Raw genomic sequence first — 130477 nt, forward strand, 5'->3', positions numbered from 1 at the left:
TCACACACACTCATCTCTCTCACACACACTCATCTTTTTCTCTCACACACACACTAATCTCACACACACTCATCTTCCTCACACACACTCATCTCTCTCACACACATTCATCTCACACACACTCATCTTTCTCTCTCACACACACATTCTCTCACAAACACCCACCTCTTACACACCCTCATCCTACACATGCTCATCTCTCTCACACACACTCATCTTTCTGCCTCTCACACACACTCATCTCACACACATTCATCTCTCACACACACATTTCTCTCAAAAACACTCATCTCTCTTGCACACACTCATCTCTCTCACACACTTATCTCTCTCAGACACGCTCATCTCTCTATCTCTCACACAGACTCATCTCACACACACTCACCTCTCACACACGTTCTCCCTCTCACATACACGCTCATTTCTCTCACACACACATCTCTGTCTCTCTCACATACACTCACCTCTCTCACACACGCTCATCTCACACACACTCATCTCTCTCACACGCAATCATTTCACACACACTCATCTCGCTCACACACTCACCTCTCTCACACACACTTATCTCCCTCTCATGCACTCATCTCTCACACACTGATCTCTCTCTCACACACACTCATCTCTCCCTCTCACACACTCATCTCTCCCTTTCTCTCACACACTCATATTTCTCACATACACTCATCTCTCTCATACACTCTCATCTCGCTCACACACTTATCTTTCTCTCTCTCTCACACACACTCCTCTCTCACACACACTTAACTCTCTCTCACTCATCTTTGTCTCGCTCACACTCATCTCTCTCACACACACTCATATATACTCATCTCTCATACACACTCATTCTATCTCACACGTACGCCCACCTCTCTCTGAACCCCCGTGTAGGTCCCACTTTCACCTTTGCTCCATTGTCCAAGCTCACCTTGATCAATAGAATTTCAGTTTTGTGCAGTTTCCAGCTCGTCCCTCCTTCCCCCAAAATTGATTGGATCTGTCTCTACCCAAGTTGCTATAAAAAGACTCCATACTTACACCATGATGATATAATAAGTTGTGTATTTATCAATTTGAAGGTGTGGAGGCATCCACTAAGGCTAAAGTGACCCAGAAAGGGAAAAAAGGGGGCCTGTGAGAAACTAAAACCTGGTATAACTTCCCACTTTGTACTGCAGCCACTTCATGTACTGTGTTTAATCTGATTTGTGTCTGATATAAAGCTGAAGTGAAGAATTGTGCAGTGAAATTGTGCATCATGTGCGTGGTATTTAAGAAAACAGGGAACAAAATGTAAGTTAAAAGGCATCACAGGAATCTTTAACCTCTTTACTTCAGTTCCACAATGGAGAATTGGACTGTTGATATCCCATCCAGCTCCAAGGCGTATAAGATATCTGGAAATTAGCTTGCTTTTTTTAACATTATCAGTTCAACCAACATCAACGGTTACACTAAACCCCACAGCTAGGGCCTCTTGAATTATTGAAGGAGACCTTTAACCTCTTGCCAGGCTCGTCAAAAAACTGATCAAACTCAGAAATATATGAACTAATACTTTATCAATATTAATCTTGTTATCATGGATATAATGTCCTAAAGTTAATCTCTGAGGACTTCACAAAGTCCAAGATTAGCTAACATTAACTGAGAGTCTAAAAACATCACAAACACAGATGCCATTAAGTAAGTCACAGTATCTTGGTGTAGGCTGGTTTCTGGCTTAATAGATCTGATCTTCAAATGAGTTGCAGGATGGTATATTTACCATTCATATTTATTCTGTCCACTCAAATACTGTGGCTAATTTGAAGAGCATTTCCTGGAACCCAGAGCTAAGTGTTTGTCTAGTGGTGATCGGCATTGTGAACTTGGTAAGAGGAGGATCAATTAATAAGCTGCATATTGTTGTGAAGTTAATGTTTGTAAAATTATTTTAAAAATTGTAAAATGCTAAGAGTTGTAAAATTTAATGGTTCTGTTTTTAAAAATGGTGTTTTTAAAAGAGATGCAGGTGCAAAAATACAGTACACAGAGAGCACAGAATGAAACATTGTATCATGAGGCTGGGCAGTGGTGCTGCCGAGACAACAGGTTGTTTTTGAAGTTTGTCCAATCAGTTTAAACTAGGCATTTGAATAGCAGCAGCCTATCAAATTTGAGTTTTGATAACCTGTAAACCAATCCTATTGTGGGGATTTTGGTATGGCACCAGAGGTATAAGAACAGCTCCCAGCTCCAGAGAGCCAGACAGCAACTGCCAGACAGTCAGCCTCTATCACAGTTCATAGCTAGAGAGTGAGGCACAGCCAGAAACTGTCTCTAACAGCACAACAGCCATATTTATGTGTTGAAAGAAAGCCTAATCTCAATCGCAAAGGTACCATCACAAAAGATAGTGAAGGCAGGAGAAATCAGTCAAGAAGAAAGAATGTTCCGGAAGATAAAACCTGGTTATATTTTGAGAGTGACTACAAATTCTAATTTTTTTTGGTATTAAATGGGAATTGTATTCATCTAAACAGCATTCCATTAGAATGGTGTTTTATCCAGTTTGCTAATAGTTTGGTTAACCTCAGGTAGATATTTTGATTTGACCACTAAAGGTTGCTGAAGCGCAGACATTACCCCTTCTCACACACTCTTTTACAGATTATGAAGGGACTTTGACTGGTTGAGTGTTAGTTCTCAGAGAGGAGATCAACCTCCCCTTCGTAACAATATTATATTGATATCTGCATGCTCCTCAATTATTTGAGCCTCAATTCTTTCTAGTTCCCTTGTTCTTCTAAGTGGAAGGCTGTTGCATTTAATACTTATGAATGTTTTAGCGTTGACCCATTAAAATACATTATTCAGTCAGGATTATTTTGAAAGAGTAAAATTTAAATTTTGTATTTTAAGTTTTTAATCTTGGATTCGTAGGTATTGTGAATTTATGCTTCTTCTGGGGTTTGATGTTTGATCTATCAACAGGAAACAGATCAAATGTTGTGCAATGGGACAATATATGGTCTTCTTGTGATTAGAGACTGAACTTATCATTATGAAGTATTGGCAGAGAAAACTGCACTGGGCTAGAGCACTGGACTTTAACCTCTGGAACTTAATTTTGAATCCACCCTATACTGGTGGGAAGAAAAGCCTTTCTCGCAGCTGTAAGGAATTTGCATTCCAGTTCCCAATATTTCAGAAGGTTTAAATTGTAAATTAGCAGTATCAGTTGGGAAAATGAATGAGAAAGGCAAAAGGACTGATGCACTAGAAAGTGTTTTCTGAAGTTGGAAGATCTATGCTGGTCTGTAACGAACATCTCATCCATGCTACACTGGACATGGAGGTACCAAACCCAATACAGGAGCTGAAAAGTGGAAAAAGAATCAAATAAGCCGAGCACTGAGTTTATCAACGAGTACAAAGAGTCCCAAAAGTTCATGAATAAAGGTGTGCCTCTCCACAGTACTAAAATCACTGAATTATAATTTTACTGGAACACAAACCATTAACACCTTCTTTGTTCCAGTTTAGCTATAGTATGTAAAATGGTTGCTACATTTTATTTTCAATATAATTTTGACTTTTTCGTTACAGCATGTCGCATTTAATGGATGAGTTTTTGAACTTCGGATGATGGTTTGTTTACTGATTTGTCACATTGCCAATAAAAACCAAGCTCTCTCTGTCATGCTGACCTTTTAGAATTTTATTTGAGTAATTTTATTTTACAATTTTATGACTTGTGACGAAACAGATTTACGTGTATTTGCGTAGTTAAGTACAATGACTGAAGCTTAATTTCAATGTGCTTTCATTGTTTCATGTAGCATGTATGGATCCTTGATTTGATTTGATTTATTATTGTCACACATACATATATATATATACATATATATATATACATATATATATATATATACATACATATTTTTGCTTGCACAGACAGAACATACCATTCATAGAAAAGGAAAGGAGAGGGTGCAGAATTTAGTGTTACAGTCATAGCTAGGGTGTAGGGAAAGGTCAACTTAATGCAAAAGTCTGATGGCAGCAGGGAAGAAGCTGTTCTTGAGTTAGTTTGTACGTGATCTCAGGCTTTTGAATCTTTTTCCCGACGGAAGAAGGTGGAAGAGAGAATGCCCGGGGTGTGTGGTGTCCTTGATCATGCTGGCTGCTTTTCTGAGGCAGCGGGAAGTGGATCCTGTTCCAGAGATTCCGACATACAGATGTCCCAAGCTTCCATTTCATTTATAGCTACTTATCTTTTATGAAGGTGAGTAAAACAGTTAATATTAATTACACCCTCTTCTGAAAGTGACTACCTTTTCAAGATGTTATTGCACAGTGCAGTGGTTACAGCGTGACTCAGGCTCTAATACTTGATCATGATAACAAAGACCCACTTCAGATTAGTTACTGTATCATGCTAAATTTAGTTCGCAATTAACAGACCATGATGGCGTCTGTACCACGTGTACCAAAATCCTTGGCTGGTCTAAGTTATTAATGGAGGATCCATTATTTTTAAAAGTGGTTATAACAATACAATGGAATGTTTGATATTACTCACAAAGGAAATCAGCTGGTTCAGAAAAATGTTGCTTTTAATATTAGCATTCCAAAATACAATTGCTTTGCAAATTAATTTGCTGGATCTGATTGTGAGGAAAATTGAGGCTTCATCCTACCAGAAGACATGCACATGTGTTTGTAAAACAGTGACTTTTCTAAAATATGTACAAATATGTTTTATTAAAAATAGAAATCATAGAAACCCTACAGTGCAGAAGGAGGCCATTCGGCCCATCGAGTCTATACCGACCACAATCCCACCCAGGCCCTACCCCCACATATTTTACCCACTAATCCCTCTAACCTACGCATCTCAGGACTCTAAGGGGCAATTTTTAACCTGGCCAATCAACCTAACCCGCACATCTTTGGACTGTGGGAGGAAACCGGAGCAAACCCACGCAGACACAGGGAGAATGTGCAAACTCCACACAGACAGTGACCCGAGCCGGGAATCGAACCCAGGACCCTGGAGCTGTGAAGCAGCAGTGCTAACCACTGTGCTACCGTGCTGCCCTATATATGCCCTGACTTTCTATTATCACCTTTTGTAAACTTTTTTTGCTATTAGCGATTCCTGCGTCCACTTTTATAATGAAACTGCCTCACCTATTCCAATGTTCTCCTGCAGCCAGGCTCGAATCCCCTCTGTAAACCTGAGCTCAAACAAAGCCCTGCTGCTCGTATCCGAACTCATACCAAGACCCATTCACCCATCACTCCTGTGTTCACTGACTGACATTGGCTTTCAGTCCAGCAATGCCTCTGTTAAGATTCTCATCCTTGTTTTCAAATACCTTTACCAGAACCCTGTGGCGACTGAATTTCTGTATATTTTTATTTGTCTTAAACCCCTGCTGATTATAAACTTCTTGTTTGCTGCAGTCAGTTGATTTATAATGTGGCTTCAAGTGTTCATATTTATCTCCTCGTTTTATTTTCCCTTTCCGTGACAGTTTCCTGCCCTGTCTCAAATTCACTGCTGGGATACAGTTCCTTAAAGGGATGATCTCTGTCACCCCATCCAAATAGGTAAGTGTCCTGTGGAGAAGATGTGCAGAAAAAGAGCAAGCCACTTGTACAGGTGGTGCATGGAGCTAATATAGTCAGCCAGATCTGGCAAACAAGGAAGAAGCTATTATTTTAGTCCAATAAGCCAAAGTATGTGTCTCCATTGTTAGACATATTATCACTTTGAGTAAGTGGTACAAAACAGAACTGTGACTTGCAATACCCTCAGGAGAATACAGAGTAAAAGTTTTCTCTCTACGCACACTTTTATTACAGAAAAGCTGTAGGGCAAACTTTTTCTCACATTTGATTTGATATGATTTGATTTATTATTGTCACATGTATTAGTATACAGTCAAAAGCATTGCTTCTTGCGCACTGTACAGAAAAAGCATACCGTACATAGAGAAGGATGGCGAGGTTGCAGAATGTAGTGTTATAGTCATAGCCAGGACGTAGAGAAAGATCAACTTGCAAATAACTTGCATTTGTACTGACACCAGAATGGGAATACCCTGAAGGCTGAAGTACACAACACCAGGAGGGATAAACTCTGATTACAGCGATGGATATCAGCTCTCTGCAAATTTATAACATTTTATATGTGCTTTCGGGCAAAGGTGGCTGGCTGACAACCACCTTGAGTGAATGCACGCTAGCAAGACAGCTGCTGGTATTCCAGAAACACCCATTTTAAAAGGAATTAGTCCTTGGAACTTTCACATGAGTTTGTTGAAGAAGTGGAGAGTTTTAACGTATTGGGTGGGATTCTCCCAAAGTGCCGAATTTGTGTAAAAACTGGAGTAAATCCTGCTGTTTTTATCAGTGGGATTTTCAAAACGAATCTTCCACACTCAAGACTCACTGTTTATCCCTGACCAGTGAGCTCACCCTTATGCCACACGAGTTACCCTGGTTGCCATCTACAACTGTGTGTGCCTCTCTTTCTTGTAGGTAGTGAAATACAACCCAGAAGTGCCACACTGGGACAGCTTCAGAAGAGAGAGAGAGAGAGAGAGAGGGACCACTGTTTATTCCTGAACAGTAGACCCCCTTGAGTGAGCAGTTTCAAAGTGCTTGGACCCTTTACGGTTCTGTACCCCGGAATTATGTTCTGGCTTTTTAGTGACTCACCAGAACGAACGGTGAGAGAGAAAGACTAATCAAAGTTAACTTAAAAATAATTTATTCAAGAATAACTTCAAATCAAACTCAGTCAATAAAACACAGACGCTACAATACCATGCTATGGAAAGAAAACTCTAACAGTACAATGTAAATTCTTAGCATTACATGATTTACACAAAAAAAGAAGAATCCTGGACCCCTCCTCAACCTTTACCTAATTGGAGGACATCTGAAGGCTGAGAGAATATACGCACCACTCCTCGAATTGTTTCAAAAACAAAAGTCCTTGCTGCTGCTGAGAAAATAATTGATCTGTCTTGCTTGTTGCTGTCTCTTAGTTTTGCTGCTGGATCTTCCTTGTTCCTTCCTCTGCCCATGAAGTAGTTGTCTGGCTGGACACCTGAATTCACCAGAGGGAGAAAGACTCACTGTTTATTCCTGATCAGTGAGCTCACCCTTATGCCACATGAGTTACCCTGTCTGCCACCTACGACCATGTGTGTCTCTTTTTGGTTGTAGAGAGTTGTTTTTCAAACTGGAGGCCTGTGACCAGCGGTGTGCCTCAGGGATCAGTGCTGGGTCCATTGTTATTTGTCATTTATATTAATGATTTGGATGAGAATATAGGAGGCATGGTTAGTAAGTTTGCAGATGACACCAAGATTGGTGGCATAGTTGACAGTGAAGAAAGTTATCTCCGATTGCAACGGGATCTTGATCAAATAGGCCAGTGGGCTGACGAATGGCAGATGAAGTTTAATTCAGACAAATGCGAGGTGATGCATTTTGGTCGATTGAACCAGGGCAGGACTTACTCAGTTAATGGTAGGGTGTTGGGGAGAGTTACAGAACAAAGAGATCTAGGGGTACATGTTCATAACTCCTTAAATGTGGAATCACAGGTGGACAGAGTGGTGAAGGAGGCATTCGGCATGCTTGGTTTCATCGGTCAGAACATTGAATGCAGGAGTTGGGACATCTTGTTGAAGTTGTACAAGACATTGGTAAGGCCACACTTGGAATACTGTGTGCAATTCTGGTCACCCTATTATAGAAAGGATATTATTAAACTAGAAAGTGTGCAGAAAAGATTTACTAGGATGTTACTGGGACTTGATGGTTTAGGTTATAAGGAGAGGCTGGATAGACTGGGACTTTTTTCTCTGGAGCGTAGGAGGCTGAAGGGTGATCTTATAGAGGTCTATAAAATAATGAGGGGCACACAAATCGGCCAGATAGTCAATATCTTTTCCCAAAAGTAGGGGAGTCTAAAACTAGAGGGCATAGGTTTAAGGTGAGGGGGAGAGATACAGAACTGTCCAGAGGGGCAATTTTTTCACACAGAGGGTGGTGAGTGTCTGGAACAAGCTGCCAGAGGTAGTAGTGGAGGCGGGTACAATGTTGTCTTTTAAAAATCATTTAGATAGTTACATGGATAAGATGGGTATAGAGGGACATGGGCTAAATGCGGGCAATTGGGATTAGCTTAGGGGTTTTTAAAAAAGGGCGGCATGGACAAGTTGGGCTGAAGGGCCACACCTATATGACTCTATGATAATTCTCTGCTTTCTGACTTCACACACCTCTCCTGCACTGTCCTTTTCTGTGGACTGCCTCTGAATTAACTGTTGAAAAATCAAACATCCCTCATCTTAGAAACATCCATAGAAACCCTTCAGTGCAGAAAGAGGCCATTTGGCCCATTGAGTCTGCACCGACAACAATCCCACCCAGGCCCTATCCCCGTATCCCTATATATTTACCCGCTAATCCCTCTAACCCTCATATTTACCCGCTAATCCATGCATCCCGGGACACTAAGGGGCAATTTAGCTTGGCCAATCAACCTAACCCGCACATCTTTGGACTGTGGGAGGAAACCGGAGCACCCAGAGGAAACCCACACAGACACGGGGAGAATGTGCAAACTCCGCACAGACGGTGACCCAAGCTGGGAATCGAACCCAGGTCCCTGGAGCTGTGAAGCAGCAGTGCTAACCACTATGCTACCATGCCGCCCTCCCCTTGCCAGAGTTCGATATTTTTAAAAGACGTTTCCCTTAATGAAATTGGCTGACTCCTCCCATCGGTCAGTTTCAGAACAATGGGTGCAAAGTGCTGACAGGATGAAACTGATATTGATCAGTTTCAATGAGAAAGAACCCAAACTGTTTTAGGAGGTATCTGATGTGCTGCTAAGTGTCCCAAAGTAGTCTTCTGGGAATACTAAATGTTTTCCCATTAGTGGAAGCATTATTCTACATAGTTGGGGTAAAACTCGTTTCCATTTCCATTGTCTCTCCTGTAGTTGGTCAGGGCTATTGACATCCCTCTGCACAATCTTGTCAGCTAGTTTTGCCATGACTCATGGCCCCCTTTGGTCACTCCTTGGGTGGTCTGGTGGTGCTGTATATTCCAATGTCTGGTTTGCACCATTTTGTTTGAATGTAACCTTTAAAATAATGCGGTCTTTAAAATGTCCGTTTTTCCATTTGAAATTGGTAATGTTGTATCAGGCTTAATTTAATGTCAGTGTATCCTAAGGAGTTCATCCAAATGATGGATTTGCTACATCTTACACTTCCTCCACATGTAGTTTCCTTTCCCTGCATCATTTTAGGTACAGTAAGAAGTCTCACAACACCAGGTTAAAGTCCAACAGGTTTATTTGGAAACGCGAGCTTTTGCAGCGTTGCTTCTTCATCATGTGGGTGAGGTGAGTCTAACGCCGGCATCTCCACATCATTTTAGGTAGTCTGTGCAATACACTATTTATGCTTTAATGTCCTTTACAAAGCTATATTTATTGTTTGCATATTAATCTCAATGTTTCCTTTACTAATGTTATTGCTCAGTATCACGGAGGCATATTTTGCATCTCAGAAACAATGCAGACGATATATTAGCAGCTCACTTTGTTTAGAAGGCATTCCATCCTGAAAGTCCCGTGACTTATCCTGCTTGTCTCTCCCCAGGAGATTCTCCAAGATGATACACAGTGTCAGCCAGCCAAGCCCAAAGCACTTCAGAGCAGGCTGTGTTACCTGGTGCCAGCATCAACAGGTATCCCAGCAGCTTGTGGACATGTAAGCATCGTAAATGTGGGATTCTGAAGTAGTTTTCAAATATCCAAGGATTGGAGAGAGATTTTTTACATTTCTTCTTCCGGTTGGCCTTGGGTTTTTTATTAGTTCTTTGCCTCTTGCTGGAGATCACATTGTGAACACTATTTCTCTTCAGTGCAAGCTTTTTTTATTGGAGAGTTTGAATTTTTGGTCATAGAGAGCATAGAATCCCTGCAGTGCAGAAGGAGGCCATTCAGCCCATCAAGTCTGCACAGACCACAATCCCACCCAGGCCCTATCCCCGTAACCCTACATGCTAACACCCCTGACACCAGGGTCAATTTAGCATGGCCAATGCACCTAACCTGCACATCTTTGGACTGTGGGAGGAAACTGGAGCACCCAGAGGAAATCCACGCAGACATGGGGAGAATGTACTAGCTCCACACAGACAGTGACCCAAGGCCGGAATTAAACCCGGGACACTGGCGCTGTGAGGCAGCAGTGCTAACCACTGTGCCACCGTGCCACCCTTAGATTTTCTCCAGTGTATGGTGGTGCTGTCCATTTAGATGCGTCAGCACTGCCAAATATATTTTATTACATAGATGATGGTAAAATGGAGGTTATAACTGCAGAACACCCTGTACCTTGGAAGGTAAAAGGTATCCCATCATGCTGTTTCAAGCTTGATGTACCAGATTGCTGTCCGCTGAGTCTGTTTTTTGTAGGCTCTTTCATATCATCCTGGGTCCAGTCGTCAGAATAACCGGGCTATTAAGAAAAGCGTTCTTTCAGATGGTCAACAACTATTCATGCAGTTTGCAGTGAGGACAGTTCTGCTCATGAGGGCCAATGTTCCGTGTGGTCTAAATAAATAAAAGCTAAAGAAAAGATTATTTTGAGGCACCGTCAGGTTTTGAATTGGAAACTTTGAGGTCACACCCTTGAGCTGGAGGCAAAATTAAGGTCGCTCTTAGCAGTTAGGAATTATTGTGAAAGCAAGAAAATTTAATGCAAAGGTAATTGAGTCAGGAAGGAAAGTGCAAGTTAAGTTGCCTGAGCAGCATTTGTTTTGTCTGTATGCTCACTTGCTGTCTGAAACAAAGCAATTTGCTGGTTTATATCTGGCCTTGTCTCAAGTCTTTTTCACTTTTGGAAAGATTTGGGAAATGCATCTGAGGGCACAGGGAGTTCTGCTGTTACACCCTTCGCTATACTGAATAGAACGTTACAATAAGATATATTTGGCAGCGCTGGTGCACTCCCGAATGGACAGCATCACCATACACTGGAGGATATCTAAGGAAAATCCAAGCTTTCCAACAAAAGAAGCCTGCACTAAAGAGAAACTGAGCGGGATTTTATAGCCTCGCTTGTCCTGAAATGGTAAAATCCCACCTGAGGTCGACGGACTTTTCCGTGGTCTGCCCTCGCCCGTTCCGATTCCCGTTCCGGGCAGAGTGGTAAAACTCCGGCCATAGTGTTCAAAATGTATTAATAGGTGTTTGGATTGGAGCTTCAGAAATGTAATACTGATGCCCTCCGACTGAATCCAATGCAATGTCAAGGAGCCGCCTAAATGAGATCATTGAGTCAACTGCTATTGTTCAACGCAAATCTGAAGAGGTGGATCTACCTATGCCTCTGGGTGCATGGTCATGAGATGGCTCTGAGGCAGCTGGAGCCATGTTGACGAAGGCAGTATTGGCATTATATACCCTTGACCAAGTTCTATTTGACCTATTTACGTGAGGACAGAGGGTGATATAATAAACATTTCAAATCATGAAAGTATGGAGCAGGTTAGATATAAACTAGAGTGACCCTTTTTTTTCTAAACTGAATCCAGGTAAGTAGTCAGGATGAAAAATGTAGGTTGTGCAACATAGTAAAGCAAAAGGTTTTGACAGCCAAAATTTATAGGGTGGAATTTTATGACCTCATCGTGCCTGTTTTGCAGCAGTAAAATGTCGTAAAATCAGGCGTGATGCGGCGAGTGAGAATGGCATCTGTTTTCACGCCCATTCCCATTTTACTGAGAAAAAAATTTGACGCAATCGGGAGCCCGCCTGTAGTGGGATCTTTCTTTTTACTCCACTTGCGGGCTGGTATTTGGGGGTCTGCCGATAGCTGTGAGTGTCTCTCTCCTACAAATTTCAAAGGATCGGGGAATCCCGCTTTGGGGCAGCCCCGCAGGAGAGAGCGGTGAACCAGGCTCACCGTTTATACCTGACCGGTAGCCTGATACTTATATCACACAGCTATACCAGAACCACCACCAAGGCCCGAGTGATTCTCTCCCTTGTCGGTGGGACAATAGCCACCCTGTACCCACACCACTCGAGTGGGTTCCCAAGAGAGAGAAACAGAGAGACTCTGATCCTTTATCTCCTGACCAGCAGCCTCCCTGGAGTGAGCGGGTTCGAATCGCTCAGATCACCCTCGGTTCTGGACTCCGGATTTATGGTAAGGGATATTGAAACTGTGACCTCGCCAGAGTGCGTCGATGAGAGAACAAGAGGCAAGACGAACTCCAAAACGAGTTTCAAACTTACTTATTTAACAATAGAATCAATCTCTCCAATGCCACACCACACATGAATAAAACTTATGCTTTATGCTACCACTGTGGGAGAAATGCTAACAGACAGAAGTAAAATCTTACTTTACACAGTTCAAACAAGATTACTGAACTTTAAAATTACAATACACCACCCCTCCCCTTTCCCTCAACCTCTATCCTATCTTCGGGAACCTCACAAGGTTGGCTGGGATACTCACAATCCAAAAAGGGGTCCCTTTGTGGTGAGCTTGAACGTCTCAGTGCAGGGAGTTTGTGATTCTGGAAGAGGAGCTTGGCCTTGCTTGTCTGCTTTCTTAATCTTGACTTCTGCCCATTCGAACAGCCACACTCTCCAGCTAACTTTTCCAAAACGGCTTTCAAGCAGCACAACTCTGAAAACAACTCTGCAGTACCTGTGAGACCTGAAGCACACAAGCACTCCTTCTGCCTTGAACCTGTATCTTTTAAGTCTTGACTTTTCAAAAGGGTCCGATTGACTCCGCCCCCTGTAGATGCTTTCAAAGTAAGAAGTTTAACAACACCAGGTTAAAGTCCAACAGGTTTATTTGGTAGCAAAAGCCACAAAAGGCTTTCAAAGACAATGGGCTTTCGATCACCCGCAGTCTTAGTTTAAATTGAGTCAAGTCCAAACACAAAAGGCTGAAACTGCCTTGATTGATATTTTAATGTCCTTTTGATGTCCCTCCGGAGCTTCCTGAATGGTGTCCCATTAGTGGGATGGGTCTTCTGGGGATGGGCCGATTTCCATGGCCATTGCCCCCCGCGGATTTGTTTACTTATTCGTCTGCTGGTCTCCATCTGCCTTTGTTCCAATGATTAGATCACAGGTGTGTCTGCCTTTCGACTTCCACTGGCCGCTTGCATATTCAAGGCTGGCTCACACTATTCCTTATCCCAGTCCGAGGCCGGCTATGCTTGTCCCTGCCGAGCCTTCTGGGAAGCTTTCCATCAGGCAGCAGCCAGACCTGAAGCACACCTTCTGCCTTGAACCTGTATCTTTTAAGTCTTGACTTTTCAAAAGGGTCCGATCGACTCCGCCCCCGTAGATGCTGTCAAAGACAATGGGCTTTCAATCACCCACAGTCTTGGTTTAAAATTGAGTCAAGTCCAAACACTTTTAAACTGTCAAGATTTCTTCTGAGTCCTTTAACATGTGGAGGATTGCCCTGAAACTTTCACGCCCAAATGGACGAAACGTCAATTTGTATTTTTTTGCATTCATCACAATGTCATTAGTGAGCTTCACTCCCAATCGTCCCAACTCACCTGCCTTAAACACCATTCGCTGCAGCCAGATCGGTCAGGTAAATACCTCATGGATAAGAGTCGCATTCAGACGCTTGAGCAGAGAGGGTGAGCGAGGAGGTAAGTTTCTGCTTTCAAACTGCTTTGTGCTGTTTAGAGGGGATTGTTTCGTGTCGGCCATGTTGTGTTTCGAGTCGGGGGGGGGGGGGGGGGGGTGAGGGGTTGCTGTTTTTCACGGGGTCCGACTTCAGACTCTCAGCACAGAGTTGGGTCAGAGCGCTGACCTCGGGTCTTCGCGCTGACTCTGGGTCCTAGTGCTGATAGCAGCAAGCAGTGTTGCTGGTAGGGGATGGGCTGGAAACTCTCTGAAGTGGCAGTGCTGCAGCCTCAGGACATGTCAAGCAGCACTGTCTGTCACCACCCTGCATGGATTCTGGATGTGTTTGTGAGTGGGGGCTGTTGGGGGGGGGGGGGGGGGGGGGAGAGATGCGGGGAGTAAGTGGTGCCAGAGGTCTGTGCGGGGTGTGGGGAGTTTGTGTTGCTGGGGGTCTGTGGGGGCATATGTGGAGTGTCTGGTGGTCTGTGGGGGGTATGGGGAATGTGTGTTGCTGGTGGGCTATGGGGGGGTAAGGGGAGTGTGTGTTGCTGGGGGTCTGTGGGGGGATATGGAGAGTGTGTGTTGCTGGGCGTCTGTGAGGGAGTTATGGGGAGTATGTGTTGCTGGTGGTCTGTGCGGGGGTAAGGGGAGTGTGTGTTGCTGGAGGTGTGTGGGGGGTATGGGGAGTGTGTGTTGCTGGTGGGCTATGGGGTGGGCTGTGTTGCTGGGGGTCTGTGAGGGAGTATGGGGAATGTTTGTTGCTGGAGATCTGTGGGGGGGTATGTGGAGTGTGTATTTCTGGGGGACTGTGTGGGGGTATGGGGAGTGTATGTTGTTGGGGTTTGTGTTGGGGGTATAGGGAGTGTGTGTTGCTGGGGGTCTGTGTGGGGGAATGTGAGGAGTGTGTGTTGCTGGGAGGCTGTGTGGGGGAATGTGGGGAGTGTGTGTTGTTGGGTTGGTGGTGAGCAGAGTCCTTTAACCTCTCCATCTGTCTCTCCCCTTCCCCAAATTCCCCCTCCCTTCAGATTGACGAGATGGCTTTTGCGATGCAACCCAGTGATCTTGCTGTTCTTTTGATTGCTGCTGGAGCTGAGGAGGAGGAGCAGAGGATGAACCTGCTCGCGGGGGTAGAGGGAGACGGCTGCCAGTGGCAGGATGTAGCCTCCATTTGCTCCGAAGGAGAGTGGGGAGGGGGGGGGGGGGGTAGGGGCAGGAGAAGGAAGAAACAGAGACCCCACACGCACACGTGTGTCCTTCGAGCAACTGTCGGACATCGTGTGCCGCTGACTGCTCCAGCTCTGAAAGGAGACAGTGCGACACCTGTGCCATTTGATGAAGGACCTGGTGCCTCAGGGGCACCCACTCCTGGTGGCAGTGAAAGTGACGGCCCCCCTAAACCTTTACGCCACCGAGCTCTTCCAGACCGCCAGTGGAGACATTTGTGCCATTTCCCAACCATCCGTCCACAAGTGTGTCAAGGAGGTCACGATTGCCTTTTTACCCCGGGCTGGCCAGTATATTAAGTTTGACCTGGACCAGGCCCAGCAGGAAGCCCGAGCTGCAGGATTAGCAGCCATTGCAGTGATGCCAAATGTGCAGGAGGCCTATAGACTGCACCCACGTTGCCCTCAAGGCCCCGGTGGAGAATCCAGGAAGATTCATGAACAGAAAGGGCTTCCACTCAATAAATGTGCAATTGGTGTGTGACCATCAGCTGAACATCGTGCATGTCTGGCAGCGTTCATGACAGCTTCATACTGAGGAATTCTAATGTCCCAGAGGTCTTTGAGGAGTAGCCCAGGATGCAGGGATGGGTCTTGGGGATCAAGGGGTACACGCTTTGGACTTGGCTGATGACACCTGTGCAGAGGTCTGAGACTGATGCGGAGACCCAATATAATGAGGCCCACATTGCCACCGGTTTAATAGTGGAGCAGTTCATAGGACTTCTCAAAATGTGGTTCAGGTGCCTGGACCTGAGGCGAGGCCTCCAATATAGCCCCCTGATATCGTCCCGCATTGTGGTGGTGTTGCTGTGCCCTACACAACCTGGCCGAGCAGCGAGGAGACCTTTTTGAGGAGGATGTGGAGGCCGACTAGCCGGGCGTCGCTGGGGAGGAGGCCGCCCAGCAGGAGGAGGAGGAAGAGGAGGAGGACGATGACGAGCAACACCACCCAGGTGCTGGAGGGCTGGCAGCAGCAAGGATCAGGGAGGCCCAGATCACCACGCACTTTGATCACTGTGTTGCCGCACGTGGGTTCCACCACCCCGCCCCGTTGGAGTCGTACAATCTCCTGCAACATCTTAACACCAGAGTGGTGGGCCTGGGTACGCTGTGTTAGTGAGTTTCTGTGGCAGGCAGGAGGCTGATGACAACTCGCGATGTGCCATTGTGACGATGCCCTGGTGCAAATTAATCTGACTCCTATCTGAGCATGCACGCTGGCAACTGGGCCCACATCTGGGTTGTTGGGTAAGGGGAGCACTAAACTCCCATGCAGGGGCGGGTGGGGTGGTTGGGGGAGGAAATTTCTAGTGGGTTCTGGAGATGCCATGGCAGATGCTGTAAGTCGATACCAATGCATGCCACCCGCTGTCGCCAGTGAATTATTTGAGCGCCTTGATTTTCTCAATAGCAGTGCATTGAGGGGCCTCCCCCACTGACTTCAACATGCAGGGTCGTCCAGTGACCGTCGGGGTTAGTACGTCCTTGTTAGAGGATAATTAGAAATAAGTTAGTCACAGGTGTGGGGTAAAATAACATTTATTGTTGCTAATAATAGTGCTTTCAAAATAAGTGATAATATAAAAACATATGAACATGAGAATTCAAAAGTGCCTAAATATTCTATCTACCTAGTGTTGTCCTTCACCCGTGCCATCTTAGTGCTGCTACGATTTCTTAACCTTACGTGACTTCCCACTATATCTTGGTGTCTCCCCAGGGTGTACATCAGAGGTGGCTAGCTGCTTACCGTGCCCCATGGCCTGTGATACCCTTGGCGATCATCCTCTGAGGGACCTGGACCTTGAGGGCCCTGACCGGCTTCCAGGTGTCAGGGACGTATCCATGACACCCTCTTCATTCCGTTGCCCCTGAGATGCCTCAGTGTCAGGAAGGGAGGAGTCAGAAGGCGTAGCCACAACCGCAGTCACCTGGGTGGAAGGCCCTGGCATGGGCTCGAGCCCTTCCTCCTCCCTCGGGGTTTCTGTGGGCCCCTGGGTCACTCTATGGGACGGCGCCGCTTCTGCAGTGAGCTCCAGGAGCTCCAGCATCACCTGGCCCTGCCAGTCCTGGAGGACCACCTGCGTTCTTGTCACGGTGGTCGAGCCCTCAGAGATGGCCCTCTGAGTCGGGGGCAACCTGTCAATGGCAGCAGCAAGTGCCCTCTGAGACTGGGCCATGCTCTGCAGCCACTCAGCCGTGACCCTCTGTGACTGGGCCATGTTCTCAAGGGCTGCTGACATAGCCCACTGTGACTCAGCGCTGTCCCGCTGGGTCTCCTACAAGCTCCCAAGCCTCTCAGTCATGGGCCCACAGAATCTCGAGAATCTGTGTGGAGTTTGCACATTCTCCTCGTGTCTGCGTGGGTTTCCTCCGGATGCTCCGGTTTCCTCCCACAGTCCAAAGATGTGCGGGTTAGGTTGATTGGCCATGCTAAAATATTGCCCCTTAGTGTCCTGGGATCCGTAGATTAGAGGGATTAGCGGGTAAAATATGTAGGTATATGGGGGTAGGGCCTGGGTGGGATTGTGGTCAGTGCAGACTCGATGGGCTGAATGGCCTCTTTCTGTACTGTAGGGTTTCTATGATTTCTATGAAGCCTGTTCAGTCCCTCAGCTGTGGCCCACTGTGACTCAGTTGTGGCCCTCTGGGACTCCACCGAGGCCTGCTGTGACTTGGCCATTGCTTGGAGCCTGCCATCCATGGTGAGGATCCCTTGCCCCAGGCTTTCCACTGCAGACCCCACCCTTGCGGTGTTGGCCCGGGAACCACGCAAGACAGGCAATAGCTGGTCCACCTGAAAGCTTTGGGACTTCTCCCAACAGCCTCACAGTTGGTCCAGTGAGGTCGTCAGCCCCTCCTGCATTCCCTGGCTCTGTTGCTGCATCTCCAGCAGCTGAGGGAGAAGTGATCTCAGAGGCCCAGCATGTAGCCTGGGCCCAGCTGAGTCCTCAGCTCCGGCAGGCCCCCACATGCCAGAGGCCTCGGACGTTCCCTCCTCCACCCGATGTACATCAGCAGATGTGTCGCGCACATCAGAGAGTGACCCAGATGCCTCGCCATTAACCTGACCCACCGATGTGAGAGTTTCTGGCATGGTGAGTTACGAGGTGGATGCTGACACAAAACTGGGTCGGCCTTGGAGGTCCCTTCATCCAGTTCCTCCAAGGAGTCTTCTGAGCAGCCATGATGCTAGATGGCCCAGGTATGTCAGGGTCCCTTCCTGCAATACAGGACACTAGGATAAATGCAAGGGAGTGAGGGGAATCTGGGCTGCATGCAACTTACTTGAAATTGCTCCAACCAGTGGAGGATTGGCAAGTGCTCACTTCTATGATCCAGCCCGACCATACTGTTGTTAATGGTCCATATCCCCTCCTCTCCCACAAGCTCCAGAGCCCCTTCCTCAAAGGGAGTGAGGACCCAGATCTCAGGCACACCACCCCCTGTCTTCACCCTCGCCCGGTGATTATGGGTATTCTTCTCCTGTGGGGACAGAAGGAGCCATGTAAAATCTGATGGCATGAATCCTGCAGGGTTTCGGGAGGCGGCCCTCAGAGGGCAAGGGTTGGGATACACTTGGGGGGAGAGAAGGGAGATGCTTGGGGGTCAGGGGCTGGGGATGGGGGACCTGGGGGTCAGTTAGGAGGAAGATGCTAGATGAAGTAAAACACTCATCCTTGCTGTCCGGATTAGGTCCTTAGGAATCCGATGTCTGTGGGGGGCAGGGGGAGGCTGTATCAGGCCCGGGTGGGGGTTCTGTCAGCAGAGCTGTTTTTTTCCTGCTTTTCCGGCGCATGTGCAGATGGTGGCTCCAATCTGAGCTGCTGTCTGCCTGGTGAAATAGGCCCTGCCCACTGCCTCCAGCAACTAGAAATGGTCTAGCCCATTTTTTCACAGACCGAGTACATATGATTGGGTGTGAAAACTTGCCTGAAAAATGGATCAGCAACTCTCCCGTTTTCACGCGAGCTGGGCACTTAGAAAAAGTCTGGTAAAATTCCGCCCATACACTTCAAATTGCCTTGGCGTTCTGTTCTACTGCCTGGAGGTGGCAGAGGTCCCCAGTGGAGGGCGCTCTTCATGTGTCTCTCCCCTTTCTCCATCAGGGACCTGGTGTGGAAGGTCTTGCAGTGGCACTGCCACGCCATTCGTTGTTCGAGGTGGTTCACAGACTCCCAGGCCACATGTCTTTTCTGCAGCCAAGAGGAGTCTGTGTTCCACATTTATATAGATTGCCTGAGGTTGCAGCCCCTTTTTAGTTATTTGAAGGGGTTGCTTTTCAACGTTTGGTTGCACTTCAGCTCCACGCTCGGAATATTCGGTCACCCAGTGTGGAGGGAGGAGGGCCTCCTTGGTAGCCTGCTCCTGGCCCAGATGGCCACTAATAGGTCCAGGCAGCGGGCGGTCGAGAGGGTTGGCTGCCCCTCCACCGTGGCTACATTCACAGCTGGATAGCCTTGGCAAAGGAGCACACGGTGTCCACTGGTACGCTTCAGGCCTTTTATAACTGGTGGGTGCCGCCATGGGGGCTGGAGTGCATCATCACCTGAGGATGATATTTTGGTTCAGTTTGTTGAGTTTCCTTTGACACTTTGTTTTAGTTGCAGTGCCCCACCAGGGGCTGTCACTCTTGTCATTATTGTTTAATTTATTGATTATTGGTTTTATTAAAAGAGTATACACTTCAAATGCAAACAAAAGTGCATAAATTCACCATGGTTATGGCATCACTATTCAATCACATTGAGGCACTGTTTATAACTGACTTTGGGAAAGTCAAACTTTAATACCTAATTTCTTATAGATCAAGACCGTCTTCGACAGAATATAATCCAACACATTTCTCCCTCTCTTCAACTCTGAAGAAGAGTCATACGGACTCGAAATGTTAATTGTACTTTCTGTCCCTACAGGTGCTGCCAGACCTGCTGAGTTTTTCCAGCTTTCTTTGTTCTTGCTTCAGATTCCAGCATCCACAATATTTTGCTTTTGTATTCGTACAGTAATGAGAATTGACACTGTTCCCTGCAGCAGAGTGAGAGTCCAGACCATAGCCTGGTGCCAGGGTTTGGGACATCTGCTCAGGGTTGGAGAGGAACTTGTCATGGGAGGGGGAGGATTCAGTTGCCGTGGTCCATGTAGGTACCAATGACATTGACAGAACGAGTAAAGTGGTTCTGCATAGAGAGTTTGAGGAGCTTGGCACTAAATTCTTCAAAAGTATTACCTGTGCCACGTGCAAATTGACAAAACAGTACATAAAATTGGAGAGTTGAATACGTGGCTCACAGACTGGTATGGGAGAAGTGGGTTCCTGTTCCAGTATTGAGGAAAGTGGTTGTACTGTTGGAATGGCCTGCATCTGAACCATACTGGAACTAGAATTATAGTGAGCCACATAAATAGGGCAATAGAGAGGGTTTTAAACGAAATACAAGTGGCACAGGATCACATTTGGGATGATGTAGTAAATCAAAGAGTAGAGTAAAGGCAAAAGAGAAAGGTATTAACATGGGAAAGGATAAACAGACCATGACAGGAAGGATAGTGGGTACAGGGAGAATAAATCTAAGAGTAAATCAGCAGATAATGCTAAAGGTTACAAAAATAGTTAAAGTAGAAAACTAGATGATCTGTATATAAATGCACACAGCATTCGAAACAAAACAGATGAACCGATAGCGCAAATAGAAATAAGCGTGATCTGATTACAGAGACATGATTGCCAGATGACATAAATTGGGACCTGAATATTGAAGAGTTTGACATTAGGAGGATCAGGAAGCTAGGGAAAGATGGAAGCGGGGTTCTGTTTATTGATTATGCTATTAGCACATTTTGGAGGGTTGATCAACGTTCAGGAAAGCAAGATATAGAAATGGTTTGAATAGAGATGAGAAATTATAATGGCAAGAAGCCACTGGTGGAGCCGTGTACAGGCCCCTAATGGTGACCATACGTAGGACAGATTACGAGGTAAGAAATAAATGAGTTTGTTCGAAAGGTATGGCAATAATCATGAGAGATTTTAATCTGCATGGAGACTGGGATATAGAGGAGCAAAGGTAGCCCTGATGAGGAATTCATAGAATGTTTTTGGGGTAGTTTCTTAGAACAATAAATTCTGGCACCAACCAGACAGAGGCTATACTAAACCTGGTACAGTGGAACAAGATAGGATAATTAATGACCGCATTGTGAAGGCACCCTAAAGTAGCAGTGATCTTAATATGATTGAATGTCACATTCAGTTTTTGGGAGAAGAGTGGCTCTAAGACTATTGTTATAAACGAAAGTGGAGCTTGCTAAAGTGAACTGGCAAATTAGGTTAAGGGATAAGTCTATGGAGATGTAATGGCAGACGTTTAACGGATATTTCAGAATACCTGGATTAACTACATTCCAATGAGAAAGGAAAATGACAAGGGGAGGACTGACCACCCATGGTTAACTAAAAAAATTAAAGGTAGCATCAAACATAAAGAAAAAGCATATAATTGCACAAGGATAGATGGCAGGTCAGAAGATTGGACAGAATATAAAAAACAGCAAATAATGACCAAAAGATGGATAAGGAAGGAAACGTGAGAGTAGACAAGAAAGCTAGTTAGAAACATAAAGACAGATAGTAAGAATTTTGATTGATATTTAAAAGGAAAAGAGTTAACAAGGTACATGTTGGTCCTTTGGAAAGTGAGTCTGATTAATTAATAATGGAATAGAAGGAGATGGCAGATAAATTGAACCAGTAATTTGCATTGGTCTACACTATGCATTCACTGAGGCGAATGAGAGAATGGGCCTCAGACTAAACATCCAGAAAACAAAGGTTCTCTGCCAACCTGCTCTTCCCACACAATAGTGTCCCCCCAACCACCAAGATCCATGGAGTGCCCCTGGACAATGAGGATCATTTCCCGTATCTCGGAAGGCTCCTCTCGGCGTGAGCAGAAATCGATGATGAAATCCAGCATTGACTCCAATGCACCAGTGCAGTTTTCAGACGCCTGAGGAACAGACTGTTCAAAGACTGAGACCTCAAATCCAGCTCCAAGGTCATGTTCCATGGAGCAGCCATGGTCCCCGCCCTCCTGTATGCATCAGAAACATGGATAATGTACAGCAGACACCTCAAATCCCTGGAGAGGTATCACCAACGTCACCTCCACAAAATCCTGCAAATCCATTGGTAGGATATGCATACCAACGAGAGCATTCTCTCCCAGGCCAATATCCCCAGTATCGAGGCACTGGTCACACTCAACAAGCTGCGATTGGGCAAGCAACATTGTTTGAAGTTGAAGTTTATTTATCAGTGTCATAAATAGGCTTACATTAACACTGCAATGAAGTCACTGTGAAAATCCCCTAGTCACCACACTCCGGCGCCTGTTCGGGTACACTGAGAGAGAATTTAGCATGGCCAATGCACCTAAACCAATATGTCTTTCAGACTGTGGGAGGAAACTGGAGTACCTGGAGGAAACCCACGCAGACACGGGGAGAACGTGCAGACTCTGCACAGACAGTGACCCAAGTCGGGGATCGAACCAGGGTCCCTGGTGCTGTGGGGCAGCAATGCTAACCACTGTACCACCGTGCCTCCCCAAGACAAGACTAACTAAATATGTGCTCTACTCTGAGCTCCACAATGTCAAGCACTCATTAGCAGGGCAGAGGCAATGCCACAAGCCTCCCTAAATAAGAGCAACATCCCACTAACATGTGGGAATTGCTTGCCCGAGAACGCACAAACTGAGTCTATTCTCTATAGACCCACTTTTATCAAATGGCTGTCCCTCGCGACCCATGATTGCAATGCTCACTTACTCCTTGTCACTGGCCCTCTTCTAGTAAGCCCTCGGCTTACTAGAATGGGAATTGATGCCAAGTGCAGGTAAGTAAGGGACACTTGGTGCGAAGTGCATGTGCAGGGTGCACTGACCTGCTTAGTGTTGCCTGATGTGGTCTATACTGTACTACAGTGAGAATTTACCCTGAGAGAAAATGGAAAAAAATCGTCTGGCAGTCTTTGGGGATCATTTTTGGTGACCCATTTTTCAACACGTGACCCCCCCCCCCCCCCCAACTTTGAAAAACGCTGCTATAAAGGATACAAGTAAAATCCCAGAAATAACTGTAAATCAGGAAATGGGAGGGAGGAAGGAACTCAAGAAAATTACCATCACCAGGGAAGTGATAATGAGAAATCTTTTTGAGATGTGGGTTGACAACAAGTCCCCGGGTCCTGATGGACTTCACCCTGGAGTCTTAAAAGAAGTAGCGAGTAAGGTAGTCAATGTGTTAGTTCAAATTTTCCAAAATTCTCTAGATCCAGGTAAAGTTCCATTAGATTGGAAAATAGCGACCGTGAGCAAGAAACTACAGGCCAGTTAGCGGAATATCTGTCACGGGTAAATGTTGGAAGCTATTATTAAAGACGTTATAGTGGGGCACTTGGAAAAATCCAGCGTAATCAGGCAGAGTCGACATGGTTTTGTGAAAAGGAAATCATGTTTAACCAATTTATTGGGGTTCTTTGAAGAAATAGCATGTGCTGTGGATAAAGGGGAACCACTGGAAGCACTGTACTTAGAATTCCAGAAGACATTTGATAAGGCGCTACTTCAAATGTTATTACGAAAAATAAAAGCTTATGTTGGCATGGATAGAAGATGGGCTGGCGAACAGAAAGCAAAGAGTAGCCATAAATGGCTCTTTTTCTGGTTGGCAGGTTTTGATGAGTGGTTCAATGGATCTTTGCTGGGCCTCAACATTTTACAATTTATATAAATGATTTGGATGAAGGGACCATAGCTTTGGTTGCTAAATCTGCTGATGATACCAAGATAGGTAGGATTTTAAAACGTGAAGAAGACACAAGGAGGCTTTTTTTATTCATTCATGGGGCATGGGCCTTGCTGGCTGGTCAGCATTTATTGCCCATCCCTAGTTTTGGGATTTTGGTGGTGAGATGCCTTCTTTAATCGCTTCAGTCTATGTGCTGTGGGTTGACCCACAATGCTGTTAGGGAGGGAATTCCAGGATTTTGACCAAGTGACTGTGAAGGAACGGCAATATATTTCCAAGTCAGGATGGTCGGTGGCTTGGAGGGAAACTTGCAGGTGGTGGTGTTCCCATGTATCTGCTGCCCTTGTCCTTCTAGATGGAAGTGGTTGTGGGTTTGGAAGGTGCTGTCTAAGGATCTTTGGTGAATTGCTGCAGTGTATCTTGTAGATGGTACACACTGCTGCTACTGAATGTCGATGGAGGAGGGAATGGATGTTTGTAGATGTGGTACCAATCAAACGGGCTGCTTTGTCCTGGATGGTGTCAAGGTTCTTGAGTGTTGTTGGAGCTGCACCCATCCAGGCAAGTGGGGAGTATTCCATCACACTCCTGACTTGTGCCTTCTAGATGGTGGATAGGCTTTGGGGAGTCAGGGGGTGAGTTACTTGTCGCAACATTCCTAGCCTCTGACCTGCTCTTGGAGCCACTTTGTTTATGTGGCAAGTCCAGTGGAGTTTCTGATCAATGATGACACCAAGGATGTTGACAGTGGGGGATTCAGTGATGGTAACACCATTGAAATCAAGGGGTGGTGGTTAGAGTTTCTTTTATTGGTGATGGTCATTGCCTGGCATTTGTGTGGCGCGAATGTTACTTGCCAATTGTCAGCCCAAGCCTGGATATTATCCAGACCTTGTTGCATTTGAACATAGCTATAAAGGTATATAGATTAAATAAGTGGGCAATATATCATTTATTGCAAGGGGAATTGAATATAGGAGGGAGGTTATGCTTCAGTTTATACAGGGCATTGGTGAGAATACATCTGGAGTACTGTGTACAGCTTTAGTCTCCTTATTTAAGGAAAGATGAAAATGCTTTGGAAGCAGTTCAGAGGATATTTGTGAGACTAATATCTGAATTGGAAGTGTTGTCTTATGAGGAAAGGTTGGACAGGTGAGGCTTGTATTCGCTGGAGGTTAGAAGAATAAGAGGTGACTTGATTGAAACATACAAGATCTTGTTGGTCGATGTGGAGAGGTTATTTTCTCTTGTCGGAGTATCTAGTCCTAGGGGCTACTCTTTAAAAATAAGGCATCATCCATTTAGCACAAAGATGAGGAGAATGCTGTTCTCTTGGAGGATTGTGAACCTTTGGAACTCTTCCTCACAAAGCGGTGAAAGCAGACTCTGAATATTTTGAAGGCAGAGGTAGAAAGATTCTCGATAAGGAAGGGGGTGAAAGGTTGTGGGGGGTAAGTGGGAATGCGGAGTTGAGGTTACAATCCAATCAGCCATGGTCTTATTGAATAGGGAGTAGGCTCAAAGGGATGACTGACTTTCTCCTAGTCCTAATTTGGACGTTCTATGTTTGCATCCTCATCCAGCCATCCATTGCCATGGACACACACAAATCGCCCTGCAGGGCATTTGATTTTCAGCATGGCTTTATGTTTGAAAATTACCATAGGCTTTAAATCTGTTTGGTCCAATATGCTGGCTAGTTAGTATCACCTTTAATTTTGTCATCTCATCCGTTGGTTTTGACTAGACTGTTTTTGTACCTTTCCACTCCACAGTTTGCTGCTGAACCTAATCAAAATTCATGGGCTTCCTCCGCTTCAGTTATGAGGATAGATTGGAGCGATTAGGACTGTTCCCTTTGGAGGGAAGAAGGCTAAGAAATTTGATAGAAGTATTCAAAATCATGAAGGGGCTGGACAAATAGGGAGAAACTGTTCCTGCTCGTAAAAGGATCAAGATCGAAAGGGCACAGATTTGAAGTGATTTGCAAAAGAAGCAAATGTGATATGAGATAAAACATTACCAAACAGCGAGTGGTTTGGGTCTGGACTGCCTAGAAGTGTGGTGGAGGCAGCTTCAATTGAGGCATAGAAGAGGACATTAGATAATTATTTGAACAGAAACAATGTGCAAGGGTACGGGGAAAAGGCAGGGGAATGGCACTAAGCCATAATGCTTGTTTGGAGAGCCGGTGCAGACATGAGGGGCCAAATGGCTTCATTCTGTGCCATAACAATTCTGTGATTCTGGATTCTTGTGATTTTTGCCACGGTCTGATGCTGAATCACTAGAAACTGGTCATTTTGGCATTGATCATCTGTCGCAACACGAGACATTTTTGTTCGATAAAACGGTTACACTAACTAGCTGCTGCTCTGAAGTGTTTGCTTGACACAGAGTTTGCTTTGGCTCACTTAAGTGCGTATATATGTGTTGAATTACTGATGGCGACGTAACCATTTTGATGACTTTTAAAGACCTATTCCAATGCATGCTTCTCAAGATCAGGCCAATGGCTAGTCCCCCCTTTTCACGGCGCTTTTAGTCATGGGTATCTTCTTCAGGACAGATTCCTCCTGCTTGCACCTTGCACCAGCTTTTCATACCTTCGCTGCTGCACAATTAATTGGCGATTGGCAAGTAGTATGACTTTTAGCTCAAAACCAGCTTCATAATTCATTCTTTTTGCTGGAGGACCCATTTCTGTTAGTCATTCACCACATGTGGTGTGCTCTGTGTAGGCATGTCTTAAACACCTGTACATCTTCTCGGTATCACCTGCTTGATCCCATCACCGATTTATAACGCGAGTAAAACATGTTGTTCTGAAGTGATAAATTGAGGACGACTCTGAATGTGAATATGCCATTTCTTCGAGTGAAAAGGGGTGGTAGGGGCTGTGGTCAACTTATACACCAAGTATTGACCTAAACATAGTATTGACGTTAAAAGATTGGGTCCTCATCTTCATTGGATGACTCATAAACCTCAACATATGGTAATTCAGATATTCCTTTTCCAGTTGGTTGTAAATATGGAAAATTGTTTTGAAATTGGTACTTGAAGTAATTATTACACTTTTTTTGACAATGTCCTTCTCACTTAACACTACATTTTGTGTCCCTTCTATGCCATAAGCCAGTCAACATCTAACAATCGCAAATTTCTTTTTTATCCATTGGTGGGACATGGGCGTCGCCGGCTGGCCAGCATTTATTGCCCATCCCCAGTTTCCCTTGAAACTGAGGAGCTTGCCAGACCATTCCAGAGGGTAGTTGAGAGTCAACCACGTGGCTGTGGCTCTGGAGTCACATATAGCCCAGACCAGATAAGAACGGCAGATTTCCTTCCCTAAAGGACATTAGTGAACCAGGTGGGTTTTAGAACATAAGAACGAGGAGCAGGAGCAGGCCATCCGGCCCCTCGAGCCTGCTCCGCCATTCAATAAGATCATGGCTGATCTTTTTGTGGACTCAGCTCCACTTACCCGCCCACTCACCATACCCCTTAATTCCTTTACTGTTCAAAAATGTATCTATCCTTGCCTTAAAAACATTCAATGAGGTAGCCTCAACTGCTTCACTGGGCAGGGAATTCCACAGATTCACAACCCTTTGTGTGAAGAAGTTCCTCCTCAACTCAGTCCTAAATCTGCTTCCCCTTATTTGAAGCCATGCCCCCTCGTTCCACCCGCCAATGGAAACAACTTCCCTGCTTCTATCTTATCTATTCCCTTCACAATCTTATATGTCTCTATCAGATCTCCCCTCATTCTTCTGAATTCCAATGAGTATAGTCCCAGTCTACTCAGTCTCTCCTCATAAACCAACCCTCTCAACTCCGGAATCAACCTAGTGAATCTCCTCTGCACCCCCTCCAGTGCCAGTATATCCTTTCTCAAGTAAGGAGACCAAAACTGTACTCAGTACTCCAGGTGTGACCTCACCAGCACCTTTTACAGCTGCAACATAATCTCGCTGTTTTTAAACTCCATCCGTCTAGCAATAAAGGACAAAATTCTATTTGCCTTCTTAATTACCTGCTGCACCTGCAAACCAACCCTTTGAGATTCCTGCACAAGGACACCCAGGTCCCTCTGCACAGCAGCATGCTGCAATTTTTTACCATTTAAATAATAGTCAATTTTGCTGTTATTCCTACCAAAATGGATGACCTCACATTTACTAACATTGTACCCCATCTGCCAGACCCTCGCCCACTCACTTAAACTATCTATATCCCTTTGCAGACTTTCAGCGTCCTCTGCACACTTTGCTCTGCCACCTATCTTAGTGTCATCTGCAAATTTTGACACACTATACTTGGTCCCCAACTCCAAATCATCTATGTAAATTGTAAACAATTGCAGTCCCAACAATTGATGATGGTTCCATGGTCATCAGTAGATTCTTAATTCCAGATTTTTTTTTATTGAATTCAAATTCCACCATCTGCCTTGGTGGGATTCGAACCCGGGTCCCCAGAACATTAGTTTAGTTTCTGGATTAATAGTCTAACAATAATACCACTAGGACATTGACTCCTCACGTGCAATAATGCTGTTCGATATATGTTCCAAATACTGGGTAATAGTACTAACAATAGAAACACACTGGATGTTTCTCTTAAGTACATTCTACTTTTTAATTTTAGACACTTATCAGACACCTTTATCCAAGCAACTTACACGATGTACCCTATGCTGTACCTCACTTACACATTAGATATATTCCCACACAAGCAATTAAAAGCTGGGGTACACAGGATGAATTTTGCAGACTCTTCCAGGGATATTATTTACCCAGGGATGCAGTTTTCACAGACATCTTCAACCTCTCTTTACAACAATCTGAGGTCCCTATCTGTTTCAAGAAGACGACATCATCTCGGTACCTATGAACAGCCAAGCAGCGTGCCTTAATGACTATCAGCTAGTGGCTCTGACATCCATCATTATGAAGCGCTTCGAAAGGTTAGTCATGGCACGAATCAATTCCAGCTTCCTGGACTACCTGGATCCACTACAGTTTGCCTATCGCCACAACAGGTCCACAGCAGATGCCATCTCCCTGATCCTGCACTCAACCCTGGAACAACTAGATAACAAGGACACCTCTGCCAGACAACCTATTTATTGACTACAACTCAGCCTTCAACATCATTATTCCCACGAAACCCATCTCCAAACTCTGTGGCCTGGGCCTTGGCACCTCCCTCTGTGACTGGATTCTGAACTTCCTAACTCACAGACCACAATCAGTAAGGATAGGCAACAACACCTCCTCCACGATCATCCTCAACACCGGTGCCCGACAAGGCTGTGTTCTCAGCCCCCTACTATACTCCTTATACACCTATGACTATGTGGCCAAATTCCCCTCCAATTTGATTTTCAAGTTTGCTGACGACACCACCGTAGTGGGTCGAATCCCAAACGAGACAGAATGCAAGAATGAGATAGAGAATCTGGTGAACTGGTGCGGCAGCAATAATCTCTCCCTCAATGTCAACAAAACAAAGGAGATTGTCATCGACTTCAGGAAGCGTAAAGGTGAAAATGCCCCTGCCTACATCAACGGGGCTGAAGTAGAAAGGTCGAAAGCTTCAGGTTTTTAGGTGTCAAGATCAGCAACAACCTGTCCTGGTCCCCCCATGCTGACACTAAAGTTAAGAAAGGCCACCAACACCCCTACTTTCTCAGAAGACTAAGGAAATTTGGCATGTCCACTACGACTCTCACAACTTTTACAGATGCACCATAGAAAGCATTCTTTCTGGTTGTATCACAGCTTGGTATGGCTCCTGTAACCCAAGACAGCAAGGAACTACAAAAGATTGTGAATGTAGCCCAATCCATCACGCCAAACAGCCTCCCATCCATTGACTCTGTCTACGCTTCCCGCTGCCTCGGCAAAGCAGCCAGCATAATTAAGGACCCCACGCACCCCGGACATTCTCTCTTCCACCTTCTTCTGTCGGGAAAAAGACACAAAAGTCTGAGGTCACGTACCAACCGACTCAATAACAGCTTCTTCCCTGCTGCTGTCAGACTTTTGAATGGACTTACCTTGCATTAAGTTGACCTTTCTCCATACCTTAGCTATGATTGTAACACTACATTCTGCACTTTCTCATTTCCTTCTCTATGAACAGTATGTTTTGTCTGTATAGTGCGCAAGAAACAATACTGTTCACCGTATGTTAATGCTGCATGTGACAATAATAAATCAAGTCAAATCAAATCGAGTATTCATGGGAAAAAGGGTGAGTTATCCAAAAATAAATTGACTGTTCCCAGTAAGTGACCTGGGACAAGATGACATAAATATAGCATTAAAAGTAAGACAGGGAGAGCACAAGGGCACTATTTTACACAAAAGCATTGTGCCAGATTTGGTGACTGAAGCAGAGATCTTATGTTAACAATTAATAAGTGGTTAGTTAGGTGATTAAAGGAAAGGGATATAAATGAACGGGGAACAGATGAGATACAAGCATTGGGATTTCTGCTTGTATGAGGGATAAATACCAACATGGACTGGTTGGGTTGAACATTCTTTTTCACTGCTGTAACTTCGATGTAATTCTTAAATCCTCTGAGGGCTTAGATTACTCTGGGTGGATGATTGACCTGCCTGGGACGGATCTGTCGCTTTCCCTGTTGTGTCCCAGATGCATCCTGATCCTGTAGAATATGGATTCAAAGGTTGTAAGAAATATCAAAACTGACTGTAAAGCGTTTTATAGGTACTTTGTAAGGAATAAATAAACACAACTAAACATGGGTTTCTTGGAGTCAGAAACAGGAATTCTACCACCTCACCCGCCACAGAATTGGAGTGGGCGAGGGACGGACAAAGGAAATGTCCATTGACCTGGGGCTGGAATTTCTGGTCTTGCTTGAGCAATGCCTTAAAATCCAGCCCAGAGACAAAGACATTTTAATGAGGAAAATGGAAATAGCAGTGATGTTAATTTCCTATCTGTCTTCACAGTAGAAGACAAAAAAACTCATACTAGAAATTGTGTCTAGTGAGTGTGAGAAACTTGAGCTGAAAGCTGACAAATTCCCTAGACCCAGAATCATAAAATTGTTATGGTGCAGAAGGAGGCCATTTGGCCCATCGTGTCTGTGCATACGCTCCAAAAGAACATCATGACTTAATGCCACCCCTGGGCCTTTTCTCCGTGCCCCTGCACATTGTTTCTGTTCAAACAATCATCTAATTCCCTCTTGAATGCCTGGTTGGTCTTCATCCTAGGGATTTAAAAGAGAGGGCTACAGAAATAGTAGATGCATTGGTTTTGTTCTTCTAGAATTCCTTAGATTCTAAGAATTGTAAGTTGGCAGAGTTAACGCTATTGTTCAAGGAAGGAGGGAATGAGAAAGTAGTGAACTAGAAGCCAGTTAGCCTGACATCAATGTACCTATCATGGAAATTGAACAGACTTGGAACTGATTTCTCTAGAAAAGAGTTGTGCCCTTTTTAAAATAAAGGTAAGGTTCGCTTCTCGGCCTTTTGGCTAAGGTCAAACGTCAGATCAAGCCCAAGATGGGGTGCAATGCCTCATCTTGTCAGCTTGGGTCTTGTTTGTTGCTCTCGAGGGGACCTTGAATTGGATTCAATTGGATTTTGAATTTGGTTTTTGGAACAAGCAAGGAATGGATATGGGTTTGCCTGGTCCATTCTGAGCATTGGCATTGTAACTTTAAGGATGGAGTAAAACAATTCTTTTAAAAAGATAAGGTGTATAATATTATGAAAGGGTTTGATAGGGTCGATGTAAAGAAGACGTTTCCACTTGTGGGTGAAACCAGAACGAGGAGCCATAAATAGAAGATGGTCACAAATATATCCAGTGGAGAATTCAGGAGAAACCTCTTTTACCAGTGAGTAGTTAGACTGTGAAACTCACTACCACAAAGAGATGCAGAGCACAGATGCACTTAGAGGGAATCTGGATGAAACATATGAGAATGACATGAAGAAGAGGGTATGTTAATGGGGTTAGATAAAAAAAGAGAGTTGGCTGATGTGGATTACAAACAACAGTATGGACTACTCTGGCCAAATAGTCTGTTTCTGTGCTGCAAATTTCTGATTCTATGTGTGTTAAATCATGTGCCTATCTTGCTGATGCCTCCATTTCACATGGAATGTAATGCACATTCCCCTTTGGAAATGTTGGATCTGTCACTTTATATATTGGAGCACTGCAAACTGTCTGATTTTGCAGATGACCCTTGCAGTGGTTTTGGAAGAATCAAATTGCATAAAAGCTAAAAGTGTTGTGGCAGGCTTTACTACTATTGGAACAGTGGGAAATATAACTCTAACTGGCAGGATCCCAGAATAGTAATTGGTGCAGGAATAATGCCTTGGGTGTCATTGCAGCCAAATTTGATATCTCCTCATGAACTCATCTTTGTCATCTCAATGATCCAATGTTACAGGAACACCCAAAGCAATTCCCATTCTCAGCACTATGCTGTAAGCTGAACTGCAAAATAAACCAACAATACAGCAGTGAAGTATAGTTACTAACAATCCAAACATTCAAAAATGGTGCACTACACAGCAACAAGAGTAAAAGGAAAAATACAACCAAATATCAAAGGTCAGTGAAGAGAAAAGCACTGGAGTAAACCTTTGCAGTAGTAACCTAACTTTAAGAATCCAACATCGGTTTACCTGATTAAGCTATGCCAGTATACGCTTCAGGGTGGCACAGTGGTAATAGCTGCTGCCTCACAGCTATAGGGACCCAGGTTTGATTCCTGGCTTAGGTCACTGTCTGTGTGGAATTTGCACATTCTCCCCGTGTCTGCATGGGCTTCCTCTGGGTACTCCGGTTTCCTCCCACAGTCTGAAAGACGTGCTGGTTAGGTGCATTGGCCGTGCTAAATTCTTCCTCCGTGTACCCGAACAGGCGCTGGGGTGTGGCAACTAGGGGATTTTCACAGTAACTTCATTGCAGTGTTAATGTAAGCCTACTTGTGACACTGATAAATAAACTTTAACTTTACTTTAGGTAATGTAAGAACTGGGTGAGACCTTGGCAAAAGAATGTGAAATTTGTCATGGGACCTTATTTGTCTGTGTAGGCCACCCAACTCCTCCATTTACCGTCATGTTTTGGAGCAAAATAAGTAATGACAGCTGTAACATTGGATCTAGCCATTACTTCCACCACATGCTCTGACTGCACTGCCAGCGGGTTGTGTCACTGCTGCCTTCAAATTCTTTAGCCTGGTTCTGGGAATATTTCTAACATTAGTCCATCATTTTGCACAAAGCAAGCACGTCAAGTTTGCTGAAGCTGTCAGCCACATTTATCATCGAATCATAGAATCCCTACAGTGCAGAAGGCGGCCATTCGGCCTATCGAGTCTGCACCAACTCTCTGACAGAGTATCTTACCCAGGCTCTATCCCAGTAACCCCACATATTTACCCCACTAATACCCCTAACCTACACCTCTTGGGACACTAAGGGGCAATTTAGCATGGCCAGACCACCTAACCTGCACATCTTTGGATTGTGGAAGGAAACCAGAGCACTTGGAACCACTGACAGTCCAAAAATGTATGGGTTAGGTGCATTGGCCATGCTAAAATTGTCCCTTAGTGTCCCGGGATGCGTAGGTTAGAGGGATTAGCGGAATAAATGTGTGGGGTTGGGGGATAGGGCCTGGGTGGGATTGTTGTTGGTGCAGATGCAATGGGCCGAATGGCCTCCTTCTGCACTGTAGAATTCTATGATTCTATGACACGGGAAGAACGTGCAAACTCCACACAGTCACCCAAGGCCGGAATTGAGCTTGGATCCCTGGCTTTGTGAGGCAGCAGTGTTAACCATCGTGCCACCCTTTGCTTCCCTGAGATCATTCATCACAGCGTGACACACCACCGTGCTTTGAATATATAACAGCATTTCCTCCAAACTCTAGGCTTGCAGCACATGCCTAATATACATTCAAATTTTTGCATTACCATTAACTATCTCCAACAGGAAAGCATACTAATTGTCTAATTTTCAGCTTATTTCAGCTCACATAAGTTAAGACTTTCTTGTGTGGCAGCTACCATGATCCCTTCATTTTGTGGCAGGCTAGCCCACATCTCATTGCCTCCTTGTTGGCAGGAGGGTATGAACTGCCCAGATGCAGCACTCCTCCAGGATCCACTCCAGCAGCCAAGATAGCGAGGGCAGCACATGTCAGAAGGTTCCTTGCTGGGGAGACTTCTTGTACAGATCATTCTAGTATTGGCATATACTCCAGTTGAATGTAGCACATATTCATCATGGTGAATATAGGGTAATGGACTCCTCCAAATAAGCCACCATCTCTAACACATTTGGAGCACTGGTTGGAATCCTCCCACGGCCCTGCTGGCGGGTTCAATGGCAGACGGTGGAGGGAGAATTTGGTGGGAGTCCAAGAATCAGTTTTATAATGGAGTGAATTTTCCGCGGGATCTTCCACTGGTGCCCATCATGGTGGATCGGAAACCCACTGCAGGCCGGTGTGAAACGTATTTGCATCTGGCTAATAGGTTGGAGATGGAAGTCCAACTGGAATCTTCCACCCACATCCCATTCTCTGCGAAAAAGCTCCAGTCCAGAACACATCTGGAACAGCATGGTCTGGTGAGCAGAAGTTGGGACTCACCTGAATAATGCCTGTGACTGCCTCCAGAGTTCAAGATGGTGGCCCCCAGCAACCCTGAAACACCACAACAATGGGTGAGGGAAGCATCTACAGGTGGATTTTCCAGATTCAGTGTTATCCAGGAGTCCATCTTCCAGCCTCGGAATGTTCCCGGAGATCCATCTTCTTTCTTCAATGGTGGTACAGCGATGTTCGGCAGTTGAATATGGCACCCAGATGTGATGGTGGGACTCACGCCATAATGCTGTCCCAGAATATGGCAATAAACCCTGGCTGCATAATTAATGAGGTCAGTGCCTGAAAGATATGACTGAACAATAGAGTTTCAGATATGTTCTCGCTACTGATCGCTTTTGGATGCAAACACAATAACAGTGTGTGAAAGAAAGGATCCGTTCTCATCTTACAATGTTGGCAGAATGCTTCAGTGTTTATTTTGAAAATATAGCACGGCTAAGTGCAATTGGGTTGGGGATTCATTTTCAACATTTGCTGTGGCACCTGAGTGGAAAAGTACTGTCTGAGGCCAAGCCAGACCATTCACAATCTTGTCGCCCTTTTTGACCCTGAGTGGAGCCTCCGACTGCACATCCCCTCCGATAACAAGGCTAACTCTATAACCATCGCTCATTCTCTGCCCAAACCCTCATCCATGCCTATGTCACCTCTGACTTTGACTAGCCCAATCTTCTTATTGATTTCCACTTTCTGTAAACTTGAGCTTATTCCAAACTCTGCTGCCATTCGCTCTCTGTCTTATTTTCCTCTCATACCTGTGTTCCTTCACCTCCATTGACACCTGGTCCAGCAGCAGCTCAATATTCAAATTCTTATCCTTCTTTTCAAATAGCTTTGGTTAAACATGGTTTCCCTTTCGCAAAACCAGTCCAACTCTTCCCAGTTACCTTGAGTATTTCTAAGTGCCCAGCTATAACCTCCTTCATGATTGATTCTAACTTGGCTTTGCGCTTTTCTCCCATGAGGTGGGGGATAGGGGGAGGGGAGGTAACGATGGTATGGAAAAGTTAGGATAGGACAGGCTTGATGGAGAAGCTGACCTTCACTTGTCCTATCAAGTAGGTTTGTATGTATGTCATAATAGTGGCAGTATATGTGTAAATAGAGGTTATGGAGTTTCTGTTTGGAAGCAGGAAGATTTTTGGCGGAACCTCTTTTCAGGAAATGAAATGGGTGAGTTGAACTGATGATCTACAGAAAGGTTGGACTCACAAGTCTCTTATAAATTAGAGGTTCAAACCTAGGCCCATATCCATTATGGTAAATTTGTCAAATTTTCAGCCCAGTTTCAACAGGGAATGAGCTAAGGTTGTGAAGGTGGTCATGGACAGCCTTTTTGTTGGAGAGGATGTGTGTCGGAAATTCGAGTCAGGGTCAAATAGGATGGCAAGATTTGAATGTTTTAGATTGTACTGAATCTCTCTCAACTTGGATAGAAACCTTTCTTATTTATTGTATTTAGGCTGGCATCATTTAACATATTTTTCAGAAATGGATCAGGGAAACCTGCCTGTCGTGGGGAAGGTGTTAGAATTGATCATTAAGGAAGTTATAGCTGGGCACTCAGAAAAACTCAAGGTAACTGGGAGGAGTCCGAATGGTTTTGTGAAAGAGAAATCATGTTCAACCAATTTATTGGAGTTCTTTGTAGGAGTTACATGCTCTATGGATCAAGGGGCACCCACAGACGTGCTGTATTTGGATTTCCAGAAGACATTTGATAAGGTACCACATCAAAGGTTATTGTGGAAAATAAAAGCTCATAGTATAGGGGGTAGCATATTAGCGTGGATAGAAGAGTGGCTGGCTGGCAGAAAGCAGAGAGTATGCATAAATGGGTCTTTTTCTGATTGGCAGAATGTGACAAGTGGAGTTCCACAGGGGTCTTGACTTTTCACAATTTATAACAATGACTTAGATGAGGCACAGTAGCTAAATGTGCAGGTGACACAAAGATAGGAGAGAAGATATGTTGTGAAGACGTAAGGAGGTTGCAGACAGATCTAGGAAGTTTGAGTGAGCGGGCAGAAATCTAGTAGTTGGAGGATAATGTGGGAAAATGTGAAGTTGTTTACTTTGGCAGGAAGAATAAAAAACAGAATATTATTTAAACAGAGATCTAGGTGTTTTTTTGTGCATGACTCACAAAAGGTTAGTACACAGGTACAACAAGCAGTTAAGCAGGCTAATGGAATGCTCTTCTTTATTGCATGAGGAATTGAGGGGGCGCCACGGTGGCACAGTGGTTAGCACTGCTACCTCATAGTACCAGGGACCCAGGTTCGATTCCCAGCTTGCGTCACTGTCTGTGCAGAGCCTGCACATTCTCCCCGTGTCTGTGTGGGTTTCCTCCGGGTGCTCCGGTTTCCTCCCACACTCAAAAGATGTGCAAGTTAGGTTGATTGGCTATGGTAAATTATCCCTTAGTGTCAGGGAATTGGTAGGGTAAATATGTGGGGTTACAGGGATAGGGCCTGGGTGGGATTGTTGTCAGTGCAGGCTTGATGGGCTGAATTGCCTTCTTCCGCACTGTAGGGATTCTATGAAAGTAGGATATTATGTTTCATTTATACAGACGTTGGTGAGACCACATATATGTGCAGTTTTGGTCTCTTTATTTAGGGAAGGATGTAAATGCATTGGAAGAAGTTCAGAGGAGGTCAACCAGACTAATACCTGGAATGAGTAGGTTGTCTTATGAGGAAATGTTGGACAGACTGGGCTTGTTTCACTGGAGCTTAAAAGAGTGGGGGGTGACTTGATTGAAGAATACAAGACCCTGAATAAAAATAAGAATTCGGGCGGCACGGTAGCACAGTAGTTAGCACTGCTGCTTCACAGCTCCAGGGACCTGGGTTTGATTCCTGGCTTGGGTCACTGTCTGTGCGGAGTTTGCACATTCTCCTCGTGTCTGCGTGGGTTTCCTCCGGGTGCTCCGGTTTCCTCCCACAGTCCAAAGATGTGCGGGTTAGGTTGATTGGCTCTGCTAAAATTGCCCCTTAGTGTCCTGAGATGCGTAGGTTAGAGGGATTAGTGGGTAAATGTATAGGATATGGGAGTAGGGCCCGGGTGGGATTGTGGTCGGTGCAGACTCGATGGGCCGAATGGCCTGTTTCTGCCCTGTAGGGTTTCTATGATTCTATGAATGTTATTGACAAGTTGCTCATGGAAACAAAGTTTCCTCTTGTGGGTGAGTCCAGAATGAGGGACACTGTTTTAAAATTAGGGGCCATTCTTTTAGGGCAGAGATGAGAAAAACTTTTTTTCTCTCAGAGGCTTGTGCAACTTGGAACTCTCTGCCCCAGAAGGTGATGGAAATGGAGTTGCTGAATATTTTTTAGGTTGTGATAGATAGGTTCTTCTCAGGCAAGGGAATCAAAGGTTATTGGGGCCAGCTGAGAATGTAGAATTTGAAACATTAATCAGCTATGATCTTATTGAACGAGCAGTCTTGAGGGGCCGAATGGCCTACTTCTGCTCCTATTTTATTTATTCATATATTCGTATGAACGAAACAGGTTGACTCTGTGCTGGGTTGTAATAAAATCCTGTTACTGCTTTCTAGTTATCCTTCTGGCACTTAGAATATATTTGCTTGCCAATTGTGCAGGTTCAACTCCCGTGTTGGCTGAGGTTATTCTTGAAGACCTGGGACTGTGGCGACTTTCCTTACTTTGCTTTATTTGCTTGACAAAGGTATACATTTTTACCTAGACATATTTATTCAGCTTAGATCTCAAGGTCAAAGAACAGATAAATGTTCAGATCCTAAGGAGAAGGTAAATTTAAGACAAACGCATTATTGTCACGAGAAAGTATGCAGCCAAATAAGATCAGTGTTATGGAAATAGGATTAATACCAATATACACTCAGCCCAGTCTTCACACATCAATTATGATTGTGTTGAGCAAATGACAGTTATACTGATGCCTATTATTATTTTTTTCCTGACTTGCTCCCCCCCTGTGTTGCTATCTCTCTAATTTGCTCAGGAGCCTTCCTTTATCTGTGTGCCTGGATGGTTGGTGTTGGATGAGTGTTCAACTATAATAACGCATGGTGGCACAGTGGTTAGCACTGCTGCCCCACAGCACCGGGGACCAGGTTCAATTCTGGCCTTGGGTGACTTTCTGTGTGGAGTTCGCACGTTCTCCTCATGTCTGCGTGGGTTTCCTCCCACAGTCCAAAGATGTGCACGTTAGGTGGATTGGCCTTGAAAAATGGCCCCTTAGTGTCCCAAGATGTATAGGTTAGCGGGGTAAATGCGTGGGGATAGGGTGGGGGTAGGCCTGGGAATGATGCCTCTGTCAGTGAGTTGATACAGACTTGATGGGCTGAATGGCTTCTTTCTGCACTGTAAGAGTTCTATGAACCGCCAGTGGTTCTGTTTTCATTTGACATCTACAGTTCATAATCATAGATAGAATCATAGAATCATAGAAACCCTACAGTGCAGAAGGAGGCCATTCGGCCCATCGAGTCTGCACCGACCACACTCCCACCCAGGCCCTACCCCCACATATTTTACCCGCTAATCCCTCTAACCTACGCATCCCAGGACTCTAAGGGGCATTTTTTTTTTTTAACCTGGCCAATCAACCTAACCCGCACATCTTTGGACTGTGGGAGGAAACCGGAGCACCCGGAGGAAACCCACGCAGACACGAGGAGAATGTGCAAACTCCACACAGACAGTGACCCGAGCCGGGAATCGAACCCGGGACCCTGGAGCTGTGAAGCAGCAGTGCTAACCACTGTGCTACCGTGCCGCACGAATGGTTAAGTGAATTTGAAGAAACATCTCTTGCATAATCTGAAGTATTCATGTACATTGTACTCTGATGAATGAAGTTAGAACTTGAACAATATTGCAGATGCATTGTGTCAATGGGGACCTACGCATATTTTAAAACCAGGGATGTACTGCTTGTACTGTTTAAATAGATGGAAAATATGAAATGCGATGTTGTGTTAAGATCAACATTTCACAAAAGATATGTCAGGAAGTAGAGAGGATATCCTAATGTGTTTTTAATATAAATATAGACCATAAATCAGATGTCACTAATAATGTGAAGAAGCTATTCTAACAAGGATTTTAACTAAACCTGCTATTCATAATGAGACAAAAAGAGAGCATGGATTTTGGTAATTGAACTCACATCCTTAACACATTCAAAAAAAAAATCAATGATGGAATTAATTTAGTTTCAATTAAGTCAGTGAGATACCATCAGCTGTCTATCAAATAAATCAGGCAATGGCTACCTTCATTAAGTAAGAGTTTAACCACCATCTCTTGATAGTCAGTCCAAATTTGTGTGGGTTAGGTTGATTGGCCATGCTAAATTATCCCGAGTTTCAGGAGGATTAGCAGGGTAAATGTGCGGGGTTACAGGAATAGGGTCTGGGTGGGATTGTGGGTGGTACAGACTCAATGGACCGAATGGCCTCCTTCTGTACTGTAGGGATTCTCTGACATTACTATCATCAAATCCACACCATCCACACCTGGGGTAGTCGTTGACCAAAAGCGTAACTGAAACAGCAATATAAATGCTGTGGCTACAAGTGCAGCCCACTTGTTATGCACCCTTTCCACCACCTTAAACATTTCAGCTGACCACCACTAAGTATCGGGGGAAGTGAGGCCTCCGAGGTGGAGGGGGGTGGAGGTGTGTGGGGGAGGGGTAGTTGGGTCTCGCAGGGGAGTGTGCTTGGAGGTGGTCGGGCCTTGGGTGGGTGTGGAAGTGGGGGTGTTGGGCCTTGGGGTGGAGTGAGGTTGGGGTCAGACCACGTTGGGAGAAGGAGGCAGGTCAGGTGGGAGTTGGGTTGGGGGAGCATTGGTTGGATTGAATGGTGGAGTTGGGGGGGGGGGGTGTTGGTGGGGTTTCCGAGGTGGCTGGTACCACCGAAACATCAGACAATACAAGACTCACGAAGCCAGTGTCTCAGTTTAAAGACATTACTTTTACTTAACCAGCAGCTGATTGGAGAAATCATCAAAGGGTCAGGGCAGTTCTGAGGTAGAGCAGCAAGACCTCGCCAATGAAATCTGACATATACAATTCAAAACAGATCAATTATAGGTTTTCTTATCAATAACTCCTGCGTTTCATTAGCTTTAAATCAATCATCTTCAATATACATAAATTAACAATAATACCTGTCATATACCTTAGTCAATTGCATCTTACTCTCTGGCATAATGGCATTTTATTAGTCCGTAGAATCTGGAAGCTAACTCCTGTCTTGGCTGACCCCACTTTCCGTGTTGCCTAGTAACCTCAGACACTAGCCCAAAGTTCAAATGAATGTTCTCATGAGTTCCCCTATAGGTCAATGCCAAACCAGATGAACACATGACTCCATGTCTGGGCATGCATCCATGGACAGTGAATAAACCCTATTTATGAAATATGATTAAGTGTTCTAAATGTTCTCTCCATCCGAAACTCCACTGATAAAATATTCTCAAGGCTTAAACATTTTCTTAGAATATGGCTTTGCCCTAATGCCCTTTACCATGATGCCTTGCAGCAAATTGCCTTTGGCTAAAGTGAACAATGATTCTTTAAAAAAAATACATCAATCCATTCAAAATATCAGCATATGCGTTTTAAAATCATAATCACTTGTTTAAACCTCCTACTGCATCTCACGTGTGTGTAAACTGCTTTCTTGTTAGCTCATAAGCCTATTTTAAAGATCATTTAACTTAATGCTGGTAGTGCCGTAATGTCTAATGGTTTGAAAATCTTACTAACCGATTAGGATTCCTCCCTTATAGGGGCATTTGAGTTGCTTTGGGCCTCAAGTCAGGTCCAGTCAGTCCTGGGGTGGGGGTAAATACCATGCAGGTGGTGGGAATCCAGTTGGGATGGTCAGGATGTGGGGGTGCCACATGAGGGCAAGTAGTTAGGATGTGGGCAGAGTGCCCTGAAGGGTCGGGGGTGTGGGGGGAATCCTGTGGGGTTTCAGACTGGCCTCTGTACAATAGTTACCCAGAGGATAGAAGAGGTTTTAATTCTTCCAACTTCTTCTATGTAACTATTGATGTAACCCTGGTGGAGACATCCAAAGTTTGTGTTTTAAATCGCATTTTCAGATGGTTCCCAATGCAAGGCAATTGCCCAGTGGAAGTTTGCACTTCTGGGCAACTGCTGTGCCAAATCTTACCTGTGAAATTCCGTGAGGGATTCCTCAGCACATCTTTGGGGTATCCCCGAATCTGACATTGGGGGAGCGTGGAGGTTACGGTCCATAACCTTTCCTTCATTTTCACTGTCAAAGTCCTGCAATTCCCGGTCAAACAACACTGTGGGAGTGCCGACACCATGTGGAGTGCAGTGTTTGAAGAAGGCAGCACACCATCACCTTCGCAAGGGCAACTCGTGATAAGCAGTACTGACTTTGTCAGTGACGTCCACATTGATTGTATGAACTGAAAAAAATTGTAAACACATAACAAATTTTGTACAAAGGTAGCAGACAGACTCCACCTAGTGGCCCTTGTATATGGGAGTGAAAACGTGGCCCCACATTTCATAACATCATTTAAATGTTCCATTTGTAATTTGGCAAAGAAATAGTATCCTTATCATGCACTATCCACGGCATCATCTCTGCCTCATTCGTAGTTAGAAGAAATATGAAGGCGGCAAGGTGGCACAGTGATTAGCACTGCTGCCTCACAGCGCCAGGGACCAGGGTTCAATTCCTGGCTTGGGTCACTGTCTGTGCGGAGTCTGTATGTTCTTCCCGTGTTTGCGTTTCCCGTGTTTGGGTTTCCTCCGGGTGCTGTGATTTCCTCCTACAGTCCAGAAGAAGTGCTACTTAGGTGCATTGGTCATGCTAAACTCTCCCTCAGTGTACCTGAACAGGTGCCGGAGTATGGCGACAAGGGGATTTTCACAGTAACTTCATTGCAGTGTTAATGTAAGCCTACTTGTGACAATAATAAAATTAACATAAATGAGATGGATGTTTGAATTGTCAAATCCTCAGCACAAATAAATTTGGACATATTTTCATTCGTAAAACTCAAACCGACAGAAAAGAACTTAAACTGATGTAGGCACAAGATAAATTATGTTTATGGAAAATCCAATTAACTCAAATCCAGCATGGCAACAGAAAACAGGGCTGTGATGCAACTACAAAAAGGATGGTGGTGAATTGGAATAAATAATTCACAAGGCAGTTTATTAATCTTCCGTTCCAATTATTTAATGGCTAGCGATGAAGTAAATCTTAACAAAATCCAAATATATAATGAAAATGAACATGGACCTAATTGTGTAAATATTACAAAGGTAGCACGGTGGCACAGTGGTTAGCACTGCTGCCTCACAACACCAGGGACCCGGCTTCAATTCTGGCCTTGGCTGACTGTCTGTGTGGAGTTTGGACATTCTCCCTGTGTCTGCGTGGGTTTCCTCCGGGTGCTCCGGTTTCCTCCCACAGTCCGAAGATCTGAGGAATAGGTTGATTGGCCATGCTAAATTGCCCCTTAGTGTCGGGGGAATCGGAACGGGAAAATTCACCCCTGGATGTAAATCTGGGACAGCAACTCTAGATATTATTTAATGCTCTCAGACAAAACAGGGAATGTTAGGATTGGATAAATGATCCAGAGTTTATCAGGTCACAGCTGGTGAGCTGCCTTGAGGAAACTGGTTTCAACAGGTAGCTGGCCAACCGACTGACTGAATGTAAGCATAGTAAGAAGTAGTAGAGATGTGGAGGAAGAAATTGCAAAGCAGATTATGGATAGGTGTGGAGGTCACAGGGTAGTTGTCAGGGTGACTTTAACTTTCCAAATATTGATTGGAACTTTTATAGGTCGAATAGTTCGGATGGGGCAGTTTTTGTACAGTGTGTGCAGGAGGGTTTCCTGACACAATATGTGGATAGGCCGACAAGAGGTGGGGCCACATTGGATTTAGTACTGGGAAATGAACCGGGCCAAGTGTTGGATTTGGTTGTGGGAGAGCACTTTGGAGATAGCGACCACAATTCGGTGTCTTTCGTTATTGCAATGGAGAGGGATAGGGCCGTACGGCAGGGCAAGGTTTATAATTGGGGGAGGGGTAATTATGATGCGATTAGGCAAGAATTAGGGAGCATAAGATGGGAACAGAAACTGTCAGGGAAAGGCACTAATGAAAAGTGGAGCTTGTTCAAGGAACAAATACTGCGTGTCCTTGATAGGTATGTCCCTGTCAGGCAGGGAGGAAATGGCCGAGTGAGGGAACCATGGTTCACAAAAGAGGTTGAATGTCTTGTCAAGAGGAAGAAGGAAGCGTATGTAAGGATGAGAAAACAAGGTTCAGCTGGGTCCATTGAGGATTACAAGTTAGCAAGGAATGAGCTGAAAAAGGGGCTTAGGAGCTAGGAGGGGGCATGAGAGGTCCTTGGTGGGTCAGATCAAGGAAAACCCCAAGGCCTTTTACTCTTATGTGAGGAATAAAAGAATGACCAGGGTGAGGTTAGGGCCGGTCAAGGACAGGAGTGGGAACTTGTGCATAGAGTCAGAAGAGATAGGAGAGGTGATGAATGCTTTTCTTCAGTGTTCACCAAGGAGAGGGGCCATGTTTTTGAGGATGAGAGTGTGATACAGGCTGATAGGCTGGAGGAGGCAGATGTTCTGAGGGAAGATGTATTAGCAATTTTGAAAAACCTGAAGGTCAATAAGTCCCCTGGGCCAGATGAGATATATCCTAGGATTCTTTGGGAGGCAAGGGATGAGATTGCAGAGCCTTTGGCTTTGATCTTTAGGTCCTCACTGTCCACGAGGATAGTGCCAGAGGACTGGAGAGTGGCGAATGTTGTTCCTCTGTTCAAGAAAGGAAATAGGAATGACCCTGGTAATTATAGACCGGTTAGTCTTACTTCGGTGGTCGGTAAGTTAATGGAAAAGGTCCTGAGGGATAGGATTTATGACCATTTAGAAAGATGCAGCTTAATCCAGGATAGTCAACACGGATTCGTGAAGGGTAAGTCTTGCCTCACAAATTTGAGTGAATTTTTTGAGGAGGTAACTAAGTGTGTCGATGAAGGTAGAGCAGTTGATGTCATATACATGGATTTTAGTCAGGCGTTTGATAAGGTCCCCCATGGTCGGCTCATGAAGAAAGTAAGGAGGTGTGGGACAGAGGGAAATTTGGCCGATTGGATAAGTAACTGGCTATCTCATAGAAGACAGAGGGTGGTGATGGATGGAAAATTTTCTGACTGGAGACCAGTTACCAGTGGTGTACCACAAGGATCAGTGCTGGGTCCACTGCTATTTGTGATTTTTATCAATGACTTGGAGAAGGGGGCTGAAGGGTGGGTCAGTAAATTTGCTGATGACACCAAGATTGGTGGAGTAGTGCATGAGGTGGAGGGCTGTTATAGGCTGCAAAGAGACATTGATAGGATGCAGAGCTGGGCCAAAAAATGGCAGATGGAGTTTAACCCTGATAAGTGCGAGGTGATTCATTTTGGTAGGACAAATTTGAGTGCGGATTACAGGGTCAAAGGTAGGGTTCGGAGGAATGTGGAGGAACAGAGAGATTTTGGGGTTCATATCCACAGATCTCTGAAGGTTGCCACTCAAGTGGATAGAGACGTGAAGGCCTATAGTGTGTTAGCGTTTATTAACAGGGGGTTTGAGTTTAAGAGCCGTGGGCTTATGTTGCAACTGTACAGGACCTTGGTGAGACCACATTTGGAATATTGTGTGCAGTTCTGGTCACCTCACTATAAGAAGGATGTGGAAGCACTGGAAAGAACGCAAAGGAGATTTACCAGGATGCTGCCTGGTTTGGAGGGTAGGTCTTATGAGGAAAGGTTGAGCGAGCTAGGGCTTTTCTCTTTAGAGCGGAGGCGGTTGAGAGGCGACTTAATAGAGGTTTATAGAGGGATGGAATGCATCCCAGGGTACTGAAAGAAATGGCTGAGGTAATAGCAGATGCGTTAGTAGTAATTTATCAAAATTCGCTGGACTCTGGGGTAGTGCCGGCTGACTGGAAAACAGCTACTGTTACGCCGCTGTTTAAAAAAGGAAGTAGACAAAAGGCGGGTAACTACAGGCCGGTTAGCTTAACGTCCGTAGTTGGGAAGATGCTAGAGTCCATTATTAAAGAGGAAATAACAGAGCACCTGAATAAGAATGGTTCGATCAAGCAGACGCAGCATGGATTCATGAAGGGAAAGTCGTGTTTGACGAATCTACTGGACTTTTATGAAGATGTCACTAGTGCGGTTGACAGAGGGGAACCGGTGGATGTGGTGTTTTTAGATTTCCAGAAGGCGTTCGATAAGGTGCCTCACAAAAGGTTGCTGCAGAAGATTGGGGTACACGGAGTTAGGGGTAAGGTGTTGGCGTGGATTGGGGATTGGCTATCTAACAGGAAGCAGAGAGTTGGGATAAATGGGTGCTTTTCTGGTTGGCAGTTGGTGACCAGTGGCGTGCCGCAGGGATCGGTGCTGGGGCCTCAATTGTTTACCATTTACATAGATGATCTGGAGGAGGGGACTGAATGTAGGGTATTCAAGTTTGCTGATGACACGAAGGTGAGTGGGAAAGCGAATTGCGTGGAGGACGCGGAAAGTCTGCAGAGAGATTTGGATAGGCTGAGCGAGTGGGCGAGGATCTGGCAGATGGAATATAACGTTAGCAAATGTGAGGTTATCCACTTTGGAAGAAATAATAGTAAATTGGAATATTATTTAAATGGAGAAAAATTACATCGTGCGACTGTGCAGAGGGACCTGGGGGTCCTTGTGCACGAATCGCAAAAACTCATTCTGCAGGTGCAGCAGGTGATCAAGAAGGCGAATGGAATGTTGGCCTTTATCGCGAGGGGGATAGAATATAAAAGCAGGGAGGTCTTGCTGCAACTGTACAAGGCACTGGTGAGGCCGCAACTGGAGTACTGTGTGCAGTTTTGGTCCCCTTATTTGCGAAAGGATATATTGGCCTTGGAGGGAGTGCAGAGAAGGTTCACCAGGTTGATACCGGAGATGAGGGGTGTAGCTTATGAGGAGAGATTAAACAGATTGGGTCTGTACTCGTTGGAGTTTAGAAGGATGAGGGGTGATCTTATAGAGACATATAAGATAATGAAGGGGCTGGATAGGGTAGAGGTGGAGAGATTCTTTCCACTTAGAAGGGAAACCAGAACTAGAGGGCACAGCCTCAAAATAAGGGGGGGCCGGTTCAGAACAGAGTTGAGGGGGAACTTCTTCTCTCAGAGGGTAGTGAATCTCTGGAATTCTCTGCCCACTGAAGTGGTGGAGGCTTCCTCGTTGAATATGTTTAAATCACGGGTAGATAGTTTTCTGATCGATAAGGGAATTAGGGGATATGGGGAGCAGGCGGGTGGGTGGGGCTGATTCGCTTCGGATCAGCCATGGTCTTGTTGGGTGGCGGGGCGGGCTTGAGGGGCCAGATGGCCTACTCCTGCTCCTATTTCTTATAAGATGATGAGGGGGATTGATAAAGTGGGCGTTCAGAGACTATTTCCTTGGGTGGGTGTAGCTGTTACTAGGGGGCATAACTATAATGTTCATGGTGGAAGATATAGTAGGGATGTATGAGGTAGGTTCTTTACTCAGAGAGTGGTTGGGGTGTGGAATGGACTGCCTGCAGTGATAGTGGAGTCGGACACTTTAGGAACTTTCAAGCGGTTATTGGATAGGCACATGGAGCACACCAGGATGATAGGGAGTGGGATAGCTTGATCTTGGTTTCGGAAAAGGTTCGGCACAACATCGTGGGCCGAAGGGCCTGTTCTGTGCTGTACTGTTCTATGTTCTAAGTCTCACAACACCAGGTTAAAGTCCAACAGGTTTATTTGGTAGCACAAGCTTTTGGAGTCTCGCTCCTTCCGAAAGCTTGTGCTGCCAAATAAACCTGTTGGACTTTAACCTGGTGTTGTGAGTTCTGACTGTGCTTACCTAAGTCCAACGCCGGCATCTCCACATCATGACTGAATGCAAGTCAGGCCTGGCAGTTGAAGTGGACCAGGGTCTCGCTGTGCTTCCAGGGCAGGCAGCCTGGCATCCAACTCTCATCCTGCCCAGCAGTTCAAATTTGTCTTCTCGTTTTTGTTCCTTTTGCATTACATTGTATAACCGATAAGGCAGAGATGACATAATACAGCTGAAAGTGCACTAAATAACACATTATCCTTGACATTAAATGTTGCATTATCAGGACAAAAATAATAACCTATAATGGGTAATATACATTGAGAATTAGAATCTTAACTTTTATTTGATAACTTAGTATAGAGGGTGCAATTTCCTGTGAACTGCAATGAACAAATGGCTGCTTTGAAACATCAGATACTGGTTTAAAATCATTTAAGATCCAGTTGTGATACAATAACACTGCAGTTCAAGGGCAGAATTCGCCCCAAAAATCTCAGTGTCATAATAATGAGAATAATAGAATGCCGGTCTTTTTGGTGTGCTCTGCATCACAATCCTCTCACACTCAGTCAATCTTTTGTAGAGTTGGAAGTTTACAAGCTCCTGGCTTACAAACAAAAACTGAAATGGGAGAATGCATTAAAGAAAATCGTGCAATGTTGGTCTGAGGAATCGGATGATCTTCTACGGGACAGCTTAGAGTCAGTAGACTGGTCAATATTTAAAAACTCAGCGATCAACCTAAACAAGTATGCCATTAAAGTAACTGACTTTGTCAGTGAATGTGTCGAAGACAGTGTGCCAAAAAAGCAAATCCGTATGTTTCCCAACTAGAAACCATGGATGAACAGGGATATCCACTGCTTGCTGAAGTCCAGGTCTGAGGTGTTCAAGTCAGGCAACCCTGACCTACACAAGAAAGCAAGATATGATCTACGGAGATCCATCAAAGATGCCAAAAGACAGTATCGGACCAAGCTAGAGTCCCAGGCTGGCACATGGACTCCCGCCGACTATGGCAAGGTCTGCAAGACATAGCAGGATACAAGATGAAGGCATGTAAAATCGTCGGCACCAATGCACCCCTCCCTAATGAGCTCAACGCATTCTAAGACCGTTTTGAGCAAAAGGTTAGCAAGTGCACACCCTCCAGCCCGGAAGCCTTGGACGAACCTGTATCCGAGGTCCCCATTGCAGACGTCAGAGCAGCCCTCTCAAAAGTCAACCCATGGAAAGCAACTGGCTCAGATTGGGTAAACACAGTAAGAAGTTTAACAACACCAGGTTAAAGTCCAACAGGTTTATTTGATAGCAAAAGCCACAAGCTTTCGGAGCCTTAAGCTCCTTCAGGTGAGTGGGAATTCTGTTCACATAGTTCACATAGTAAACAGAATTCCCACTCACCTGAAGGAGCTTAAGGCTCCGAAAGCTTGTGGCTTTTGCTACCAAATAAACCTGTTGGACTTTAACCTGGTGTTGTTAAACTTCTTACTGTGTTTACCCCAGTCCAATGCCGGCATCTCCACATCAGATTGGGTACCCAGATGAGCACTCAGATCCTGCACGGACCAGCTGGCGGGGGTATTCACCAACATCTTCAACCTCTCTTTACACCAATCTGAAGTCCCTATCTGCTTCAACAAGATGACCATCATCCCAGTACCAAAGAAAAGCCAGGCAGTGTGCCTTAATGACTATCGTCCTGTGGCTCTGACATCCATCATTATGAAGTGTTTCAAAAGGTTGGTCATGGCCGAATCAATTCCGGCCTCCCAGGTTGCCTGGATCCACTACAGTTTGCCTACCGCCGCAACAGGTACATGTCTTCAGACTTCTGTATTTTTTCCGACAGAAGAAGGTGGAAGAGAGAATGTCCGGGTATGTAGGGTCCTTGATTGTGCTGGCTCCTTTTCCAAGATAGCAGGAAGTGTAGACAGAGTCAATGGATGGGAGGCTGGTTTGCGTGATGGATTGGGCTACATTCACGATCTTTTGTAGTGTCTTGCGCAGAGCAGGTAATACCAAGCTGTGATACAACCAGAATGTTTTCTATGGTAAATGCTTTCTATCTGTAAAATGTTGGTGAAAGCATTCTTTCTGGTTGCATCCCTTGACTCTGTCTACACTTCCCGCTGCCTCGACAAAGCCTCCTGCATAATAAAGGACCGACCCCACACAAGACCAAGGACCCCACATCAAGACCCATGATCGCGCATGTGCCTGACAACACGCCACCATGTTGGAGAAGCTAGGAGTACGCAGGAGCATGGGGCTATGCTGACTGGCCAATATAAGATTGCGCAGGCGCGCGAGAACTGAGCTGCCCGACAGTTCCCGGAACCGCGCAGGCGCACAGGGGACTGAGCTGCCCGACAGTTCCCGGAACTGCGCAGGCGCACAGGGGACTGAGCTGCCCGATCGTTCCCGGAACTGCGCAGGCGCGCGGGGACTGAGCCATCTGACAGTTCCCGGAATTGCGCAGGCGCACAGGGGACTGAGCTGCCCGATCGTTCCCGGAACTGCGCAGGCGCGCGGGGACTGAGCCGACTGACCGTTCCCGGAATTGCGCAGGCGCACAGGGGACTGAGCAGCCCGACCATTCCCGGAACGGCGCAGGCGCGCAGGGACAGAGCTGCCGGACCGATCCCAGGACTGCGCAGGCGCACAAGGACCCAGCTGACCCGACCGACCTGCGACTGCGCAGGCGCCTGGGGCTCAGCTGACCAACCGACCCCCGGGAGTGCGCAGGCGTGCGGGGACTCAGCTGACTGACCTCCCGGTACTCGGCGTCTCGAGCGATGTGAGGAGGAGCGCGGCGGGGAGCGGTTACAGGAGCACCGGCAATCAGCAGCGGAGCAGCCCTGTCTCCCCCCTCAATCGGTACGTTCGTGCGGAGTCCCCGGTATCTGGAAGGTGGCGGCCGCCTTGTGTGGTTGGGCGGAGGGGGTGGTTGTTGTCGGTTCAATGGGGAAAATGATAGAGGAACAAGGCCCCGGGGCCCGCTGGATACTGACCCATCCTTTTCCCCCAGTGAGGAGCCGCTTGGCAACCTGTCATTGAAACCCCTTCCTCCCCCCGCCTCAGGAGCAGCGAGCCCAGCTCAGGCTCTCTGCACACGTTCCCCTTCCTAAATCTTGTGGAGGGTGCGAGGTTTGGGGAAGTGTAAGCGCCAGTTGGGCAATCGCTGAGATAGTCCACCCTCCTCAAGCTGGGAAAATATTTCAGTTGCTACCGGGGAGCACTGTGTGTCTTAATGCATGCATCCAGCTTGCTGCATGTTGTTGAGCTTTGGAGAAGCCGCAGTGCGCGTGTGCATGCAACACTCTGAGCTTGCAGTGTGGTGGTAATCCTGCACATTTACTGGGAGCTGTTTGTTATGTGGATTCTGTGCTCACATGATTGATTTTTAAGAAGTGCTGGTTCCTTAGAAATGTGACCAAGCGATATGCAAAGCCAATCTTACCACGAGATTAATTTCGATCTAACTTTCATTGTTAAAGTGTTAATATATTGTTTTGGGACTTATTCTGTACTGTTTGTGTATGTGTGAACGTACTGCCATCTTATTGTTTGTTATTGGTATTCGTGTTGCTTTCTTGGTGGCAAAACTGTCATCGTGAAATCCTTTCTCATCCACAGTAAAAGTGAAATCCTTTCTCTCTCCACTTAATGGTGCACAAGGTAGTTCTTTCATCTGTTCCTGTAGCTAATCTTTTCCTGGGACAGGTTGTTAGCCTGTTGCCAGAGGCTTATAGCTTGAGGGGTGGCACTCTGCATGGCCGACCAGGAGTTTTTCCTGCATTTATCATCTGCCATTGGGGTGTGTTGGAAGGATTTTGCAGGTTGATACTCAACCTGTTGGCTGTGTTATGAATGTACCTTCCTTGACCATCAAATCCTGGAGTGGGACTTGAATCCTGAACATCCGGCTCAGAGGCAAGCCCCTACCCACTCACCACACAACCTGTGAAATCTTTACCTCGGCTAACTCAGGAAAAAATCTTTTTCTGTTATTTTCAATTAGAAGAGAACTTTTGTTGTAAAGCACTGCTTTGTCCAGCAAGCATGCCACCAAAACCGAGGATGCCAGTGAGGTGAATCAAATCATCAAACTAGCACTTGGCATAAACCTTTGGGCCAATTTAACATTTCTCTGTAACTAACTGTTATAGATAAAGCTTGTTTTCCCACCCATTTTAGATTCTGACATTGACTATTCTTTTAGGATTATTGAAGTATGTAGAAAGGTTGGTGTTGAGATGAGGCAATTATTAGATTCATTCAGATTTTAAATCTAATTCTACATTCTTTATTAAAATTGTTTGGATGATCACTACTGATCAATGTAGTAATTCTACAATATCCAATACTCCTGTAACAATCTGTGGCTGAAAGGTATATCCATTTTCTCATTTATTTAAAAAGTAGTACACTTCTATTCTCCACTGAGGCCAATTATTACATCCTGTAACAAGCTGCTTTGTAATTGAATATCTCCTAACCATAGAAAATTACAGCTCAGAAACAGGTCTTTTGGCCCTTCTTGTCTGTGCGGAACCATTTTTTGCCTAGTCCCACTGACCTGCACTTGGACCATATCCCTCCACATCCCTCTCATCCCATGAACCTGTCCAAGCTTTTCTTAAATGTTATAAGTGACCCTGCATTTACCACTTTATCCGGCAGCTCATTCCACACTCCCACCACTTTCTCCGTGAAGAAGCCCCCCCTTAATATTACCTTTAAACTTTTCTCCTTTTACCCTTAACCCATGCCCTCTGTTTTTCTCCCCTAGCCTCAGTGGAAAAAGCCTGCTTGCATTCACTCTACCTATACCCATCAAAATCTTATACACCTCTATCAAATCTCCCCTCATTCTTGTATGCTCCAGGGAATAAAATCCCAACCTATTCAATCTCTCTCTGTAACTCAGCTTCTCAAGTCCCGGCAACATCCTTGTAAACCTTCTCTGCACTCTTTCAACCTTATTTACATCCTTCCTGTAACTAGGTGACCAAAACTGTACACAATACTCCAAATTCGGCTTCACCAATGCCTTATATAACCTTACCATAACAGTCCAACTTTTATACTCGATACTCCGATTTATAAAGGCCAATGTACCAAAGGCACTCTTTACGACCCTATCCACCTGTGACGTCACTTTTAGGGAATTCTGTACCTGTATTCCCAGATCCCTCTGTTCAACTGCACTCTTCAGTGTCCTACCATTTACCCTGTATGTTCCACTTTGGTTTGTCCTTCCAAAGTGCAATATCTCACACTTGTCTGTGTTAAATTCCATTTGCCATTTTTCAGCCCATTTTTGTAGTTGGTCCAAATCCCTCTGCAAGCTTTGAAAACCTTCCTCACTGTTCACTACAGTACCATTTTCAGTTTCTTAGAGAGAGCTTTAAATTGACTCCTATATTGCTGCCCAGGCAGAGAAAATGGACTGACTGCAGAAAGACTAATAAGACCCTTCGTAAGTCCCAGTATCTTGAGTCTGTTCTGCTAACTGTTGTTTCCACCCTGGCATCATTCTTGAATCTATGCTATATATTCTTTAATGTCCTTACTTATTGTGCCCACAATTGCCCGTTGTTGTTAACTATGGCCATAGCAATGTTTTATTTAAATTCTTCATTGGGTATTCTACAGTCTAATATGTATCTCCAAAGGTAGAGGATGCTGCTGAATTCATAGTGATTGAGGAGGTAGTTGTGAAACTGGATGAACTGACATTCGATCAAGAGGACGTATTGAAAAGGCTGTCTGTGTTCAAAGATTGTTAAAATTTCCAGTATTTGTGGATACGAAGAGAAGTAAGGTTGGAAATCGAAGAGGCACTGGCCACAATCTTCCAACCCTCTTTGGACATGTGTAGTGCCAGAAGACTTTGAATTGATTTATTATTGTCACATGTATTAACACACACAGTGAAAAGTATTGTTTCTTGCGCGCTGTACAGACAAAACATACCATTCATAGAGAAGGAAATGAGAGCGCGCAGAATGTAGAGTTACAGTCATAGCAAGGGTGTAGAGAAAGATCAACTTAATGCAAGGTAAGTCAATTCAAAAGTCTTGACAGCAGCAGGGAAGAAGCTGTTCTTGAGTCGGTTGGTACGTGACCTCAGACTTTTGTATCCTTTTTCCCTAAGGAAGACGGTGGAAGAGAGAATGTCTGGGGTGCGTAGGGTCCTTAATTATGCTGGCTGCTTTGCCAAGGCAGCGCGAAGTGTAGACAGAGTCAATGGATAGGAGGCTTGTTTGCGTGATGGATTGGGATACATTCACGACCATTTGTAGTTCCTTGCGGTCTTGGGCAGAGCAGGAGTCGTACCAAGCTGTGATACAACCAGAAAGAATGCTTTTTATGGTGCATCTGTAAAAGTTGGTGAGAGTCATAGCTGACATGCCAAATTTCCTTAGTCTTCTGAGAAAGTAGAGGCATTGGTGGGCTTTCTTAACTATAGTGTCAGCATGCGGGGACCAGGACAGGTGGTTGGTGATCTGGGCACCTAAAAACCTGAAACTCTCTACCCTTTCTACTTCGTCCCCATTGATGTAGACAGGGGCATGTTCTCCTTTACGCTCCCTGAAGTCGATGATAATCTTCATTTTGTTGACATTGAGGGAGAGATCATAAAAATGTTCCACCCTTGTTCAAAAAGGGATGCAAGGATAAACCCAATAATTCACACTCATCAGTTTCAGATTAACCTTGATGGGAAAGCTTTTAGAAATGATCGTCTCGGGACAAAGTAACAGTCGCTGAGACAAATATGAATTAATTAAGGAAAACCAGTACCGATTTGTTGAAATCGTGTTTAAATAAGTTGATTACATTTTTTGATGAAGTTAATGCAGTTGATGCATGGACTTCTCAAAGGCAGTTGATAAACGCAGGCAGCAAATTTGCCAACAAAATTGTAGCTCATGGAATAAAAGGAAACGTGACAGCATGGATATGAGGTTGGCTGAGTGGCAGCAAACACAACTAGTGAATGGTTGTTTCTCAGACTATAGGCAGGCATGGAAAAGGTTCAACAGCGGGATTTCCCAGAGATTGGTATCAGCAACCCTGATTTTCGTAATCTGTATTAATGACTCAGACTTGAGAACGTGCAGGACATCATTTCAAAGTTTGTGGATGACACAAAGTTTGGAAGTATTGTGAAATGTGAAGAGGATATGAAGACGTGAAGGACAAGCAGGTTGGTGAAACGTGTGGACAAGCGGCATATGAAATTTACTGCAGACAAATGATACATTTTGATAGGAAAAACAAGGAGAAGTAATGTAAAGAATAAAGGATACAGCTCTAAAGCGACGCAGGAATAGAGACTTGTGGCTGTGCGTGTACAAATTATTGAATGTGGTGAGACAGGTTGAGAAAATGGTTAATAAAGCATTTGTGATCTGAGTTTTATAAATGAAAGCATAGAGGACAAAAGCAACGATGTGTTGGTGAGCCTTTTATGGAACACTAGTTTGTCCTTAATTGCCCTAATTCTGTAAATTCTAGGTACCATAGCATGTGAAGACTTTAGAGAGGACACAGGAAAGATTTAGTGAATGGTTCCAGGGATGAGGGACTTCAGTTATGTGAATAGATGAGAAAGGCTGGAGTTGTCAATGGAGAAGATTTGTAGAGGTGCACAGTCATGAGGGGAATAGACAGAGTTGGTGAGGGAAACAGTTGTCATTGGTGGAATGGTCAAGAACTAAGATGAATGGCAAAATAATTAATGTCGCTTAAGAAATAACCTATCGCCTTTTCATTTTTGTAGGTTATAGGCAGAGTTACAACACCTGGAAAACATTGAGATTTACGAGTCAGCAGCTGTGTTTTCTCAACAAGCTTGCTGGTGTAATCCACAGTGGAAATTTTCTGCTTAGTTGTCTTCCCCCTCCTGTTCCTGTGGACTTGAAATAAAATCAACATTCAGCTTGGGTGCAGCTTATTAAGGTCAATTTTATCAGCATTAAAGATGTCTTTGGGCTTATAATAGGATAGACCATGTGTGTACTTGTCAACATTATTCCTAAACCTCGGCTTGATTGCACAATGGTTCTTGAGGCACTGATCCATGATATAAAAATGCTTCAGTGAATTAATTTGCTCTTTCCAACAAGACTTGGTTGAAAAGACTAAGAAATTTATCTGCTGCGGTACCTTAGGATCAAGTTGAATTCAAATTAAGTGATAAATTTCATCGATCAGCGTGCACTAGAGATGGGGATTAGAAGTTAAATGTTTTATCTTTTTAGTTGAGATTTAAAAAAATTTTGTATTTGCAAGGAGTTAATTCAAATGGAACAATTTCAGATTAAAGAGACTAGAGTGGAACGTGCCAGTGAGGAGAAGATAAATTTATACACACTTTTAAAGTTAGTGTTAAAGTTTATTTTATTAGTCACAAGTAGGCTTACATTAACACTGCAATGAAGTTACTGTGAAATTCCCCTAGTTGCCACACTCCGGTGCCTGTTTGGGTCAATGCACCTAACTAGCACGTCTTTCGGACTGTGGGAGGAAACTGGAGCACCCGGAGGAAACCCACGCAGGCACGGAGAATGTGCGAACTCCACACAGTGAGCCAAGCCAGGAATTGAACCCGGGTCACTGGCACTGTGAGGCAGCAGTGCTAACCACTGTGCTGCCCTTAGTTCACTTTGTTCAATTTGTTCACTTCCCCTGTGAGCAAGAGGGGGAAAAGAAATAAAATCAGCGCAGGACTTTGGTGAACTGACAATCAGGAAGTTGCTGGAAGTCTTGGATATTTTTAAAGAAGTGAAAATATGGAGATTGAGAATTTGGTCTTGCTGTAACAAGCACGTGGTTTGTCAATCATTTGAAGCTGCCCTTGACTGATTTTCTTTCGAAAGAATATTTTACTGTGACTCATTCCTGGAATTGTGCACACAGGTTCTCTATCCAAAATTTATCAACATGTGGAAAAGAAGTGGATATTCTTCTCCCTTCAGGAGGGAGAGAGTACATATAATTGCCAAGGACTAATCAGCTGTCATCTCAGGGTGACCTAGTCACAGTTGGAAGTAGTGTGTAGTTATCATGCTTTCCTTTTACACTCCTATTTTCTATGCAGTCAATTTGAAGGAATTGATTCTCATTGCATCATGATTCCAAACATGCTGGCAACCCAACATTATCTTTCCTGTTTGCCATTTAAATCTGGATGGTAATTGTTCAGACAACAGCTGAGTCTTACCTTCACCCAACAGCAACACATGTACACTTCATAGCAGATTTGGAAATCTTGGTTGATTCCTCCCTCTCTTGCCTGAACATTAAGGCCAATTTGAAGATTTACGTTGCCAGTCTAATTGATAACAACTAACTTGCACTAATTTACAATTGACTCCAAATCTCTTGTCCTGTATTGCTTTTGTTACATGCTGACTTTGCCAGCTGAGCCATCTGTGTAGTGCAAGGGTGGTTTAATGAGGGATAACTTGATCTCTTTGAGGTCGAGTCCGTGAATACAATAGGAGACCACCAAAACCTGATGAAAAAATACAGTTACTGCAGGACCATCTTCAGAAGTGAAACAGTCAATAACACTTGTACTCCCCTGAGCTGAAAAGCAACCATTGATAATAGATCAACGCCACCAGGTCTGTTCAGGATGATGCATGGGCTAAACTACATGCAACATTGGCATCGTGGAGAATACATCAAGATTAAGTAGGAAATAGAGGAAGGCCAAGTTAGCATGTTTTTATACTTGGTGAAGTTTCCAATTAAATAATCCTCATGCAAGGCATTGATGAATCCTCAGTTTGAGGCATTAAAGTCTCTGAAGTATTTCAACTTTCAAATGATGGGAGTGCAAAGATTAAAAACAGGGATAGAATACCCTAAATAAAGCAACAGAGGGCAAAGGGCAGTACCCAAGCAAATCACAGGAGACCATGCCAATGCAATGAAGTGCATGAGCTGCAGAGTTTAATGCAGCGGAAAGAAGAGTGTTACTGACAGAAGAGAGAGGCAAAACTGAACTCCTTATTCTCCTTCCATCTGCATAATTTTGTGTTTTAAAAATAGGCTGCCTATTCCAAAAAACCGTTTTTATTTAATTTTTAAAGTAACTTGGAGCAAGTTGTTTTAGGATCAAATCACAAGTTTCGTTTATTCACACATTCTAACCCCACAACTACAACACATGCACAAACACACATAAACTCGACCATTGTCACTCTTTCTCCCCAGGGGAATGGGAGATTTACAACTATGAATAACATAACAATAAAAAGAGCTGTAGAAATAGATATCAGTTCATGTTTCCAGAGCCTAGAAAGTCCAAATCTGGAGGGGCTTCCCTGATGGAGAAGTTCCAGTTCAGGCAGGTTGCCAGCTGAAGAAAGTGGTGCAAAATTACTTTAAAGGTAATGGTGGCATAGTGAGATGAAGTTGATATTCAGCGACTTGGTCCGCTAGGCAGGCAATGACCAGTGGCTTACACATCAACAAGCTTTGAAGAGGCCCAGGCTTTGTCAGCCTAGAGTTCTGTTTTTTGATGTTTGCAGGTTGGAATTAAATCAACAGACCTTCTTGTGAGGCTGGACATGTAATGTAAAAGCTATCCGACAACTTGAAGCTTGGTTAATGTAATGTGCCCATTAATGAGTTAATTGCAGCTTAATGAGCAGTTTCTGTGCTCCTGGCCAAAATCCATTGTTTGCCCTAGAAGATAGAAGGTGATGTTTAGTACCTGTTAAGGTATAATGAGTTTCAATAGCTTTTGCTTTGACCAGGTGGGGAGGTTTTGTGGATTATAATGTGTTCTTATAATGAGGTGTGAGATTCCACAAGGGCGAGGGTGGAACTCTTGTGTCCTCGTACTGCTGTTGAAAATTTCCAGGAACTGTGGCCAATCCAGTGAATCATGTGACATGCAACAGCCATTTTTTGATTCAGTGAAGTTCATTTTAAAATGAGCAAATAAAACAGTTTGATTTACATAGTTGATCTTTGGGACATGTCAAGAACCTATGAAGCAGCCAGAAGGCTTTAGAATATAACTTTTTGAAAATGCTGATACTACCTAAACTGCAAGAGTGGGCCGCAGTGCAGAGTGAGCAGATGGCTGTGAATGAAGGGAAGTTATCTGATCTAACCCAAAAGCAATAAAACCGGAAAAAAAAATGAAACGATGCCACAGGGAAGTGTTTGCATTAACTCTGAATTGGAGGACTTGAAGCACCAGATTCAGGCAGAGTATGTACCTGATTAACTGACATCTTCAATTAACCAAACTGTTGAAGCTGTGAACAAACTTTGAGCTGTCACAAAGGCGCAAGGAAATTTTGAAAGAAACAAAAGTTTAATTGTAAATCTGAATCATGTGCAGACTCAGTATGTATCTTGAGAAGAGCACAAGAAAGAAATAAAAATCCTGAATTCCACTGAGGGCAAATTGAAGAGGGGATTGGAAGAATTCAACCAGAAGTACAGTCAGACAAAACAGTAGGCAGAAAATGTATTCAAAGAAATTTCTGCCTTGGAAGACTCTTTGAAGACTCTAAACGTGGCTTTGGAAAAGCATAAAATAAAACAATGTTGAATACTACTTCATAAAAAGCTGCGTTGGAATTATTAGTAGTGACAAAGCAATGCACTGAATCAGTGAGATGGCAAGAGGTGGACAAGAAAATAAACAGTTAAAAGAACAGCTAATTGTCTTTTGAGGTCAATTGCAAAAGGAGTAGATAACAGCATGAAGAGATGAAGATTGCCTTGAACAGCAGAATGAATGAACACCAGTGAACATTTCCCCTTTGAAGAAATGGGATAAGCAAATGTTATTCAACCCCAGAAGACCAGTGTTTGATAAAGGGAAATTTGTCACAAAGGAATGCAAAAAGTGAACCGGATGGAGGTATAGGTACCGGAAACACCAAATATTACGATTTCAACTCCGAGCCAACGATTTATACCCAAAGCAATTGAACTCTTCCAAGTGTGACCAAAATAAGATCTGGGAAAATTAAGTTTCTAGACCATCTTAATTTATGTCAGAGACCTAGGAGTGGGGGAAGCCTGGTAGCAAGAGTAGCACATGGAAGATTGTACTGTAAATATGTTGGGAGGTGTAATATAAAGATATTTGGCATAACAAGGGTTAATGGATATTTGAAAACAGTACCGCCCACAGTACGATGTAGAAACACGACGGGACACTTGTGTAGAGAGTCTGAGAAGTTGGCATGAAGATAGCAAGCACGACAGGGCTGTACCTTGGAGATATGTTTATCGTTTTGTGTCAGCAATGAACACTGCTGTTCAACTTTACAAGCACTGAATCTCTTGTGAGACCAACTGAAACAACCAGGGACTGGTGTGTAGTTTAATGTAGATTATGACACCTGTCTGTGACCATCTATCTTTCCCTATAATAACTGATTTTCTTTAAAATGCCCTGATAAAGTAGAAATATAATTTTGAACAAAAATGGCATTTTGAATGTAAATCACAGAAGATCAAATTGTGTAATTAAAGTGCAATACAAATGTTTAGAAATCACCATGTAAAAATCAGTTCTTTCACTGGATCTTTTGAAGCAGTTTTTTGCTCACTAAAGGGGGAGACGATGGCCTAGTGGTATTGTCGTTAGACTACTAATCCAGAAACTCAGTTGATGTTCTGGGGACCTGGGTTCGAATCCCGCCACGGCTGATGGTAGAATTTGAATTCAATTAAAAGAAATCTGGAATTAAGAATCTACTGATGACCATGAAACGATTGTTGGAAAAACCTGTTTTCTAATTGGTGTGGAAGGGTTTTGTGTCTTTCAAATTTTGATATCATTTTAGTATAAAAGTAAGTTCTTGGCATTAGCAGTAAATTTGTAGTTTGTTTGAATGGGACTGTTAAATACTATTCTCAAAACACACGCACTGTGACTTTTTTCAAACATGGTAAAGTTTTGGTCACAAATGAAAGCCTCAGCCTTCACTGCTTGTACCTGTCTTCATCTGGACTAACTTCTGTTTCTTCATTGCATCATGGTTCAGCATCTGATGGGCTTGGTTAAATGGGAAGTTTAATTATATTTATATAAACGACTTCTATAGTTAAAGAGTAGTGTTCCATGATAGTTGTTTTGCGAGTTATTGTAGCTGTTGAATAGAATGTTTGGACCTTCATCAGGTGTTGCTATGGCTCTGCAGCATGCTGATCTTTTGATTAGATCAAATTCAAAGCACGTAGATTGACATAATCTTGGGCTGACACTTGAATGCAGAACTACACAGTCACTTTTAAAATTAAATTTCAAGCAAGCTACTCAGTGCAAGGCACAATTTGGTGTGGTAGTTGAAATGTAACAAGTATTTGATACATGAAATTAGATAATATTAGAGAGATGGTGCCAAACAGGACTTTCACGGTTAAAACACTACAGTACAGCAACTCCTATTCCCTGTGAGCTATTTGGTGGAAGCTGGGGCATTGAGTAAATTTGAGGAGGAGATAGATTTTTAATTTGTAATGGGTTGAAGGGTTATGGAGAACGGGCAGAAAAGTGGAGTTGAGGCCAAAACGCGATCAGCCATGATGGTATTGAATGGCGGAGCAGGCTCAAGGGGAGGAATTGCCTAGTTATGTTCTTCTAAAGTCCTTGTAAGCAAGCAGTTCTTAAAACCAATGAGGTCCTGAGCCAGACTCTTTTTGGTTTGCAACTTGTAAGGAGTTATTTAATTGAATAGTTCAGCAAGTGTAGAGTTCTCTTTTAGGTGAGATATTAAACAGCAATATAGAACAGTACAGAACAGAACAGGCCCTTCAGCCCACGATGTTGTGCCGAGCTTTATCTGAAACCAAGATCAAGCTATCCCACTCCCTATCATCCTGGTGTGCTCCATGTGCCTATCCAATAACCGCTTAAATGTTCCTAAAGTGTCTGACTCCACTATCACTGCAGGCAGTCCATTCCACACCCCAACCACTCTCTGCGTAAAGAACCTACCTCTGATATCCTTCCGATATCTCCCACCATGAACCCTATAGTTATGCCCCCTTGTAATAGCTCCATCCACCCGAGGAAATAGTCTTTGAACGTTCACTCTATCTATCCCCTTCATCATTTTATAAACCTCTATTAAGTCTCCCCTCAACCTCCTCCGCTCCAGAGAGAACAGCCCTCGCTCCCTCAACCTTTCCTCATAAGACCTACCCTCCAAACCAGGCAGCATCCTGGTAAATCTCCTCTGCACGCTTTCCAGCGCTTCCACATCCTTCTTATAGTGAGGTGACCAGAACTGCACACAATATTCCAAATGTGGTCTCACCAAGGTCCTGTGCAGTTGCAGCATAACCCCACGGCTCTTAAACTCCAACCCCCTGTTAATAAAAGCTAACACACTATAGGCCTTCTTCACAGCTCTATCCACTTGAGTGGCAACCTTTAGAGATCTGTGGATATGGACCCCAAGATCTCTCTGTTCCTCCACAGTCTTCAGCACCCTACCTTTGACCCTGTAATCCACATTTAAATTAGTCCTACCAAAATGAATCACCTCACATTTATCAGGGTTAAACTCCATTTGCCATTTTTCAGCCCAGCTTTGCATCCTCTCTATGTCTCTTTGCAGCCTACAACAGCCCTCCACCTCATCCACTACTCCACCAATCTTGGTGTCATCAGCAAATATATCAGTCCTTTTGTTGTTGTAGCACTATTCAAAGAAGAGCAAGGAGAGTTTTTAGTGTAGCGACCAATATTTATCTCCACCAATATCACTAAAACAGGTTATCTGGTTATTTGTGGGACCTTGCTGTGTGCTGCTGCATTTCTCGATGTTACAAAGGTGATCATTCATTGGTTGGGAAACCTTTGGATGTCCTGAGGGCATGACGAAGAGTCTTCCAGACTCTCAAAGTTGGTTCTATTCTCTCTCCACTGATGCTGTCTGACCTCCTGAGATTTTCCAGCATTTTCTGTTTTTGTTTCAGATTCCGCAATTTTCTTGAATATGAAAGTCTTATTTCCTTTAGGGTCCTTAATTTGAGGAGGGTGGGGGTGAGTGTTGGTGATGTTCAATCTTGATTCCTGCAGTTGTGAATACATCTGTACAATGTTGTCCTGGTCTTATGAATTATATTTAACTTTGCACAGATAATCCAAACAGGCAAAGCATTGAGGTACTATTACACTAACTGGGTTTTATTGTCTTCTTTCAGTATATCGGTTTACTTCAAGAGATTTACTTATTGAGGATGACAGAATTTTGGTTAATATCTGCTCCCGGGGAAAAGACATGTCAACAGACATGGGACAAATTAAATGCTACAACAACAAGGAACAATCATCTCTCTACCAACTTCAAGTTTGCAATTCCAGATTTGAAGGTCAGTATGGGTGATATAAATGGGTCATCTTTGCATTATCAAATGATGATGGCTTCAAATGTCATATAAAATTGCAACCTGTTCTCTAAACTAGAGCCATATGGCAATGAGCCCAAATATATTCACCAGCAGCAGCACCCCCCCCCCCCATTGTGTTTACGGTCTATTTGCTTTGGGTAGATAATATTTCTGAATGTTCATATTGTTATAAAGGAGATATTTGTTTTATTGTGAACCAGGGTGAATATAAAGACAGAAATGGGTGAAGCTTCTTCCTCATCAGTCCACATGCTTAATATTTTGCATGGTTGTCCTCCATTTATTACATTCTTGTCTGCAAAGAATGAATGGAAAGACTATGCAGCATGTTTATTTTATGCACGAGCAATTTTCAAACACTAACTTGAGTATTAATTGATACTGCAGAAGTTCATCATTTTGGCTTCATTTTAACTGCTACTATTTGTCTGCAATACTGCATTGTCAACAACTTATGTGGTGCGTTTACATTAAACCCAAGATGCCTCCTGACCAGAGACTTTAGCATCTATAGTTGTGTCCATTCCTTGGCACTGGCATACATGAATATAGATCTGACTCCCTAGATCAGGCTTTTTTAAGTGGTGGTCACGACCCATGGGTGGGTTGCAGCTGGGTGGTGGTGTTCCTCAAAGATGGCCAGACTTGGTTGCCAAGAACTGCACACTACTCCAAATGCGGCCAAACACCACTGCCTCAATTTTTTACTCCATTGAAAATTATGTTTAAGAGCCATACAGGGGATGGATAGAGTGAAGCACTGAGACCATTGGGTGCGAATCTGAATCAGAAGAATGATATTTTATAACATCTTCTGGCTGGAGGATCCAACTTCTGTGCATTAAGTTGAGTTAAACATAATAGGAGTCTCCAACTATAAGAGGCAACAACGAGCAGGTCAGCACACCTTGGATGGACACTTGGCGCCAAGCATCTTGTATGTACTTTTGCTGCAAATTCACTTGGAAGCAAGCTTCTTTCACTTGCGAGCTAAACAAGAAGCCTGTGTGGACTTGGGTCGTTTTGTGACGGGAAAGAGACAGCCAGAGACAAATGGGCAGTGTACCTACAGGCCAGGATCTCAACATTGGATTCTGCTGGAGAGCTCCTCTGGAGAGTCCATGATACGACAGAACAGTGCGATTGTTGGCTCTGTACAGAGCGCCGGGGCCTCTGGTGAACAGCCGGCAAAGAAGAAACAAATCAGGAACAAAGCAGTATAAAGAAGATTTCTTGAGGTATGGGTTTGTTAATTGTGCCAAGATACAAAGTCCATGCATGTTATATGTAGGGAAATACTGGTGAATGAGAGTTTGAAACCCTCAGAACGGCAAAGACATCTGAAGACTAAGCATGGCAATTTCGAGAACTCTTGGAATTTTTTCAAAGTATGCAGCGAAAACTGAAATCATCAGCTCAAATTCTTAGAAATTCAATGTTGAATGACAAAGCATAATGAGCCTTTTACATGGTAGCTTACCGTGTAGCTAGAGAGAAAATGCCCCATCCTGTTGCAGAGCGATGAATTCTCCCTGCAGCATTAGATATGGCTCGCACGGTTCTAGATGAGAGGTCAGCTGAAAAATTGGAATATATCCCATTTAGTGACAACACAGTGGCTCGCTGTGCTACTGATATTGCTGAGAATTTAGAAATACAGCTTATTTCTCATTTAAAGTCAGCACAGGAGTTTCTCAACACAGCTGGATGTAAGTACAGACATTAGATTGTGCAACCTTGCTAGTTTACATTAAATAGGTTTGGCACAATGAATTGTTTTGAGGATATGCTGTGCTGTTTGACATTACCAACTAACACGATTGGCGCACAGATCTTTGAAGCATTGAATAGTTAACGTTGTTGGAAATTACGGGCTTGACTGGGTTATTTGCAGAGGAATCACAAGCGACAGAAGTCAACATGACTTGGAAAATGGTGAAGTTATAATAAGGATTAAGGAAGCAGCTGGTCATGACATTGTCTGGATCTTTGCTTCATTCGCCAGGAGGCATTGGCATCAAAATGCATTCCAACCAATATTGAAACAGTGTTGAAAGGAACTGTGAAAGTCGTGAATTTCATTAAATGCAGCCCATTCAATGCCAGGCTTTTTGAGTCTCTGTTCTGAAATGGGGACTGAGCACTCTCATTTGCTCCACACACACATACATTGGCTGTCAAGGGATTGGATGTTCGGCAGAATTTACGAACTAAGTACTTTCCTCGTTGAAAAATCGTTCCCTTTGGTTGATTCGTTTGGTGATGAAAGTTGGATGCTAACTCTGTCTTACATTGCAGAAGTCTTTTCAATTTTGAGCAAACTGAACCTAAAATTGTAAGCAAAGTATGATTGTTTTTGGCACTGGGAACAAATAGATGCTTTCCAAAAGTAATTCAAAGTTTGGCAAGTGCAAGTAAAAAGCCAAACTACCACATGTTCCCCACACTGTTACCACACATCGAAGAAAGCAGTTAGGGAACTGTCAATAGACTGACAAACTGCTCAGTTGCATCTAGTTGCGTTGGATCACGGGTTTTGTTCCAGTGGCGAAGTTTCAGGTTCTGATAGAGAAGAGGTGGGTGAAAAATCCCTTTGAGTTTGACAGCCCAGACTTGGTTAACTTCAGCTAACTCTAAATGAGACTGAGCTGCTGCACCTGACTTGTGATAGCATGTTTAACAGCATGCCACGAGTCGATGAGGTTGTCATCACTTTGGATTAGCATCTCCCAGAAATATCCAGTGCTGAGTGAAACAAGCATTTTGTTGTTGCCTTTCATGATGACCTACCTACAAGTGTGAGGTGGGATTTTCCATTCTCACAAAGGTGAAGACTGTACAAGGGAGCTGGCTGAATTCTACACCTGATAACCGTGTTGCCCCCTCATCCTGTTAACCTGATTGGAGTGAGATCATGAGGACCAAGCAGGCTCACCTGTCACATTAAAGGAAGGTAAACATGGTGTGGATCCCGAAGGTCAGTCAGTTGATAAAAGTGAGTCCCAGGAACCTTGGATGTCTTAACTAAACTGTGCTCTAATCTTTATCTCCAGTGAGGTTGAGGAGCAAGGCACAAAATTGTAACCTCCACTGTGCTTTTGACAGTGAGTATGGGGCAAAAATATGTAGAAATCTATGAAGTCTTGGGCTGCATGTGGTAACTTGGAGTAGTACTAATTTACAGGCACTGAGTTGATATTTGCAGACTCCAGAGACTTGGACTAGTATGGTGCAATTGGAGGTGTAACTGGACCTTTCTAACAGTTATGACACTTCAAGACTTTCTGCTTATGTATTTTGATATTCTTGCTTGAGTCTTTCTGACGAGGTTATAGGTATGGTAACATCTGGGAATGAAACATGTGAAATGTTTTGAACGAATGAATGAAATCTGTCATACTTGCAAGGACTGGGGATGGTAGAGAACAGACGGAGTATTTGAGGCTGACCTTTCTGAGCAGAGGAGTATGAAGCTTGAAGTGGCTGCCAAGTGCGATCATCAGGAGGCTGAAATGGGGTGGAGATAACTGGGTGGCCAGGAGCACAGTGGAGAACAAAAGCAGATGTAATTCCCATTCCTTTGTAGCTTGCATTGGATGATTGGAGCTGAAGGTTGTGTTCCAGGTTTTCAAGAAGAAAAATACAATGGAGGGAACCTTTGGCCTTAAATCTGTAAAGAAGTCTTTGTAGTTTAAACTGATGATGAAGATAGATGTGTGACCTGGAGGAGGCAAAAACTATTGCTGGAAGGAACAAAACTCAACAGTTTCAGTGCATTGCCAGTCACACAGTTGCCATGTACCATTTGGATTAATAGAGCATAAATGTGTGGGTCATGTAACTCCATTAGAATTACAGTTGGGTTGCAGAAGCCCTGGACTCATTCAGCCAGTAAGGTGACCAAAAGAGGATCCAAACTCAACATTCTAAACGCTAAGTAAATAGATTTAATAAAATGCTTCTACCATGTGGATTTTTGAAAGTGCAGTTGAAAATTTATGTTGTCGTGGTAAAATGAACTCCCTTAGTGCCGGTAATCTACTCATTTTTATTATGTTGACCGACTTAAGATGGAAATTTAGATCATTTTTGTTGAGAAGGTGTTGCTTTGTCATTGTGGTGTATTTGACATGATGAGTTTGCTCACTTGACCCACTTCTGTGCACCTGTCATTGTTTAAACAGCTCAAAGGAACATTTTAAGCACGTTTGGAAATTAGGAAGGAGTGTTGAGGGAGTAAGTTGCAATTTGGGTGCATTGTGATTAAGTGCAATAGTGAAATGCTCCATGCACGATGGAATACCCCCATTGGTTTGTTTACTTAGAAACCAAGCTTTGAGTAGTAATTTCTACAACCTGCATTTTATAATGTAAAATTGATGTGGAGAATAGTTTTTTTCCTCTACATTTTCTTCCTTCTGGTCAGGATGCAAACTGCTCAGTGCAACTTTCTCTCATAGTTTACATTTGAATGTCACAATTAGCAAATATGCTAGGAATTTCTGATGAGCTGACGAAAGTTCTGAGTGGCTTGTTTTATTTCAACGCTCTGTGCATTCCAGATTGTTGTGCAGGAACCCACATGCACATCTTGGAGGAAACATATCATTTCCTTTTTGAGTCGCTTACAATGGTTGGGGTTCTGTCACATATCTAAACTGTTAAATATTGCGACAGTTGAAACGTTTTCCTTTTTTGTGGGGGAAATATAGGAAATCATTTAAAACCAGGATTATTTCTTGGAAAAGGTCAGTGCTTTCTAGTCTTTCATGGATGAAAATACTTTCACTTATATTTGTATTGCATTTAATATTGGATTTTGTTCCCTTAGGTTGGGACTTTAGATGTCTTGGTGGGATTATCTGATGAGCTGGCCAAGTTGGACTCATTTGTGGAGGGGTAAGTTTGTTGAATACCTTCAACAGTTTCTGAAATCAAATTTCTATTTCTGAAGCATTCTGTAAAAGGTGAACACAAGAATTAAGTATTGCATGCTGTTTGCTCCGGTTTCCTCCCACAGTCCAATGATGTGCAGGTTAGGTGAATTGGCCATGTTAAGTTCTCCCTCAGTGTACCTGAACAGGCGCCAGAGTGTGGTGACTAGGGGATTTTCACAGTAACTATATTGCAGTGTTAATGTAAGCCTACGTGTGACTAATAAATAAACTTTACTTTAAAGGGGTGCTTGTGGGGGGTTGCAGAGCTATATGACTTTCACAGTATCTGTAACAAATAATTAGTGCTCTCCCTTTGAAGAATTAATTCCACCATATTAGTTGTGTGGGTTAATCTGGTTAGTCATTCTTTAGAAGCATTTAGTTTGCATATGGTTTATATAAATAAGCTACCTTAGAAGCGTTATCTTTAAGTGACAGTTTGGGTTGGAAGCCAAAGAACCATGCATCGAGTTTGTCATAATACAGCATAGAACTGTGACACCCCATGAGGGAACTTTCCAATACTCATGGAGATTATATTTATCTAATGAGTTTTATTTTAAAAAAGCTATTTGGTATATCTTTCGTTTTATATTAAAGTACATTTTACTTAAAGGTAAAAGATAAGTCAATAGATATAGTTGCAGAGTTTAACATATTTTTGATTATGAAACAAAATGCAGTTCAGTCAGAAAAATGTGTTGGAAGGTCCCTTTTCCAACGCAGTTGCAGTGCTTGGAGAAATTTTATGCCCATGAAATGTTCAGTGGATTTTTCTTTGAGGGATATTGTGAGTTTAATGGTACCGACAATTGGCATTTAGAAGAATGAAGTATCCTGAATGGTCTTGACAAAGTGGACATGGAAAGGATGTTTCTCCTTGTGGGCGAGTCCAAAACTAGGGGGCACTGTTTTAAAATTAGGGGTTACCCTTTTAGGACAGAAATGAGGAGAAATGTTTGCTCTCGGGAGGAGGTCGTGTGACTTTGGAACTCTGAGGCTCAGAAGGCGATGGAAACAGTGTCATTAAAAACTTTAAGACAGAGGTAGATAGATACTTGCTAGGCAAGGAAATCAATAGTTATCAGAGATGGATGGGAATGTGGAACACAGAACACAAATCAGCCATGATCTGATTGAAGCTGCTGGTGGAGCAGGTTCAAAGGGTCGAATGGCCTACTTTTATTTCATATGTTTGCGTTCATATTAAGATAATGTAAAAACATTGTAGCACAGGATAACAAGCAAAATACTGTAATTTTAAACAATGTCCTGCATTTCCGGTTTCTAATTTTAAGTTTGTTATCTAGAATCCTTTATTACTCGAGCAGCTATCTACTGCTCTCAGAAATATATTGACAATGTTGGCCATGACTCAGTTGGTGCATGTGTTAGGAGGCTGTGGATTCAAGTCCCAATTTAGAGATATGAGCACAAAAATCGAGTCTGACGTTCTTGCACCATGCTGTTGAGGATATTGTCTTTTGGACAAGACATTAAACCAATCCTCTACCTACACTCGGGTGAACATAAAAAATACACGCGCTATTTTGAAGAAGTGCAGGGGAGATATCCCTGATTTCTTGGCCAATATTTACCTCTCAATCAGCATCCCTTAAAAACAGATGACCTAGGCATTATCAAATTGCTGTTTTGTGGGGCTCTCTGCATACAAATGGGCTACTGCATTCCCTACATTAAAGCTAATTAATGTAAGGAATGCAGTAGCCCATCTGTAATGTAGCCAGTATTGTAAAATTTTTCGATGTCATGAAGGACACTACATTAGTGCCAGTCTTTTTCTTTTATAGAAGAATAGAAATATGGTCCAAAAATTTGCTCTTTGGTCAAGAGAAATTATTTTTTTCCCCAAGTGAGGGCAAACCAATTTCTCAATGTAATTTTGAAGCTGGAATTTCAAATTGGGTTCTGAGGATATGATACCTTTTGTCTGCCACTCTGTTGAGAATTACTTCACTCTTGGCATGTTTATTGTAGCGTGGATATGGTGCTTCAGACTTTGACATTTGGCAGGGCCAACAAGAGCCAAAATGAGTATGTAAACATCTAATATATTTCTGGCTACTTTCCTATGATAACTGCATTGAGATTCTTATCCAAAACGATTCCAGATCAACCCAAGGAATTTCAAAGTTTGAAATTTATTGACCTCACTTTGTGGTTAAACTTGTTGAATTAATTCTGTAACTTTTATTCTAATCTATTAACGCTATAAACTTTTTTTATTTTCGGGGAATGATTTTTGCCTCATAGTGAAATAAAGAAGCTGTCACTGCAACAAGACCAGAATGGGTAATGCTGAAAATGCAAAAATGCAGATCTGCAAATGAGGAGCGTAGACTGTTTAGAAACAAAAATAGGAAAAATTGGAAAATCCTAATCTTAGGCTTGACTGATGTTGTTTCAAATGTGCTAAATATGAAGCCAAAGACATAATAGCATTAAAATAATAGCATGTGAATGAATTAAAACAAACTGGAAAAAAATGACAAGTGATAATTTACAATGATCACATCAAACTTCGAAAAGGGAAAAGCTCAGTAAAGTACTTCCAAAGTAGAAGAAAGCATACAGAAGCTGGACTATAAAAGACCTTGATCCATCGAGTTCACCTTCTGCGATGCTACTGTAAAATGCATATAATAGCAATAATGGAGGAGTTGACTAACTATGATCAATCTGAATTAATCTACTGCAAACCAGAGATGAGGCAAACAAGCTCTGTGGTGAAAGGCTTTGGGTTTTGAGTTATTGGTAGAACTCTCATCTGAGCCAGAAGGTTGTGGGTTCAAGTCACATTCCAGGACATGAGCACCAAGGTCAAGGCTGACACACTAGTGCACTACTGATGGAGTTCTACCTTGTTGGAAGTGCCGTCTTTTGGGTGGAACTTTGAACCAAGGCCCCATGTGCTCCTTTGGGTGGATATGAAAGATCTTATAGTACTATATCAAAAACAGACGATCTGGTCATTGTCACCGCTGCTTGGGGGAGCTTGCTTTGCACATTTCTTTTGCTGAAACAATGGAAATTGTGGTGATTTGATTATGTTTAATGTTGTGAAATGATAGGCCTGTTTATCTGATGATGCTGCTTTCTATCAAGTGATTTTAGACGAATGTAAGAACGCCATTTGGACCAGATATGGAAATTCAGTCGCTTGTGAATTTTGAAATGGCTTATATTTAGGATTTTCCACTGGAACTAGTGATCTTGAGTGGTGTATGTAATGTACAACCATATTTTGCTGCATCATGGCTTTGCTATTTATCTGATCTAATTTGTAGTTAGTTTGTTGGTGATTTGATTTATTGTCACATAGAAACATAGAAAAACTACAGCACAAAACAGGCCCTTTCAGCCCCACAAGTTGTGCCGAACATATCCCTACCTTTTAGGCCTACCTATAACCCTCCATCCTATTAAGCTCCATGTACTCATCCAGGAGTCTCTTAAAAGACCCTATTGAGTTTGCCTCCACCACCACTGACGGCAGCCGATTCCACTCGCCCACCACCCTCTGTGTGAAAAACTTCCCCTTAACATTTCCCCTGTACCTACCCCCCAGCACCTTAAACCTGTGTCCTCTCGTAGCAGCCACTTCCACCCTGGGAAAAAGCCTCTGAGAGTCCACCCGATCTATGCCTCTCAACATCTTATATACCTCTATTAGGTCTCCTCTCATCCTATGTCTCTCCAAGGAGAAACGACCGAGCTCCCTCAGCCTATGCCTCATAAGGCATGCCACTCAATCCAGGCAACATCCTTGTAAATCTCCTCTGCACCGTTTCAATCTTTTCCACATCCTTCCTGTAATGAGGCGACCAGAACTGAGCACAGTACTCCAAGTGGGGTCTGACGAGGGTCTTGTATAGCTGCATCATTATCCCTGGACTCCTCAACTCAATCCCTCGATTGATAAAGGCCAGCACACCATACGCCTTCTTAACCACCACCTCCACCTGCGGGGCCGATTTTAGAGTCCTATGGACCCGGACCCCAAGGTCCTTTTGATCCTCTACCGTACTAAGAGTCTTTCCCTTTATGTTGTACTCCTTCATCCCATTTGACCTGCCAAAATGGACCACTACGCATTTATCTGGGTTGAAGTCCATCTGCCACTTGTCCGCCCAGTCTTGCATCCTATCTATGTCCCTCTGTAACTTCTGACATCCCTCCAGACTATCCACAACTCCACCAACCTTGGTGTCATCGGCAAACTTACCAACCCATCCCTCCGCTTCCTCATCCAGGTCATTTATGAAAATGACAAGCAGCAAGGGTCCCAGAACAGATCCCTGGGGCACACCACTGGTGACTGACCTCCATTTAGAAAAAGACCCATCTATACCCACTCTCTGCCTCCTTTGGGCAAGCCAGTTCTGGATCCACAGGGCAGCAGCCCCTTGGATCCCATGCCCTCTCAGTTTTTCTGGAAGCCTTGCATGGGGGACCTTATCGAACGCCTTGCTAAAATCCATATAAACCACATCTACCGCTTTCCCTTCGTCAATGTGTTTTGTCACATTTTCAAAGAACTCCACCAGGCTCGTAAGGCACAATCTGACTTTGACAAAGCTATGTTGAGTATTCTTGAGCATACTAAACCCCTCTCAATGCTCATAAATCTTGTCCCTCAGGATCTTCTCCATCAGTTTACCAACCACTGAGGTTAGACTCACCGGTCAGTAATTACGTGGGCTATCCCTATTCCCCTTCTTGAAAATAGGAACCACATCTGCAATCCTCCAATCCTCCGGCACCTCTCCCATCTCCATCGACGACGCAAAGATCATCGCCAGAGGCTCTGCAATCTCTTTCCTTGCCTCCCACAGTAACCTGGGGTACATCTCATCCGGACCCGGCGACGTATCTATCTTGATGCCATTCAATACATGTATACATGTATTAGTATACAGTGAAAAGTATTATTTCTTGTGCACTATACAGACAAAGCATACCGTTCATAGAGAAGGAAAGGAGAGAGTGCAGAATGTAGTGTTACAGTCATAGCCAGGGTGTAGAGAAAGATCAACTTAATGCAAAGTGGGTTAATTCAAAAGTCTGATGGCAGCACAGAAGAAGCTGTTCTTGAGTTGGTACGTGACCTCAGACTTTTGCATCTTTTTCCTGACCGAAGAAGATGGAAGAGAGAATGTCTGGGGTGTGCGGGGTCCTTAATTATGATGGCTGCTTTGCTGAGGCAGGCGGAAGTGTAGACAGAGTCAATGGATGGGAGGCTGGTTTGTTACTGAAATGATGTAGATTTGCAAAGTTTAATAAGTTTGCTAATCAAAATAGTTGAATGACACTGCTCTGAAGAAAAGGTTACAGTAAGTTTGTTGAATATTAACATTTAAGTGTGAAGCCAAATATTTTTTTAAAGAGAAACCTGTGGAATCTGATGGAGGGGTGATTTAATTTTTATTCTGCGATTAAAGTACATCAATCACATGCCATGATATTCCAACTTTGACATTAAGTATATTTTGGCTATTGAGAAAGACACATCTCAACTTAAAATGTGGCAAGTTTAAAGTGTTCTGAATAAATTGGGATGAATGAAAATTCAGAATGTAAAATGCTCTTACAGATGAAGATGTTTTTAACTTGAGCTGTATGCTGACCTATGATTAGAATTAATTTGTGTTAAATTTCAGGCATTCTCGAATTGTTTTGTGTAATTGGGTTGAGTATAAATCCTTTTTGATGCATGCATGTCGGCTTGCCATTTTGAAAATTTGGTTTGTGTGCTGTTCTTTGACTCTTGGTTTCAGACTCAAACCCACTCAAGCTGATTAAATTGCATTCCCTCATGTTGCGACTGGACAATTTCAGTCTACAATGCAAAAAAGTGCATTTAATTTCACATTACCTGTCGCAAATCTGCAAGCCAAGTGTATTTTTTTCCTTTGGTGTGTGGGTGACATTGGCAAGGCCACATTTCTGCCTATTAGGAAAGGTAGTAAGTCTTACTATAGAATAGTTAGTCCAATTGTCAAACTGATTTTCTAAGCCAATTGAGAGGGCATTAAGAGCCAATTAAGTTGTGTGGACTAGAATCACATACGGGTTTGACCATTTGTCTCTAAAGACATTAATGAACTGGTTGTTTTGCAAATGGGTGGCACAGTGGTTAGCACTGCTGCCTCACAGCGCCAGGGATCCAGGTTCGATTCCTGGCTTCGTCACTGTCTGTGTGGAGTTTGCGCATTCTCCCCATGGGTTTCCTCCGGGTGCTCTGGTTTCCTCCCACAGTCTAAAGGTATGTGGCTTCGGTGGATTGGCCATGCTAAATTGCCCCTTAGTGTCAGTGGGACCAGCTAGGGTAAATGCATGGGGTTATGGGGATAGGGGCTGGGTGGGATTGTGGTCGGTGCAGACTCGATGGGCCAAATGGCCCCCTTCTGCACTGTAGGATTCCAAGATCCTAAAGCTTTCAGACAACCAAAATTAAATTTTAAAAATGATCAGGTTTATTGAATTCAATTTTGGTCACATTTGTACGCAGCTTTTCAGTTGCTTGTCTAGTGTGCTAACATTATTGTCCGTAAAATGGAATGGTATTTGGCGCACTGGGAAAATGCTGCATTTTGCCGTGTTTAGATGCATTGGTTAAATATGCAACCCTTTTATTTTTCAGTGTTGTGAAGAAGGTGGCCCAGTACATGGCTGATGTATTGGAAGACAGCAGGGACAAAGTGCAAGAGAACCTTTTGGCCAGTGGAGGTAAATGGGAAACTCACTGAATTTTATCTGGTTGTTGTATTTAGTAATTGTTGCAGTGCTCTGTGTCATTCATGGGAGCTGAATTCTGTTCTGTGCTTTATGCATGAATGAATGTTCTATCTGTAACTGAGACTGATGAATCAGTTGTCTTGTCAATGTGATGGAATTATTTGATCAATGCTCCGGTATAAGTTTCAGAAAATTCAAAAAACCTGGAACAAAAATACCAATTTTAGTTGCTTAAAGGCAACAACCTGCATATGTAGCCTAAAGTAGTCATTAACAGCTTGGAGCAGATCATATCAACAAGATCCGGTAATGCTATTAATTGGCAATATAAGTAGACTATTCTCCGCAATTAAGATCACGACTGAATGAATCTTAGCTCCATCCATCTGCCTTGGCCCTATATTCCTTAATACTCTTGCCTTATTAGTCTTAAACCTGAGACCAATAGATTTTTATTGATTGAGCTATCATCTACTGTTTTATGAGATAGCGTTTCACACTTCTATCATTCTTTGAATGAAATGTTTCCTAGCTTATTCCATAAGTGGTCTAACTCTATCTACCCTTTTTAATTGGTTTGAAAAGCCTCAATAAAATGTCTTAACCCTCCAGGGATACAAACCTTGCTTATGCAATCACTGCTCATAATTGAATTCTTGGAGCTCAGCTAACATTCTGATGCACCCCTTCTAGAGTTAATATATACTTTGTGTTCAGTACCTAGATTTGACTAGATTTGCCTTGAATTCCATGAGCTTTACCTTTAGGTAACTCTCTTGGAACTTTATTGAATGCCTTCTGGAATCCAGGACTGCATCAATAGACAGTTGCCTCTCTTTACTCAGACAAAAATTCAATTATATTTGTTAGATGTGACATACCTCTGTTGGCAATCTCCAATCAACTCAATTTGTCTTAAGTATTCAGTCGCTCTATCCTTAGTAACAGATTCTGATAATTTCCCGGCAACAAATTATAAACTATTGTAACTTTTATTTCCTGATTTATTTTTTTTGCACCTTTTGAATTTAAAGGTGCAGTACCTGAATCAAGATAGACACGAGAGACAAGAGAAGTAAGCAGGAAAAGGTGACATACAACAAATGTCAGATTGATAATCGTGAGAACTGGACTAAGCATAGAAAGTTTAGAGGGGGAGCGAAAGAGAAAATAAGAGAAACAAAGAGAGTATGAGAAGAGTCTTGGCAACTAACATAAAAGGAACCCAAAAGTCTTGTGTAGGCATAAAAATAGTAAAATGATAAGAGGCGGGGGCAACTTTGGATCAAAACATGGATCTATCTGTGGAGGCAGAGGTACTAAATTAATACTCTACGTATGTCTTTACTAAAGAAGAAACTGCTGCCAAAATCATAGTGAAAGAGGAGGTATGAGGTTAGCCTTAAAAGTTGATAAACCACCAGGGCTAGATGGGATGCATCAGGGAATGCTGAGAGAAGTTTAGGTAGAAATTGTGGAGGCATTGGCAATAATTTTCCAGTCCTCCTTCAAATATAGTGGGTAGTGCCAGAGGATTAGAGAATTTCAAAGGTTCAAAGAAGTGTCCAGGATAAATCCAACAACTATAGAGCGGTCAATTTAACTTTAGTGGTGGAAAAGCTTTCCGAGACAATCTTGGACAAAATTAATCTGATCCCAAAGGAAACCCAAGTAAACACAAATGCACCAACTCTGTTTAGACAAACATACCATTAGCTAAAGTGAGTTACTATCCTGCATTCTCATCATGGAATTGCATGTTTTTCCAGACAAATCGGTACTGTATTTTAAACATACCCCTTAAAAGAAACATGATGTAAATACATTAAGGTACAGTATCATCACACTTAAGTGCAGTTTAATTGAGGAAAACCAACATAGATTTATTTATGCAAATTGTGTTGAACTTGATCGAGTTTTTTGATTAGATAACAAGCGTTTGAGGATGGGAGTTGGTGCATTGGATTTACAAAAGGTTTTCGAAAAAGTGCCACACAAATCAGCTTGCCACCAAAGTTGAAGCCCATGGCACAAAAGGGACACTGGATACCAAGTTTGAGTGACAGGAGAATAGTGGTGAATGGTTGTTTTTGGACTGAAGGAAGGTATGCGGTGCTGTTTCCCATGGATTGATTGTCACACAAAACTTGGAAGTATTGTGAACAGTGAGAAGGATGGTGCTAGACTTCAAGAGGACAGTCTGATGGAATGGGAAGGCATATGGCAGATGTAATATAAAGCACAGAAATACATGTGATACAATCTTGAAAGAAGAACAAGGAGAAGTAATATAACAGTACAGCAACAACTTGTGTTATGTAACAGCTTAAATGTAATAAAACATCCCAAGATGTTTCACAAACATTATAAAACAGCACATGACACTTAGGGAGGCATTCGACTACATGCTAATAGCTTGGTTGAAGAGTTAAGTTTTAATGAGAGTCTTAAAGGAAGAAAGTGAGGTGGAGAACTGGAGCAAAGGTATTCCAGAACTTAAGTCGAGGCAACCAAAAGCATGATCACCAATGGTGGAGTGATTAAGATTGGATTTGCACGAAAGATCGGAATCAGAGGAGTGTGATTACCCTGGAAGGTTGTGGAGCTTGGGATTACAGAGATATGGAGCGGCAAGGCAATGGGATTTGAAAACAATGGTTAGCATTTTAAAATCAGCATGTGTGATGGGCAAACAGGGCCTGGTGTGAGTTAAGATGCAGGCAGAATGCAATATTGCCCCTTTTCATGTTTTTTTTTAAAGGAACCTCGTTCCCCTTTTCTGCCCATTTTTTTTGTCTATCCATTATTGTAAAACTTTGTTCATCTTTATTTTGTTTCTTTTGTATTAGTTGCAGCTTTTACCATTTTTTGTCTCTTTGCACCTCTCCCACCCCTCGACTGTTTACACTTTCATGTGCTTTTTTTCTTGGTATTTTTATAATCTTGCACTCTGTTTGTCAACCATTGTTTCATTTATAACTAGAACTCTTGACACCTTACAAGCATATGCTGGTTCTATATTAACTAAATTCTTCTTTACATATCCACCTGATACAATGGTTGCAAGTACGGTTGGTGAACAATCTCAGTTAATCCTTCAGTTCGAAGAAAGAAGTAATTTCCCTGTAACTCGAACACGACCTACAGGAAAAATTCCTTTTCATGCTGATAGTGCAACTTTACAGCTTGTCCAGAAAGTTGATGCCCTGCTTTGGAATTACAGCTTGTGGTTTGGAATTCCAGGCAATTACTTGCTCTTACTGCAGAATGAATTTGGAAATGGCTGTAATTTGAAATCTAAAATTGTTAATCTATAATGCCACTTACAGAACAGATCATAACTTTTTATAAAGAGATCAAATTTATCCATTCCAGTTTCACTGATTTTCTGAACATTTCACCTATAAAGTTCCCGACGCTTAAACTTTCTTAATGACTATATATTGTAATTCTGATCTTCACTTTGATTTTAGAGGATTATAATCCAGATTGTTGGAACCTGATCTATAATATTTATTTTTTGGTGTCATTCTGTCCTTGATCCATTTATTTCCACGCTGTTGATAAATATTTAACTTCTAATGTTTGTTTCAAAGCTGAAGCCTTTATATAGACAGACCTGTTTCATTATTTATTTGCCTCCTTTTTTTGTTTGACTTTCATGGTTGTAATAACCTATGTTGCTAACTTACTGTCCTTGTTGGGGGAAAATGTGCTACAGGTGTGTTTACTTTTGGTTGGTTAGGAATTTTCCTGGATGCGCTGCAGCTCCACTGTTTTACACGTCAGGGATCTGTTTCTAGGTACACTGAACTCTCATAGCTGAGGACAACACTCTATTTAGTTACAGATATTATCCCCACATTCAAGCAAGTTGGAATGCTGGGTTGATAGAATTATTATGCTCGTGTGAGAATTTGACTCTGTTTAAAGCTAAGTTTGGATATTTTGACATGTCCAGTTTGTTTGACAATTGTCAGTGAAGGTCCAGAAACCAGAATTCAGACTCGCTACCATCATTTTTTTCAAAGTTACATTTGCTGAATCAGTTCTTGCTTAACTCTGATCTATCTCAGAATTGGCCGCATCAATGTCAATAGACTTGTGCATACATAATCTGTAGCTCCTGGAGGGGAAAGAAAGCCTTTAATTGTGTTGGCGAGTGCACATTGTGTATGACCATATGAAGAGTCAACCATGTAAGTGGGTCAGCCTGACCTCAGTGGTTTAAAGGCTCCCTGGATAATGACATTGGGTCTCGCCCTAAGACCTTAAAATTAAGATGGTTATGTAACAAAGCTTCTGTAATCTTGTTTACTTTATTAAATAATTAATGTGAAATATTCTATGTTGTGTGGAAGTAATGTTGAAATATACCTACAAAGTTAACCATTGCCACAAATTATTTGGCTGCATGGCATAAATTATCCCATTTTCAGCTACTTCCACTGCCTCCTATTGGATTACTGTGGAAAGCTTGTCATTGAAGGCAGATCATTTTATGGTGAAGTAGTACTTGGTTTTTTTCACTGCCAATCTGAATTAAACAATCTTAACACCTCCACTGTCTTTGGCCCCATATCAATCTACTTGCACTGATTCCATCACCTTCACAGTCCATAATCTCAGACTGAACCAGATTTTTGCATTGCCACATTCTATTTAACCACGAGTTGAACTTCCAACCACATCAAAAGGATTGTCTACTTCTGTCCTTATAAAATTGTCCACTTTCACCTCCGTCATCTGCTGCTGGAAATCTACTTATCTACTATCCTAATACTCACCTGACTAACTTGCCATTCTCTAAATTTCAGTTCAGTAAACTGCTGCTCCTCTCCTATCTTGTACCAGATCCTCTCTCACCTATTCTCCTGAATTTTCTAACTTCTTGATACATCCAGTTAAAAATTAATATCGTGTTTGAATCCCATCATGGGCTCGACCATCCTCATTTCTATCACCTTGTACAGACCTTTCCAGCATTGTGTGTACTTCCCACACCCTTTGCCCAGCTTTGGTATCTGCGCATTTCAGCCCTTTGGGCCTGACACACACTTCTCTCATGAGCCTTGTGTCTTATTTGACTCTATGAGCTTCAAACTACGTACTCTCGCCCTCATTCAAATCACTTGTTTCCACCTCTAACATTGCCTGCCTCAACGCATCTGATAAAACCTCCATTCATACTGTTGCAACCTCCAGATGTGACTGTTCTAATGCACTCCTGGCTAGCCTCCCACGTTCTACCCATTGTGTTATTTCTTTATCATTCTTTATCATTCAAAGGTCAAAGTACAGTACAGGAACAGCCCCTTTGACCAAGCCTGTGTTGGTGTATGATGCCTTTCTAAACTAAACTAATTTGTGAATTCTTTGCATTTTTCTTGCCAATTTTGTGTCTGTTAAGGCATTGAAATCATAGGGAACCTATGGAACTGTGCCATAAATAATGTGGACCTTGCACCTATACAGTATTCTGTTGCAAGGAGGTCATAGTTGTATCTATTCACATCTTCACTCAGCGTCCTGGTGCAGGTATGCAGCATGATGATGCTGGATAGCAATCAGAGGTAGGAATCCTCATTTATTTTCCTCTTCATAACCTGAGACACCGAAGGCACTGTGGCAACCCTGACCAGCTGAGATCAAATAACTCAGTCAAGACTGGGAATTGAATTTGGGCCCCCACAGACCCGGCTTCTTGACGCTTTAAATAGCTCATTTAATGTGAAACAATTGTAGGTTAGATGGATTTCAGTTCTCTCTCTCTTTGGGAACAGCTATCTGGCCAGAGTGGGGATCAAACATGCGACTTTGACATTATTAGCAACAGTCTCTAATCACCTGAGCTAACCATTTAAATTCTATTAGTGGACTTCAGTTCTGTTTGTTTTCAAACAATTGATTTACGTTGCCATTCTAATGTTAAGAGCGCATTGTAAATTGTTTCTCGCTGAATTTCAACATGCAGATGTCGAATGATGTATAGCAACGACATGGTTACCTACCTTTGATCTTTCTGTATGAAATGAAGTACATTTTTCACACAGCTGAGTTCTTGTGATATGACTTGTCAACTTATCACTTAAAGTACTTATCTGTGCTCCCATTTTAATTTTCCATCTTACTGAAAGGTAAAGTTTGGTTTCCAAGGTCAACTCTAAGATTCTAGCTAAAGACTGCTTGGCTTTATTCCTATACACTGTTTAATTTTATAGTTGAACCAAGTCTTCACGACTGTCGGTCAAGCTTTTATACAAGTTAGATGGAGAAGGAAAACCATTTTATCCATCCTAACTCTTCCACTTCTAGACAAACTGCAGCTGGAGCCACAATGTTCAGCCCTTAAATGATTCCAGAGTTCTTGCCTCCACTTCTTTATCCTGAACTCCGTTTCACCTTTTGATCATTTTGTGTGGGAAAACTTGCTGACATCAGTCCTAAATTGCACTTTTACCTTGTTGATATTGTGCTCTCAAAGTACTGCTATATTTTAATTTGGAACAGTCATAGAGGAAACAGTAGACCGGGTTTACTTGTAGTCTGTCTAGATTGACCTCAATAAATTTTACTGTCTGTTCTGGTTGTATAATTCAAAATTATATTTGCTCTGTTGATTGTTACTTAAGTACAACATCTAATTCTCTCTCCCAGTTTCTCACTTATGATCTGGCAGGTGGCAATTGCTGTGCTAGCCAAATCCCAAAGGGAAGCTTAGCAAGCTATCACAAATTTCAATTCGCATTTTACTAAGAGAAACTATGTGTGCTGAAGTCATGAGTCTCAAGTTCCAGTCACAAATCTGAAGATTTTAAATACATTAAAACATTGAATCTTCAAACACACATTACATTTACACAGTTAATAGTCTATCAAAACATTGCCCCAAAAGATTCTTAATTGGTTTGTTGCAATTCAGGTCAGAAACTCAAGTATTTTATGAAACCTGCCTGGACCATAAATGTTGCACTTTGAATTTGGCTAAGATAAGCATGATATGTTTCACTTCAGGTAAGATTCAAATGACCCACTAAGGAGCTTCAATTAAACAAAGTTTATTTAAGAATATAGTTAACATGTATAGTAAGAAAATTAGCAATAATGTTTAGCAATTACAGACTAAAACAAAATCATGATAACCCTTAACAAATATATCGTAAGATATAAAAACTCGAATAGACAAAAAAACCCTTTCCACAGATTTAACACAGCAAAGACTGATGCTCAGGCGATACTGCAACTGAGTCCTTTGGTTGGAGAATTGAAAATCCCGACTTCTCAGCCTTTTAACTTCGAGCAACCCTCTGGGCACACTCGGAACAGCTTCACAGAACATCAGGGAGACACTCTGGTCCAGCCGCTAACAGCAGATGTTCTACTCCAGAAAGGCAAGGAACCTTGATTTCAGCATAATTTCCAAAACCAAGGAGAGATAGAAACACTTTTCAGCTTGATGCCTCTTCTAAAATTAAAAACCGCAGCCAGCCAAAACTGAAAATGAAACCTTAAATACACGAGGAAGAAAAAAACTGACCAAAACACATGACCTTCCTCCTAACAATGCAGGGTCATAAAAGATCCCAGAGAAAAAATAAACAACTACATTTAAACTACTGAAGGAGCAATAAAAAGACTTCTGGCAGCAATGAAACCAAAACCACTTATAGCTTCAGAGAACATGATTTTAAAAAAATTCTTAATTTACACTAACGTCACAGGTTACACTCACAAAAATACACCTCTTTAGGCAACAGTGTTTACAGGCATAATATATAAAACAAATTCCAGCTATATTACCACAAGCACAACTCACTGTTGATCTAGGAATGCATAATAGAACCATAGAAAATTACAGCTCAGAAACAGGCCTTTTGGCCCCCCTTGTCTGTGCCGAACCATTTTTTGCCTAGTCCCACTGACCTGCACTTGGACCATATCCCTCCACACCCCTCTCATCCATGAACCCGTCCAAGTTTTTCTTAAATGTTAAAAGTGACCCCGCATTTACCACTTTATCTGGCAGTTCATTCCACACACCCACCACTTTCTGCGTGAAGAAGCCCCTCCTTAATATTCCCTTTAAACTTTTCTCCTTTCACCCTTAACCCATGCCCTCTGGATTTTTTCTCCCCTAGCCTCAGTGGAAAAAGCCTGCTTGCATTCACTCTATCTATACCCATCAAAATCTTATACACCTCTATCAAATCTCCCCTCATTCTGGTACGCTCCAGGGAATAAAGTCCCAACCTATTCAATCTCTCTCTGTAACTCAGCTTCTCAAGTCCCGGCAACATCCTTGTGAACCTTCTCTGCACTCTTTCAACCTTATTTACATCCTTCCTGTAACTAGATGACCAAAACTGTACACAATACTCTAAATTTGGCCTCACCAATGCCTTGTATAGCCTTACCATAACACTCCAACTTTTATACTCGCTACTCCTATTTATAAAGGCCAATGTACCAAAGGCACTCTTTACGACCCTATCCACTTGTGATGTCACTTTTAGGGAATCCTGTACCTGTATTCCCAGATCCCTCTGTTCTACTGCACTCTTCAGTGTCCTACCATTTACCCTGTACGTTCTACTTTGGTTTGTCCTTCCAAAATGCAATATCTCACACTTGTCTGCGTTAAATTCCATTTGCCATTTTTCAGCCCATTTTTCTAGTTGGTCCAAATCCCTCTGCAAGCTTTGAAAACCTTCCTCACTGTCCACTACACCTCCAATCTTTGTATCATCAGCAAATTTGCTGATCCAATTTACCACATTATCATCCAGATCATTGATATAGATGACAATCAACAATGGACCCAACGCCGATCCCTGCGGCACACCACTAGTCACAGGCCTCCACTCAGAGAAGCAATCCTCCACAACCACTCTCTGGCTTCTTCCATTGAGCCAGTGTCTAATCCAGTTTACTATCTCCCCATGTATACCCAGCGACTGAACCTTCCTAACTAACCTCCCATGAGGGACCTTGTCAAAGGCCTTGCTGAAATCCAGGTAGACAACATCCACCGCCTTCCCTTCATCCACTTTCCTGGTAACCTCCTCGAAAAACTCTGATGGATTGGTCAAACATGACCTACCACGCACAAAGCCATGTTGACTCTCCCTAATAAGTCCCTGTCTATCCAAATATTTGTAGATCCTATCCCTTATCACACCTTCCAATAACTTGCCCACCACCGACATCAAACTTACTGGCCTATAATTTCCCGGATTTCTTTTGGAACCTTTTTTAAACAACGGAACAACATGAGCCACCCTCCAATCATCCGACACCTCCCCCGTGAATACTGACATTTTAAATATGTCTGCCAGGGCCCCTGCAAGTTCAACACTAGCTTCCCTCAAGGTCCGTGGGAATACCCTGTCTGGTCCTGGGGATTTATCCACTCTGATTTGCCTCAAGACAGCGAGCACCACCTCCCCTTTAATCTGTAAAGCTTCCATGACCTCCCTACCTGTTTGCCCTATTTCCGTAGACTCCATGTCCGTTTCCTCAGTAAATACGGATGCAAAAAAAACATTTAGTATCTCCCCCATCACTTTTGGTTCCATACAGTCTACCACTCTGGTCTTCAAGAGGACCAATTTTATCCCTCACTATCCCGATTTTTGCTCCTAACATACCTATAGAAGTTCTTTGGGTTTTCCTTCACTCTGTCTGCCAAAGCAACCTCATGTCTTTTAGCCCTCCTGATTTCCCTCAAGTAGCTTCTTGCACTTTTTATACTCCTCGAGCATCTGATCTGTTCTTTGCTGCCTGTACATTTCATACAACTCTCTCTTCCTCTTAATCAGTGTTACAATCTCCCTCGAGAACCAAGGTTCCTTATTCCTATTTACTTTGCCTTTAATCATAACAGGAACATGCAAACTCTGCACTCTCAAAATTTCTCCTTTGAAGGCCTCCCACTTTCCATTTACATCCTTACCAGAGAACAGCCTGTGCCAATCCACACTTCCCAGATCCCTTCTCATTTCATCAAATTTGGCCTTTTTCCAGTTCAGAACTTCAATCCGAGGACCAGACCTATCCTGACCCATGATCAGGTTGAAACTCATGGCATTATGATCACTGGAGTCTCTCTCTCTCTCGCTCAATCAGCTGATGAAATCCAAGGCTTTAAACAAAGCCCTTTCTGGAACAAACTGGCACTCTGCGGTAGCTGAAGACTGCTCCCTTCACTTCCTGATGTGGAGATGCTGGCGCTGGACTGGGGTAAACACAGTAAGGAGTCTAACAACACCAGGCTAAAGTCCAACAGGTTTATTTGGTAGTAAACGCCACTAGCTTTCAGAGCGCTGCTCCTTCGTCAGGTGAGTGGGAGATCCGTTTGCTACCAAATAAACCTGTTGGTCTTTAACCTGGTGTTGTTAGAGTCCTTACTCCCTTCACTTCCTCACAGTTCTGTCTTCGCGCAACACATTTTTAATGACCTTACTTGGCCATACCCTATAACACAGCTCCCAACCTTCCCTTAATTTTTTCCTTTTATGTTAAACCATTGTTTGCAATATCTCTCTAAATTTGACACTCTTAAAATTACAAAAATCTTCCATGTTCCCTGTTGCTCCATCCCTTTGGTCATAAGACTTGACCTTTCTCAAGTTTACTTATGACCTTTCTTTAAGTTGTAAATTCTTTCTTCCCTTTGAAATTCAACAGCTAAAAACCAACCTCACATATCTCCTGATGCAAATTTCTACTCATTGTTTTCACTTGTAGAACATTAATTTGGCTCAATTTAATTCAAATGCTTTCTTTTCACGCCTGAGCCCTTTGGTCTCAATAGTTAGTCACGTACACACCATTTCCACGAACCAAAGCAATCGTCTGAAAAACATGAAAATATTTTCATCACACTCACTAAGTTGTTTTAACCCCATAGCACAGGTAAACTTCTGATGCCCATGTTTCTTTCTTCCCTTGTGTAAATACTTCTACATTTTTATGACACTTAATGGGTCGGATTTTGCATCAGAGGCAAAGGACAGCGTTCATTGCTAACGTCAAGCTCCTCAAAAACATCTAATGATCTCTGGTGTGCCTTTTCCCCTTTCCTGATGGCAAGACAAATCTGCCCTCAAGTTGGGTGATCTCTTGGCATGCAGTGATGGTCACTTCAGCAAACCAGATTGCAGCCAATCACTTTCAGGTTTTCAGACATTGCAGACCTGGAAGTTCAAATCACTTTGTATCCTTCACGAATTTTCAGTTAGCAAAATAAATAATTAGATTAAGATGAATGCTGAAATAAAGTTAATTAAAAGAATTAAAACTGGAATTTTTTTATCATGTGGAGAAATTTGAAATTAAACAATACAATAAGCTTTCAGAGCCATTGAGGATGTTTAACAGTAATTGTGAAATTAGTAATCGGTTTGGAAACCTCATTACACTTTCATAAAAGTGTTACTTTGTTCAACTAATAAAGAAATCATGACAATGTAAGAATGGGACTTTTTATCACTTCATAGATTTCCGATTGATTGCAGAAACATAGCAAATAGGACCAGGAAGAGGCCATTTGGCCCCTTGAGCCTGCTCTGCCATTCATTATGATCATAGCTAATCATCCAACTCAGTAACCTGTTCCTGCTTTCCATCCATAATGTTTGATCCCCTTTGCCCCAAGAGCTATATCTAAATGCTTCTTGAAAACAGTGTTTTGGCCTCAACTACTTTCTGTGGTAGCAAATTCCACAGGCTGACTACTCTCTGGATGAAGAAATTTCTCCGCATCTGTCCTAAACGGTCTACCCTGCCTCCTCAGTTTGTGATCTCTGGTTCTGGACACCCCGACCATCGGGAACATTGTCCTTGCATTTATCCTGTCTAGTCCTATTAGAATTCATTAGTTTCTATCAGACCCCCCTCATTCATCTGAACTCCAGCAAATACAATCCTACCGACTCAATCTCTCCTCATACATCAATCCCACTACCCAGCAATCAGTCTGGTAAACGTTCTCTGCACTCCCTCTAGAGCAAGAACATCCTTCCTCCGATAAGGAGACCAAAACGGCATACAATATTCCGGGTGCGATCTCTGAGGCCCTGTATAACGGCAGCAAGGCATCCCTGCCTCTGCACTCAAATCCCCTCGCTATGAAGACCAATGTGCCATTTGCCTTTTTGCTGTCTGCTGCACCTGTAGGCTTACCTTCAGTGACTAGTATATGAGGACACCTAGGTCTTGTTGCACGTTCCCCTCCTAATTTATAGCCATTCAGCTAATAACGTCTTCCCGTTTTTGCTACAAAGTGAATAACCTCTCATTTATCCAAATGATACTGCATCTGTCAATCATTTGCCCACGCACTCAACTTGTCCAAATCTCTCTCAAGCATTTTTGCATCCTCCTCATAGCTCACCAGTCCATCCAGCTTTGTCATCTGCAAATTTGGAGATATTACATTTAGTTCCCTCATGTAAATCATTAATATATATAGTGACCTCATGCCTTTTAGGACTTCATGCCTTTTAGGATCCATGTCGTTTGTACCAGCGTGTTAAACAACCACTGGCTATTCGCCCTCCCTCTTCAGAATGTTTTCTAGTCACTCTGAGACATCCTTGACCCCAGCATCAGGGGGGGCAACATACCATCCTGATGGCCACAAACGTCTATCTATTCCTCTTGCAATTGAATTCCCTATAATTATTGCATTCCCACACTTTTTACTCCTCCCCTGTGCAGCAGAGCAAACTGGTGCAACAAATTTGGTTATTGCTGCTTTCCCCTGAGAGACCATTCCCCTCAAAAATTTTTTATCCGAAGTGATATACCTGTTTTGTCAGGAGAATGGCCTCGGGAAATTCCTACATCGCCTGCATAGCCCCCTTGCTCTGCACGGTGGTCCTGCCTGTGGAGTCTTAGCCTGTGGTGTGACTACCTCTCTATACCTGCTACCCATGATACCCTCTGCCTCGCGGATGCTCCACAGTGTCATAAAGGCATCATTTGACCAAGTGTTGCATCAAAGAGCTCTAGCAGACTGGAGTCAATGATGATCGGGGAAAACTCTCCACTGTTTGGAGTTGTACTTAGCACAACAGAAGATGACCACCTCTGGTAGGAGGTCAGTTTCTCAGTTCAAGGACATCACTGCAGGAGTTCCTCAGGGTAGTGTCCTAGGCCCAACCATCTTCAGCTGCTTCATCAATGACTTTCCTTCCATCATGAGGTCAGGAGTGGGAATATGTTTGCTTCTCAAGAGAAATTGGGATGGGCAATAATGCTGGCCTAACCAGCAACATCCACAACCTATGAACAAATTTAAAAAAAAGATATAACTCATCAATTTACTTTGTACTGACCTGTTTGCGCAATCCATTTTGGCACATTTTCTGAAAATTGGCACCATATTGGCTTGTGTCTGCTGTAGTGGGCATCTGCCCAGTGACTGTCACTGTGATAGTTAACCAAATACATGGTGGCATAGTGGTTAGCACTGCTGCCTCAGCACCAGGCACCCGGGTTCAATTCCTGGCTTGGGTGACTCTGTGGAATTTGCACATTCTCCCTGTGTCTGCATGGGTTTCCTCTGGGTGATCAAGTTTCCTCCCACAGTCCAAAAATGTGCCCGTTAGGTTGATTGGCCATGCTAAATTACCCCTTAGTGTCAGGGGATTATTAAGGTAAATATGTGGGGTTATGGGGAGAGGGAGAGATTGTTGTTGGTGCAGGCGCGATGGGCTGAATGGCCTCCTTCTGCACTGTGGCTACTCTATGATCATCCCATGTGAACTTCAGTATTGAGAAATACCGTCAATTTTAAGAATGCACTTCTGTATTATTAACCCTGTTAGCTTGCAATAGGACCTTACAACACACTTATGTGGAAGTCATTAATTCTAGTTGATCTTGGATTATATTTTAGTTAATCTCATATCAGCCGTGGCTGAGTGAGTAATATACTTGCCTCTGAGTCAGAAGACTCTAGATTCAGATCCCACTCTAGGACATGAGCATAAACAAGGCTGACACTCTAATGCAGCACTGAAGAATGGCTGTGCTAATGAAGGTGCCATCTTTTGGACAAGACTTTAAATTAAAGCCCATCTCTCTCAGTTGGATGTAAAAGATCCCGTGGCACTATTTCAAAGAAGGGCAGGTGAGTTATCCGCAGTATCCTGGCCAATACTTAACCCCCATTTAACATTACAAAAACAAATTATCTGGTCATTGTCACATTGATGTTTGTGGGAGCTTGCTGTGTTTAAATTGGCTGTCAGATTTTCCGTAATACTACAGCGATTGCACATTCAAAGTAGTTCAGGGCTGTAAATTGCTTTGAGATGTCCAGTAGTTGTGAGAGATGTTACATAAATGTAAATCTTTTTGAAAGTGTTATACTGAGCTTGCTTATGCCAGTTGTGGTTCAGTGGTAACATTCTAGCCTCTGAATCTGGAGGTTGCAGATTCTACTTCCATTCCAGGCATTGAGCGTGTAATCTAGACTGACAATCTGTGGCAGGACTGAGGAAATGCTTAGCTGCCAGACCAACAGCCCAGGCGAGAGCTTTGAAGCCTTGTCTGTCATTTCAATTAAAAACAGACCTGCATTCATATAGCACCATACAAAACATCCCAAATGCTTTCCAGTGATTCAATACTTTTGAAGTTTGGTTACTGTTATAATGTAGCAAAGTTGAGTGTGAAAGATCTTCTAGCAGTATTTCGAAGAAGAGCAAAGGAGTTCATCTTTAGTCCTGGCTCAGCTTCAACTCTTAACCCACATCTGTAAAGAAACAGGTGACCCGGTAATTATCAATCACCAGGTTGTTTGTGGAATCTCATGTCAATTGGCTGCCATATTTCATTCATGAAAAGTACTTAATTGGTGGTAAAGCACTTTGGGATGTCTTGTGATTGAAAGTTAAAATTTGTGAAACCTCTAGGTGGGAAAGAATTCATGTCCAAGCACCAGGGATTCCCTTCTCTATGTAATGTTTTTGATTTAAATGATCTTTATTTGAAAAATAAAACAAAATACATTAAAAAAAACTGAAGTCTTGACTACTTCGTGTGTATTAACACGTGTGACGTGTGCACATTCAAAATATTTCAGCTGTGGGTAGAAATTATTGAATTATTTTTGTTCTCTGTTCGTTTTTTGACTCTCCTGAATTATCAAGTGGGAATTGCACAAGTTAGATTACTTACCAGTGTTAAACTTGGTCCATTTGTTTGTTTTCATTAACCATTGCTGTTTTTGAAACAAAAAGGGAAAATCTTTTGTTTTAAAAATGTTAATAAACAAAGTTCTGTTTTTTTAGTTGACTTGGTCACCTATATCACAAGGTTTCAGTGGGACATGGCAAAATATCCAATCAAACAGTCTCTGAAAAACATTTCTGAAATCATTACAAAGGTTGGTGTTGTTTAAATTCATTTTTGGAACGTAATAATGTGGCTTTAGCACCAATTCTGCACTCAGCCCAAATTCCTAGCCATCTTGTGTGTAAATTTTTTTCAGGCCTGCTCAAGATCATTGAGATTTTTTAAATTTTGTAATTATTAGAATCACTTGGAAAACTTGTGGGCAGAATTTAACAGTAATGTTTTAGATTTTACACTCCACATTGTTTAGTTGTGGAGGGATTATTCTTCTGTAGCATGACTAAGGAACATGTGTAACTATAATGTCCATATTTGAGATGTGGGGGTACTTTTGTAATACATCACTTTGTTGAAGTTAAATGCAGAGTAGCGGTGACACGAAGGGAAAGAGAATAATTGGCAACAGAAGTTGCTGTTTTATATGCTGTTACCTTGTTAACTTTACATTTTAATGATTTTTAAATGGCGCACAGCTAACAGCCATTATTTAAAGCTTGCCACGCTTTTTTCTTGGCATGCCCACATTCCCCAACTAAAGTTTAGTTTGGTATGAATCTTTTATTCTGCAAGTCTTTCAAAGAGTCATTGCTTGCAGTGGCTGATGTTGATGCAGATGAGATGTTCTTGGAAGCAATGAATGGGTTGCATGTCAATGGTGAAACCAGTGGTCCTAAAACTAAGGTCCGTGGACCCCTGTCCTGGAGACTTTACAAGGGGGAGCTTGGAATAATATGGAAGCGCTCATTGTGTAAGACAGTGAATGAGTGGCAGTGTGAGCAGAGTCTGTTTGCCACATGTGCAGCGCAGAATGGACTGACTATTTCAGCTAGGAAGGGATGTTGAGTGCAGCATGAAGATCACCAGTTAGTCCTGCAGTTACCAAGTTGATGGCTATTGCCAGATGAGTTCACCCTTGTCAGGAGAGGGGGAGTTTTTAAAAAGATAGTTTCAACTATGTCCTTGAACACACAAAGACAAGTTTACCCAGGTCCTCCCCTCAGAGCATTTTTATATTTAAGGGTAAGAGAACCACTGATCGTGACAATTGGGCATGATGCAGTTCTGTAATGTAAAATTCAGTATCAACTGTCTATGACCTTTCCCAGCAGTAGTGTCAGCATGGTACTTATTTTCTTGAATCAATCTGTTTTGCTAAGCGATCGAGTTGAAGGTGGTTATATCATTCCTGACTTTGTCAGCTAATGGATTCAGTCTGATCATCACAAGGATAGTTTTCAAGTTTTGTTTTTTTTTTCAAAACCTCTTGATTGCACATGTCTGAATAGATACCACTGCATGCATCCTGTTTGGTTCTAAACTTTAGTCTCAGATTCTTTTCATTATATTTAGGATGGATTGAAATATAAAGCTCTAGAACAGTATTGACAGAGTTGTGCAATTTACTTTCTCCCACAAGACGAGACTTCAAAATCAAATTTTTATTGTGCTTTGCTGTGTCGCATTTTATTGCTCAACAGTTATGCAATATTCAACATAACTGACCACTTCTGTAAAGCACTTTGCAAATCTCATGTTTTGCAGTTGCAGCTATGTTCATTGTGGAAAGGGTGTGTCTAAAACTCTTGAATTATTAATCCATTACATATACTAAAAAATGTTCCTTCATTTTGATCCTGCTCTGTTCCGATTTGAATTTTATTCAAGTTAAGTTGTCAGGTTAAAGGGCATTAATACAATTTCGCAACTTTTTATATGTCGGATGCTTTGACTAAGTTCTGTAATGGTTTTGTATTCATCACTTTGGTTTCTCTTCAGTTAGATTGTATCCAAATTTTTCTAATTACTATGGTAGTTTAAATCAATTGCTAAGTTTTTTTCCTTCAATCCCAGCGGAACTATTTTTAATTGGAATTTAGTGTGTTATCAAATGTTTAGAGGCTTTTTATTCATTGACAGGATGTGGATGTTGCTGGCTAGGCCATGTTAAGGACATGGTGACGGTAAATGCTGAATTGTTCCAAATCACAGAAGGGAAACTTGAAACAACTATCCTCAACTATAGTTATGAAATTTGGTATAATGTGAGGAAAGGTTTGAAATCCAGAAAATGATGTCCCAGACGTCTTGATGATAAAATAAATGTTAATTAGGAAAAAACAAAATAAACTAGAAGAACACTTAACAAAGATGTCTGTACACACTATCACTAATTTTAAACCGTTTTCAACATTCTTATTTCCTTCAGCGGGAACTTACCCCAAATCATTCCATGACATATTTCAAAATCAGTAAGAATCCAGTAACAGTTACCAAACCAGGCATTTACATCTCTTTGGGGTTGCTTCTGAGGTGAAATAAAGAGCTTGCTTTTCAAGACCGGCTTTCTTCACAGGTGTTGCTTGCTGGGAGTTAAATAGCTATTCCCACTGTTGGCTGAGGTATAATCTGTCTGTGTGGAGTTTGTAAATTCTCCCCCGTCTCTACGTGAGTTTCCTCCGGTTGCTCTGGTTTTTCCTACCAGAGTCCAAAGATGTGCGGGTTAGGTTGATTGCTCAATGTGCTTAATTGCTCCTTAGTGTCAGGGAAATTAGCAGGGTAAATATGAGAAGTTACGGGGAATAGGGCCTGGGTGGGATTGTTGTCAGTGCAGGCTTGATCGGCCAAATGGCCTCTTCTCCACTGTAGGGATTTTATGATTCTATGATGATGATAAACAGCTCCCTTGTATAGGTTTAATCATCTCCTTAAATACAGTTCTCCCCTTTGATCTTCCCTTATCTGACCTAACTTATGTTAGAACTCAGACTTAATTAAAAGTTCAAATCAAGAAATGAGGGGTAAAGTACAACAGCAATGTACATTCACTTTATGAACTTTCCCCGCAACTTGTATATCTTCCTTTTGAACTTTCAACATCTTATTCAAATCCATTTCATGTTCTGTTTCCCCCATGTTAGGTAAACATCTGTTTGCAGTGCTGCTAAGCTCATTAACATGTCAAAGGCGCGAGTTCCATTAATGCAGCCATGCTGTCTCTGCCTTAATTAACTTGCATTTCCCCACACTTTTTAAAGTATAATTATCAGGACGTATACCAATTTTTCAGATTTCCCTGATATCTTCATGTTGTCAATATTTTCTTGACAGCTGGCATTTATTGCCCATCCCTAATTGCCGTTGAACTGAGTGACTTAAAAGCTGGACAGTTAACTGTTCCGTGCAACACTCCACCAATCTGAGTTCACTTGCCAACCAATCAGCACTCTTCCCAACGGTATAAATTGTTGTTCCTCCGTTAAAATCGTAAACTATTTGTGAGCTATCCTGAAAGTGCAAGATGAAAAACTTTGATAGATCTTTTTTCCCCCAGCAATGTTTCAAAATTCAGTTTTGACTTCAATTGAGTCCTTTTGCAGGTGTTTCTGTTTTTTTAAAAATTGCTTTTTTCTTAGCAATAAGCGATCCCTCGGAAAATCTCAATTTTTGGTGGAATCTTCAATTTATCTCAAACTTTGCTCTTCTCCACAAAGTCTAGAATATACTTTGTTTAAGGGGAAACCATACATATAAAATGTACTTTGTTCTGATAACTTGTACCCTTAGAGTAGATGGCTAAAAGTCATATATCCAATATTTTTTTCAATGTACATCTCTGTGAGATACGTATTATTAATAGTTCCCTTCTCACTCCACTATCAGCCATAGAAACACAACAGACTAAAATCAAATGTTATAGACAGCTGATGAGATGATATTCAATGAGGTGTTTAAAGGAGGAGGGTAGTGGGGGGGGGGGGGGGAGGGAGAGAGATTGCAAACGAGGTGAGAGTCGGAGAGGAGTGTCAAGTCAGAATGGAGAGAAGCTGAAGTCGAGTGTGCAGTCCAGATGGAGATTACATGGTGGCACAGTCCTGATGGAGGGACTCAGAACAGAGTTTGACATTGGGAACTGAAAGTTGGTGAATGAGGTATATTGAAAGTAAGATGGGATACATGAAGCAAATGTGAGCATATGGTAGAAACAGAAATACAAATACGCTCATTAAACCATTGGATGTTAATATGCAGGCTGGCACTAGAGAAATATGTGCTGCTGGGTTAAATGGCCTTTTCTCGTCCTTTTTAAGTATACTAAAACCATAATTGTTGCTGATTTCGAATTTAATTCTTGAGCTAATTTTCTGTGGGCCTGAGTTTGGGTTTTGGAGAGAAGTTTAAATAAATAATAGACTAATGGAATCCTGGTTGTGTCTGTGAAAAGGGGCTAGCTTCAGTTTGCACAGTGAATCTTAGCATAATTGATTTCCTGATGCTGCAGAAGATTTTCACTGATTTAACTTGTGCATTGTATTGGGGTAACTTGAACAGAAGCATCCATTAACTTGTCGTACGTTGTTTGCAAATTTGCAGCAAGTATCACAGATTGATAATGATCTAAAAGCAAGAGCATCAGCATACAACAATCTGAAAGGAAACTTGCAGAATTTAGAGAGGAAGAATGTGTAAGTTACATTTTCATGTGTATATTGTAATTAAGTCGAATTGTCTTGCATTTAATTTTCATTTGCTATGAAGTTGTAATTGTAAATATTTTTCCTCTTACTCTTTTGTTGTCTCTCTCTCCCTTTCACCCCAGACTGAGCTCTTCAATATCTCAAATACTAATTTTTCAGTCATGGGTTAAGAGTTGATTTGGAAAAAGGACTATTGAAAATTCTGGTGGGACCTCTTTGGGCTTAAGATGTTCCAACATCAGCACTTAGCTTGTCTCTTTAATGTAATGAAATGTCCCAAAGCACTTCACAGGAGCATTATAAAATGAAGTACGACACTGAATCACATAAGGAGATAGTAGATAAGATGATCAAAAACCCAGCCAAAGTGGTAGTTTTTAAGAAGTGTCTTAAAGGAGGAAAGAAAGTAGAGAAGTGGAGGGTAGTTCAAAGCTGTAGGACTTTGGCAAATAAAGGTACATTCACCAATTAAAGTTAAGGTTACTCAGGAGAACAGAATTAGAGGAGCGCTGTTATCGTGGAAGGATTCTCAGGATGGAGAAGGTTAGAGAAAGGGATGGGCAAGGCCATGGAAGGATTTGAAAATGAGAATTTTAAAATCAATTTGTTACTTGACCAGGAGCTGATTTAAGTCAGTAAACTTTGTCATGGACTCAGAGCATACTACTTTGTTGGTAGATATGCCAAAGTAAGAATATTTCAAAATGTTATTTCATGAAGGTGTGAGAATTTTAATGTGTTGGTTCAATGTGGCTGGTTAATACGGGGGTGGGGAGGGGTGGGGAACCATTTTGATAATAGCTGAAAGTTCTGAGAAGAACCAAATGACATTTGGAATGATGCGTTTTGCAAGGAAATATGAGAAACTAAATGGGACTTGGTGTGAATTAAGACACGGGCAGCAGTTTTTTATTGCCTCAGGTTTACAGAGGGCAGACTGTGGGAGGTCAGTTTGGTGTGTATTGGAACAGTCAAATCTGCAGGTTATACAGGCATGAATGAGAGTTTCAACAGCAAATGAGCTGAGGGGCAGGAGCAAGGTCTGGTAACGTTAAGAGGTAGAAATGGGCGATCTTAGCAGTGGCACAAATATGAGATCAGAAACTCTTTGCTGGATTAAATGTGACACCAAGATTGCAAACGGATTGACTTAATCTGACGGCTGCCAGGGAGAAGAATTGAGTCAGTAGCTAAGGAACAGAGTTTGGATTGGGGACAGAAAACAATGGTTTCAATCTTCCAATATTTAATTAGGGGTTACGCTCGTTTATTGTTTTTTTTTACCCATTTGGGTTAGTGATGTAATTTAATCTTTGACATTCTGAGAAATTCTTCATTCTTTTGTCTCAAACATTGTTGTGTCCTTTTTAGAAGTGGTTGCAAGTATTAATCTGTTACCTTCCCCAGGAGAACTGTCTTGTGCTGATGATTAATTTGTGTGGCCATTTGTAGGGGAAGTTTGATGACGCGAAGCCTAGCTGATATTGTGAAGAAGGAGGACTTCGTTATGGACTCTGAATATCTTACTACTTTGTTGGTAGTTGTGCCGAAGTAAGAATTTAAAAAATTTTTGTTTCATAATAGTGAGAGAGAATTTTAACTTGGGTGCTGGTTCAACGTGGTTGATTAATATGGTGAGGGGACAGCATTTTGGTAATAGCTGAAAGCTCTTTACCAAATGAAATTTGGAGTGATACATTTTGCAAGGAAACATGAGAAACTAAGTGGTGATATTTTCAGAGGGGTTACGAGAACAGGGGCTGAGACCCACATGTTGCCACCTTCAAGGATCATGTATAAGTCAATAAGGCTGTTCGTAATAAGTAATTATTGTTTTTTAAATTTAAATTTGCTCTCTCATCAGCATAAAGTTCTTGGAGTGGGTACAGAGCAGATTTATTGGTACCAAGATGAGGGAGTTTAACTTATGTAAAGAAATCTGAGGCGATGCCATTGTTCTCCTTGGAGCAAAGGGGATTAAGGGAAATTTTATTAGAGGTGCTTGAAGTTTCGGGGTTTTGGCAGGACAGAGGGGAAAATGCTTTTCCATTGGCAGACGGATTGGTCATCCGAGGGAGAATTGGCAAAAAAGCCAAGTGGAAATGATGATCGATGAATTGTATCTGAAATGTATTTCCTGAAAGGGTGGTGGCAGTAGATTCAAATGTTAAAAATTTGCTTGCAGCTGACTGCATCAACCCTATGTTCTTTTGGTGTTTAGTGGGTGAGTAATGGAAAAGTGCAGCAATTTCACATCCAAACTTGGATTTCAGTGCCAAGTCTTAGCAGTCAGGTGCTGTTACAGCGTAGCCTGCAGGGTAACCTGGACAGCATCTTCTGAATTTGCGTTTAACTTGCATATGTGCTGTCCTCTGCACACCATCCACAATAATAGTGAGCGCTATTTGGAATAAAAAATCTGGGTTAATTTGCTCTTTCAAGTACAAATCAATAAAGCTGCATTGGATAGCTTTATTCTATTCTTTCATGGGATGTGGATGCTGCCCATTTCTAATTGGTTTTGAACTGAGTGACTTGTTGGGCATTGGCTGTGCCTGGAGTCATGTAGGTTGGATGAGCTAAGATTTCTTTCCCTAAAGGACATTAACGAACCAGATGGGTTTTTAGCAGAGATCAGCTTTTAATTTCAGATTTATTAATTGAATTTAAAGTTCCACCAGCTGCCATGGTGGGATTTGAACCCATGTCTCCCAGAGCATGGGCTTCTACTAGTGCAGTGACATTGCCACCATGCCACTGTCCCATGGGTGCAAGCTTTCATGATATGTAGAACATGGTGCTTAGTTAGAGAAGTATTTTCTCTCTGGTTCATGAATGCACCAACTGAAAAGTGGAGACTTGTGCTTTATTCATATAGTTGTTTTTGATGTTTTTCTCCTCATTAGGCCATCTTGTCTTGGTGTCCAGCAGTTTTGAATTGGGTACAGGATGGCCTGATGTGTAAGATGCTTTTGTATTTTAGTATAATTTAGAAAACAGAAACAGCCATTTGATTACAAATTGAAGTAGTTGTGAAGAGGAGTTTATTTTATTTTTCTATGGATTGAGTACTTTAAAATATCTCAATTAGCAAGTTGGTCTCAGCAAGTAGTAATTGACTGAGCTATAAAGGGGTACATTGCCAAGGACTTCTCAGAATTCGCAATGAGTAACTTGGTAACATATATAACTACGTTTAACTAAAACTGAATCCAATTAAATGACCAATTGAACCTGACAATATCATCCTGGTCCCCTAACCATTATATAATTATTCACCACGGTTTTCTTCCTCAGAACTAGTTATCTTGAATGGGAAAAGACTTATGAAACGCTGGCAGAGATGGTGGTTCCTCGGTCAAGCAAGTAAGGGAAATATTTGATGTATTTCTGTGATCTTTCTACCCAGTATAAGCAGTGCCATTCTAACCTCTGGTTTTGGTGTCGAGCAACTTAAACTATTTGGAAGCAATGCAATTTTTGGGTCTAAAACTTAATTTAAATATGAACTTGCTTGTATCATTTTTGGTTTAGGGTAATGGAGATTCTTGGTATACTTGTATTTAGCAGCTGAATAGTGTGCTATTTTAATAGATGGGCATGATATTCCATGGCAGGGCACTACATTAACTGTCTTAGTGCCATATACTATTCTGGTCAGTGTTTACTGACAATATTAGCACTAATTGGACTGGACTCCATTCAGTGTTGCCTCTTTGAGACTCCTGTTAAGAGAAGGGATCCGAGCCAAGTACATATTGTAGGCTGGAGTTCTCATCCACTGCATGCACAAGGTGGAATCATTTCAATTAGCAACAGCACTCCTTCAAGTGGTTCTGAAGTGGGAGAAAGGAAGGAACAGATGTTAGTCCAGGGGAGAGGGAACTGGAAGGTAGAGAAGGGAAGAACCTGGGAGCAGTTCTTCAGCTAAGGTGGGAGAACCGCGGAACAGAGTTTTGGGGAGGAGAAGATCGCTAGCTTGACCTGAGGTGGGAGAAAGCATGCCAGCTTCAGTGAGAGAAAAAGTGAACTAGTATGGGCTCGAAGGATTGGAGGAGGAGAAAGTATCCCTTAGAAAAGGTGGGGAGTTAATCAGGGCTGTTTTTTGTGACATCAGATTTTTTTGGTCACCTTTTGCAAATTGTCTAGGTTGGTGTATATGCTTACAATTCCTCAGAGTGAGATTTAAAACTTGGCTGGTCCATTCAATTTGGCAGAGACTTGCAGGGCGTGAGTGTTGGATGGCGTACAGTATCTTGGTGAATTGGGGCAGGAGTTAGCTGTGTCATCCTTGCATTGCATTGCTTTCCACTTTTTAAAAATGAGGTACCCTGCTCACCTGTGGTATACATCTTGAGGTGATGCATTTGGTGGGAAAAATGAGAGGCAATAATAAATTAAATAGTAACGTGTAAAAGGGAGTTCAGGAACAGAGAGGAGGTGGTTTATGCACACATATGAAGATGGCAGGTTAACAAAGCAGTTAATAAAGTATATGGGATCCTTGGCTTTCTGAATAGAGTAACAAGTCTCACAACACCAGGTTAAAGTCCAACAGGTTTATTTGGCAGCACTAGCTTTCGGAGTCTCAGGCTCCTTCATCAGGTGAGTGAGGACTTGTGTTCACAAACAGGGCATATACAGACACAAACTCAATTTACAAGATAATGGTTGGAATGCGAGTCTTTACAGGTAATCAATGCTTAAAGGTACAGAAAATGTGAGTGGAGAGAGGGTTAAGCACAGGTTAAAGAGGTGTGTATTGTCTCCAGCCAGGATAGTTAGTGAGGTTTTGCAAGCCCAGGCAAGTCGTGGGGGTTACAGATAGTGTGACATGAACCCAAGATCCCGGTTGAGGCCGTTCTCATGCGTGCGGAACTTGGCTATCAGTTTCTGCTCAGCGATTCTGCGTTGTTGTGTCATGAAGGCCGCCTTGGAGAACGCTTACCTGAAGATGAGAGGCTGAATGCCCGTGACTGCTGAAGTATTCCCCCGATTGGAAGAGAACACTCTTACCTGGTGATTGTGGAGCGGTGTTCATTCATCCGTTGTAGCGTCTGCATGGTCTCCCCAATGTACCATGCCTCGGGACATCCTTTCCTGCAGCGTATCAATGGATGAATGAACACCGCTCAACAATCACCAGGCAGGAGTGTTCCCTTCCAGTTGGGGAACACTTCAGCAGTCACGGGCATTCAGCCTCTGATCTTCGGGTAAGCGTTCTCCAAGGTGGCCTTCACGACACATGACAACGCAGAATTGCTGAGCAGAAACTGATAGCCAAGTTTCGCACACATGAGGACGGCCTCAACCGGGATCTTGGGTTTATGTCACACTATCTGTAACCCCCACGACTTGCCTGGGCTTGCAAAATCTCACTAACTGTCCTGGCTGGAGACAATACACACCTGTTTAACCTGTGCTTAACGCTCTCTCCACTCACATTGTCTGTACCTTTAAGACTTGATTACCTGTAAAGACTCGCATTCCAACCATTATCTTGTAAATTGAGATTGTGTCTGTATATGCCCTGTTTGTGAACACAAGTCCTCACTCACCTGATGAAGGAGCTACACTCCGAAAGCTCGTGCTGCCAAATAAACCTGTTGGACTTTAACCTGGTGTTGTGAGACTTCTTACTGTGCTTATCCCAGTCCGACGCTGGCATCTCCACATCATTTCTGAATAGAAACGTAGAGTACAAAAGACAGCAAGTTATGCTAAACCCATTATGAATACTCGTTCAGCCCCAGCGGGAGTATTGTCCAATTCTGGGCATCATATGCTCTGAAGGAGATGATGCAGAAAAGAACTACTAGAATGTTTGAGAGATGAGGAATTACAGTTACTTGATTAGACTGGAGAAGCCAGGTCTGCTGTCCTTGGAGTAGAGTCAGCCAAGAGGCAATTTGATAGAAATGCTTCAGATCATGAAGGGTTTGGGTAGAATGAATAAGAAGAAATTGTTTTCAATGGCTGAAGTGTTGCTAACCTCAGATCTGGATACCCTGGTTATCAGCTGAAGAGCTGGAGGCAATACAAAGAAAACGGATTTTTATGCAATGACTAGTTAGGATTTGCAGTACACTGTTAGGGTAGTGGAAGCAGATTCTATATTAACTTTCCAAAGGGAATGGGAGAAATACTTGAAGGAGAAAAAAAAATTGCAGGGATATAGGGAAAGAGCGGGTGAGTGGGACAAACTGGATTTCTTTTCAGAAGAGCTGACACAAACCCGATGGTTCCTTCTGTGCTGTAATAGTTTATGATTCAATCTTAGCAAAATAAGAAAAGATTCTGGCAACTTTTATAGAAATGAGTCACTCTCAGCTATAACATTGAGCAAGAGGCGGCATGGTGGCACAGTGGCTAGCATTGCTGCCTCACAGCGCCAGAGACCCGGGTTCAATTCCCGGCTTGGGTCACTGACTGTAGAGTTTGCACATTCTCCCTGTGTCTGCGTGGGTCTCCTCGTACACTCCAAAGATGTGCGAATTAGACTGGCCATGTTAAATTGCCCCTTAGTTTCAGGGGATTAGTCGGGTAAATAAGTAGGGTTATGGGGATAGGGCCTGGGTGAGATTGTGGTTGCTGCAGGCTCGATGGGCCGAATGGCCTCCTTCTGCATTGTAGGGATTCTGAGGTACTGTACCTCCAAGCAGAGCCAGAGTGGGTTCAGTTGAGAACAGGATAACAATTTCCTTGTACTTTTAACTGCCATAGGAATCTAAGCATGGTGTAGCATTTTTAGGTATAAACCATTTTTAAAAAGGAACTTTTTCCTCCCTCTCCTAAAAGGTTGATATGTGACGACATGGATAGTGGCTTGTACACTGTAACATTGTTTAGGAAGGCTGTCGACGACTTCCGACTAAAGGCCAGAGAGAACAAGTAAGAATTAATTTTGTGATTTCTATGAGAACTCTGCATTTCAGAAATGGTTGCACTCAGTTTTCCTCCCTTTACTTCAGGTTTATTGTTCGGGATTTCCAGTATAACGAGGAGGAGCTGAAAGCAGATAAGGAAGAGATGACGCGACTTTCAACTGACAAGAAGAAACAGTTTGTACGTATTCAGATCAAAACTGCAATGCAGGCCTTGGCCTACGCAGCTTTAACAGTCATGCTCTTATGGACCATGTACGTACTGCTGTCACTCAGTACATGGCGACTCAACCCAACCCAGCATCCTCGACAAACACAGGCTCCCGGCATCACCTGAGACTGAAGACAGCGGCCTATGATTAAGGTTCCCACTGTTGTTTTGAGCATTATTAATTTTAGTGCACAGTCGTAGCTGTAGGTTGACCTACAAACTTCCCCAAAAATTATGGCATAACAATTTTACTTGTGCCGGGTGATGAAATTTGAAGATCAATGTGTCTTAATTAAAATTGTCAGGACATTGCTAATAAACATTTACGATAGAATCGTGCCCGAGAACCATATAATGGTGAAATCACAGATGGAAGTCTTTCAGCCAGTTGTGTCCGTGTTGGTTCTCTGTAAGAACAACTCTGTTAATCCCATTCTCCCGGCATTTCCTCTTAGTCATACAATTTTTTTTTTCTGTTCAGGCACATATCCAATTCCTTTTGAAAGCCAAGGTTGAATCTGCCTCCACCACACTCTCTTCCTGCAGTCTAGTAAGAAGTCTCACAACACCAGATTAAAGTCCAACAGGTTTATTTGGTACCACGAGCTTTCGGAGCACTGTTCCTTCAGCAGGTGAATCTATTCGGAGCAGCGCTGCGAAAGCTCGTGATACCAAATAAACCTGTTGGACTTTAATCTGGTGTTGTGAGACTTCTTACTGTGCCCACCTCAGTCCAACGCTACATTTCCATTCATGCAGTCTAGATCTTAACCATTTACTTCATGGAAAAGGATTTCCTTGTGTCACAATTGGCAAAAGGACCATTCACCTTAAATTTATTGCTCTTCCCACCTATTTGAACAATTTCTCCCCATCTACTCTGGCGAGACCCCTCATGGTATTGAACACTTTTGGCAAAGCTCTCAACCTGCACTTCGCTAAGGAAAGCAACTTCAACTCTCCAATTTGTCTATGTAACTGAAGTGCCTCATCCTCAGATCCATTCTCATAAATCTTTTCTGCGCCCTCACTGAAGCCTTCCATCCTTCGAGAGTTGGACATTCTATTTCGGGTGGAACTAGTAGTTTAGAAAGTTTGTCATAACTTAATTCCTGTTAATGTTCTATGTCTTTGTTTATGCATGATGTGGAGATGCCGGCGTTGGACTGGGGTAAACACAGTAAGAAGTTTAACAACACCAGGTTAAAGTCCAACAGGTTTATTTGGTAGCAAATTTTGCTTTTGCTACCAAATAAACGTGTTGGACTTTAACCTGGTGTTGTTAAACTTCTTACTTTGTTTATGCAGCCCAGGATCCCATAAGCCTTTTGAACTATTTTCTCAACCCTGCTCGACCACTGGCAATGATTTGTGCTAATTTTTCCCTTGGTCTCTCAGTTCCTGCACTCTTTAAAATTGAATCGAGATGTTTATGGAACAGTGGTAGCTTATTCAGCCCATTGTACCCTTTATTTTTATATCGCTTTTCCTCATTCTTCCTACTTCACAGTTCCCTGCTGTGAATGTTGACTGCTTATTTTTAAATTTACGTAGTGATTTTTGCTTTTTCTACCTTTCTATTGGGAATTTTGTTTTTGATGCACATTTAGTCGGTGGGATATTTAAGAAAAGCAATGTGGATAATTGGCCAAATATTAGTGATGAGGGACATTCACATTTTGACCTGTAATGAGAGACTTGTACCATTTAAATATATAAATGGATGAAGAAAGTAAGCTATAAAAACTTAATTTCACACTTATTTCTGTGAAGTTTTACTTTCCAGAATAATAGCTGAGTCCACTGCTTGCAGTCTTTTACTCTTTCTACTTAAAGATGATCTCACTTGCAATCTGCTGCTCATCGCAAGGTTCTTGTTGTCCCATTATCTATTAACATTCCTCATTGTTAACATAACAGCTCTGCATTTTGAAAGAAACAGGTTAATGATTAATGTTCATCTGTTCAACATGATTCTAAGCAAATATCTATTAAAATTTAATTTGATGTACTGGAGGGAAACAAACTCTATTAACACTGTGCTATCTCCATGCACATACAAAACTTGCTGCTGCTTGGTTTGCCCATGAAGCCACATCGCCTCCTGAGCTTGCCTTGCTGTCATGTTCTAGTTGCTCTCCTATCGCCCTTCATTATATCTGAGACCACTTAGTTCCCTTGACCCCATTCCCATTAAACCGCTAATCACTTAACTTCTCTCTTGTCTTTGATGCTAGCTGGCATCAAAAATGATTCCCCCTCCTTGGAGGTTCCCAACCCTTTCAAAATTGCCTTTGTCATCCCCTCCAGTTTAAAAAAAAACTTCACCCATTACCCTATTGCCAGCCTTGCTTTCCAAAGTCATAGAACCATCGAATCCCTCCAGTGCAGAAGGAGGCCATTCGACCCATTGAGTCTGCACCGACAATAATCCCACCCAGGCCTTATCCCCGTAACCCCACGTATTTATCCTGCTAATCCCCCTGACACTAAGGGGCAATTTACCATGGCCAGTCCACCTAACCCGCACATCTTTGGACTGTGGGAGGAAACTGGAGCACCCGGAGGAAACCCACACAGACACAGGGAGAATGTGCAAATTCCACACAGACAGTGACCCAAGGCCAGAATCGAACCTGGCTCCATGGTGCTGTGAGGCAGCAGTGCTAACCACTTTGCCATGCCGCTCATGTTCTTAAGTGTTGCCGCCCAAACTTGTGCTCGCATTTCCTGCAACTCAATTGTGAATCTCTGATTAATGTACCTGTCATAGCACTGAACTGACCCCAAGTCATATGGACATTATCTTTGTCTTCCTGGACACCTCTGTGGCCTATGATACCATTGACCCCCCCCCACCTCCCCCAGGTTCCTTTATCATTAATGTCCATCTCAGTGAAATGGCCCTCACCAGGTTCCACTCTACCACTGCTGGGAAGGACAAGAGCAGCAAGATTATTGGATCATTATCATGTTTTCCTAATTTGAATGCATATCACCATTCCTTTATCTGTGGTGGATTTCAGAAGTTCTGATCAAAGACCATGAACCTGAAATATTAATTGTTTCTCCCGAGAATCTGCCAGGTCTGTTGAGTATTTTTGGTATGTTTTGTTATTTCATATTGCCAACATTCACAGTATTTTACTTTGGTATTTTTAGGTGGCTGGTTGATACAAGGTGTGTGGATTAATTGGATGTTTAAGTTTTATACTTAAAACGCCCATTGTAATAGTTTGCCACCGAGTGGAGTACAGGCACTGTGCTGTGTAGAGTTGTCTATTCTGTGATTTGATGAAATGGGTTCATTGATAGATTTGTAAATTTTAAAAGGTTTTGAGTGAAATTTAACACTTTTTGGATGTAACTCACATTTCACAAAAAAATTCCATTCATCAACCATGGGCCATTCATAGAAATCATAGAAACCCTACAGTACAGAAAGAGGCCATTCGGCCCATCGAGTCTGCACCGACCACAATCCCACCCAGGCCCTACCCCCATATCCCTACATATTTACCTGCTAATCCCTCTAACCTATGCATCTCAGGACACTAAGGGCAATTTAATCATGGCCAATCAACCTAACCTGCACATCTTTGGACTGTGGGAGGAAACCGGAGCACCCGGAGGAAACCCACGCAAACACGAGGAGAATGTGCAAACTCCACACAGACAGTGACCTAAGCCGGGAATCGAACCCAGGTCCCTGGAGCTGTGAAGCAGCAGTGCTAACCACTGTGCTACCATACCGACCCATAATTTCCCCATGTTTTGCTTGATTTAGGTTCAACTTGCCTTTTGGCTGCAGCTGCGTGGTTTTCGTTACTGCTGTTTAGTATGTCATAAATAAAATGTTATCCTTGTATATGCAGCAGTGACAAATAACGCATGATGGATTGAGCGCATTGAATTCCACTTGTATTTCCTCGCTTCACCCTGATTTTCTCCTTTTCTACCTGAGGAATATTAAAAATTGCCAGAAGTTTTTTAAAAAAGCAAATTGGGAACCAAAGAAATCATATATATATTGTCCTGATTGTATTTCCCACAATATTATTAAAGAAAATAACATCTTTCAGCTGTAAATGCAGGCTATTGGTTTGACATTTAGTTTTTACTAAACAGTTGAACTTTCCCCACATGGTTCCATGGCTGCAATAATTTAAATGTTAAAGGTAAGCTAATCAGGACAAATGGTTTGAACGCTTGCCCATAAATCCTTCATGAAAATAGTTCAGTTAATAATTAACTGCATTTGTGAGAACCAAATACTGTCTTAGCAATTCAAGAAAAGAAAAGTCTCTTTTGGTAAAGCCCTGTTGGAGATCAATTAAAAGTAATGGCAGCATCCAATTACTATTTCTTTCAAGAATCTAGGAACATTGTTAACCCAATACAAAGGAAGCTACGTACAATAGAAATGGACCAGACAGAGCTGAACATTAATCAGATGACGCTTTTTATTTTGCCAACAACTGGCTCGGTTGTAATTGTGCTGAAACTGTCAGGGTTCGCTGCCATTACTGTATAAAATTGACAACAGCCACACATGCATGGTTAAACCTGGAAAATTGGACACTGATGTAACACCCTGTTCCTCCACAACGTGTGCTGTCCCAGTTTTCACCGATGCAATCAGTGATTTGACAAGGGCTTCAACTCTTCTATGCACTACTCTTGCTGTCAAAACCATTGAAAAAAGTGAAACCTTTGCTGGATGAGGTGTAACGGAGTTTTTAATGGCATGCTACTGCTGAACAACTTGTGTGTCCTGGAAAAACTCATTTTAAAATCTGGCACATCAATAAAAAAAAGGGAAGGCGATGGCCTAGTGGTATTATTGCTCGACTATTTAATCCAGAAACTCAACTAATGTTCTGAGGATCTGAGTTCGAATCCCGCCACGGCAGATGGTAGAATTTGAATTCAACAAAAAAAAAATCTGGAATTAAGAATCCATGAAACCATTGTCGATTGTTGGAAAAAACCCATCTGGTTTGCTAATGTCCTTTAGGGAAGGAAATCTGTTGTCCTTACCTGGTCTGGCCTATGTGTGACTCCAGAGCCACAGCAATGTGGTTGACTCTCAACTGCCCTTGGGCAACTAGGGATGGGCAATAAATGCTGGCCAGTTAGCAATTCCCATGTTCCACAAATGAATAAAAAACCCTGCACACTCTAATAAAAATAATTATTATTTTTGAAAAAGTATATGATTTTTTAGCTTCTCCTAATCTCACCTGCATTCCCAATCATTATTTCCTCCTCTGTAGAATGATTGCAAAATTAATGATTAGATCTATTTACTTCCTGGTTTGGAAACTCTTAAACCTGATTGGCTTCTTAGCTTGCTTGATGACTTCGCTGTTTTGGATGTGAGCAATGATGCCAGAATGTAATTGATTCTGTAGTTGGTGAAATTAACTCTGCAGAACCCACTAAATCTTTGTGGAGGACATTCTGCATTGTCAACGGCGATTACAGAATCTGGGCCTAAAGGTTTTGACAAATGTTACTTTCCCTCGATTTGAATTCTCATTATACAATGGACCTTGAGAAGATTATTGAAGTAATGATGACTCAAAACTTGAAGAGATGATGAAGTAATTACTGTTGCAGTTTTGTTTATTGCGAAGACCAGTTGATTTTCTGTTAAGTTCAGAGCAAGTGTAATGTTCAGGTTGGGTATGATTAGATGACAGGAAGAGAATTGGACCTGGCCAGGGGATTTACCGCAGACTGGGAGAGGTGTAATGCAATGGCAAAGTGGACTGGGGGGAAAAAAGAAAAGAAAAGCATGGTTGTAAGGGAGGGAGAAGGTAGAAATGCAGTGCTGTACTCTTGAGGCAATTGCCCTAAGTACGTTCGGGGAGGAGGGAACATATAACTGACCTGATTGAGATTCAATTTTTTCTGACCATATCAACATCCCTGGAGGGAACAACCTCTCTGCCCTCTCATTATTTTTCTTATGTTCATGGGATGTGGACATTGCTGACATTGACCATCCCTAACTGTCCTTGAACTGAACATTTCAGAGGGCAGTTAAGAGTCAACCACATTGCTGCGGGTCTGGAGTCACATGTAGGCTGGACCAGGTAAGGATGATAGATTTTCCTCCCTAAAGAACGCAAGTGAACCAGATCGCTTTCTGCAACAATAGTTTTTATCCCCATTGCTGAGACTAGCTTTATATTCTAGATCTGTTAATTGAATTCAAATTTGAACCTGTGTCCCTTGAGCCTGGATCTTTGTGGTACTAGTCACGTGACATCACTGTTACCATCTCCCCCTAATGTTAATTCCTGTGATTCCCTTGAGCAGTGCAGCTTGTCACCATCTGGATATAATCTGGGCAAGGTACCAGTGGATTGGAGAGTAACTCACATTGTCCCGCTGTTTAAGATAGGCATAAGAGACATTCTGGGAAATTACAGGCCTGTGAGCCTTCCATCAGTGGTGGGGAAATTATTGGAGAAGATTCTTCGGCACAGGATGTACTCACATCTGGAAGCCAATAGGCAGCATGGTTTTGTGAAGGAGAGGTCATGTCTCACAAACTTGATTGAGTTCTTTGAGGAAGTGACAAAAAAAATTGACCAGGCAGTGCAGTGGATGTTGTGCACGTGGACTTTAGTAAAGCTTTCGATAAGGTTCCTCATGGCAGGCTGATGCAGAAGGTGAAGTCGTGGGATCCGAGGTGAGCTGGTAAGATGGATACAAAACTGGCTTGGACACAGAAAGCAGAGGGTAGCAGCGTAAGGGTACTTTTCTAACTGGAGGTCTGCGACAAGCAATGTTCCACAAGGATCAACACTGGAGCCTCTTTGTAATATGTATAAATGATCTGGAGGAAAATGTAGGTGGTCTGATTAGTAAATTTGCAGATGATAAAAAAATTGGGGAATAGCGGATAGTGAGGATTGTTAGAGGATGCAGCAAGATATAAATCGGCTGGAGACCTAGGTCGAAAGATGGCAGATGGAATTTAACCCGGACAAATGTGAAGTGATGCAATTTGGAAGGTCTAGTGCAGAAGGAAAGTATAGAGTAAATGGTAGAGTCCTTAAAAATATTAGCATAGAGAGGGATCTAGGTATACAGATCCACAGTTCCCTGAAGGTGGCAACTCGGGTGGACAAGGTGGTCAAGAAGACCTATGGCATGCTGCCCTTTATCGGTTAGGACGTTGAGTATAGGAATTGGAAAATCATGTTGCAGCTGCATAAGACTTTGGTTAGGCCGCATTTGGAGGATTGTGTACAATTCTGGTCGCCTCACTACCGGAAGGATGTTGATGCATTGGAAAGGGTACAGAAAAGATTTAATACGATGTTGCCTGGTTTGGAGGATATGGACTGTGAAGAAAGGTTGAACAGACTTGGATTGTTTTCACTGGAGTGTTGGAGGATGAGGGGGGACCTGATAGAAGTTTACAAGATTATGACAGGCTTGGACAGCGTGGATAGTCAGACTCTTTCCCAGGATTGAAGGGTTAATTACTCGGGGACATAGGTTGAAAGTGAGAGGGGGAAAGTTTAAAAGAGATGTAAGGGGCAAGTTTCTCTCTCACAATGGTGAATGCCTGGAACGCACTGTCGGAGGAGGTGGTGGAAGCAGATTCTATAAAAATGTTCAAGAGGCATCTGGATAGATACATGAATAGGCAGGGAATAGAGGTATATGGACCACGTAGAGGCAAGAAAATATTAGATTAGAGACACATCTATGTCAGCACAGACTTGGTGGTTCCTGTGCTGTACTGTACTTTTTAATTAATCGTAAAGGGTGCAATGGAGCCGAACAGCTTTTGAAGAGTTGAAGTGCAAGTTGGAGTGAGCACGTGCAAACAGTCTGGGTGGCAAGGATTAACAAATGATGGCAGGCTGCAATGAGGCAAATGTGAAATCAGTCAAGTAGGTCCACTCGAGCGTTTCCCTTGCATTTCTGAGCAAAAAAACAAGTCAGTATGGAAGTAACTCGTGAAGGTGGTGAGTAACTGGCAGACAAACATTGGAAGCCAGGAGAGATGGACAATGATAGATTCCATCAGTGAAGACAGTGGGAAGCGGAATGAAACCCATGTGGGGAACCTTGCTGGCAAATTATACTTTGAGGGCTAGGAAATATCTATATTTAGAGTGAATATAAATGTCTAGAACTGTGTATTTGTATAAATATATAAAACACATGTACAAAGAATAACCTAGAGACACAAGCTACAGGCGAGTAAGCCAGTGGAAGCAGGATTCCAAGTAAATTTAAATTAAGTGGGAAGGCAGGAGGATGAAATGTGGCAAGATCTAAAAAAGAAAATATTACATTTAAAATTTTTTTTGAGCTACTATGTAGAGGTCTAATTCAGAGGTGAATGATGTGTGCAGTGTTTGTACAGAATTTAATACAAATAGGGGAGCTTATTTTTTGGATGAGGCAAGCTGATTTAAAAGGAAGGAACCTGACCATCATTAGCACCATACCTCTTTATATCTCTGCGCTGTCTGCAGTCCCTGTCTTTGATTTTTCAAATATTGACATGGAAAGTGCTGTTGCGGATGATCTTTGACAGAAAAATTGATCAGGTCTGGAAGCATCTGCAGAGAAACGAACAGAACCAACCTCTTATCACAATCCACCTTTAATGGGAGGTCACCGACCAGAAATATTAATTCTGTTGCTCTCTTTTCGGATGCTGCCAAACCCGCTCAGTATTTCCAGCATTTTCTGTTCTTATTTCTAATTTTGGGCATCCCCGGTATTTTGCTTCTGACAGAAAAACATGTGTTTGTAACAAGCACTTGGTTCTCAAAAGCTATTAAGCGTTCAATTAATTTGTATAAATGAAAGCAAGTGATCCAATTTGGTTTGTAAGTCCATTAATGCAGCACTGAAATAAATGTTAAAACAAGTATCCTTCTTTTGCAATCTTTTTGTAAAAAGAACAGTAAATACAGATGAACAAGTGCTCCGATTTTATTTCATACATGCAAGTTGGAAAATAAATACCTGAATAGTTTTGTAAATAATAATGTTGAGGCTGAACAGTGATATTGTGGGAAAAATGCAGAAGCTGGAGCAGTGTTGCAATCGATTACTCTTAGTTTGAAGTTGTGAAATGTTTTGTTTACAGGGTCCCTTGGTACGATGGTTGAAAGTTAACTTCAGCGAAGCTTTCATTGCATGGATTCATGTGAAAGCATTGCGGGTTTTTGTAGAGTCTGTTCTAAGGTATGGCATATTTGTAAATGCACTAATTTGAAATTTCACAATGTAATTGCGAACGTGGTTGCATACACACCTTTATAATGTTTTTCTTCAGCTTCAACTCTCAACTTTTAATCACTATAAATTAGTGCATAATGTTTGAATTATTTTATTATTGATCAGAAGCTTCTTCACTCGTACTTGGCATCTCACTCGAATTAAATCGCCTCTCCAGCCAGAAATTCAACGTCGGAGATGAAATTCTAATTTTCCACCTTTTCATTTATTATTATCTCTGGGAGGTGATCAACTTCTGTTTTTCTATTTCTTCTGTATCAAATTGGAGTTGGATTTTTTTTTGCTGTATCATATCTGAAAATATGGACTGTGATTTTTTCTGGTTTGAATGATACTGTCATAAAAAATGGGGTTTACTTTAGGATAAGGAGAGGTTGTATCTTTTTTGGATGCTGTTGCAAGCTGGTAATTGAGTTACCAATAATAACCAACTTCAGCCATAAATTATTCTTAATACAGTATAGTGGGGGGGTGCTGGGTAGCTCTTTTGGAGAGTTGGTGCAGAGTTGATGGGCCGAATGGTCTCCTCCTGCGCTGTAGGGATGCTATGTAGCAATCATTGTAACAAAAATAGACAAATTCAGCAGGTAACAGGGAAGCGATGGGCAAGAAATGAAAAGAAAGATAAAATTGAAATGAAATAATATGAAAGTTATAGACCAATGCACACCAGCACTGAATCATTGAAGTACTTCGAGGATCTGAACTATGTAAGGAGTGGGGCTACATTGGGAACTTTCCATCCTAAAATCTACTCGGTTCTGAAGAAGAGCTCAAACCTGAAATATCAGATAACTCATGTTTCCTAACACTGCTAGACCTGCTGAATATCTCCCGCATTGTTTTATCCAACATTTTATTTTTCTTTGTTAGATGGTGTAGTTCTACTCGCATCTAATTTTTGAGGATTTTCACAATCATAGATTGCACGAAATGTTTAACTAAAATGTCAATTCTAAGATTTTCCAATAACTTTGAAAAAATTATTTTGAACAATGAAGGAAATATGAACATTTGTTATATCCTTGTCCAGTCATGTCTAATTGGTGGCACAGTGATTAGCACTGTTGCCTCTCAGCACCAGGGAGCCAGGTTCAATTCCGGCCTTGGGTCACTGTCTGTATGGAGTTGGCACGTTGTCCCCGTGCCTGCATGGGTTTCCTCCAGGTGCTCTGGTTTTCTCCCACACTCCAAAGATGGTTAGGTTGATTGGCCATGCTAAATTGCCCCTTAGTGTCAGGGGGATTAGCAGGGTGACTATGGGGATCGGGCCTGGGTGGGATTGTTGTCGGTGCAGGTTTGATGGGCCGAAAGGCCTCCTGCACTGTAGGGATTCTATAAGATAGCCATTCACCTCTTTTTTTTTGAACATATTTAAAATTGTTCATAATAGAGTTTAAATCCTGTAATGAATGGGAAGTTTTATCTCCACTATTAGTTAGTCAAGGAAATTCTCCATGTTCATAGGTAGCCCAGAAGTATTTTCCCTGCCTTTGTCAATTCACTTCTGCTTCAGGGTATCTTGGCTGCAGCACTTTCCATAACTATTGACGTTCCTTGCTTTGGCAGTCTGCACATCTGTGTTGTTGAAGCCTCAGTGGTCCAATCTATTCAGACATTTGAATATGTATTTATGGATATGGTTCCCAGTTACAAGAATGAACATTTCTATACATTGTGCATTCACTGAATTTCCTGAGTGATAAAGTTCGACCAAGTTAAATCACTCGGACAACATACTTGAGTGTGCTCTGTATCAGCTAAACATCTTCTTGAACTTTTAGTCACCTTGCTGAACTTTGGTCATTAAAGCAATGGAGTTGTGTGGGTCATAATGCAAAGTTGGCAGAAATTTAGCTTATCTAAAAGATGTGCGGGCTAGGTTGATTGGCCCTTCTAAATTGCCCTTAGTGTCCTGGGATGCATAGGTTAGAGGGATTAGTGGGTAAATATATGGGGATAGGGCCTGGATGGGATTGTGGTTGGTGCAGACTCGATGGGCCGAATGGCCTCTTTCTGCACTGTAGGATTCTATGATTTCTATGATCTGGGTCAAAATATAAGATAACCTTAGCAAATAACTGGGTAAATGAATCCTGGAATCCCGACAGTGCAGAAGGAGGACATTCGTCCCATTGAGTCTGCACTGACAACAATCCCACCCAGACCTTATCCCCGTAACCCCACGTATTTACCCTGCTAACCCCACTAAACTGCATGTCTTGGGATACTAGGGGCAATTTAGCATGGCCAATCAACCTAACCTGCACATCTTTGGACTGTGGGAGGAAACTGGAGTACCCGGAGGAAACCCACGCAGACACAGGAAGAATGTGCAGACTCCACACACAGTCACTCGAGGCTGGAATTGAACCCGGGTCCCTGGCACAGTGAGGCAGCAGTGCTATCCACTGTGCCACCATGCCGTCCATAATAACTTCAGGTTTTAAAAGAAAAGTGCATGCCAAGTCCCTGACCTTTGCTCTTTTTGTATTGATTTTTGTTCTTTTTTAGGTTGATTAGATAGTCAAACGTAATGGTTAAAATTAGCACCCATTTAAAATTAATTAGGTGTAGAACACTGCAAAGGACAGAGGATAGAATGAACGTTGCTCCTTTATCTTGGTGGATGATGGATCCTGGTACCAAAAGGGATGTGAACACAGTAACTGAATAAATGACTATTTTAATTACTGTGTAATATTATTTGCTGTGTCCTGCAAACAGCCAGCTGCAAGGGCAATTGCTGGTTTATTGATGGTGTGGAAATTTAAGGAAATGCCAGGAATGCAAACAGGATTTGATTGATTTGATTTATTATTGTCACATGTATTAACATACAATGAAAAGTATTGTTTCTTGCGCGCTATACAGACAAAACATACCGTTCATAGAGAAGGAAACGAGAGAGCGCAGAATGTGGAGTTACAGTGATAGCTAGGGTGTAGAGAAAGATCAACTTAATGCAAAGTAAGTCCATTCAGCTGGGAAGAAGCTGTTCTCGAGTTGGTTGGTACGTGACCTCAGACTTTTGTATCTTTTTCCCGAAGGAAGAAGGTGGCAGAGAAAATGTCCGGGGTGTGTGGGGTCCTTAATTATGCTGGCTGCTTTGCCGAGGAAGCGGGAAGTGTAGACAGTCAATGGATGGGAGGCTGGTTTGCGTGATGGATTGGGCTACATTCATAACCTTTTGTAGTTCCTTGCGGTCTTGGGCAGAGCAGGAGCCATACCAAGCTGTGATACAACCAGAAAGAATACTTTCTATGGTGCATCTGTAAAAGTTGGTGAGAGTCATAGCTGACATGCCAAATTTCTTTAGTCTTCTGAGAAAGCAGAGGCATTGGTGGGCTTTCTTAACTATAGTGTCGGCATGGGGGAACCAGGACAGGTTGTTGGTGATCTGGACACCTAAAAACTTGAAGCTCTCGACCCTTTCTACTTCCTCCCCATTGATGTAGACAGGGGCGTGTTCTCCATAATGTCCTTTACAACAGGACAACATCTCTTTCTGATCTGATGCTCAAAAGTCCTTCCTTATTGATTTTTACATAGCCAGCCATTACAGTTGATAGGCTATCATTTATTTATCAATAGAATTAAAACTGTTTTGGGAATTTCGAGAACTTGAGATGCAAATATTAAATCAGAGCATGGTATTATAAACATTTACAGGCTATTAGTATTAACTTTGTTACAATGAGGCAAGAAGCTCAGGCAGATTCGGGGCAATGGACACCAATAGCAATGTGCAAGAAGGTAGTAGCGTCACTGAGTGTGGCAGGATTGAAAGTAAGCTCAGTGAATGAGGTGCATCATACCTAGTTTTAATGAAGGATAATATAAATCACTATTATTACTAGTTGTGACAAAATTGTGATACAGCAAGTGAAAATGGTGACAAAGTATGCAATTGTAAAAGTTTTTATACTATATGAATTGTACATAGGATTCCTTGGATTATTTTTAATAGAGTAGACTGTTATGTTGTGTAAGGAAAAGTTAGATCTGTTCAAAGGCAAATCTTAAGTTTTCAACTGGTTTAATTTTTGAAGCATGATAAGAAGCAGGTAGTTTTAAATAATCTGTATTTGTATTTTGGTTGTTAGAAATGAGATATAGATTCAAGTGAGTTTAATTGTATGTGTCTTTGTAAGAAAGGGCTAAAACTTTAGTTAGATTCATGTTAAACAAAGGTACTGGCATGTGTGGGGGATTTGGTTTCAATTCAAACAGAGTCTGCATTGTGATTAGTGTTTAAGATAACAAACAAATATAAAAGAGATTAGTCTGTTGCTGAGCAACCAGGAGCCACTTTAAGTTGGAAATAATTTAGAAATAGTTTAATTTTAAGCTGGACCAAAGGCATTTGAAACTCGGTAGCTGGAGAGGATGCATCTCTCGCAGAAAATTGCCAGAGGCAGAGAAGCAGAACAGTGGAGTAATGGGAAGAAAGCAATCCCCAGAAGTTAAAGAACAGACAGTTCTGGAAACCAGGGAGTGAAAGGGAAGTCCTAGGAAGACTGAAGCCAAAGGAACAAAAGGAACTGGAAATTCAACAAAGGACTGTTCCCCGAAGTTAAAGAAAGGGGCAGTGAAAGCCTCACAGATAAAGGCAGCTGAAGGGTGCAGATGGGGTGAAATTGGCTGGCGAGACACCCGACATCTAAGTAACCCTAAGGTTGGTGACATCCTGGTGTGAAGCAGTGGTGTTCTGTTGGCTGGACACCTGAGAGAGTGTGTGGAAACTTGTGACAATTCACATCAGAGAAATACTGAAAGGAGAGATTGAAATCCTGGAAGTGGGTTCGTGCTGAAGCATCTGAGAGAGCACTGCGGGAAGATTCTCAGATGTGGAGTTTGGAAACACTTGTAGAAATCTGAGTTCCTGTGAGGCTACTTGGCTCTGTGTATAATCATCTGGGGGATTTGATGAGAAATCCACAGATCTGTATTGGGTTGTGTCTGACACTGGTTTCAGAGTGGGGTGTGGCTGACCACAGTTGGTCTGTTGGCTTTTAGAGACTGCGTACTTACTGATAACCATACAGTATAAGATATATTCTGCATTTTGTGTTATCCTTGAATCTGTGTATGTCTGTGAAGATGTAGGTGGGGTGAAGGAATATTTTATTGTAATCAATCTTATCATGTTTAATAAATGTTTTATTATTTTGAGAAGTTAATTGGCAGTCATGTGACATTGTTCATCCAAGTTTCTAAAACAAAGTAAAGTTATGGTCTGCTGAGCCAAGGTTCCATTCTGGGATTTTCCTGTCCAGGGATGACATCAGCTGGGATAGAAACAAAACGTGTTTGAATCTTCAAATAAAGTTTAGTTTAATGCGCAAGTTATAAAGCATCTCCATGTGTATATGTGACACAATGCTTTACTCGTGAAGTGAGCAGGAAACACTCCTAGGGTGACACAGTGGTTAGCGCTGCTGCCTCACAGCCTAGAGACCCGGGTTCAACTCCCAGCTTGGGTCACTGTCTGTGTGGAGTCTGCACGTTCTCCCCGTGTCTGTGTGGGTTTCCTCCGGGTGCTCCGGTTTCCTCTCACAGTCTGAAAAACTGGTGCATTGACCAAGCTTAAATTCTCCCTCAGTTTACCTGAGCAGGCACAGGAGTGTGGTGACTAGGGGATTTTCACAGTATCGTCATTGCAGTGTTAAAGTAAGCATACTTGTGACACTAATTTAAAAAAAAATCTCTGCACCATTCTTTGTCTTTTGTAATTTTGTCTTGCCTCTTGCATCCAGGTATGGTTTGCCAGTGAACTTCCAAGCTATGCTTTTACAACCCAATAAAAAGATGATGAAGAAGCTTCGGGAAGTACTTAATGATCTATACAAACACCTGGACAGCAGCGCAGCTGCCATCATTGATGTAGGTATCTGCATGGCGCCATTTTCTGTCCTCCTTGATCTATTAGTCTTTAGCTTTTCTAATTGCTGACCTGGTTAAGGTGAATAGCAGAGGTATAGAGACCGGGGAAGTCTCTGGTTTGATCTTTGGGCTGTGCTAACTTAACTGACATTCTCTAGAGCATCAGCTGGATATAAGCTTGCTCAGGACTTGAGTTGTCCAGGGTTGCAGCTCCTAACAGGTACTCCCAAGAGTAGATGTGTATAGATGTCAGTGTTATCAAGATTAGGCCTTACCAATAGTACTGTGTACTTGATAACATTTTAAAGGACTGAGCAGAACAAGGGTTGTTGCGGGAAGGGTTAGATGAAGAAATATTCGGAACGTCACATCTGTCTGCTGTGCTTTTCTGGAATAAAAAGATCTATTTCTCCGGTTGTTGTGTATTTAAGGGGTTTTAAACTATGATTCAATTTAGAGTTCCTTTTTGAACCTTTGAAAGGGCCTGTATTTCACCCATCACGAGAGGGTATCAAAACTGGTCACTATATTCTAAATAAGGTCTGATAAAGTGTTTATACAATGGTAATATGCGAGAGTGACCAGGAGCCCCCAGCAATGACCCTTAGGAAGATTCTATAATCCCATGCTTGCATCTCCTATCTGCTGGAAGGTGAAGATTACACCTGTGAGATCAAGCCACTCAAAAATATTTGACTGATCAGAATAGTTTTGCAGCTTGTAACATCAGGCAAACAATAATGGGCCCAGCCTTAACTTCACAGATCAGGCAGTACCTGCTGAATTGGCTGGCTTAATTTAGCAACCGCTCTCTGTCACTCCTCTCTGTCAAAGGATTTCTTTCTGAATCAACAATTTTCCTATCATTGTGCTTCACCCTTCCCTCTGTGGGAATCATGGCAACACAATGACCAGCTCACAATTCTTGCTGAACTTAATAAATGAAAGTCATTCTTACCGTACCCTCAGCCCCCCTCTGAAATTTTCTAACCAATCTCACTGTCTAAAACTGTTAAGAGAGAAACATTTTTGATAAATATTGTTTGGTCCAACCATATGAGATGTGATCTCCATACTAATTAGATTAGTTTTAGCCCACGGGAGGTGAACAAGATCACAATATAAATCAATCTTAAAACTTACCCTCTACCAAATAGGTAAAAATCTCAATTTGACTTTGTGATTCCTTCTTCCCCATGCCCTCCACACCACCATCACCAACCCATTTTTGAAGTTTAAACTTCTGTAATGCAGTACTAAAAATAGCATAAGAGCAGATGCAGTTGTGACTGTAATTTTAGAAATTTCTTTGAAAATTCCCTTCAATGATGCAAACATGTTCCCTTTAATCTCTTTCCCTCTTCTCTGCCCTGCACACACCACTATCCTTCAGGAGAGAATGATGATATAGGTTGACTATTTCTCCGTCTTTACTGATATAATTTGGGCATAGAATAAAGATTTGTTATTTCTTTATCTCATCTCCCCATACAGGTAAGTGGTATGTTCTATGAGTACAAGGTGATTCTTCTTAACCTGCTGGAGCTAGTTGAGTTTTGTTTAAGCGTCGACAGTTTTTGTTAATCTATTAGTTGCTGGAAAATCAACAGGTCCTTTGTAAGGAGTTTGCTTGTGGCATTGCTCCGATGTTTAGCTTGTTACAGCTAGGTAAGGAATGAACTGACTCCCTTTATTCAACCTCCTCGCTTGGTCACAACTAAGGTTTTTAAATTTCTTTTCCATGTGGTTGCGTTTTCTGAATCCAAATATCTTTTTACTATCTATGTAGTGAGAAATAAGGAGCCAATCAAACATGATTTTCTTGAATTAAAAGAGCAACAAAATAGCTTAATGTCATGCGCGCAGGTATCAGAAATAAGGAAAGTTGGAGTCCAATGAGAAAAAAGTAAGCGTATGTGAGTAAGTGTCCTTTGGTTGTCTTTGAGGCTTAGATTGTTAAATGTTGTGGCTGATTTAGGTTAGCTGGTTTTGTCAGTCAGATGTGGAAGCTGTTCCAATGCGCATGCAGTCTCTTTGTTGGTAGGTTTCTAGCAGCATTGACATCTGTACTGGTAAATTTTCTTGTTCTAAAATAGAGAGGGGGGAGCTCGTTAGCTTATTTCTTTACTGAAGTCTTTTTCAAAAATATCTCTACTCTGATGACCTCTTCTCTCACTTGACAAGCCAGTTCTCAAAGTCTTGCTGGCTGTATGTTCCAGAAGAATTTGATTACTATGGCTGCTATAATCATTGTGTTGTGGAACAGGCAATTACATTTTTGATCTTCCATCTCAAACTTGTGACGAATTTCAAGGTAGTGTGAAAGCCAACAGGAGATGGGGGTCTTTCACACTCCTCGTGGGGTGGGAGGGGAGGTGTGGTGGTTCCCACTTGGGTGGAGTGTCATAGAGCTATACAGCACAGAAAAAGGCCCATCTGCCCAACCCTTTCATGCCGATCATGTTTCCTAAACTGAACTGATCCCATTTGCCTGCGTTTGGCTCGTATCCCCCTCAACTTTTCCCCATCCATGTACCTGTCCAAGTGTCTTTTAAATGTTGTAATTGTACCTGCCTCTACCACCTCCTCTGGAAGCTCATTCCATGTACGCACCACCCTCTGTGTGGAAAAAGTTGACCCTCGGGTCCCTTTTAAATTTTTCCCTTCTCACCTTAAACTTGGGTCCTCCAGTTTTGGACTCCCTACCTTGGGGAAAGGATCTTGGCTATTCACGTTATATATGCCCCTCATGATTTGATAAACCTCTATAAACTTAAGGTCACCCCTCATCCTCCTTCACTCCAGGGGGGAAAAAAGTCCCAGCCTATCTAGCCCCTCCTTGTAATTCAGTACTAGTTGTATTCTGGCTGGCGAGCAGTCCACCAATGTCTTAAGATTAAAGTTTATTAAAATCCAACACTTTGCTTTTTAATATCTCCTCCTTAGACATTTACATAGTGTGTGTAAATTGTTGGAAATGCCCCTGAAAATACACAGTGATGTCCTAAAGTTGTTTTGTACAAATCCTGTAAACTCTCAGATCGATGTATTTTGTAGCTATGGCATTATCTGAAATTGAGCAGATTTAGAAATGGTGACAGTTTGCTGGAATAACACAAATACTAATGCGTTTTCACCTCTTCCTGCAGGCAGCCATGGACATACCAGGTCTAAGTCTAAGCCAGCAAGAATACTACCCATATGTGTATTACAAGATTGACTGCAACCTGCTTGAATTCAAATAGATGCTAACACAGTTTTCTCCAGCCACCTTGGCTTTTAGAGTATGGGTTACAGTAGTATTGGACAGGTGCCTGCTCGTCCCTTCATTTCCTTTAAGTCTGGGTTAACTGGTGTTTGCTTACTCAGTCTTGCAATTAGGTACAGTCCTGTGATCTGTCTGCTGCTGTTTCCTTTGAAAACGTGTTGACATACTTTTTTTTACCAATCAGGTATTGAATTATGTGCTGCAATAATCTGGATCTATATTTATGGACAAATTCATTATTTAAAAACAAAAAAAAAACTCATTTGTGAAGTGGTGTGGTAAACTGCATTGGTTGTCAATATTCCTGAAAGACCTTGTTTACAACTGTATATTAATAGTGCAAAAGAGTTTGTATCATTTCACCTATTTACCTGTGTTTGATACATAGAATTTTAAATAGTCACTGGTCGTAACCAATCGTGTTTATTGAAAAAGTGTATGTGATGTACAGGGTCTGTACTGATGTTTTAAACATGACTCCAATGTGCAAAAAAACTGTATACATTCATGATTCATCACGCTGACAAAAAGATGGAATAAATGTAAAAGCCATGGGAACCAAATCTGTCTTAGTGTTGAACCTTTGTCAGAGATGTTGTAATCCAGTTATTGTCTAAATTCAAGCTAACACTAATGCTGCAGAAATGTTTTTTTTCATGTTAAATATTTAACATTTCATATTGTACAATTTCGTATCACTGATTTAACTGGCAGGACTCCAATGTTCAGCACCATTTGGGGCGACTCAGATACTGAAGCAGTTCATGTTCAAATGCAACAAGGTCTGGACAATACCCAGGCTTGGGCTGACTAGTGGCAAGTAACATTTCGCACCAGGCAATGACCATCACCAATAAGTGACACTGCCCCATGACATTCAATGGTGTAATCATCACTGAATCCCCACTGTCAACATGCTTCGGGTTACCATTGCCAGAAACTCAACCGGACTTGCCACATAAACATAGTGGCTACGAGCAGATCAGAGGCTAGGAATACTGCGGCGAGTAACTCGCCTCCTGACTCCCCAAAGCCTGTCCACCATCTACAAGGCACAAATCGGGAGTATGATGGAATACTCCCCACTTGCCTGGATGGGTGCAGCTCCAACAACACGAGAGGCTTGACACCATTCAGGACAAAGCAGCCCGCTTGACTGGCACTCCCTTCGCCATCGACACTTAGTGGCAGCAGTGTGTACTATATACAAAATGCACTGCAGAAATTCAGCAAAGATTCTTACGCAGAACAACCACTTCCATCTGGAAGGACTAGGGCAGCAGATAGATGGGAACACCACTTCAAGTTCCTCTCCAAGCCACTCACCATCCTGACTTGGAAATCCATTGCCGTTCCTTCGCAGTCGCTGGGTCAAAATCCTGGAATCCCCTCCCTAATGGCATTGTGGGTCAACCCACAGCACATGGACTGCAGCGATTCAAGAAGGCAGCTCACCACCACCTTCTCAAAGGCAACTAGGGATGGGCAATGAATGCTGGTCTGCCAGCGATGCCCATGTCCCACGAAGGAATAAAAAAACTCGAGTGCAATCAGGAATTGAATATTACTGCTTTATCATTTACAAATGTGTTGCTGCTGAACAATTGGAGCTCTACTTGGGTAAAGGAAAGAACCATATGTAATGACGTTTCCTCAAGTGCTGTTATGAAGAGGTCAAATTTTATGTTACTCCTCCACTTGTGATCCTAAAGCTATTTGTAATTCTGTAAGCCTAGTTTTCATGCTTCATGAATTGGCAGGCCAGTTAGTTTCAGTCCTGGAGGTCCCTCAAAGAACAGTATAGCACAGGAACAGGCCCTTCGGCCCTCCAAGCCTGCGCCGATCACATTTACCTATCGAGACCAACTGCTTATATCCCTCTATTCCCCGTTTGTTCATATGCCTATCAAGATAAGTCTTAAATGTTGCTAATATAACTGCCTCAACCATCTCACTTGGCAGTGCATTCCAGGCCCCTACCATCCTCTTGTTTTAAAAAAAAAATTCCCCCCAATCCCCCCCTCCCCCCAAACACACCTCCACTGAACTTTCTCCCCTTATCTTGAACTTGTGCCCTCTTGTAATTGTCATTTCTGCCCTGGGAAAAAGCTTCCAACTGTTCACCCTATCTATACCTCTCATAATTTTATAAGCTTCTATCAGGTCACCCCTCAGCCATTCTCTTTCCAAGGAGAACAATCCCAGCTTATTCAATCTCTCTTCATAGCTAATATCCTCCATACCAGGCAGCGTCCTGGTAAACCTTTTCTGTACTCGCTCCAAAGCCTCCATGTCCTTCCGGTAGTGTGGTGACCAGAATTGGACACAGTATTCCAAATGTGGCCGAACCAATGTTTTATACAACTAACATAATTTGCCAATTTTTATGCTTGATGCCCTGTCCGATGAAGACAAGCATGCCATATGCTTTCTTCACCTTTTTCGCCTGTGCTGCCACTTTTAAGGATCTGTGGACCTGTACTCCAGATCTCTGTCTAGCTCCTGGTGGTTCTGCCATTTATTTTATAGCTCCCACCTGAATTGGATCTACCAAAATGCATCACCTCGCATTTGTCAGGATTAAATTCCATCTGCCATTTCTCTGCCCAATTTTCCAGCCTATCAATGTCCTGCTGTATTCTCTGAAAATCTTCATCACCATCCGCAACTCCAGCAATCTTAGTATCATCAGCAAACTTGCTAATCAGACCAGCTACTTTTTTCCAAGTCATATATACTACAAGCAACAGTGGTCCCAGCACTGATCCCTGCGGAACACCACTAGTTACAGGCCTCCATTCAGAAAAACACCCTTCCACAGCTATCCTCTGTCTTCTATGGCTAAGTCAGTTCTGAATCCATCTAGCTAGTTCACCCCTGATCCCGTGAGCTTTTAACTTTTGCACCGAACTGAGGGATCTTGTCAAATGCTTTACTAAAGTCCATGTAGACAACATCCCCAGCCCTTCCCTCATCAATCATTTTTATCACCTCAAAAAACTCAAATTAGTGAGACATAACCTCCCTTGTAGAAAATCATACTGTCTGTTACTAACAAGACCATTCAGTTCCAAATGTGTATGGATCCTTTTCCTAAGAATCTTCTCCAACAATTTCGCTATCACTGACGTCAAGCTCACTGGCCTATAATTACCCAGGTTATCCTTGCTACCCTTCTTAAATAATGGTACAACACTGGCTATCCTCCAATCTTCTGGTACCTCACTAGTGGCCAACGAAGAAACAAAGATTCCTATTAAAGGCCCAGCAATTTCATCTCTTGTCTCCCTCAGTAATCTGGGATAGATGCCATCTGGCCCTGGGGATTTGGCTACCTTAATGCTTTTTAATTCACCTAATACTTCCTCACTGGTAATGATGACTTGTTCTAAAGGGTTTACACACCCCTCCGAGACACCATCAATGGATGAGTTCCCTCTCTTGGTGAATATTGATGCAAAGTACTCGCCCACTTCCTTTGGTCCTACACATAATTTCCCTCCTTTGTCCTTAAGTGGACCAACTCTTTCTCTAGCTACCCTCTTGTTCCTAATATATGTATAAAACGACTTGGGATTCTCCTTCATCCTATCTGCCAAGGACATTTTGTGACCCCTTTTTTGCTCTCCTAACTCCCTGTTTGAGCTCTTTTGTACTTGCCCTGTATTCTTCAAACGCTTCATCTGTTTTTAGTTGCCTAGACCTCATATATGCATCATTTTTCTTTTTGACCAAACTCTCAACTTCCCTGGTCATCCACAGTTCCTGAATCCTGCCTTTCCAGTCCTTCCTTTTCATAAGCACATGCCTGTCCTGCACTCCGATCAACTGCTCCTTAAAAAAACTCCCAAATGCCAAATGTGGATTTACCCACAAACAGCCTCTCCCAAACAGCAGCCTCCAAATCCTGCCTAATCTGGTTGTAGTTAGCCTTCCCCCAGTTTAGCATCTTAACCCTAGGACAACACTCGTCCTTTTCCATGAGTATCCAAAAGCTTATGGAATTGTGGTCACTTCGCCACATGTTTCCCCACTAACTTTGATGACCTGGCCGAGCTCATTCCCTAGTACTAAGTCCAGTGTAGCCCTCTCTTTAGTCGGACTATCCACATATTGTTCCAAAAAGCCTTCATTGTCACACTTAACAAATTCCTGACCATCTGAAACCTTAGCTCGAAGGGATTTCCAGTCAATGAGGAAAATTAAAGTCTCCCACCACAACAACCCTATTATTTCTACATCTGTCCAGAATCTGCTTACATATCCGTTCCTCAACTTCCCGTGGGCTGTTGGGAGGCCTGTAGTACACCCCCATCATTGTGACTGCCCCCTTCCTGTTTCTGAGTTCTACCCACAATGTCTCATTACATGATTCTTCCAAGGTATCCTCCCTCTGAACAGCTGTAATATGTTTCCTAACCAGCATTGCAACTTCCCCATCTCTTTTACCTTCCCCTCTGTCTCACCTAAAACACTTGTATCCTGGAATATTTAGCTGCCAGTCCTGTCTCTCTTTTAGCCATGTCTCCGTTATCGCAACCACATTCAAGTTACGCACAAGAATCAAGGCTCTAAATTAATTTGTCTTACCTGTTATACTCCTTGTATTGAAGCAGATACACTCTGGACCTCTGGGCCCACTGAGTTTGACCTCTCCCAGTCTGCTCTTCCTCTTAGCTAGCCTGGCCTTGGTTCCATGCTCATCCCCAGTCTCTACTGTTCTGATTCCCAACCCCTGCCGCATTAGATTAAACCCACCCGCACCTTGCTAGCAAATCTCCCAGCCAGGATATTGGAGCCCTCCAGTTCAGGTGTAACCTGTCCTCCTTGTACAGGCCCCACCTTCCCTGGAAGACATCCCAATGATCCACAAATCTGAAGCCCTTCCTCCTGCACCAGTTCTTTATCCACGTGTTCAGCTGCACAATCTCCCTGTTCCTCACTAGCACGTGGCACGGGGAGTAATCCTGAGATTACTACCCTTGTTGTCCTGCTTTTCAATCTTCTACCTAACTCCCTAAATTACCGTTGCAGGACCTCGCTACTCTTTCTACCTATGTCATTCATGCCAATGTGGACAATGACATCTGTCTGATTTCCCTCCCATTTTAGGTTGCTTTGCACCCGCTCAGAGACATCCAGGACCCTGGCACCAGGGAGGCAAATTACCATCCTGGAGTCCCTTTAGCAGCCACAGAAGTACCTATCTGTGCCGCAAACTATTGAATCCCCTACCACTATTGCTTTGCTATGTTTTATCCCCACGGTCTGTGCAGCAGGGCTAGCCATGGTGCCTTCGCTCTGGCCACTGCTGTTCCTATCCCTGATGGAACTTCCCCCTCATCAGAATCCAAAATGGGATACTTGTTAGATAGGGGGACAGCCATATGGGACCACTGCGCTGACCGTCTACCCTGTCTGGCGGTCACCCATTTATCTTCCTGCACTTTGGGTATTGCCATATCTGTAGCTATTATCTATAACAATTTCAACTTGTTCAAAAAGAGGAGTAGAGACCAACCTGGTAATCATAGACCGGTGAGCCTTACTTCTGTTGTGGGCAAAGTATTGGAAAGGATTATAAGAGATAGGATTTATAATCACCTGGAAAGGAATAATTTGATTAGGGATAGTCAGCACGGTTTTGTGAAGGGTAGGTCATGCCTCACAAACCTTATTGAGTTCTTTGAGAAGGTGACCAAAGAGGTGGATGAGGGTAAAGCGGTTGATGTGGTGTATATGGATTTCAGCAAAGCGTTTGATAAGGTTCCCCATGGTAAGCTTTTGCAGAAAATACGGACACATGGGATTGAGGGTGATTTAGTGGTTTGGATCAGGAATTGGCTAGCTGGAAGAAAACAGAGGGTGGTGGTTGATGGGAAATATTCATCCTGGAGTTCAGTTACTAGTGGTGTACCGCAAGGATCTGTTTTAGGGCCACTGCTGTTTGTCATTTTTATTAATGACCTGGATGAGGGCATAGAAGGATGGGTTAGTAAATTTGCGGATGACACTAAAGTCGGTGGAGTTGTAGACAGTGCGGAGGGAAGTGGCAGGTTACAGAGGGACATGGGTAAGCTGCAGAGCTGGGCTGAGAGGTGGCAAAATGGAGTTTAATGTGGAAAAGTGAGAAGTGATTCACTTTGGAAGGAGTAAAAGGAATACAGAGTACTGGGCTAATGGTAAGATACTTGGTAGTGTGGATGAACAGAGGGATCTGGGTGACCATGTGCATAGATCCCTGAAAGTTGGCACCCAGGTTGATAGGGTTGTTAAGAAGGGGTACGGTGTGTTAGCTTTTATTGGTAGAGGGATTGAGTTTCGGAGCCAGGAGGTCATGTTGCAACTGTACAAAACTCTGGTGCGGCCGCATTTGGAGTATTGCGTACAGTTCTGGTCGCCGCTTTATAGGAAGGATGTGGAAGTGTTGGAAAGGGTGCAGAGGAGATTTACCAGGATGTTGCTGGTATGGTGGGAAAATCGTATGAGGAAAGGCTGAGGGGCTTGAGGTTGTTTTCGTTAGAGAGAAGAAGGTTAAGAGGTGACTTAATAGAGGCATACAAAATGATCGGAGGATTAGATAGGGTGGATAGTGAGAGCCTTTTTCCTCGGATGGTGATGACTAACACTAGGGGACATAGCTTTAAATTGAGGGGTGATAGATATAGGACAGACGTTAGAGGTAGGTTCTTTACTCAGAGAGTAGTAAGGGCGTGGAATGCCCTGCCTGCAGCTGTCGTGGACTCGTCAACGTTAAGAGCATTCAAATGGTCATTGGATAAACGTATGGATGACATTGGAATAGTGTAGGTTAGATGGGCTTTAGATTGGTTTCACTGGTCGGCGCAACATCGAGGGCTTAAGGGCCTGTACTGCACTGTAATGTTCTATGTTCTAATTGTATCCTCCTCAGTGCTTCCAACTCTAACTGATCCATGCGTTGTGTGAGCATCTGCAACTCGATGCATTTCCCACAGATGTAATCCTCAAGGATACTTGAAAGGTCCCTGATACCCCACATCATGCAGGAGTAGCACACAACCCCACCAATTGACATCTCCCTCCCTCTATTGGTTGCTAAATTAAAAACTAAATACTAGTTAGGCACTTAAAAGAAAAAAATACTGCTGCTGCTCTCACAAATAGGCCCCCTAAAATTACTGTGTCTCCTGATTAGCACAGTAAGAAGTTTAACAACACCAGGTTAAAGTCCAACAGGTTTATTTGGTAGCAAATACCATAAGCTTTCAGAGCACAGCTCCTCTCCTGATTAGTACAGGTTGGTATAAATATTACGTCTAGCATGCTCCCCTCTAGTAAGTGTAAAGAAACCCTCACCTTACAAAATGTAGCTCAGATTCTTTCCTGGGAATGAACAGGTTAAAGATACGGATCACCTGATTTATAAAGAACCAATCAGGAGCCTATCTCTCTTTTGAAAGTCTGACGTCAGCAGAAGGTTCTCCCGGTGCTGCTGAAACTGCTAGGCTCCACCCTCCAGATGCTTTTCCCACCATTCCCTGGCTGTTCCTGTGGCTAGAGTTCCCGAGAGAGACTAGGTCCGAATCTGCATCACACTGGATTTTAAACACTTGCCGGTCGCTAGGAAAATCACTCTCCAGACACTTCTCCCGCGATTCCCTGGATGCTCCTGCGGCTAGACGTTATGAAGTCCGCCTGGATCATAAGTTTTGCAATTTGAGCTTGGCTCGGGTAAGCATGAGATGTTTCACTTCAGGTATGATTCGAACGACCCACTAGGGAGCTTTTATCAAACAAAATTTATTTAAGAATACAGTTAACATGTATAAAAAGAAAATTAACAATAACATTTACCAATTACAAACAAGAAAATAAAACAACCATGACAGTGTATAAACCTTAACAACTAAACACTGTTCCAATCAAAGAAATCTGCTGAACGAAACCCCTGCCACAGGTTTAGCACAGAAAATACGAATGCTCACGTGATGCTGGAACTTAGTCCTTTGGTTGGATGCTGCAGCTCTCTTGATACACACACAGACAAGCTTGAAGTCAGAACAGCTTCCCAAAACACCATGGGGAGAGAGAGACTCGAGCTACTAGCTAGCAAACCACCAACAGCAGAATTTTCACTCCAGGAAGGCAAGGAGCCTCACTTGCAGTTAGCCAGCAGAATTTACAATCCCAGGGAGAGAGAGGGAAAACATCTCAACTACTTGACAACCAGGACAGCTTCTGATTCTAAAACCAAAACTGAAAGTGAATCCTTGGATTTTTCTGGGGAGGAACCGCCTAACTTTGACTTGTCAATCAATCCTCCCCCTCACAATGCAATGTTATAAATAAAAGTACCCAAGGCCCAGAGTAAAAATAAACAAAACCATTGAAGCAGCAATGAAAGGACACTTAACAGACAGCTCGGCAACAATAAAAAAACCGAAGCTGCTTATAACTGCAGAGAACATGATTTAAAAAAAACACTTCTTAAAGGCACATTGTCACAATGTATGATGGAGAAAGGGAATTGCTGAGTGGATGGAGTGCAGTGAGTTCAAGTCAGGGACACACTGCTCTAAGGGAGAGGGCTAGAGTTTACTAATACTGCAGCTTTGTTTGGGATGGTGTGACCTTTGGGTTATGGGTAGTGGGAGAAATTGGCTGTCGTTTGGCTTCTGGTTGGGCATCTAGCCCCACACCCCATCTTTCCCTCCCCTACCCCCACTAGGCCAAACGCTGGCAAACCTCAGTGAAGAACACGTGGAGTGGGAACTGCAGTGCTGAGGTCTAAAGGCTGCCAGGTAGAAGGAACCCAAAACTGAACAGCAATCCAGAGCAGACGTGAGGTCATCAGTGAGGCCCTAAGGTTGTGCCAGCGAGCAGGCTGGTAAAGCACATCAAAGAGGGAGAAGGCCTAAAGGACACTGGTTAGGGTGGCACAGTGCTGAGCACTGCTGCCTCACTGCGCCAGAGCCCCGGGTTTGACGTCCGGCTTGGGTGACTGTCTGTGTGGAGTCTGCATGTTAGAAACATAGAAAACTACAGCACAGAACAGGCCCTTCGGCCCCACAAGTTGTGCCAAACATATCCCTACCTTTTAGGCCTACCTATAACCCTCCATCCTATTAAGTCCCATGTACTCATCCAGGAGTCTCTTAAAAGACCCGATTGAGTTTGCCTCCACCACCACTGACGGCAGCCGATTTCACTCACCCACCACTCTGTGTGAAAAACCTCCCCCTAACATTTCCCCTGTATCTACACCCCAGCACCTTAAACCTGTGTCCTCGCGTAGCAGACATTTCCACCCTGGGAAAAAGCCTCTGAGAGTCCACCTGATCTATGCCTCTCAACATCTTATATACCTCTATTAGGTCTCCTCTCATCCTACGTCTCTCCAAGGAGAGTTCTCCCCACGTCTGCGTGGGTTTCCTCTAGGTGCTCCGGTTTCCTCCCACAGTGCAAAGATATGTATGTTAGGGGGATTTGCCATGCTAAATTGCCCCTTAGTGTCCAAAGATGTGTAGGTTAGGGGGGGATCGGTGAGGTAAATACGTGGGGTTAAGGGGATTGGGCCTGGGTGGAATGCTCTTTCAGGAGGTCAGTGTAGACTCGATGGGCCGAATGCCCTCCTGCTAAGGGATTCTATGAGCCAGTTGATGGTGATTCGAAGCGAGGATGGAATTTTTCTTCATCTTTATTTTGCCTTTAACCTTTTTCCCCCTTAAGAAATTTGCACGGTCGACTTGAAAGATCTGAAGCAGCATAATCTGGGTGATGATTGCAATGTCTCAAAAAGGAACCCATTGCTGTGGGTCTGGAGTTACAGTGCCATCTAGTGTGGAGATTATGTATGGCAGTGCTCGAGAAATAAGCAAAAGTATTCAGTTAATGCAATAGAAATAGCACGGTTGGCAAAAGTTAGACAATGGAAAAGTGGACATCACGTGGATAATTAAGGTGCTATGAAACTGGGGACAGTGTAGCTCAACAGAAGGCAAATAGCTTTATTTTAGAAGATGAGGATTCTGTTGAAATGTTTTACTGTTATATGTTGTCCACAAACAATTAAAATGATTTTAAATGCTTAGACTGTTTCAGATGCGTTTGCAATGCTCAGATATGCCTAATATGAAATAGATTTTGTATCTCAGTAAGACTTAGCTAAATGCTGCTTACGAGGGACACAAAGTTGTCCATGAGTAAATCAATAACAAAGTTAATGTCAGGTACTTTGAAATGGACTTCTTTTTTATTCATCCATGGGACGTAGGTGTCGCTGGCTGGGCCAGCATTAATTGCCTGTCCCTAACTGCCTCCCATTTGAGAGTCACCACATTGCTGTGGGTCTGGAGTTATAGTGCCTAGTTATAGGACGGCAGATTTCATAGAACCCTTACAGTGCAGAAGGAGGCCATTCAGCCCATTGCACTGACAACAATCCCACCCAGGGCCATATCCCTGTAACCCCACCTATTTACCCTGCTAATCCCCTTAATCTACACATTTTGGGACGCTAAGTGGCAATTTAGCATAGCCAACCAACCTGACGCAAACATCTCTGGACTCTAAGGGGCAATTTAGCATGGCCAATCTGCCTAACCTGCACATCTTTGGAGTGTGGGAGGAAACCGGAGCACCC

The 130477-nt window shown here is 42.7% G+C and overlaps 1 protein-coding gene and 1 long non-coding RNA gene across 2 annotated transcripts; one reads left to right on the top strand and one right to left on the bottom strand.

Moving 5' to 3' along the window:
* Positions 1–28492: 28492 nt before the first annotated feature.
* Positions 28493–41764, bottom strand: LOC144495924 (uncharacterized). Its single transcript, XR_013498357.1, has 3 exons — positions 41621–41764; positions 30282–30433; positions 28493–28641 (listed from the first exon to the last, which is right to left on the bottom strand). It is a non-coding gene; the product is annotated as an uncharacterized LOC144495924 (long non-coding RNA).
* Positions 41765–49764: 8000 nt separating this feature from the next.
* On the top strand, positions 49765–120536 carry atp6v1c1a (ATPase H+ transporting V1 subunit C1a). Its single transcript, XM_078216745.1, has 13 exons — positions 49765–50245; positions 62576–62743; positions 67614–67681; positions 74384–74469; positions 89781–89875; positions 94216–94307; positions 95772–95870; positions 97617–97685; positions 101118–101210; positions 101291–101384; positions 110548–110645; positions 116459–116585; positions 119735–120536. Exons 2-13 carry the CDS (start codon positions 62612–62614, stop codon positions 119828–119830), a joined length of 1149 nt encoding a protein of 382 aa, XP_078072871.1. The 5' UTR covers positions 49765–50245; positions 62576–62611; the 3' UTR covers positions 119831–120536.
* The last annotated feature ends 9941 nt before the right edge of the window (positions 120537–130477 follow it).

Source organism: Mustelus asterias, chromosome 7 (assembly GCF_964213995.1).
Source record: "Mustelus asterias chromosome 7, sMusAst1.hap1.1, whole genome shotgun sequence".
NCBI lineage: Eukaryota > Metazoa > Chordata > Chondrichthyes > Carcharhiniformes > Triakidae > Mustelus > Mustelus asterias.

Excerpts from the sequence above, each read along its gene's own strand:
- atp6v1c1a (XM_078216745.1), top strand. The coding sequence starts at position 62,612 with ATGACAGAATTTTGGTTAATATCTGCTCCCGGGGAAAAGACATGTCAA. Across the intron at positions 89,876-94,215 it reads TTTCTGAAATCATTACAAAG|CAAGTATCACAGATTGATAA; the intron begins GTTGGTGTTGTT and ends GCAAATTTGCAG. Across the intron at positions 95,871-97,616 it reads TTGTTGGTAGTTGTGCCGAA|AACTAGTTATCTTGAATGGG; the intron begins GTAAGAATTTAA and ends TTTCTTCCTCAG.